The sequence below is a fragment of the Brachyhypopomus gauderio genome, chromosome 20 (genome assembly GCF_052324685.1).
Source record: "Brachyhypopomus gauderio isolate BG-103 chromosome 20, BGAUD_0.2, whole genome shotgun sequence".
NCBI lineage: Eukaryota > Metazoa > Chordata > Actinopteri > Gymnotiformes > Hypopomidae > Brachyhypopomus > Brachyhypopomus gauderio.
Window position 1 is genome coordinate 1,900,601 of NC_135230.1, and position 126,710 is coordinate 2,027,310.

Consider the following 126,710-nt stretch of genomic DNA (forward strand, 5'->3'; position numbering starts at 1 on the left):
ATAATTCTGGGGTTGGATTGGAGGTTAGGCTGTGATGTATTGTGACTCTGTAGTCGGATATTATCTATTTTATTATTTAAATCGTGTTGTGGGTCAATTTGACCCGTTTCAAAGTTTGAAGATGTAGGAAAACTATTTAAAATATTTTTTTCAGTATGAAACTTCTTCTGCTTGGGTTAATTAGTGTAATCAACATATTATATGAAAATAATTCATGTCAGTTATTTGCAACCACCCCCTGCATGTTTATATCACATAGATACTGTTCGGGTCAATTTGACCCTTTTTAAAATTTTTGACCCTTTAAAAAAAAATTTTTTTTTAATTTTTTTTATTTGTGTGTGTGTATGTGTGTGTGTGTGTATGTGTGTGTGTGTATGTGTGTGTGTACAATTGTGTGTGTGTTTGTGTGTGTTTGTGTGTGTGTTTGTGTGTGTTTGTTTGTGTGTTTGAGTGTGTGTTTGAGTGTGTGTGTGTGTGTGTGTGTTTGAGTGTGTGTGTGTGTTTGAGTGTGTGTTTGAGTGTGTGTTTGTGTGTATGAGAGTGTGTGTTTGTGTATGTGTTTGTGTGTGTGTTTGTGTGTATGTGTATGTATGTGTGTGTGTGTGTGTGTGTGTGTGTGTGTGTGTATATGAGAGTGTGTGTGTGTTTGTGTGTATGTGTGTTTGTGTGTGTGTGTTTGAGTGTGTGTTTGTGTGTGTTTGAGTGTCTGTTTGAGTGTGTGTTTGAGTGTCTGAGTGTGTGTTTGAATGTGTGTTTGAGTGTGTGTTTGAGTGTATGTTTGAGTGTGTGTTTGAGTGTGTGTTTGTGTGTGTGTTTGTGTGTGTGTTTGTGTGTGTGTGTGTGTGTGTGTGTGTTTGTGTGTGTGTGTATGAGAGTGTGTGTTTGTGTATGTGTTTGTGTGTGTGTTTGTGTGTATGTATATGTGTGTGTGTGTGTATGTGTGTGTGTGTATGTGTGTATGAGAGTGTATGTGTGTTTGTGTGTGTTTGTATGTTTGTGTGTGTGTGTGTATGTGTGTGTGTGTATGTGTGTATGAGAGTGTATGTGTGTTTGTATGTTTGTGTGTGTGTGTGTGTGTGTGTGTCTGTGTATGTGTGTGTGTGTCTGTGTATGTGTGTGTGTGTATGAGAGTGTGTTTGTGTGTGTGTGTGTGTGTGTGTGTGTATGTGTGTGTGTGTGTGTGTGTGTGTGTGTGTTTGTGTGTATGTGTGTTTTTGTGTGTGTATGTGTGTGTGTATGTGTGTGAGTGTGTGTGTATAAGTGTATGAGAGTGTTGTGTGTGTTTGGTATCATAGTTTGAACATGGAAATTTTCACATTTTTATGAAAAACGATTCTAATTGAACCATTACCTGTTACAAGTAAGGAACACCATTGCACTAAATATTGATAGAATAATTAGTAATGTAGTTAGTAATTAAATATTCACACTGTTTGTTAGGATTTTTTTGGTTTCAGACATCTTTTGAACAATTAAACATGCATCAGGGTTAAAGTGACCCTAAACAGTACGGCTGTTTGAAAAGGATGCACATAATAGGAGGGTTAAAAAGTTTAAAAATTCTTCGCTAGTGTGTGTAAGTGCTGTATTAGAACAAGTGTCGTTGATATTTCTTGTTAGTTTTGACACAGTCGTGAAGAGAAATTTAGGGTTATTTTTTGTTGTTTTCTATTAGTGACGAATAGTATGAGGCTCTCGCTTTTATTAGGGCATGTTTATATTTGACTACGGCATCTTTCCATGCGATTCTAAACACCCTGTCACATTTTGGGCTATACCTACTGAGTCTAGGATGGAATGGAACGCGGTTTTCTGTGGGTCTGATTTATTTTCATAATGAATGTTAAAATCACCCACAATTACAAATCTTTCAATTGTTAGGACTAATTCCGAAAGAAACTCAGCAAATTCCTTAAGAAATTCTGAGTAAGGACCCGGCGGTCGATAGATGGTCACTAATTTAAGCTTTGTTTTATTGCCTATAAGATTATTGCCTATATCACCTATCAAAGCCTCGAATGAGTTAATAGAGGTGGTTGGTTTTACAGTAAAACCTATATCTGTGTCATATATTGTGGGTACTCCACCTCCACGCCCTGTGATACGGGCCTGATGAACATAACTGTATCCAGGAGGAGCTGCTTCATTAAAACTTACATATTCGTTTACTCTAGCCCATGTCTCTGTTAAACAGAGAGCATTTAGTCTGTTATCTGAGATTATTTCGTTTACTATCACAGCTTTTGATGCAAGCGATCTAATGTTTAGAAGTCGTAGCCTTAGCTTAATATTGCTGCTCACTTCATGTTGATTATTTAATTTTAATTAGATTTTTAAAACATATCGCCCTGTTATTCCTATACCTGCCATGGCTAACAGACACAGGCTCAATGGTTTGGTAGTTAGGGAAGTAAGTTCTACTTAGCTGATTTGCGTGGTTTGTTGTGGCTGGTCAGGCCTGGCGTAGCATGTCCTCAATGCTCATAGTAGGCTCCAAGAGTTGAGCAGGTTAAATATTGGTCAAACGTTATTTTAGTCTTGTTTGATTAAGTATAGTATGCACTAAGCCAACGCTACTAGCTACCAGCCCAAAACATCCCAGAACGCAGCACTTTCATTTCCTGAATGCTCAATGAAGAGCAAAAGCTGCATTTTGTGCAGCTTAAAATGTAGACCTTCAAAACAGACTTCAATTAACAGATTAGTCTGATAATAAAGCATAATTAAAGCATATAATTATATGTGAGAACATTCCTTGACACCTTGATTTGTACCCAAAGTTGAGTTAAGATATTCAAAAGTGACTTTTATCAGACGTTGTGCATGTATATGGATTGGGTCCCCAAATATAGCTTAAAATACTTGCCCACAAATTGGAGCAGATATTTTCTTTCTGTCATATGGCCTCAAATGTGTCCTAAGACCGTGTGTGTGTGGGTGTGTGTGTGAGATTGTGTGTGTGTATGCGCATGCGCGTGTGTGTTTGTGTGGTGTGTGTGTGTGTTTGTGTATGTGTGCGTGTGTGTGTGCATGTGTGTGTGCATGCATGTGTGTGTGTGTTGTGTGTGTGTGTGTGACACAGTCCACAGAAGCATCAGAATGTTTTTACAGTACAAAAACGTGTCCCACTGGTTCCTGAACTGATGATTTGATGTGTTAGATATTATATTTTTAGATTGGTATGTGGGAATGTGGTTTGACCATAAGATCCTCCAGATTCAGGACTGTATAGAAACTGCCCTGCTGCCCCTACATTACTAATAAATCATCATTTTGCAATTTTTAAATATGATTGGTAAAGAGAATATATTTTAAAATCTTAATCTTATGGTAGACAGTGGAGAAACCCTTCTAGTTATCTTTGATGATGAAGGAATTGGTTGTATATGCCTGTTTGTCTGATATCATACTATCATATAAAGCTGGGGTAATCAACTATATTGTTCCGCAGGCCAAATTTGGCAGATAGCTCTGACCAGCGGTCCGGGGGACGGAGGGGCTGGGGGGGTTTGTGGCGAATGTAAATTGTTGGGCGGGGTTTCGGCGAACGTAGCACTCATGACGGAGTGTTTTTTTTCAATAGCGCTGAAATAAATGCTCCGGTTTAAAATTAATTCTCCTGTCAAAATTAAGTAATATTTTTAACAATTTATTCTGGGTCCGGATGGGATGGCATTTGGGTTCGTATCCAGTTAATCAGGAATGAGATTGGATCCGGACAGGACTGCGTTCGGGTCCGGATCCGGACCGCAGTCCGCCTGTTGGTGATCTCTGATATAAAGGCTTTGATTTTGGGTTTTTTAATGGGGGTAACTCATCTTTATTTATAAAATCAGAAAGAATTAATGAAGACTGATCACCATTATACACAATACAGATACAAAGAAGAAGTTTAGGATTAGAGTTAAGGTTAGATGTAGGGTTATGGTTAGAGTGAAGTGTTAGGGTCAGGTTTAGATTTAGGGTTAGGGTAGATTTAGGCTTGGGGTAACATTTAGATTTAGAGTTAGGGTAGATTTAGGGTTGGGGACAGGTTTTGTGCACGCTGAGTACGCTGTGCACAATTGGCTGCAGCTTCTTGCCAGTGCGTGACTGGTCGTGTAAGACGTGTACCTGTGTTAAAATTGTAAAGCGACCTTGGGTATCTTGAAAGGTGCTATATAAATTGAACATTCATTCATTTGTTTACATCCCTCACCACAGTCAATGTGGACTAGAAGGGTGGACCACGCTTGTTAAGCACTGCTGTCATCAGATCAGTTCAGGGAAGGAGCAAGCCACCACACTGAGAAGATGACCATTCATCCTCCTCCACTCTTCATCCTCCCTTTTATAGCCTTCTGTGTTTGCTTGTTCTGGTAACAAACCTGTAAACTATAGTACAATTTCATATCACAAAATTCAGTCTGATGTTGCTAAATGTGAGAGCAATGCTACTGTACTGGCTACCGTACATTCTGAGTAGATGACAAAGCATATTTTTAAGTTGCCCTGGATAAACATGATAATAAAAATGTGATCCAACCCCACCCTGCACATGCTCCACAGTACCTCTCCCTGTGTGCTGCTATTCACACACCTGCACTGTCCCATCACACAGGTGAGCACTCCTCACTCTTGCAAGGATACACGCATCAGAGCGTACAACATCGTTTTTTATAATTATTTCTTAAGTTTCTGCATTACAAAGGTCTGTCACTCTACACCTGTAAACAGGTAATGCATCATTTTTCTTTTATTAAGTTTGGATTTGATGTTGTTGAAGTGATGTTTGGAGGAACATCCATAGCCTACAGTGTTTAAAGTGTGTTAAAGAGATTTTGGAGGACATTTGCTTCAGTTTAATTTCATTTTAATTGTAATAATGTTTAGTTATCAGGTCACTTAGAGGACAAGTGACCAGTCATGACTGTGCTGAATATAACCAGTATGGTTAGTGTAAGAGCTCCATAATTGCTTATCTCAGATTCAGAACCATGATTGATTCCCCAGAGGATATTACACAGTGACTGGTGGTTGTGCCTTGATATATATTGCACTTAAATAATAATAAATAATAAATATTTATAAGGACCTTTCACAACACTCACGGACACTTTACCAAAAAAAAAAAAGAAATAAAACAAAACATACAAAAGGACACAAAATATACAAGAGACAATAGAGTGTAAATCACAGAGAAAATTTTGAACAGGTGAGTTTTGAGTCTAGATTTAAAAAGAGGAAGAGAATCGATGTTATGGATGTCTGTAATGTGATGGAATGAAGGAGTTTTAGAAATAATACGAGCAGCTGTATTCTGAACCAGCTGAAGCTTATGGAGGGATTTATAAGGAAGGCCAAAGAAGAGAGAATTGCAGTAGTCAATACGGGAGGTTAGGGTTAGTATGGGGGGTGAGGGAGGGGCGTAGACGGTTAATGTTACGGAGATGAAAATATGCAGGCTGGATTATATTACTGATGTGAGAGTGGAAGGATAAAGAGCTATCTAGGATAACACCCAGACTTAGGGCTGAACAATAACTTAATATATATCGCGATACAAAATGTTTCAATAACGGTGGTATGATTTAAACACATTTTCCATATTTTGATAAACGCTATTTACAAAATTACAATGTTCATAACAGGGCACTGCCGTTAGTTCATTGCATTTAGTGATTGTCTGTGCTCAGCTACAGGAGGCTGTGCTCGTTTTGGTTTGTCTCCAATGTACACATACTAGCTGCAGAATGAGCACCGCTGACTGCAATACAAACATGACTGAACAAGCTACGCTGAGTGATAATAAAGCAGACAAGATAGTTGCAGTGGTTCGGCTATTGAAGATATTAATATTGACAAAGCCAACGAGTTTGTTTATTTAACGGTGATGTTGTGCTTCATGTTCATATATGAAGGCTAAATACAAATAAAAGGTTGACAATGATTAATTTGTGCTATTTAACTTCTAAAGTAAATATAGTTCTATAGGAGGATGTTTCATATACTTTACATTAATTTTTCAGACATTTGGAGGTACAGACATCCCTTTGTGGGCATTCTTTGCAGTTTTCTGTGGCAGTTTTTCTTTTTTATATTGTTATAATATCGGAATTATATCGTATTGACCAAAATTAATAAATATACATTTCTATATAATGTGATATAAATTTTGCCCATATTGTCCAGCTCTGCCCAGACTCTTAACCTGAGGTGAGGGGGAAACTAAGGTAATAGAGAAACTGTCAACTTTAGTGTGGATTTTGAACCGCAGAGTAATATTTTAGTTTTATCGCTATTAGGTTTTAGGAAGTTAGAGCTAAACCAGGTTTTTATTTCAGATAGACAGTTTGAAAGGGATTAGGGTGGAATCAAAGTGCTTGGTTTACTAGAGTAGATAGGTAGAGCTGGGTGTCATCTGCATAGCTGTGGAAATCAATGTTAAATGTGCGAAATATATTGCCAAGGGACCCCAGGACAGAACCCTGGGGCACACCAGAAGAAACAGGGGAAGACTGAGACCTGAAGGATTTGAGTTGGATGACCTGAGTGCGGCCTGAGAGATATGAATGAAACCAGTTAATAGTGTGATATAGTCTATTAAGAAGGATAGTATAAAGGCGGAAGGCTACTGTGGAGGACTGAAATATGATCAGACATTTTGAACTACACTACAGGAATAGATAAGTTATCCATACATTCTCAGTTAATTTGTTTAATTAATATCGGTCATAAATGACTTTATTTGTTTCACACAAGGTATTATTCCTACGCCATCTGAAATTAAAGTTTCTGAACTAAGTAAGCAATTCAGAATCTAAAAAGAAAAAAAAGAAAAAGGAATAACGAACGTTATCATGGACGTTTGTTCAAGGGCCCTACTCTGCCTAAAGAGTGGGATATTCCCTTATGGGTGTATTGACTACCTAAGCACCCAAAGGGTTCTTCTGAAACAATCCCCAGCATTGGAATCAACTGTTCTGTTTGAATGTACCATAGTTACTTTTATTACACTGTTTTTGTGTGGATTTTTTAAGTTTACGTGTCACATGATGTTTATAGCAGGCAGGGAGAAATGTAATATTTTAAATTCAGCTCAGAGACGTGTGGGTTAGTATGGGGGGGTGCCCACCGCTCTGGGCACGTGTGATCCACAGCCCCCTAGTAGTCACTAATGTGTGTTTGTGTGTGTGTTCTAATTGCACAGATGGGTAAATGTGGAGGACAAATTTCGATTGCGGTGTAAATTCACAATTGACAAATATGGCACATTTTTGGGCAGTCATGTCCTGGTGGTAGGGAACTGGTCTTGTGACCAGAGGGTCGTGGGTTCAATTCCCAGACCTGAGGCCATGACTGAGGTGCCCTTGAGCAAGGCACCTAACCCCAGTTGCTCCCCGGGCGCCGGGCTAGGCCTGCCCACCGCTCTGGGCATGTGTGATCCGCAGCCCCCTAGTAATTACTAGTGTGTGTGTGTGTTCTAACTGCACAGATGGGTAAAAAGCGGAGGACAAATTTCAATTGCAGTGAAAAATCACAATTGACAAAATATGGCACATTTACATTTACATTCCTTCTGCTCTGGCAATGTTCATCAACTCTGAGGACTGGTTTTTCCAGCAGGACAATGCTCCATGCCACACAGCCAGATCCATCAATGTGTGGATGGACCACCAGATTAAGGCCCTGTTATGGCCAACCCAATCTCCACACCTGAACCCCATTGAAAAACTTAGTTCGTGTGTGCATGTACCTAATTTCAAGTCAAGTCAAATTTATTTATTTGCCGCTATTTACAACACGTTGTCGTAAAGCAGCTTTACAATTGTATGGGTCCAGATCCCTAATTAGCAAGCCAGAAGCAACAGTGGCTAGGAAAAACTCCCTATGATGGTGGGGATTAGGAAGAAACCTCGAGAGGACCAAGGCTCAAAAGGGAACCCACACTTCATTGGGCACCCTGCTAGCAGAAGTCCGTATTTGTAGTCCAAATGTAGTTCTATAGTTATATTTTGTAGTTTCCCAGGCCAAGTAGTCGCAGTCCCTTCAGTGCAGATGGAGAGCCTCCGGTAGGAGTTGGCATCAGTGTGTCCTCTTGTAGCAATGGCACATCCAACCCCGGCATCAGCACATCCACTGGCAAAGCCAGACCGTCTCTCAGGTGCTTGTATGGAATCGTGTTGGGTAAAGGCATGCAAAAAAGACATGCAATACAGGTTGAGTATGTGGACATCAATTTAAATAACTTGATTTAAACATACATAGCTCACGTGCCAGTGATTAGCATGTGGCTCCAGCAGGAGGGAGGGGAGGGGTTTAGAGGTGACCACAGTCATGAGGGCTCACTGAGACATTGCTTTCCAGTCAAGTCATTACCACAACTAAAGTGATGCCATGACACAGCTGGATGACAGCATCTACATCCCAGATTACGACGTCTGGGGCCTCCCGAGCCCCACACCTTCACAATTGGAATATTAACTGAAGGTGTGATTAAATAGGTGAGTCTAGATTTAGAGATTGGAACTGTCAGAATCTCGGATCGGAGCTGGAAGGCTATTCCATAACTGAGGGGCTTTAACACTAGGACTACCAGCATTTTCATACTCCCCTACTAGCTACCAAGAGCTCGTCAAAAGACGAGGTGCTGGATACCAGGCCATCCAGGCTTGTCCTTTGTTATGTATATGCAGCCATCTCCAGGTAGACGGGGGGAGGGGGGTGATAGTGGGAACTGTGTAGATCCATTGACTCAGATGGAGAAGAAAAAACCCTGGCCTCCCCTTGGGGTAGGAATGCCTCGGTGGTGGATGGGTGTTGTGTATGTGTGGGTACATATATGAGTGTGTTGCACATATGAGATATAGTGGCACATATAGTGGCAGTTTTTCAAAAGACAAAAACTATTTCAAATAAGGTAAAAAAAAAATCAGAGCTATTTTGACTAATTGACTGTGTGTCAAATGAAAGATGCGAATCAATAATGATGTCTATGCATTTTTGCAGTAGATTAAGGTGTTACTGAAAAGGCATCTAGGGTAAGAGGAATATCAGGCCAATTGCTTCTATCAGCTTTGGGTCCAAGAATCAACACCTCATTCTTGTCGAAAATTTGTAGAAGAAATTAGATGCCATCCAGTTTTGTATGTCTGTAGAGGATGCAGTTCTCAATTTTGAGAGTAGTATTAATATCATCCGGATTAGAAGATATATACAACTGAGTATCATATGCGAAGCAATGGAAGCTAATACCATGCCTATGAATGATTGTGCTCAGCAGTAGCATATACAATGAGAACAACATGGGGCCCAATACAGATCCTTGAGGGACACCATATTTTACCTTCGTACATTCTGAACATTCATTATTTACATGTACAAATTGGGAGCGATCTGTCAGGTAGGATCTGAACCATATTAAGAGATCATTTAGTACTTTTGTCTGTATCTTGTCTTATCAATGTGTCATTCCTAGTACTCTAACCCTAGACTATTTATACTTTGCACTGTTCTGTATTATATGTCACATTTACAATAAAACATATTCTTTTAAAGCTTGATCGTGCTATATAGATCAAATTTATTCAAACTTATTCTACACTGCAGGTTTCAGTCTTTGATTTTATTAATGAAAATTTTAAGTTTGTGACCATCATTTGTGTTACTTGGACACAGATTTTAGATTTCATAATAGATATAAAGACAATAAACTTAGCAAATTAAAATGGCTTGTCTACATACTAAGAAAGTTTAAATGTCTTATTTTTTCATTTTTGACAGTATTTTTAAAGACAACCTTAAAAATCATTTTGGAAGTTTAGGACAAGTGAATAATGATCTGGTGAAACTGCTAAAGACACAATGAGGTCAAAAATCATCACGTGTGGAGCACTCGTCCTTTCTGCTCTCTGCATAGGTAAGACACATATCTGCTAATATAAGAAACATCATTACAATTTTAGACTATGAGTGGCATATGTCAAATAACTAATTCTAATATGTTTAAAATTTGTACCCCAACCACAGTATCATGCAGTACACAAAGGTGCGTATATCTTTTAATATTTCTAAAAATAATGTTTTAATAATTCACATCAATAGAAAATAAACAGAAATATCATTACATTGGTGTCACATTGTTTCATGTTCCATATAAGGTCAGTAAAAAAATTAAATGGTATTATAAAAACCCTTCAACATCTTTTACTAATCCTCCCAATACCAGCACAATTACAAGCACAGGCGCAACCAGCAAGTCAACCAATGGCAACACTCCTTCAATTTCTTCTAGCATTCCTACAACAGCCAATACTACAACTACCATTAGACAAAATACCTCAACATCATCTCCATTTCCTACAAGAAGCAATAAAACAACTATGAGCAACATCCTTTCAACATCCTCTCTTGTTCCTACCGGCTCAAACACAACCAACAGCATCCCAACATCCTCTACTGTTGCTATGACTAACAGCAAAATAACAACCGATAGCAAAAGCCCTACATCTTCTGCAGTTGGTACCAATACTAGCAGTACAACAACTAGCAAAACTCCAACAAGTACCTCTCCAAGTACCATCACTACAACTACAACTAACAACATAACTTCAACATCCTCTACTATTCCTACCACCACACCATCATCATCTACTGCTACTACAACTACCAGGACAACTCCTACCTCTACTACCACCCCATCAACAACCTCTACTGCTATTACCACTAAGAGCACAACTCCAACCACTACCACAACTCCATCACCAATATTTCCTGTTTCTACCACTACGAGCACAACTTTTACCACTACCACCACACCATCAAAAAGCTCTCCTGCTACTACAACTAGCAGCACTATTCCTACCACTAGCACCACTCCATCGACAACCTCTCCTACTACTACCACTAGCAGCACTACTCCTACCATTACCACTACCCCATCAACAACCTCTCCTGCTACTACTACAAGCTCTACTCCTACTACTACCACCACCCCATCAACAACCTCTCCTGTTACTACTACTACAATCTCTACTCCTACTACTACCACTACCCCATCAACAACCTTTCCTACTACTACCACTAGCAGCACTACTCCTACAACTACCACCACCCCATCAACAAACTCTCCTACTACTACCACTAGCAGCACTACTCCTACCATTACCACTACCCCATCAACAACCTCTCCTGCTACTACTACAAGCTTTACTCCTACTACTACCACTACCCCATCAACAAACTCTCCTGCTACTACTACTAGCAGCACTGTTCCTACCACTACCACCACCCCATCAACAACCTCTCCTGCTACTACAACTAGCAGCACTATTCCTACCACTAATACCACCCCATCAACAACCTCTCCTGCTACTACCATTAGCAGCACTATTCCTACCACTACCACCACTCCATTGACAACCTCTCCTGCTACTACCACCACCAGCTCTACTCCTATTACTACCACCACCCCATCAACAACCTCTACTGCTTCTACCACTAGTAGCACGTCTCCTACCACTACCACCAGCCCATCAACAACCTCTCCTACTACTACCACTAGCAGCACTACTCCTACAACTACCACCACCCCATCAACAACCTCTCCTACTACTACCACTAGCAGCACTATTCCTACCACTACCACCACCCCATCAACAACATTTCCTGCTACTACTACAAGCTTTACTCCTACTACTACCACTACCCCATCAACAAACTCTCCTGCTACTACTACTAGCAGCACTGTTCCTACCACTACCACCACCCCATCAACAACCTATCCTGCTACTACAACTACCAGCACTATTCCTACCACTACTACCACCCCATCAAAAACCTCTCCTGCTACTACCACGAGCAGCACTATTCCTACCACTACCACCACTCCATTGACAACCTCTCCTGCTACTACCACCACCAGCTCTACTCCTATTACTACCACCACCCCATCAACAACCTCTACTGCTTCTACCACTAGCAGCACTATTCCTACAACTACCACCACCCCATCAACAACCTCTCCTGTTACTACTACTACAATCTCTACTCCTACCACTACAATCACCTCATCAACAACCCCTCCTGCTACTACCACTAGCAGCACTATTCCTACCACTACCACCACTCCATCAACAACCTCTCCTGCTACTACCACCACCAGCACTACTCCTACCTTTACCACCACCCCATCAACAACCTCTCCTGCTACTACAACTAGCAGCACTATTCCTACCACTACCACCACCCCATCAACATTCTCTCCTACTACTACCACTAGCAGCACTACTCCTACAACTACCACCACCCCATCAACAACCTCTCCTGTTACTACTACTACAATCTCTACTCCTACTACTACCACTACCCCATCACCAACCTCTCCTGCTACTACCACTAGCAGCACTATTCCTACCACTACCACCACTCCATCAACAACCTCTCCTGCTACTAAAACTAGCAGCACTATTCCTACCACTACCACCACCCCATCAACAACCTTGTCTACTACTACCACTAGCAGCACTACTCCTACAACTACCACCACCCCATCAACAACCTCTCCTGTTACTACTACTACAATCTCTACTCCTACTACTACCACTACCCCATCAACAACCTTTCCTACTACTACCACTAGCAGCACTACTCCTACAACTACCACCACCCCATCAACAACCTCTCCTGCTACTACCACTAGCAGCACTACTCCTACAACTACCACCACCCCATCAACAACCTCTCCTGTTACTACTACTACAATCTCTACTCCTACTACTACCACTACCCCATCAACAACCTTTCCTACTACTACCACTAGCAGCACTACACCTACAACTACCACCACCCCATCAACAACCTCTCCTACTACTACCACTAGCAGCACTACTCCTACCATTACCACTACCCCATCAACAACCTCTCCTGCTACTACTACAAGCTTTACTCCTACCACTACCACCACCCCATCAACAACCTCTCCTGCTACTACAACTAGCAGCACTATTCCTACCACTACTACCACCCCATCAACTACCTCTCCTGCTACTACCACTAGCAGCACTATTCCTACCATCACCACCACTCCATTGACAACCTCTCCTGCTACTACCACCACCAGCTCTACTCCTATTACTACCACCACCCCATCAACAACCTCTCCTGCTACTACCACTAGCAGCACTATTCCTACCACTACCACCACCCCATCAACAACCTCTCCTACTACTACCACTAGCAGCACTATTCCTACCACTACCACTACCCCATCAACAACCTCTCCTGCTACTACTACTACAAGCTCTACTCCTATTACTACGACCACCCCATCAACAACCTCTCCTGCTACTACAACTAGCAGCACTATCCCTACCACTACCACCAGCCCATCAACAACCTCTACTGCTACTACAACTAGCAGCACTACTCCTACCACTACCACCACCCCATCAACAACCTCTCCTGCTACTACCACTAGCAGCACTATTCCTACCATTACCACAACCCTATCAACAACCTCTACTACTACTACAAGCACTACTCCTTCCACAACCTCCACTCAATCGACAACCTCTACTGCTACTACAACTACCAGCACTACTCCTACCACTACCATCACCCCATCAACAACCTCTCCTACTACTACCACTAGCACCACTACTCCTACCACTCCCCAATCAACAGCCTCTCCTGCTACTACTACTACAAGCTCTACTCCTACTAGTACCACCACCCCATCAACAACCTCTACTGCTTCTACCACTAGCAGCACTTCTCCTACCACTACCACCAGCCCATCAACAACCTCTCCTACTACTACCACTAGCAGCACTACTCCTACAACTACCACCACCCCATCAACAACCTCTCCTGTTACTACTACTACAATCTCTACTCCTACCACAACCACCTCATCAACAACCCCTCCTGCTACTACCACTAGCAGCACTATTCCTACCACTACCACCACTCCATCAACAACCTCTCCTGCTACTACCACCACCAGCACTACTCCTACCTTTACCACCACCCCATCAACAACCTCTCCTGCTACTACCACTAGCAGCACTATTCCTACCACTACCACCACCCCATCAACAACCTCTACTGCTACTACCACTACAAGCACTATTCCTACCACTACCACCACACCATCAACAACCTCTCCTGCTACTACAACTAGCAGCATTATTCCTACAACTACCACCAGCCCATCAACAACCTCTACTTCTACTACAACTACCAGCACTGTTCCTACCACTACAACCACCCCATCAAAACCCTCTCCTGCTACATCCACTAGCAGCCCTATTCCTATCATAAACACCACCCCATCAACAACCTCTCCTGCTACTACAACTAGCAGCACTACTCCTACCACTACCACCACCCCATCAACAACCTTTCCTGCTACTACCACTAGCCGCACTACTCCTACAACTACCACCACCCCATCAACAACCTCTCCTGTTACTACTACTACAATCTCTACTCCTACTACTACCACTACCCCATCAACAACCTTTCCTACTACTACCACTAGCAGCACTACTCCTACAACTACCACCACCCCATCAACAACCTCTCCTACTACCACTAGCAGCACTACTCCTACCATTACCACTACCCCATCAACAACCTCTCCTGCTACTACTACAAGCTTTACTCCTACCACTACCACCACCCCATCAACAACCTCTCCTGCTACTACAACTAGCAGCACTATTCCTACCACTACTACCACCCCATCAACTACCTCTCCTGCTACTACCACTAGCAGCACTATTCCTACCATCACCACCACTCCATTGACAACCTCTCCTGCTACTACCACCACCAGCTCTACTCCTATTACTACCACCACCCCATCAACAACCTCTCCTGCTACTACCACTAGCAGCACTATTCCTACCACTACCACCACCCCATCAACAACCTCTCCTACTACTACCACTAGCAGCACTATTCCTACCATTACCACAACCCCTCCTGCCACTACCACTAGCAGCACTATTCCTACCACTACCACTACCCCATCAACAACCTCTCCTGCTACTACTACTACAAGCTCTACTCCTATTACTACGACCACCCCATCAACAACCTCTCCTGCTACTACAACTAGCAGCACTATCCCTACCACTACCACCAGCCCATCAACAACCTCTACTGCTACTACAACTAGCAGCACTACTCCTACCACTACCACCACCCCATCAACAACCTCTCCTACTACCACTAGCAGCACTACTCCTACCATTACCACTACCCCATCAACAACCTCTCCTGCTACTACTACAAGCTTTACTCCTACCACTACCACCACCCCATCAACAACCTCTCCTGCTACTACAACTAGCAGCACTATTCCTACCACTACTACCACCCCATCAACTACCTCTCCTGCTACTACCACTAGCAGCACTATTCCTACCACTACCACCACCCCATCAACAACCTCTCCTGCTACTACCACTAGCAGCACTATTCCTACCATTTCCACAACCCCTCCTGCCACTACCACTAGCAGCACTATTCCTACCACTACCTCTACCCCATCAACAACCTCTCCTGCTACTACTACTACAAGCTCTACTCCTATTACTACGACCACCCCATCAACAACCTCTCCTGCTACTACAACTAGCAACACTATTCCTACCACTACCACCAGCCCATCAACAACCTCTCCTGCTACTACTACTACAAGCTCTACTCCTATTACTACGACCACCCCATCAACAACCTCTCCTGCTACTACAACTAGCAGCACTATTCCTACCACTACCACCAGCCCATCAACAACCTCTACTGCTACTACAACTACCAGCACTGTTCCTACCACTTCAACCACCCCATCAAAAACCTCTCCTGCTACATCCACTAGCAGCCCTATTCCTATCATAAACACCACCCCATCAACAACCTCTCCTGCTACTACAACTAGCAGCACTATTCCTACCACTACTACCACCCCATCAACTACCTCTCCTGCTACTACCACTAGCAGCACTACTCCTACAACTACCACCACCCCATCAACAACCTCTCCTGTTACTACTACTACAATCTCTACTCCTACCACAACCACCTCATCAACAACCCCTCCTGCTACTACCACTAGCAGCACTATTCCTACCACTACCACCACTCCATCAACAACCTCTCCTGCTACTACCACCACCAGCACTACTCCTACCTTTACCACCACCCCATCAACAACCTCTCCTGCTACTACCACTAGCAGCACTATTCCTACCACTACCACCACCCCATCAACAACCTCTCCTGCTACTACCACTAGCAGCACTATTCCTACCACTACCACCACTCCATCAACAACCTCTCCTGCTACTACAACTAGCAGCACTAGTCCTACCACTACCACCACTCCATCAACCTCTCCTGCTACTACCACCACCAGCACTACTCCTACCTTTACCACCACCCCATCAACAACCTCTCCTGCTACTACAACTAGCAGCACTATTCCTACAATTACCACAACCCCTTCTGCCACTACCACTAGCAGCACTATTCCTACCACTACCACTACCCCATCAACAACCTCTCCTGCTACAACTAGCAGCACTATTCCTACCACTACCACCAGCCCATCAACAACCTCTACTGCTACTACAACTACCAGCACTGTTCCTACCACTACCACCACACCATCAACAACCTCTCCTGCTACTACCACTAGCAGCACTACTCCTACAACTACCACCACCCCATCAACAACCTCTACTGCTACTACCACTACAAGCACTATTCCTACCACTACCACTACCCCATCAACAACCGCTCCTGCTACTACTACTACAAGCTCTACTCCTATTACTACGACCACCCCATCAACAACCTCTCCTGCTACAACAACTAGCAGCACTATTCCTACCACTACCACCAGCCCATCAACAACCTCTACTGCTACTACAACTACCAGCACTGTTCCTACCACTTCAACCACCCCATCAAAAACCTCTCCTGCTACATCCACTAGCAGCCCTATTCCTATCATAAACACCACCCCATCAACAACCTCTCCTGCTACAACAACTAGCAGCACTATTCCTACCACTACCACCACCCCATCAACAACCTCTCCTGCTACTACCACTAGTAGCACTATTCCTACCATTTCCACAACCTCTCCTGCTACTACCACTAGCAGCACTATTCCTACCACTACCACCACCCAATCAACAACCTCTCCTGCTACTACCACTAGTAGCACTATTCCTACCATTACCACAACCCCTTCTGCCACTACCACTAGCAGCACTACTCCTACAACTACCACCACCCCATCAACAACCTCTACTGCTACTACCACAACAAGCACTATTCCTACCACTACCACCACACCATCAACAACCTCTCCTGCTACTACCACTACTAGCACTATTCCTACCATTACCACAACCCCTCCTGCCACTACCACTAGCAGCACTATTCCTACCACTACCACTACTCCATCAACAACCTCTCCTGCTACTACTACTACAAGCTCTACTCCTACTACTACCACCACCCCATCAACAACCTCTCCTGCTACTAGCACTAGCAGCACTATTCCTACCACTACCACCACTCCATCAACAACCTCTCCTGCTACTACAACTAGCAGCACTATTCCTACCACTACCACCAGCCCATCAACAACCTCTACTGCTACTACAACTACCAGCACTGTTCCTACCACTTCAACCACCCCATCAAAAACCTCTCCGGCTACATCCACTAGCAGCCCTATTCCTATCATAAACACCACCCCATCAACAACCTCTCCTGATTCTACAACTAGCAGCACTACTCCTACCACTACCACCACCCCATCAACAACCTCTCCTGCTACTACCACTAGCAGCACTATTCCTACCACTACCACCACTCCATCAACAACCTCTCCTGCTACTACCACCACCAGCTCTACTCCTACATTTACCACCACCCCATCAACAACCTCTCCTACTACAACCAATAGCAGCACTACTCCTACCATTACCCCATCAACAACCTCTCCTGCTACTACCACTACAAGCACTACTCCTACAACTACCACCACCCGATCAACAACCTCTCCTGCTACTACAACTAGCAGCACTATTCCTACCACTACCACCACCCCATCAACAACCTCTCCTGCTACTACCACCACCAGCACTACTCCTACAACTACCACCACCCCATCAACAACCTCTACTGCTACTACCACTACTAGCACTACTCCTACAACTACCACCACCCCATCAACAACCTCTCCTGCTACTACAACTAGCAGCACTTTTCCTACCACTACCACCACCCCATCAACAACCCCTACTGCTACTACCACCCCAAGCACTACTCCTACCACTACCACCACCCCATCAACAACCTCTACTGCTACTACCACTCCCAGCACAACTCCTACCACCACCACCACCACATCAACAACCTCTACTGCTTCTACAACTAGCAGCACTATTCCTACCATTACCACCATCCCATCAACAACCTCTCCTGATACTACCACTAGCAGCACTACTCCTACAAGTACCACCACCCCATCAACAACCTCTCCTGCTACTACCACTAGCAGCACTATTCCTACCATTACCACAACCCCTCCTTCCACTACCACTAGCAGCACTATTCCTACCACTACCACCAGCCCATCAACAACCTCTACTGCTACTACAACTACGAGCACTGTTCCTACCACTACAAACACCCCATCAAAACCCTCTCCTGCTACATCCACTAGCAGCCCTATTCCTATCATAAACAACACCCCATCTACCACTACCACTAGTACTACCACTAGTAGCACTATTCCTATCATTACCACCACCCCATCAACAACCTTTCCTGCTACTACCACTAGCAGCACTATTCCTACCACTACCACCAGCCCATCAACAACTTCTCCTGCCACTTCCACTAGCAGCACTCCATTGACAACCTCTCCTGCTACTACCACCACCAGCACTACTCCTACCACTACCACAACCCCTTCAACAACCTCTCCTGCTTTTACCACTAGCAGCACTATTCCTACCATTACCACAACCCCTCCTGCCACTACCACTAGCAGCACTATTCCTACCACTACAACCACCCCGTCAACAACCTCTCCTGCTACTACCACTAGCAGCACTATGCGTACCACTACCACCACCCCATCAACAACCTCTACTGCTACTACCACTAGTAGCACAATTCCTACCACTACCATCACCCCATCAACATCTCCTGCTAGTACCACTACCAGCACTACTCCTACCTCTACAACCACCCCATCAACTACCTCTACTGCTACTACCACTACCCAATCAACAACCTCTCCTACTACTACCACTAGCAGCACTACTCCTACTACTACCACCACCCCATCAACAACCTCTACTGCTACTACCACTACAAGCACTACTCCTACAACTACCACCATCCCATCAACAACCTCTACTGCTACCACCACTACGCCATCAACAACCTCTACTACTACTACAAGCACTGCTCCTACTACTACCACCACCCCATCAACAACCTCTCCTGCTACTACCACTAGCAGCACTACTCCTACGACTACCACCACCCCATCAACAACCCCTACTGCTACTACCCCTACCAGCACTACTCCTACAACTACCACCACCCCATCAACAACCTCTATTACTACGACAAGCACTACTTCTACTGCTACCACCACCCCATCAACAACCTCTCCTGCTACTACTACTACAAGCACTGCTCCTACTACTACCACCACCCCATCAACAACCTCTCCTGCTACTACCACTAGCAGCACTACTCCTACGACTACCACCACCCCATCAACAACCCCTACTGCTACTACCCCTAACAGCACTACTCCTACCACTACCACCACCTCATCAACAACCTCTACTGCTACTACCACTAGCAGCACTACTCCTACGACTACCACCACCCCATCAACAACCCCTACTGCTACTACCCCTACCAGCACTACTCCTACAACTACCACCACCCCATCAACAACCTCTACTACTACGACAAGCACTACTTCTACTGCTACCACCACCCCATCAACAACCTCTCCTGCTACTACTACTACAAGCACTGCTCCTACTACTACCACCACCCCATCAACAACCTCTCCTGCTACTACCACTAGCAGCACTACTCCTACGACTACCACCACCCCATCAACAACCCCTACTGCTACTACCCCTAACAGCACTACTCCTACCACTACCACCACCTCATCAACAACCTCTACTGCTACTACTGCTACCACACCTTCATCCTCATCTATTGTTTCTTCTAATCCAAATAGCCCAGAGGTAATTAGAATTTCTTCTTGTCAGGTGATCATTCTTTTAGTTTTTATATACCAGCATAGTGATTTGCCTTTAATCCTGTTTTCTTCACAGGCCACAGCTGCAGAAGTAGCCAACATTCACCCTTTAACCAAAGCTATCATCCAGTCACTCGGCAACCAAAGCATCTTCCTGACAGAGGGACAGATACGCTCTGCACCTCCTGCTGTCATAAACAGTTCTTTGCCTATTCTCAGCAAGGTCATTGGCTGGAACCAAGGTCAGGCCAATGCACACGTCCAGAGTGTTGTTAGTGCAGGCTTCAGTGTAAGTGTACAGTACAGCATCACACGCAATACATGCTCCTTGCACCAGGGCCAGTGTAATTCTATAACAACCACTATTGGTTATCTTAGAGACATATTCTAACGGGATGTTTTGATTGATAGATCAACAGTGCCTCTGCCCTTCTGGCTCTGGGCACACTCATTGGAGGTGTTTCCACAGCAACCATGTCCAGCATTCCAACCTCTCAGCTTCACATTGTATCCCAGAATCCAACATTCGTCAACAACATTCTGACAGCACCAGTGATTCTGCAGGAGACATTTGTTCAGAAAGTATGCACACATACATGCACTCACACATACACACATTCTGAAACCTCTGTTGAACACCATTATTCCTGCCAGAAATATAAAAGAAATATGCACTCACACAATCAATACAGGAAACGTAAGCTACTGTAGCAATAATGAGGTGGGGGCGTCATGGCCCGGTGGTTAGGGAACTGGTCTTGTGACCGGAGGGTTGTGGGTTCGATTTCCAGACCTGAAGCCATGACTGAGGTGCCCCTGAGCAAGGCCCTTAACCCCTAATTGTTCACTTGTATAAAAATGAGATAAAAATGTAAGTCGCTCTGGATAAGGGCATCTGCCAATTGCCATAAATGTAATTGTAATGATTAATAATTTATTATTGTATAAGGGGCACTCTGGTTTGCTGGGAAATTTGTTTTCATAAGGCATAGGTGGATATCAACAATTTTATATTGCATAGAATGCATAAGGTCGACGACTTGGCTTAGGTTGAGAGAGCTCATTAACAAGTTATTAACTGAAGCATTGGAAGAAAAAACCAACTGAAGTTAACTATGAAACGGAAAATTCGACTGATTAAACCAACTGTCACGATGCGAGGATGCAGAGACGAGTAGAAGAGATAGTCAGTTTAATAAACAATGAGGCTTTACTGTGTGAGTAACGCTTTAGCCAACATTTAAAATAGTACGAACTTACAAAGACGAACATGGACTAACTGATACAATATTTACTTAACACATAATGAGCACCATGTGTGACACAATAGACCAGGGGTACTCAAATAGAAATGATGACGGGCCACATTTTATTTTTTCAATCACTGACGGGGCCAGTTATGGAGGAGGGGGGGGGGGGTAGCGAACGTAAACTGTCGATGGAGGGGGGGGGGGGGGGGTGAATGCATTTGGGCGTCTGCTACGTGTGTTGTTGCCATAAAGGCAATCCCCGGCATCGTCTTGAGATCGCGGTGCGCGATTTCAAAATAAGAGCGGATAGCGCGATTGAAAAAAAAGATTCCAAAAAAAAAAACACTTTTCAAAACAGCTCGCGGGCCAGAAATAGATAGCCCGTGGGCCGAATGTGGCCCGCGGGCCGCTATTTGAGTATGGGGGCGATACACTATCGAGACGGGTGAACAGTCACATGCATAGGAAGTACATATATAGACACGGACCACACATACAAACACCCAAAGGGAGGGGTCAGGGATTTTAATGAGACAAAACAATGGCCACAAACAGGGGCCCTCTTTTCTGGTGGAAGCTATAATTCCTCAAACCAAGGCCCTGATGAGTCTGATAAGAAGGGTTTTCTCAGTCCTGTGGGCCCAGTGTGTGGGTTTGGGAGTCATCCCAGGTCACCTAAGTAGGGTGTTGTTAGGGTTAGTCAAAGGTGAAACTCCAAGAGGGAATGTGAATAGTCATTCTCCTCTACGTTACCTAAGTGCATGTCGCAAGATACCAGTAGTACAAAAGTTGCCAGATACAATACAGTGATTCTCAACTGGTGGGTCACGACCCAAAAGTGGGTTGCGGACACATTCTGGGTGGGTCACAGCTTGTAAAAAATAATATATATATATATATATATATATATATATATATATATATATATATATATATATATATACTTGTCTTTATCTTGAAAAAAAGACAGACGCAAGCATCAAACATGCTAGGGTTCCAGACTGCGACTAAAATGGTCGTAATCGTTACCATAAATATGAATTTGCAAGTAGTATAATTATTTCACTTGCCAGTGGCGACGGGTGATACAACAGCATTTTTCTTATATGGGTGAGGATTTTTTGTCATTATAAAAATATCCACCATTTTCTTTTGAGTTTGTATTTTAAAAGTTAATCGATACGTTGTAGTTCCCACTCACGTGTTCGTCTCTGTTCATCAACAAATGCGGGAATCAGATCACTTATATGCATACAAGTAAACTGTGGTAAAGTTGGTTTCACGTTTGCATATTCGGAATTCTTTCTTCAATAACTATAGCATGACAGTATTAGCAAAAGTGCCAAAATATGCAAATTCATTTTTGGCAACCAAGACAAACATTTACAACTTTGTTTACGTCAGGAACGGACATATTTTAAATAGTAGACAACATGCTATTTTAAATGTATTACTGTCACCACTGCAACATCTAAGGCACCGTCTACAAATTAGCTTAACACGGATGCAAGTGGCATTCGTAAAGGCCCCAGAGCACTGCAATAATTTCAGTAGCTTTTAAACAGTCTATCCAAGACCACCAAAGAATTTGTAGTACATTAAGTGCATCATAAATAACAACCTGCAACTCAGAGATGAGTATTTATACCTTGCACCAATTTGTCATGGTCAGTTTTTGCATAAATATTTCATTAGAATTAAATGGTCCTTCATAAGTCAACAAAACGAGGTTGTTGATTAGGTTGCACTTAATGTACTATAACTTGTTTTATGCTCTTATGATGGACATTTAAAAAGTTATTATAAACTGTAGCAGTTGTAGACTGACCTCCACAAATTGATGCAAAGTAGGAATACCCATATGTGAGTTGTAGGTTGTTGTTTAGGATGCACTTAATATGTAACAATTTGTTTTATGATCATTTAAATGCTACTCTAAATATTTGCAGAAAAACAGAGTGCGCAGTGCTCTGGGGCCTTTACGACTGCCCCTTTCGTCCATGTTAAGGTCATTTGTAGATTGTGACAGTAGTACATTTAAAATACCATCTAATTCTGAACATGAAACCAACTTTCCACAGTTACAGGGAAGAGAAAGACATCAGTTATATTGGATGGCAGAGATCCTAAATAACAGCTGACCTGATGTGAGTGTTGCAATGTTTATTAGTTTGTATATTATGGCGCCTAGAAAAAGTTATTAGCACCTGATTTTTTCCTTTTGGCTACATTTGGCTATCTACTGGCTCCGTGATTTTTTTGTAATTTATTATAACATTTGTATTATATAAAAGTGGGTTGCGACTTAATGACCATGAGAATATGTGAATAAATAATCACTCAAATCACTTTCAGTTAAAGCAGTCACAACCTAGATGATCCCAATAAAACCATGTAGATAGTATATAATCCCAAATATATTAAAATAATTAATGTGCCTAAGACTGAGGCCAATAATTCCTCACATTGTTATGTAGATTTAGAGTTTTATTTGAATACAATATATAAATTCTGTAGTCAGACAAAAAAAAAAAAAACATTTACAAGTTAGTGAAGTAATGTCACTAATCACTATAGTTAATTAATCCAAGCTTTTCTTCTTTTGGTGAGAGTACAGCAGACATCAATTTCATAAATTGGGAGATCTACCGAGAACAGAGGGCTGATAATCTGAATGAATTAGGTTATTTGTGTGAATAAAGTAGCTGTCAAAGTCAAAGTCAAATTTATTTATATAGCACTTTTTACAACATGTCACAAAGCAGCTTTACAATCGTATGGGTCCAGAACCCTAATGAGCAAGCCAAAGGCGACAGTGGCGGGGAAAAACTCCCTATGATGGTGAGGATTATGAAGAAACCTCGGGAGGACCAAGACTCAAAAGGGAACCCATGCTCCATTGAGCGGCTTGCTAGCAGAAGTCCGTATTTGTGGTACAAAAGTAGTTCTATAGGTATAGTTGTAGTTCCAGGCCGAGTAGTCACAGTCCCTTCAGTGTAGATGATGAGCCTCAGGTAGGAGTTGGCATCAGCACGTCCTCTTGTAGCAATGCTGTCCTTGCATTTACCGTGTGTATGGAAAAAAATACTCTTTTAATCAAAGGCTGGCTACTAGTTAGACCAGACACGAACATCTTAAAAGCTTTTCTTGTAAAGTGAAAGTCTAAGTGTTTCTACCCCTGGATGTAGATTATCTCTGTAGACAAGAGAGTGGAGAATGTTCCAGATGTCCTGGCCTCATATATCCCTACTATGATGCTGGTGACTCTGAGGCCTGTAGAAGTTTCACTGATCAGCACAAAGTCCTGGAATAAAAAGCAGGTATAAAACATACACACTAACATGCTAAATAGATGTGGGTTATTTGTATTTTATTGTAATTACTTTTACACTAATACATGATGTAGTGCTTTCCAGCTGTGTTGGGCTTTGTGTAAAAACAAAATCAAATAAATATTCAAATATTTGTTGTTTTTTCTTTTGCTAGGCATCGGTCTTGTTTCACACAGTGGCCAGTGTCACCGATAACATGGAAAGGTAAGTTAAATCACACACACACACACACACCACACATCATCATCGTCATCATGATCAATGTTATCACACACACACACACTTAGCGTATTCATGCAACATGCGAGTCTGTGTATGACTCAGAGAAAGTTTCAAAGTGTGTGTGTTTTCTGTTTCCAGTTTGCCAGTGTCATTACTCCAGGGATTTTCCAGCACCTCAGTTCATGATTTCCCTGTATCAAAAGTCAAACAGGTGGTGAAAGCCTGTCGTCCACTTTCAGGCAGGAGTAAGGTCCCTCTGCAAGAATCACAGGTACACAGGCCGACATTCAGTCTGATATCAATAAGAACAGTACAGTAAATACACCTAAGACCATTCACCTTTGATAATGAGCTCAGCTTCAAATCACACATCATGACTACATGCAAGACAGCTTACTTTCATCTTCGGAACATCGCTAAGGTCCGAGATATGCTCTCTCCTGCTGACAGTGAAAAACTTGTCCATGCATTTATCACATCAAGGCTAGATTATTGTAACGCTGTTCTATCTGCTCTTCCAAAGAGCTCTATTTCGCACCTACAGCGAGTTCAGAACGCGGCTGCAAGGGTTCTGACCCGCAGGAGAAAGAGAGATCATATTACACCTGCACTCCACTCACTGCACTGGTTACCTGTCAGCTTTAGAATAGATTTTAAGGTTCTAGTCATGGTTTTTAAATGTCTTCATGGTCTTGCCCCTCTTTACCTAAGTGAAATGATGGTTAGATATGTTCCAGTCAGGTCTCTCAGGTCTTCAAACAGTAATCTACTGGTGATTCCTAAAAGCCGATTAAAGATTGGCGAGGGTGCTTTTAGCCACTATAGCCCAAAGCTCTGGAATTCTCTTCCTGAAGAGCTCAGAGGCATTTCATCCCTGAATAGTTTTAAGAGCAGCATAAAACATTCCTGTTTAGATCCACTTTTAGTTAAGAAACTCTATCTTAATAGTTTTATCTTATTTACTTTACTTCACTTTTTACTTTTTATGTTATTTTAATATTTTTATCTTTAATTTCTTTTAACATTTTCTTTTTGTCTTTTTGTCTTTGTCTTATCTCCTTTTAATGTTTCTTTTATTTATACTGTAAAGCACTTTGAGTTACATGTATGTATGAAAGGTGCTATACAAATAAAGATTATTATTATTATTATTATTATTATTATTAATAAACATTCAAGTTCAAACTGATGGTACACTGTAGCTGTGGTGATATTTTGGAGTAAATGACAGAGGAGGCCTGATGTAACAGTGGTATGTTAGTGATATATTATGTAATGATGTACCAGTGGTGTGTAATTGTGTACCAGTGGTGTGTAATTGTGTAACAGTGATGTTTAACAATGTAGCAGTGGTGTGTAACAGTGTACCAGTGGTGTGTAATGATGTACCAGTGGTGTGTAACAGTGTACCAGTGGTGTGTAATGATGTACCAGTGGTGTGTAATTGTGTAACAGTGGTGTTTAACAATGTAGCAGTGGTGTGTAACAGCAGTGTGAAATGGTGTAACAGTTGTGTGATTCACGATGTGTTCTGTACTGCAGCTGACCAGCATGTACAACTATGTGAAAGGCGACAAATCTTTCACCTTCAGTGATGTCCATCCTGATATGCTTCTTTACTACGAGTATGTACCACACACACACACACACACACACATGCACGCACACACACACACACACACAAACAAACGTGTGTATGTATGTATGTATATATACATATATATATATATATATATATATATATATATATATATATATATATATATATATTAGTGGTGGGCCGGTAACGGCGTTAACGGCGTTCGTTAATTTGATACTCTTATTTGATACTCTTATCGGGCGATATAAAAATTATCGCAGTTAATCTATTCTTAAAGTTGGGTTGGGAACTAGGTCAAAATGGGTAAGCAAACTATGATGACTTTCACCTTGATAGTTTAGCTCGGCTGTAGTCCTAACCAAATTGCACAGTAGGGGCGAGAACGAGTTTTCAAATCTGTGAATTACAAATCGTACGTATGTTTACATGGATGCAGCCACGAAGTCGCCAGGTTTGCTTCATGGAAAATTCATTTTTAGGAACGTAAACTGTTACCGGAGCGGAGCTCGGAGCGGTCGTTTTCTGCATGGTCCTAGCGCTAGATTTGTCGCTATTTAAATATTTCTTTTTAACCGTTAAAACTGCAGAGGACCAAAACCAGCTTTTGAAAAAGTCCCCCCCAAATTACGTCCATGAGGTTAAATGTACTAAATGTTGACTTACATTTCAAATATCATGTTTAGCTGAATAAACATGTTATCAACCCCTTTTAATGTACAGTATGTAGGCTTACAAATTTATGTTTAACTGAATAAATCGTTGAACACGAGTAGCCTACATTTTATTGGGCATGTTTTTTTTCTTCAAGTATCAAAGTAGAACAGCTTTCTCAAGCAGTCATTGATGCATTTTGGAAACAGGAGATGAGCCCCTGGTCTAATGCGCCCTCTGTATTAGGAAACCCTATCTCAAAGACTTGGGTAGCACGCATATTCTGTATGAGCCATTTTAATCTAGATTAATCTAGATTAATTTAAAGATTTCAGTGAGATTAATCTAGATTTTAAAAATTTATCTATGCCCACCCCTAATATATATACAAACACACAGGTACACAAACACAAACAATTTCCTCTTGTTTGTATTATCTGAAAAGTTGTAATGTTTGTGTGTGTGTGTGTGTGTGTGTGTGTGTGTGTGTGTGTGTGTGGGCGTGTGTGTGTTTTAGTTATGGCACAGTGCAGGACTGCAACTCATATTTCATATTTCTTGGTGGAGCAGATTTCTCTATTCCATCCAGCATTCTCAAAAGACAACATGCTCTGTTCAACAATGCACAGACCTGTCTGGTAAACACACACACACACACACACACACACACACACACACACACACACACACACACACACACACACACACACACACACACACACACACACACACACAGACACACACACACACACACACACACACACACTCACTCATAGACAAACATAAATTGACTCAAAGTAAAGCACGAGAGTCTTAACCACATCCAGTAACACCTTCCCCCACATACACACAGCAAGTGGTCCTCTCTATTCCTGACATCAAAATGCCTACTAAAATATAAAATAAGCCTATATATAACTTGTTTATATACACACCACATTGTGTTTTTTTTTGTTCTAGGGTATTTCTGGCTTTAGTCTGAGCAACAGTCAGGTGGGAATTCTGGGTAATATGATCTGCACACTAGACTCCTCCTACATCCAGAACTCTGACCCACTCATCATAGAGAAGCTGAAGAACTGTGGAGACCTGACTGCCTCTCAGGTCACGGGTATACAGACACTGCTCTTCAGTGGCAACACGCCCTACGGGTGAGACACATTCAACTTTATGGAGATTGTCCTTATGATGTTCAGTTACAAACATCAAAACTTTGTTTTAAATGTTATGGAATTTTTAATCTCTAGATGGTCTGAATAATGGAACCACTTTTATGAGGATTTGAGAATATGTGCTGTATCTCACGGTATATACAGTCCCCTCCAAAATACTTGGAACGGCAAGGCAAATTTACTTGTTTTTGTTGTTCTTTGCATTTAAGACTAAAAGATGGATATGAGACAAGAGATCAGAATCTCAGCTTTTATTTATTTGCATTTCCCTTCAAAATATGTCAAGTAAATCTGGATTTATCACCATTTGTGATACGTTGGCTAAGCACTTTGTGTCAGAATGGGACCAAGTGGCTTGGACTACTCCCACCGAGGAGGATGTTACCAATCAACTTTTGAATGTTCCTATACCCTTCCTAAGTATTGAACAGGTCAAAGCTAGACTCCGTAGAGTCAATGGGGGGAAGTCGGCTGGACCTGACTGTATACCCTCTTGGGTTTTAAAGATTTTTAATGAAGAACTGGCACCTGTGTTGTGTGAGATTTTTAATGTATGTGTCACATCCAGCCCCTCCCTCCTCCCTGGCCCTGCCCAACTTCCCCGTTCCCAGGATTTCTCCTTCTGTCTGTCACACCCCTGTCTTTAGTGCCCGCACCTGAGTCTCGTTAACCTCCCCTGTCTCAGTGTATTTAATCCCCGTGGTGTTTCACTCCCGTGTCGGTCTTTGTTTGTTGTATCTGCCATGCTCCCCTCCAAGCTCAGTAACCTTTGTCTTCCCTTCGTTTCCTCATGTGCCGGTATGGTTAGTTCTGTCTTTGTCTTCCCTGTTGTGATTCTCTGGTCTCTTTGCCTATTCAGCTAGTTGTTTCTTGTTAGTTTGATCTTCCATTGTATTGTGTTTCTTGTCGTTAGTGGGTGTTTATTAGTTCGCTCGTTGTCTGTTAGTTCATGGTTTGGTGTTACTTGTTACTAGTCAACCCCTAGTATTCGTGCCTTATTTGTGTATCCCCTCTCGTCATGTTTGCCTGGCCTGTTGAGTTATGTTCTTGTGTATAGTCTGGTTTTTAAGTTGTATTGCTTACCCGTTTAGTAGTGTCTTCCCCTCTGTGTTTAGCATAGTCCCTTTCTGTCTGTTGTGGTGTGGTTTAGTGTTCTGTTACCTTACACACAATAAATATTCAAAATCCTGCAATTGCGTCACTCCCGCTGTTCAGAATCGTTACAGCATGTATACAACACAGTATATTTCTAAAGCCATGGAAAGAAGCTTTGGTCAAAGCTGTTCTTAAGAACGATAGGCCCAGTGGGGAACCGTCAGGGCCCTCTACGCCCTCTCAGAGGGCCTAAAAATATTCTTAAAACATAAATATATATAATTTATCCAATTTTATTTGATCTCCTTATAGTTTGACAATCAACATCTAAACAATTACAGAAATATAAGCAAATAAATTATTCACCCGTGTCTATTCAATCTGTGTTGGAAGGTGAGGGGTTAAGTGGAAGCCTGTGAGCCTGTGTCTCCCCCTATCAGGACTGTGATGCCCGCTGTTCGTTTACAGAGGGCCTGGCAGTTATAATTCAGCGCAATACCAGTTTCAAATGACAGCAAAATTGACCAATCATATCTTCCCTCTTAGTGGGTGGGCTTAACTGTATAATAATTTCCGCCCACTGTGGCGACGCTAGCTGTCGTTAGCATACCACCGCTAGCTAGTTTTGATTCATTCATATAGTATTGTTAACCTTGTAAATCCTGTAAAGCGCTTTGTGACAACATATGTTGTGAAAAGCGCTATACAAATGTATTTGATTTGATTTGATTCATTCCTTTGATGCCCTCGTGTGTGTTGTTTACATATTCCGCTCCCGAGGAACACGGAGCTGTGAACCTTAGGCTAGTACAGCTATCTAGTACAGATGTTATTGTTTATTGCATTTCTAAACCTGTACTGTCGTCTCGTTTTTTTTCTTTATTGCAGTTAATTAGGAGAGGAAACTATTTTTTTTTCGGGGGGGAGGGGGGGGGATGGGAGCGGGCCCAGGTTTAATAGTCACGGTTCACTACTGGATAGGCCTAATTTTCCAGTTGACTATCGTCAAATATCCTTAGTCAGCTGTGTTGGCTAAGTGTTTGAAGGGATCCTAAGAGATGTCCTTCTGGAGGATACAGCTTCCAAAATTGCTACTTCCCAACATGGGTTTATGGCAAGATGATCAACTGTGACTGCCTTGATTCAGATTCTTCAAAGCTGGCATGAAGCACTTAATAATCAACCCAAATTGGATGTTCATGCAGTGTTTGTTGATTTCTCACGAGCATTTGATACAATAAATCACTGTCAGTTGCTTCATACATTGGCTAGTATGGCCATCAGACAACCCCTCTGGCTTATTGTTAAGAGCTTTCTGAGTGCAGAGGGTGCAGTGGGGTTCCTGTGTATCTGAGCCCTGTGCAGTACCAGCTGGTGTTCCACAAGGAGGACTGTTATCTCCATTACTTTTTGTTATTTGTATTAATAGCCTGGATGCTCATCTGCCTACTTCTCTTATTCCAGTGAAATATGCTGATGATCTTACAATCACAGAGTTTCTGATGGGGTCTCTACCAGGCTTGACTCAGAAAGCCCTGGATTCTGTGGCTAATTGGGGACAGGAGTTCTCACTGACAATGAATGGAGTCAAGACGATGGATATGGTTATTAGTGCTAGACATCAGGATAATATTCCCTCTCCACCATCTCCAATTATTTCTGGCCAAAATATCAGTAGAGTCACCACTTTCAAACTGTTGGGAGTCCAGATTACATCTGATTTATCCTGGGACGCTCACATCAAACATATGATTATAAAGACAAGACCAAGGATCCACTATCAATTCAATTTTTTTTTTTTTCTCAATTCAATAAGCTTTATTGGCATGACCATATTCAGTTATAGTATTGCCAAAGCAGTGTTATCATTCAACATGAATAACTCATTGAAAAATATGAACAATTCTAATTATGATGAACTTGAACATGAATTTAAAGTTGAAGAAGTGAAAAGAAAGGAAAGCAAATAAATAACAAATGTAGGAGAAAAAAATAAATAAATAGATCAACATAAATCAGTGTGTTTACAAACAGGGTATGTGTGTGTGCGTTTGTGTGTGTATGTGTGTGTTTGTACGTGTGTGTGTGTGTGTGTGTGCTACTCACTGTCCCTCATGTTATGTAAGGTATATACATATCTCCCCGCTAAAGTGCTGCTTTCTTTCTTTTCTCCCAGGAGGATGGGGAGTTTGTCATTATTACATAGGGACTTAAAGTTGGGGTGAATCAGCTCAAATTTTGTGAAGTACATAAGACGTATTTGTTGAAAAGTTTCACATTCAGTGAGGAAGTGCAGCTCTGTCTCTATAGTTACACTTTTACACTGTTGGCAGAGTCTCTGCTCTCTGGGCAGCCATGATTTCTTGTATCGGCCGGTCTCGATGGCCAGGCTATGTTCACTAAGTCTGTACTTTGTCAACGTGGTTCTGTGTTTAGTATCAGTCACTGTAAGCAGGTAGTCTGCTACAGTGTACTGTCGTTTTAGGGCCAGATAGCACTGCATTTTGTTTTGTGCTTGTGTTTGTGCGTTCCAATGGGTGATGTAGTTTTGTTTTTGAAGTGTTATAATTTGGTTTGGCCTGATTGATTGTATTCCAGTCTGGTCCTGATGTGGAACAGTGTTAGTGTTGGTTAGTGTCAGGACCAGCTGTGTGAGGGGACTCTTCTCTCTGTTCAGCTCTTGGCATTGCAGGGCTTTGTAGTGGTAGGAGTGGGAGTCACTGTTTTTAACATGTAGCCAATATTTGATACTCCTTTTTTGAATTTTGAGTAATAGTGGGAATTGGCCTAATTCAGCTCTACAGGCATTATTTGTTGTCTTCCTGTGAACGTGCAGAATACTTTTACAAAATTCTGAGTGCATTATTTCAATTGGGTGTCTGTTCCATTGTTCAAAATTGTGGTTTACGAGTGGCCCCCACACCTCACTACTATACAATAGAATTGGTTCTATGACGGACTGGAATATTTTTAGCCAAATTTGAATTGGTATTTGAATTTGAATTTGCCGTTTGATTGCATAGAATGCCCTGCGTGCTTTCTCTCTCAGTTCATTAACTGCTGGATTGAAGTTTCCAGTTGAACTAATCTTCAAACCTAAGTAATTGTAGACTGTACAGGACTCTAAGGTTTGTGACCCTAGTGTGAAATGTGATGTGCTTCCCTGAGATCTGGCTCTTTTTTGGAAGATTATTGTTTTGGTCTTTTTCAAGTTCACTGCCAGGGCCCAGGTCTGGCAGTACTGCTCCAGCAGGTCCAAGTTCTGCTGTAGCCCCTTCTCTGTGGGGGACAACAGAACCAGATCATCTGCATAGAGCAGAAACTTGATTTCTGAGTCATGTAGAGTGAGGCCAGGTGCTGCAGAGCGTTCTAAGATGGTGGCCAATTCATTGATATATATGTTGAATAATGTTGGGCTTAAGCAGCAGCCTTGTCTCACTCCACGCTCCTGGGAGAAGAATGTGCTTCTTTTGTTGCCAATCTTTATACCGCACCTATTATTTGTGTACATGGATTTAATAATGTCATATATTTTACCCCCTACACCACTTTCTAATAATTTGTAAAATAGACCATTGTGCCAAATTGTGTCAAATGCTTTTTTAAAATCTATGAAACATGCAAATATTTTGGCTTTTTTCTGGTTAACATGTAGGTCAATTAGGGTGTGTAGGGTGTAAATATGATCTGATGTGCGGTGATTTGGTATGAATCCAATCTGGCTTTTACTCAAAACACTGTGCTTCATAAGGAAGTTTATAAGTCTTGAATTAATGATACTACAGAGTAGCTTCCCCAGATTACTGTTCACACAGATGCCTCGGTAGTTATTAGGGTCGAATTTATCTCCACTTTTGAAAATCGGTGTTACAAGTCCTTGATTCCAGATATCAGGGAAGTGACCTACACTCAGAATCATGTTGAATAGTTTGAGGATGGCTAATTGGAATTTTTTGCTTGTATGTTTTATCATTTCATTTAAAATGGCGTCAGGCCCACTTGCTTTTTTTGGTTTTAAGGTAGATATTTTATTTCTAAGTTCCTGCTCAGTAATGGGGGAGTCCAGGGGATTCTGGAACTGTTTTATTGTCCGTTCTAATGTGTTAAGTTTTTCAGTTATATGTTTTTGTTCAGGTATTGTATTGGGTAATTTATTATAGAGTGACTTAAAATGTGTTATCCATATGTCACTATTTTGGATAACCAATTCTTCAGATTTAGGTTTATTAAGAGTGTTCCAGTGGTTCCAAAAATTATTTGTATTGATGGACTCCTCAATTAGTGTCAGTTGTTGTTGTGTATATTGAGCTTTTTTGATTCTGAGTGTACGTTTGTAGAGTTTCAGTGTTTCACAGTACTGAAGGCGTAAATCTGCATTGTTTGGGAGTTTGTGTTTTTGGTTTGATAGTTTTCTTAATTCTTTTCTGATGTTTTGACATTCTGTATCAAACCACTTATTATCTGTTGGATTTGGTTTGTTCCTTAATTTTCTTAGGTTGCATATTTTGGCAGTTTTAATAAAAATGTGATTTATATTCTTAACTGCAAGATTGATGCCTTCGTTACAGTGAGTGTGTGTGGTGTCCAGAAAGGTGTCTAAAAGTGTTTGAATTTCTTGAGTGCTGATTGCTTTCTGGAACTCTTCTGCGTTGTTTTGGGCCCATCTGTATGGTCTCCTGATATTAAACAGCTTACTGGGCTGTGTGAGTGCAGTGTTGTTATTCTCTGTCCTTTTAATGAACACAGTGATTTGGCTGTGATCAGACAGAGGAGTTAGTGGTTTAACAATGAATGCACTGAGAGAGAAAGGGTCTAAATCTGTTATGACATAATCTACTGTACTGTTGCCAAGAGGTGAGCAAAAGGTGTATCTCCCCAAAGAGTCCCCTCGTGTCCTACCGTTGACGATGTACAGACCCAGATTTCGACAGAGCTGCAGGAGGTCCTTCCCAGTCTTGTTTGTCTGTGTGTCAGAATTATATCGGGGCAAATTATTCAAGTTTCTTGGGTAATGATATCCAAATATGTGATTGTTACCTTGTTCTGTGTTGAGATCAGGTAGAGATCCGGTACGTGCGTTCAGATCTCCACAGATCAGCACACTTCCCTGGGCCTGGAAGATGCTGATTTGATCATGGAGACTGGGCAAAATATCTTCATTGTAGTAAGGGGATTCACATGGAGGAATGTAGATTGAACAAAGGAATATATTGTTTGGAGTGTTTAGAATTTCTTTATTAATTTTAAGCCAAATATGTGTTTTTTCAAATTTTAGGGGAGTTATGAATTTAGACAGTTCTGATCTATACCAAATAATGATTCCACCTGAGTCTCTGCCTCTTTTGATGTTGGGCTGTTTAACAGAAGGGATTATTATTTCCTTGTAGTTTGCGGGACAGTGAGTGACTGAGTCTGATTTACTCCAGGTTTCCTGGAGAATTATAATGTCATTGTCTTTTGTGTTGTTTGTGAAATCAGTGTTTGTGGTTTTGTGTCCAAACAGGGATGATTTAATACCCTGAATATTCCACATGGAGATAGATAATGGTTTCATTCTTTAAATGTGATATATAATACTAGTACAAAAGAATTAGAATGAGATAAACCTGTAAATATGAAGTATTGCTATTATATGTGTAAACATTCATGCATATAAACATACATGTTAAGATGTCCAACGACCAACAAATATATATACAATGTTAAATATTTATCTGTTTATCTATTAATTTATTTCTCAATTTATGAGTTGTGATCATGGGACTTAGCTCAACAGTCTGTTGCATATGAGGTTGAGGAGCTGCTTGATTTCGTCCATCTCTGTATTATTTGTGGGGGTTGTAGTTTTTACTGCAGAGGCGTATGTCTGTTGGTGTGGTTGCTTGCTGTGGTTGAGTGTTGGTGGTGGGTGTGTCTGGCTAGATGTTGATGGTGAGTGAACTTCTCTGTGGGCTGCTGGTCTTGGTTTGGTGTGTCTCTGCGGGGTTGTGGTCTGGCGTGCTGGTCTTGTACGATGTGATGAGAAGTCGTGTTGAAGGTGAGGTGGGGGTGTGGGGTGGTAGTGGGTGTATTGTAGATGAGGTGGGGGTGTGCGGTGGTAGTGGGTGTGTTGTAGATGAGGTGGGGGTGTGCGGTGGTAGTGGGTGTGTTGAAGATGAGGTGGGGGTGTGGGGTGGTAGGTGCGGGTGGTTGAGTGTGTGTTGATCTTCCTGGGTGAAGGAGCCTGTAGTGATCTGGTTGCATGTAGGCCGGGTGTTCTGCTGCCCCTTGGTGGGCTGTCTGGGCTGCGTCCAAGAGCCACGTCTTTCAGATTTTTGGCAAAGATGCTCATGGTGTCTTTGTGCAGGTGGACGTGGTCATGAAGGTCGTGGGTGCTAAGGTTGGTGTGGTGGGCCAGGTGTACATTAGCCATCAGTGCGCAGCCACGAGAGATTTCTGCGTTTATCTTGTGGATTGTAGCTGGATGGAAGTCTTTTCTAGGTAGGATGGTAGAGATGATGACTTTGGAGGAGGGGAAGCTTTCTGTGGCTCTCTGTGCTACTCTTCTTACACATTCTGCTACCTTCTCTTGCTTTGTTCTCAAGTCATTTGTGCCAGTGTGGATGATGATATGGCTTGGATTACTAGAAATGGCATGTGTGAGGAGTTGAAGGGCATCACTGGTTCGAGGACACCAAATCTTGGCAACCCTGGAACTTGGGAAGAGCTGTTCCTCATTTAAGAATTTTCCATTGGAATCAATTAAAATCACTATGTCTGCGTCTGTAGGAATATTTGAGTGTGTGTTAGGAGTTTTGTCTGGCTCAGATTGTGCCGGTTGTAGCTCAGGTTGTGCTGGGCAGGGTTTAGGATCAGGTTGGGCTGAGTTTGGCTCAGGTCTGGCGGGAGGTGTTTTAGTAGAGTTGGGACGTGGTTCTCGTTGGGTGTGAAAAGATTCAGATTGAGTAAGGAGATGTTCTGGATGGACTGGGTGGGTGTTATTGTGGGCAGTCTGTGGCATAGGGTCAATTAAATGTTTCTCTGCAGAACTGGATGTCTGCTGGTTGGCTTTCAGTTTCTGTAGTTCCTCCTCCAGACTGATCATAGTGTTGTTCATGAGGTGTAGCTCCTCTTTCAGGCTTATTATGGTGTTGTCCTGCACGTGTAGTTCCTCTCTGACTGCAGTGAGCTCCCTCCTGAGGGTCTCTCTGTCCTCCTGGAGCTTCTGAACTTCACCTCTCAGTTCTAGGAGAGAGTTCTTAAACTGGTCCAGCTGGCTTTTGAGAAGCTGGGAGAGGTCACTGGATGGTGGGTTGGACAGTAGATGTTTGAGTTCTATGATCTCAACCTCTTGCAGAGAGACGCTTTCCCTCAGCTGGGATATTGTGTTTTGTAGATGTTTACCCAGTGCTGGACTGTCCTGGGCTGGTCTGTCCTGGGCTGGTCTGTCCTGGGCTGGTCTGTCTTGGGCTGGTCTGTCCTGTGCTGGTCTGTCCTGTGCTGGTTTGTCCTGTGCTGCTCTGTCCTGTGCTGCTCTGTACTGGGCTGCTCTGTCCTGGGCTGTGTCAGGCTGAGAGCTGTTTTCCTGCCCCTCCCCCGATCTCTGGGTTACTCGGGTGTTAGTCTTCCCCTCTACAGTTCCCCTCTCAGTCTCTGCTAGTGCTTTAATAAAATTAAAGTCCTCCTGAACAGAGCAAAGACTGGCCTCACTGCCTTGAAACATGATGGTTCCATTGTGATAAATATTCACAGTTAGGAAAGTATTGTCACCATCTTCATTTCCAACCAGTATCTGTCTACCACTACATATGCCCCTCTTTTTATGTGGTTTGTAGTGGGCACAGATAGCTCTATGCCAGGCATCAGTGTAGTCCGTATACAGTAGGAGATTGGTAATGGTGGTTTTCTCTCCCACTGTACTAGAGTCAGCTGCGAGGCTCTCTGGGTTTTCTTTTAGCATTTTATGCTTGTATGTTTTCTTGGCCTGTGTGGTCTTTAGTTCTGCTGGGTATCTTATAGTGAGGGGGCGGAGTTTTCCCACGGTTGCATCAGCCATGGCTAACTCTGCTGGCTACTACTCTAGGTTACCAGTAACAATAGCACAGGTGCTAATTTTTAATGCTTGAACAAACAAATATGCTTGAAATGTGCTATAGATGAGGCTCTTACCTCAGTATTTCCTGAAGGAAGGCTTGGGTGAAGATTCTCTCTTATAGATTAGATTGTTTTTCCTTTCCTTTGGCTTTATCATTCGTTTTTTGCTGTTAGCTGTTAGCTGATTTGTATTTAGCTTAGCTTTTGCTTGATTTCTTCCGTTGTTGGTAGTTTTCTGCAAAATTAGTTGTCCCTTTTTGTTTTTTTCTTGAAAGTTGAGTAGTTTTTATCCTTTTACCTACTTTACATTGGTTTGTTTAGTTTTTCTTAGGTTTATCTCATTTTAAAACCTCTGTACTTGTAAGAATTTTAAGAGCTCCAGTTAAACATGACTCTCTCCATCTCTCAGTGGCTAAAAGAGCTGGTCTTCCATGTGAGGTCTTCCAACAAATATATTTGACCTTTATACGTCCAATCCTTGAGTATGCTAGCCCAAAAATGATGCTGATTATTGGCATCCCTTCATCATCTCTCCTACCACTCAGTGAAAGGCGTGATGAGGCTACCCTGCGCATCCTCACTGAAATACTCAAGGATAAATCTTCTCCTTTACATGGCTTCATACTTACAACTCCATTATCCAGTTACTCACTTTGTCGGCAGGGAGAATATGTGGTACCCTTGAGCAGAACTAAAAGACATGAACTCTCTTTTACTCCTCATGCTCTTGAATTGCTTTTTAAGTGATTTAATTATTATTTTATGTTTTAAATTAAATTGATTTAATTTTTATATTCTTGTTGAATGTTTGACACATTTCAGGTCTCACTGTTTAAAAATGTTTTTTTTTTTATGCTGGCGTGTCCTGCCTTTTCAAATTTAATAAATGATACCTGATACCTGATGAGCAAAAGTAAAAGAACAAAGTTGAAGTAATTTACACTCAGTATTTGATGGATAAACCCTTGCTTTTAAGAACAGCCTCAAGCCTGTGACCCATGGACATCATCAAACTGTTGCACTCTTCATTTGTGATGCTACTCAAGGCTTTTATGGCAGCTTCTTTTAATAATTCTTGTTTATTTGGGGGGGGGGGGGGGGGGGGGTTCTCCCTTCTGTCTCCTCTTGAGCAGGTAAAATGCATGTTCAATCGATGAAGATGAAGTGTCTGACAGGGCCAGTCTAAAATTTTCCACTTTTTCCTTGAAGAACTCCTATGTCTTCTTTGCGATATGTTTTGGGTTGTTATCGTGCTGCAAAATGAAACTCCTGCCAATTATTTTGGTAGAATTCTTCCTTACATTGGCAGACAAAATTTGTCTGTACACCTCTGAATTCAGTTTGCTGCTACCATCATCAGTTACATCATCAATAAATATGATTGAGCCTGTTCCAGAGGCGGCCATGCATGCCCAAGCCATGACATTACCACCACCATGCTTTACAGATGAGCTTGTGTGCCTTGGATCTTGGGCCGTTCCCTTCTTCCTCCACACTTTGACCTTTCCATCACTTTGGTAGAGGTTAATGTTGGTTTCATCAGTCCATAGGACTGTGTTCCAGGATGTCTGTGGCTCATCTCTGTACTTTCTGGCAAACTCCAATCTGGCCTTCCAAATGGTTGTGGTTGCTATGCCCAATGTTTCTCCAATAGCTCGGATTGATTTGCCCTTTTTCTGTGTTTCAGAATGGCTTATTTTCTGTCATAGACAACTCTCTGGTCTTCATTGTGGTTTATCTTCTTTTACAAATATTTTTTACAATATGTTACAAAAGATTAGTCGTGCAGACCTTTTTAGTGCTTTAACAAACAACCTTAATTGCAACACCTGGTTAACGAAAAACCCCTTTCAGTCACATGTTCAAATTGTTTTGCTCACTTGAAAAATGGGTGGGTTTCAAGAAAGGGTGGTATGTCCTGATTGGTTTATCACATGTTGTGGAAATTTTCTAATAAATGGATGAGGACTCAGACGTGGTTAAAATTATTGATTTAATAAGATAAAAATCACGCAGACATGAGAGTCTCATTCAAGCATGACACTCTGAAGGAAGAGGGCAGTCCTCTTGCTTTTATACACAGTTCAGCAGTTCTAACAGGCAAGTTATTATTAGCACGGCATGTACCAAAACACAGGTATCCAGCAGGCTACTTTTGTCTAACATGTATGCATTTCCTAATATGGACTCCCCTAGAGTTAGTGGAAGAAACTGGTGTATCAATAGAATGCAAAGACAGCTGAATCCCAGGATAGTGGACTAGTGACACTCAGTTGACAAAGTGCTCTGACCTTCTGCACTTTGCCTGACCTTGGCCATAGTATGGAACACATGAGCTAAACCTGGTTACACTGAATCACACTAAGTCAGTATGTAGTCCTTCTGCTTAGCCAGAATGGACAAATACCATCTATCCATGCATCCATTATCTGAACCGCTTAATCCCGCTAGTCAGGGTCACGGGGGGGCTGGAGCCAATCCCAACATCTCCGGGCGAAGGCAGGGTACACCATGGGCAGGTCGCCAGTCCACCGCATGGCCAACACACACGCACTCACACCTACGGGCAATTAAGAGTGATCAATTACTTTGGTGCACAATAAAAACAAGGGATTCTGCCTTGCTGTTCCAAAACTTTAGGAGGGGACTGTATATGCAGATGAGAGTGTGTAGATGAGAAAAACAGGTTCAAAATTGTTATAAAACATAAGAACATTTACTGAAAAATTAGATCATTTGAGACTATGCATCAGCTTCCAAGATTGTAGTTTGAGCTTCTATATTTAGTAAAATGAAAAAGGAAAATAACTGAGTTGTTTCATATTAAGAAAGTAAATTATAAACCTAATACTAATATTTTTTTATTGTTTATTATTTTTGTTTTCAGAAAATCATCAACATGGAATCTACAGACTCTAGAGCAGTTAGACCCCTTGCCCCTCTACTTGAATCAGGACTTCTGGGCTCGGTTCACCTCTGTATGTAACCTCTTCATTTATTAAATGTTGTAGAGTGTGTTGTATAATTTTTAATTGTTCATTTGTGTAATTAAATATTTTGTATGTGTTTATTCTTGAAGACTGTAAAAAAGACATTTCTGCAGTCATTCATACCAGCCCTGAGAACAAAGAAGACCCCAGTAACAAAGCTACAAAATTTATTTACTGCATGCAACTCAAATTTAAGATCCAGACGTGCTGCAGGTATCAGTAAAAACATGCACACACTGACTGAAACTACAGATAGGATAAGATTTTTAAAAACATGCACACACTGTCTGAATCTACAGATTATAGGATAAGATTTTTAAAAACATGCACACACTGACTAAAACTACAGATTATAGGATAAGATGTTTTTACTTTTGTTTTTTAGATGTACTAATTTATTCATCCCTTTGGGGAAATGAGTACATTTAACATGTACACACACACACACCAGTTAGCACACACACACTAGTGTCAGTGTACATTTAATTCATACACACACACCAGTTAGCACACACACTAGGGTCAGTGTACATTTAACCCGTTACACACACACCAGTTAGCACACACACTAGGGTCAGTGTACATTAGGGTTGCCACCTGTCCCAGTTTTCACGTGACTGTCCCGGTTTGTCCCGGTTTTCCTTCTTTTTAATATTCGGTCCCGGCAAAAAAAAAAAATCATTTAATGTCCCGGTTTTCACTAAGTTCGTTCAAACAACTATTTAGACTGTTTCTGCACACTTAAAATCCGTATTTTTTTCTCGCTGTGTCCATTTTACACCCGCCCCCGGTAACCTTTTACGTTAGCCACCCACCCCCCCGTCAACAATTTTCGTTCGCGTATGACAGAGTGTCCTTGTTTTTTGTCAGACCTAGGTGGCAACCCTACATTTAACCTGTACACACACCAGTTAGCACACACACTAGGGTGTGTACATTTAACCCGTACACACACACCAGTTAGCACACACACACTAGGGTCATTGTACATTTAACCCGTACACACACCAGTTAGCACACACACACTAGGGTCAGTGTACATTTAACCCGTACACACACCAGTTAGCACACACACACTAGGGTCAGTGTACATTTAACCCGTACACATACACCAGTTAGTACACACAATAGGGTCATTGTACATTTAACCTGTACACACACACCAGTTAGCACACACACACTAGGGTCAGTGTACATTTAACCCGTACACATACACCAGTTAGCACACACAATAGGGTCATTGTACATTTAACCCGTACACATACACCAGTTAACACACACACACTAGGGTCAGTGTACATTTAACCCGTACACATACCCCAGTTAGCACACACACACTAGGGTCAGTGTACATTTAACCTGTACACATACACCAGTTAGCACACACACACACTAGGGTCAGTGTACATTTAACCTGTACACTTACACCAGTTAGCACACACACACACACTAGGGTCAGTGAACACTGAGCCCGCTTTACTAACCCAATTAATATTTTCTCTCTGTGTCTGACAGGATGTACTACAGATGAAATCACAGAAGCAATCATTACAGATCCATCATTCCCTCACTTCTACGATTCCACCCAGTTTGATCTGTGTCTGAATGTAACCACGCTAACAAGTAACTTGGCAGCTATCACTCAGAAAGTGGTGGATCTTGGCATGGAGAGGGTCATTCTGAACAAACTAAACCAGGTCAGCTTTGCTGGCATATCGCTGATGAGTGTGTGTGTGTGTGTGTGTGTGTGTGTGTGTGTGTGTGTGTGTGTGTGTGTGTGTGTGTGTGTGTGTGTGTGTGTGTGTGTGTGTGTGTGTGTGTGTGTGTGTGTGTGTGTGTGTGTGTGTGTGTGTGTGTTGTTTTGCAGTCATGGCCTGGTGGTCAGGGAACTGGTCTTGTGACCGGAGGGTCGTGGGTTCGATCCCCAGACCTGAGGCCATGACTGAGGTGCCCCTGAGCAAGGCACCTAACCCTCAATTGCTCACTTGGATAAAAAAAATGAGATAAAAAAAATTTAAGTCGCTCTGGATAAGGGCGTCTGCCAAATGCCGTAAATGTATTGCAGGTAACTATCAGGGCTTGGGGTGGCAGCATGTATTAAACTCTAAGACGTATTTGTTTTTGATTGTGTGTGTGTGTGTGTGTGTGTGTGTGTGTGTGTGTGTGTGTGTGTGTGTGTGTGTGTGTGTATTGCAGGCATATCCCTCAGGCCTTGGGGACAGTGTGCTTCAGCTACTGGGCTCCACGTCTCGTGTGGCCGATGTCAGTGAGATCTACACTTGGAACATCACCTCGATCGACACACTGTCCTCTTTAATGAACCCAACTAATGGAGCCTGGACTTCAGAGCAGGTAACACGTGCTTCAGTCTAGTAATGAAAGTAATGAGCATGTCATTAGGTTTAGTATTGTACTGGGTGAGGTTAAGGTTAGTATTGTACTGGGTGGTGTTTAGGTTAGTTTTGAAGTGGTCAGGGTTAGGTTTAGTACTGTACTGTTTGGTGTTTAGGTTATTATTGTAGTGGGCTGGGTTAGGGTTTTGTATTTTACTCTACAGTGTTAGTGCATGGATCTTATGGGGTAGGATTGGTGTTAATACTGTACTTGGCTTCAGGTATTTTCGGGTTAGTGTTAGGGCAATATTTGAGGTATTTCCTGTAGATGATGTAGAATATGTGACCAATTTATCCTGTGTGTGTGTGTGTGTGTGTGTGTGTGTGTGTGTAGGTTGATGCAATAATTATGGTATATCTAAGTGTGGCTGGTCAAACTCTGGGTTCTGCTGAATTGAATGCAATCGGCTCCAATATCTGTTCTTTGAGCGTCAGTGTACTTAACAACATCACTGCAGACAACCTAAAGTGAGTATACACACACACACACACACACACACACAAACACACGCACACGCACACACACACACACATACACACAATCACACACAAACATCAACAAAATAACTATACTTCCCAGCTCAGCTAAGCAATGTAATGTCTTGCTTAGATTTTCTAAATGCAAGTGTTCAGTACCAGTCTTTCTCTTCTGCAATCCCTACACCTCTTGGTCATTATATTTCTCCCACTAACAATACAGCTATGAGAACTCTCTACATGTCACGTCTCCCAGACACGTGTACTGGCTCCCAGTTACACTGCACATTAAGTTTATTCTCTTCTTGCTGACAGGTGTAACTAAGCCGAGCCTTAAGCCCTTCTGTAAAATAAATCTGACCAAATAAGAGTGATTTTATGTTAGATGGAATACCATCTAGTGTTAGGGCTCTTCTAATATCTATCAACTTGTTCCCTTTTGAAACAGCACAGTAGCTGAACACTGCCTCTCCATAAGAATTTAGATCAGATAAGAGATAAATTCAGAAAATGTCTATCTCTAGATAAATTTGTCCACTCATCCTTCGCCATGAGGTCTTTTTCCTCCTAGCGTTGTATCTCTATCAGGTACTCTAATGTAGTAGCTTAGATGTTCCCAGGACTGCACTCTTCTGAACTTCAAGACTGACTGCATGATAATGTATATTCGGTTATTTTTTTACTGTATACACCAAATGAAATAGGGGTCCCAAGCCCCCTATGGCGCCGAGTATGGCTGCCGTGTCGCGAGCTCCCCGTAGTTTATGCAACTTTTATGTCACTTTATGTTTGTTCGTAGCTTTTTTTGCACAAAATGTTGCCTGCACCTTCATTTACAACAGACAATCACTTCTGCACATCAGATCAGCGATTACTCACCGCACCCCGGACTTCGAGTTTCTGAGCAGCGTTCCTTTGTTTACAAACAGAGACGAGACTCCATTCATCGGTACCGCACGTCCGAATAAACGACGCCGGCGACGGAAGCGAGGCAGCAGAGCTGGAGCCTTGGTCAGCCTGAAGCGACGCACCAACCGCCCACCACTTCCCAGTATTTTACTGGCTAACGTGCAGTCCCTGGAAAATAAACTCAGCGAACTCCACGCACGGATTTTGTTCCAGCGAGAGATAAGGGACTGCTGTGTAATCTGCCTCACTGAAACCTGGCTAACACCTGAAACTCCGGACCGAGCCGTCAATAATGATTGGTGTGATCAGAGAAATGTGCACTTTATTGAGTCCTACTGCTTCCTGGTCCTGGAATACCTGATCATATGTAGACCGGTGTGGCTGCCGAGAGATTTTTCAGGGGTCACTCTCACCACTGTTTACATCCCCCCACAAGTGGACACCGACTTGGCATTGGGGAAACTATATGAAGCCGTTAATAAGCAGGAGACCATGCTCCCCGAGGCTGCGTTTATTGTCGCTGGAGACTTTAACAAAGCTAACTTTCGTAAAGTCACTCCTAAGTTCTTTCAGAACATCACATGCAGCACACAGAAAACACGCACGCTGGATCACTGCTACACACTCCTCCAAAACGCCCACAAAACCCTCCCCCACCCTCCGTTTGGCAAATCGGATCACTCCTCCATCCTTCTCCTACCCACCTATAGGCCAACACTGAAACGGGAACCGCCCACTACCAGAGAGGTTTGTCTGTGGTCAGACCAATCAGACTCTATACTCCAGGACTGTTTTGATGAAACTGACTGGGAGATGTTTAGGGAAGCGTCCAATAATAACGTCAACGAATATACAGACTCAGTTACTGGATTCATCAGAAAATGTATAGAGGACGTGCCGACAAACTATCTGAGTTTACCCCCAACCAAAAACCCTGGCTCAACTGTGAAGTCCGCTCCACTATTCACGCGCGCACATCTGCATTTAAATCCAGAAATGCGGCGGAATACAAACAAGCAAGCTACGCTCTTCGCAAGTCCGTCAAAGCAGCGAAACGCGACTACAGAGCCAAAGTGAAGACACAGATTAAAAGCAACAGTGTAAGGAGTTTGTGGCAGGGGTTGAACACTATCACAGACTTTAAAACAAAACCTCGCGGAGCAACAAACATCCCAGCTAGGGTTAGGGTTCCGGACGAGCTGAACGCGTTCTACACCCGTTTTGAGGTAAACAACGCTGCGCCTCTAGGAAACGCCCCCTCCCCCCTCCACCGCTGCACCCACCTCTCTCACTCTCTCCGTGGCTGATGTGCGCAGATCTTTTAAGCGCATTAACAGCAGGAAAGCAGCCGGACCTGACTGCATCCCTGGACGGGTCCTCAAAGTCTATAGATGCTGATCAGCTCGCAGGAGTGTTCACAGACATTTTTAATCTCTCCCTGTCAGTTGTGCCGGAGTGTTTCAAACAGGCCACTATTGTCCCAATTCCCAAGACCCCCAGCACATCCTGCTTAAATGACTGGCGTCCAGTGGCTCTGACGCCCATTATAAGCAAATGCTTTGAGAGGCTAGTGAGGGACTTCATCTGCTCCTCAATACCTGCAACGCTCAATCCACTGCAGTTTGCATACAGGATAAACCGATCCACAGATGACGCAATTGCCCTGACACTGCACACTGTTCTCTCCCACCTGGAGAAAAGGGACACATATGTGAGAATGCTGTTTGTTGACTACAGCTCAGCATTCAACACCATTGTGCCCTCCAGGCTAGACACCAAGCTCCGGGACCTGGGACTGAACAACGATCTGTGCAGCTGGATCCTCAACTTCCTGTCAGGACGCCGCCAGGCGGTGAAGATGGGCAACATCACCTCATCCTCAGTGACACTCAGTACAGGAGTTCCCCAAGGCTGCATTCTGAGTCCTCTCCTCTACTGCCTGTACACCTATGACTGCCTGTCAAAATGCTGTCAGAAAAACAACCTCTCCCTCAACATCGGCAAGACCAAGGAGCTGATAGTGGACTTCAGGAAGCAGAAGCAGGTTCACACCCCATCACCATCGACGGAGCCACGGTAAAGAGGGTCAGCAGCTTCAAGTTCTTCTGTGTTCACATCACGGAGGAGCTAACATGGAATGAACACATTACAAGGACAGTGAAGAAGGCACAACAGCGCCTCTTTTTCCTCAGGCGACTGAAGAAGTTTGGCCTGAACCCCTGCATCCTCAGGACATTCTACACCTGCACCGTGGAGAGTGTTCTGACTGGCTGCATCACCGCCTGGTATGGGAACTGTACTGTCCTTGAGCGTAAAGCCCTGCAAAGAGTGACGCGGACAGCACAGAAGATCACCGGGGTTCAGTTGCCAAAACTCCAAGATCTGTACACCAGCCGTTGTCTGAGGAAGACTAACAAAATCATTAAAGACCCCACGCACCCAAGCCACTGCCTGTTCACGCAACTGCAAAGTGGAAAAGGATTTAGGAGCTTCAAGTCCAGGACCAGCCGGTTCCGAGATAGCTTCTACCCTCAGGCCATCAGGATGCTAAACAGCAAAATCTACAACTTCCACCCCCCACCATAACACACTGACTCATTGAGCATCAAGCACAACACAGTAACAACAACTCCATTCATTCATTCACTCTTTTCAACAAAACAATATAATTTATCTGCCAATCGGACTAAACACTTCAATTAAACGGCGCCAGCCATCTGTAAATATGTAATTCTCCTTTAAATTAAAATTTTATATATTATATTATTCTATCCAGACTTTTGGACTTCTTTTCTTCTGTTTATATGTCTTCCTGCTGTAAATGTCACACAATCAGTTGCACAAACAGGGAACCACGCACAAAGATTTTCACTCACCCGTGTAATTGTACAAAGTGATGTGACAATAAAGAGATTTGATTTTGATTTGATGTTGCTGCATGTTGTTTACATCAATTCCACAAGGCTGTTTGTGTTGTTTTTAACTCTGCAGGAATGCAAACCATGTGAATTTGTTATCATGCTCCATGGATCAGAAAATAGTTCTGTACAACATCGCCAACATCTCGTTCAGCGATATGCAAATCAACAGCACTGAATATTACATGCTCATCGCACCTTTCCTTGGTAAAACACACATACACACACACACACATATGAATGAATTCACATATAGATATATAGATTCACATATAGATATATATACACACACATATGTACACAATCGTATATTACTGTGTTTGTGGGGTATATTGATGCGATTTTTTGAAGGCTCATGAGTCAATGAGGATTATGGTGTGAAACAAAATAATTACATATAGGAGAATGTGTATATTGAGATAGATTGAGAGAGATAGTGTGTGTGTGTGTGTGTGAGAGAGAGAGAGAGAGAGAGAGAAGTTGCAAACAGAAAGAGTGAGGGAGAGATTTCTCCAAACATAATGTGACATCCTACCATCTCTTTCCCACCAGCTCCACTCCAATTTTTGCCTTCTCAGAATTCCTGTAGTCGTAGTTTTAACAAGAACTGGATTTGTCAGCTTGAACTCACAGCTGGTTTTAACATTAATGTGGTTGTGTCAGCTTTCCCTGTGAAATCACAGATGGATTGTTGTTTTATCTCCCTTGGTTAGGTGGAGCTCCAGTTGCAGATATTCAAGAACTTTCTACACAGAACATCAACATGGATATCAGCACGTTCTTGAGTTTGAACTCTGCAGTGGTGATGGTATGAAACACATGAAAATAAAATGTAATTTCAGTATCGATAATATAAAACGGAACAGTTTTGGATTGAAAATTGTGTGTGTGTGTGTGTGTGTGTGTAAGGAATTGAGTGTCAGTACAGTTCGGTATCTACTGGGGGTAAATCTACCAAACCTAAAGCTGTTTGAGAACACCACACTGGTCCAGTCCTGGGTGACACAGCAGTTCCAGTCTCAGCTGGACACCCTGAACATCGGTCTGACTGGTGGAAAGCCCGACTTGATCACCACCACCCTCACAACTGTCACAATGGGTGTCAACGTAACAAGAAATGATACCATATTCAGTACTACTACAAGTTTCAGTAGCACTCCTGTCAACACTACTGGTAATCTCAACAATACTACAGCTCATGTGAACACCACCAGTCTCAGCAGCACCGACGTAATCAACACAATATACGCGACAAATAGTACAACACCCACCATAACTACTAATATTGAAACCAGTGCCAGTTCACCCACAACTATATATATCTACACGCCTTCTTCTTCCTCCACTGTGCCCATCACCACCAGTGGGACATCAACTACTGTCATCAGCACCACTACGCCCATCATAACTGCCACTAGCACAACTTTATCTTCTACTATGGTTCTCACTACAAAGAAAACTGCTAATATTGAAACCAGTGCCACCAGCCCTGCAACCACTGCAACTCGTACAACTGCCAGCGCAAGCACAACAACTACTCCTACCACTACCACCAACCCATCAACAACCTCTACTGCTACTACCACTACCAGCAATACTCCTATTACTACCACCACACCATCAACAACCTCTACTGCTACTACCACTCAAAGCACTACTCCTACCGTTACCATAACCCCATCAACAACCTCTACTGCTACTACCACTCGAAGCACTACTCCAATCACTACCACCACCCCATCAACAACCTCTATTGCTACAACCACTACCAGCACTACTCATATGACTACCACAACATCATCAACATCCTCTACTGCTACAACCACCACCAGCACTACTCCTATCACGACCACCACCCCATCAACAACATCTACCGCTACCACCACTCCCAGCACTACTCCTACCATGACCACCACCCCATCAACAACCTCTACTGCTACAACCACTACCAGCACTACTCCTACAATTACCACCACCACAACAACCTCTACAGCTACTACCACCCCAAGCACTACTCCTATCACCACCCCAACAACATCCTCTACTGCTACTACCACTACCAGCACTACTCCTATCATTACCACCAGCCCATCAACAACCTCTACTGCTACAACCACTACCAGCACTACTCCTATCACGACCACCACCCCATCAACAACCTCTACTGCTACTACCACTGCAAGCACTACTCCTACCATTACCACCACCCCATCAATAACCTCTTCTACTACAACCACTACAAGTACTACTCCGATCACTACCACCACACCATCAACAACCTCTACTGCTACTACTACTCCCAGCACTACTCCTACAATTACCACCACTGCAACAACCTCTACTGCTACTACCACTCCAAGCACTACTCCGATCACTACCACCACCCCATCAACAACCTCTACTGCAACAACCACTACAACCACTACTCCTATCACTACCAGCACCCCAACAACAACCTCTACAGCTACTACAACGACCAGCGCTACTGTTACCACCACCCCATCAACAACCTCTACTGCTACAACCACTACCAGCACTACTCCTATCACGACCACCACCCCATCAACCTCTACCGCTACTACCACTCCAAGCACTACTCCTATCATTACCACCACCCCATCAACAACCTCTACAGCTACTACCACCCCAAGCACTACTCCTATCACCACCCCAACAACATCCTCTACTGCTACTACCACAGCAAGCACTACTCCTATCATTACCACCACCCCATCAAGAACCGCTACTGCTACAACCACTACCAGCACTACTCCTATCACGACCACCACCCCATCAACAACCTCTACCGCTACTACCACCCCCAGCACTACTCCTACCATTACCACCACCCCATCAATAACCTCTTCTACTACAACCACTACAAGTACTTCTCCGATCACTACCACCACCCCATCAACAACCTCTACCGCTACCACCACTCCCAGCACTACTCCTACCACTACCACCACCCCATCAACAACCCCTACTGCTACTACCACTCCCAGCACTACTCCTACCACTACCACCACCCCATCAACAACCTCTAGTGCTACTACCACTCCAAGCACTACTCCTACCATTACCACCACCCCATCAACAACCCCTACTGCTACTACCACTCCCAGCACTACTATCACTACCACCACCCCATCAACAACCCCTACTCCTACTACCACTCCCAGCACTACTCCTAACACTACCACCACCCCATCAACAACCCCTACTGCTACTACCACTTTCAGCACAACTCCAACCACCACCACCACCCCATCAACAACCCCTACTGCTACTACCACTCCCAGTACTACTCCTACCAGAACCACACCAGCAACAACCTCTACTGCTACTACCACTCCCAGCAATACTCCTACCACTACCACCACCCCATCAACAACCCCTACTGCTACTACCACTCCAAGCACTACTCCTACCACTACCACCACCCCATCAACAACCTCTACTGCTACTACCACTCCAAGCACTACTCCTACCACTACCACCACCCCATCAACAACCCCTACTGCTACTACCACTCCCAGCACTACTCCTACCACTACCACCACCCCATCAACAACCTCTACTGCTACTACCACTCCAAGCACTACTCCTACCACTACCACCACCCCATCAACAACCCCTACTGCTACTACCACTCCCAGCACTACTATCACTACCACCACCCCATCAACAACCCCTACTCCTACTACCACTCCCAGCACTACTCCTACCACTACCACCACCCCATCAACAACCCCTACTGCTACTACCACTCCAAGCACTACTCCTACCACTACCACCACCCCATCAACAACCCCTACTGCTACTACCACTCCCAGCACTACTCCTACCACTACCACCACCCCATCAACAACCTCTACTGCTACTACCACTCCAAGCACTACTCCTACCACTACCACCACCCCATCAACAACCCCTACTGCTACTACCACTCCCAGCACTACTATCACTACCACCACCCCATCAACAACCCCTACTCCTACTACCACTCCCAGCACTACTCCTACCACTACCACCACCCCATCAACAACCCCTACTGCTACTACCACTTTCAGCACAACTCCAACCACCACCACCACCCCATCAACAACCCCTACTGCTACTACCACTCCTAGTACTACTCCTACCAGTACCACACCAGCAACAACCTCTACTGCTACTACCACTCCCAGCAATACTCCTACCACTTCCACCACCCCATCAACAACCCCTACTGCTACTACCACTCCAAGCACTACTCCTACCACTACCACCACCCCATCAACAACCCCTACTGCTACTACCACTCCCAGCACTACTCCTACCACTACCACCACCCCATCAACAACCTCTACTGCTACTACCACTCCAAGCACCACTCCTACCACTACCACCACCCCATCAACAACCCCTACTGCTACTACCACTCCCAGCACTACTATCACTACCACCACCCCATCAACAACCCCTACTGCTACTACCACTCCCAGCACTACTCCTACCACTACCACCACTCCATCAACAACCCCTACTGCTACTACCACTTTCAGCACAACTCCAACCACAACCACCACCCCATCAACAACCCCTACTGCTACTACCACTCCCAGTACTACTCCTACCAGTACCACACCAGCAACAACCTCTACTGCTAGTACCACTCCCAGCAATACTCCTACCACTACCACCACCCCATCAACAACCCCTACTGCTACTACCACTCCAAGCACTACTCCTACCACTACCACCACCCCATCAACAACCCCTACTGCTACTACCACTCCCAGCACTACTCCTACCACTACCACCACCCCATCAACAACCCCTATTGCTACTACCACTCCAAGCACTACTCCCACCACTACCACCACCCCATCAACAACACCTACTGCTACTACCACTCCCAGCACTACTCCTACCACTACCACCACCCCATCAACAACCTCTACTGCTACCACCACTCCCAGCACTACTCTTACCACTACCCCCACCCCATCAACAACCCCTACTGCTACTACCACTCCCAGCACTACTCCTACCACTACCACCACCCCATCAACAACATCTACTGCTACTACCACTCCCAGCACTACTCCTACCACTACCACCACCCCATCAACAACCTCTACTGCTACTACCATCCCCGGCAAAATCAAAACACCTTTTACATCGTCTACTGCTACCACTACTATCAGCACTACTCCTACCACTACCACCACCCCATCAACAACCTCTACTGCTTCTACCACTCCCAGCACTACTCCTATCACTACCACCACCCCATCAACAACCCCTACTGCTACTACCACTCCCAGCACTACTCCTACCACTACCACCACCCCATCAACAAGCCCTACTGCTACTACCACATCCAGCACAACTCCAACCACCACCACCACCCCATCAACAACCCCTACTGCTACTACCACTCCTAGCACTATTCCTACCACAACCACCAACCCAACAACAACCCCTACTGCTACTACCACTCCCAGAACTACTCCTACCACTACCACCACCCCATCAACAACCCCTACTGCTACTACCACTACCAGCACTACTCCTACCACTACCACCCCATCAACAACTTCTACTGCTACTATCACTCCCAGCACAACTCCAACCACAACCACCACCCCATCAACAACCCCTACTGCTACTTCCGCTCCTAGCACTACTCCTACCACTACCACCACCCGATCAACAACCTCTACTGCTACTACCACTCCCAGCACTACTCCTACCACTACCACCACCCCATCAACAACCCCTACTGCTACTACCACTCCCAGCACTACTCCTACCACTACCACCACCCCATCAACAACCTCTACTGCTACTACCACTCCAAACACTACTCCTACCACTACCACCACCCCATCAACAACCCCTACTGCTACTACCACTTCCATCACTACTCCTACCACTACCACCACCCCATCAACAACCCCTACTGCTACTACCACTTCCAGCACAACTCCAACCACCACCACCACCCCATCAACAACCCCTACTGCTACTACCACTCCCAGCACTACTATCACTACCACCACCCCATCAACAACCCCTACTGCTACTACCACTCCAAGCACTACTCCTACCACTACCACCACCCCATCAACAACCCCTACTGCTACTACCACTCCCAGCACCACTACCACAACCACCACCCCAACAACAACCTCTACTGCTACCACCACTCTAAGCACAACTACCACTACCACCACCCCATCAACCTCTACTGTGACTACCACTCTAAGCACAACTCCTACCACTACCACCACCCCATCAACAATCCCTAACGCTACTACCACTCCCAGCACAACTCCAACAACCCTCACCACCCCATCAACAACCTCTAGTGCTTCTACCACTCCCAGCACTACTCCTACGACTACCACCCCTTCAACAACCTCTAGTGCTACTACCACTCCCAGCACTACTCCTACCACTACCATTACCCCATCAACAACCCCTACTGCTACTACCACTCCCAGCACTACTCCTACCACTACCACCACCCTATCAACAACCTCTACTGCTACTATCACTCCCAGCACTACTCCTACCACTACCACCACCCCATCAACAACCCCTTTTGCTACTTCCGCTCCTAGCACTACTCCTACCACTACCACCACCCCATCAACAACCTCTACTGCTACTACCACTCCCAGCACAACTCCTACCACCACCACCACCCAATCAACAACCCCTACTGCTACTACCACTCCCAGCACTACTCCTACCACAACCACCACCCCAACAACAACCCCTACTGCTACTACCACTCCTAGCACTATTCCTACCACTACCACCACCCCATCAACAACCCCTACTGCTACTACCACTCCCAGCACTACTCCTACCACTACCACCACCCCATCAACAACCTCTACTGCTTCTACCACTCCCAGCACAACTCCTACCACCACCACCACCCAATCAACAACCCCTACTGCTACTACCACTCCCAGCACTACTCCTACCACAACCACCACCCCAACAACAACCCCTACTGCTACTACCACTCCTAGCACTATTCCTACCACTACCACCACCCCATCAACAACCCCCACTGCTACTACCACTCCCAGCACTACTCCTACCACTACCACCACCCCATCAACAACCCCTACTGCTACTACCACTCCCAGCACTACTCCTACCACTACCACCACCCCATCAACAACCCCTACTGCTACTACAACTCCCAGCACTACTATCACTACCACCACCCCATCAACAACCCCTACTGCTACTACCACTCCCAGCACTACTCCTACCACTACCACCACCCCATCAACAACCCCTACTGCTACTACCACTCCCAGCACTACTCCTACCACTACTACCACCCCATCAACCCCTACTGCTACTACCACTACCAGCACTACTCCTACCAGTACTACCACGCCATCAACAACCTCTACTGCTACTACCACTCCAAGCACTACTCCTACCACTACCACCACCCCATCAACAACCCCTACTGCTACTACCACTTCCATCACTACTCCTACCACTACCACCACCCCATCAACAACCCCTACTGCTACTACCACTTCCAGCACAACTCCAACCACCACCACCACCCCATCAACAACCCCTACTGCTACTACCACTCCCAGCACTACTATCACTACCACCACCCCATCAACAACCCCTATTGCTACTACCACTCCAAGCACTACTCCTACCACTACCACCACCCCATCAACAACCCCTACTGCTACTACCACTTCCATCACTACTCCTACCACTACCACCACCCCATCAACAACCCCTACTGCTACTACCACTCCCAGCACTACTCCTACCACTACCATCACCCCATCAACAACCCCTATTGCTACTACCACTCCAAGCACTACTCCTACCACTACCACCACCCCATCAACAACCTCTACTGCTACTACCACTCCCAGCACTACTCCTACCACTACCATCACCCCATCAACAACCCCTATTGCTACTACCACTCCAAGCACTACTCCTACCACTACCACCACCCCATCAACAACCCCTACTGCTACTACCACTCCCAGCACTACTACCACTACCAACACCCCATTAACAACCTCTACTGCTACTACCACTCTAAGCACAACTACCACTACCACCACCCCATCAACCTCTACTGTGACTACCACTCTAAGCACAACTCCTACCACTACCACCACCCCATCAACAACCCCTAAAGCTACTACCACTCCCAGCACAACTCAAACAACCCCCACCACCCCATCAACAACCTCTAGTGCTACTACCACTCCCAGCACTACTCCTACGACTACCACCCCTTCAACAACCTCTGGTGCTACTACCACTCCCAGCACTACTCCTACAACTACCATTACCCCATCAACAACCCCTACTGCTACTACCACTCCCAGCACTACTCCTACCACTACCACCACCCCATCAACAACCTCTACTGCTACTACCACTCCCAGCACTACTCCTACCACTACCACCACCCCATCAACAACCCCTATTGCTACTACCACTCCAAGCACTACTCCTACCACTACCACCACCCCATCAACAACACCTACTGCTACTACCACTCCCAGCACTACTCCTACCACTACCACCACCCCATCAACAACCTCTAGTGCTACTACCACTCCCAGCACTACTCCTACCAGTACCACCACCCCATCAACAACCTCTACTGCTACTACCACTCCAAGCACTACTCCTACCACTACCACCACCCCATCAACAACCCCTACTGCTACTACCACCCCAAGCACTACTCCTACCACTACCACCACCCCATCAACAACCACTACTGCTACTACCATCCCCGGCAAAATCAAAACACCTTTTACATCGTCTACTGCTACCACCACTATCAGCACTACTCCTACCACTACCACCACCCCATCAACAACCTCTACTGCTTCTACCACTCCCAGCACAACTCCTACCACCACCACCACCCAATCAACAACCCCTACTGCTACTACCACTCCCAGCACTACTCCTACCACAACCACCACCCCAACAACAACCCCTACTGCTACTACCACTCCTAGCACTATTCCTACCACTACCACCACCCCATCAACAACCCCCACTGCTACTACCACTCCCAGCACTACTCCTACCACTACCACCACCCCATCAACAACCTCTACTGCCACTACCACTTCCAGCACAACTCCAACCACCACCACCACCCCATCAACAACCCCTACTGCTACTACCACTCCCAGCACTACTCCTACCACAACCACCACCCCAACAACAACCCCTACTGCTACTACCACTCCTAGCACTATTCCTACCACTACCACCACCCCATCAACAACCCCTACTGCTACTACCACTCCCAGCACTACTATCACTACCACCACCCCATCAACAACCCCTACTGCTACTACCACTCCCAGCACAACTCCTACCACTACCACCACCCCATCAACAACCCCTACTGCTACTACCACTTCCAGCACAACTCCAACCACCACCACCACCCCATCAACAACCCCTACTGCTACTACCACTCCCAGCACTACTCCTACCACTACTACCACCCCATCAACAACCCCTACTGCTACTACCACTCCCAGCACTACTATCACTACCACCACCCCATCAACAACCCCTACTGCTACTACCACTCCCAGCACTACTATCACTACCACCACCCCATCAACAACCCCTACTGCTACTACCACTCCCAGCACTACTATCACTACCACCACCCCATCAACAACCCCTACTGCTACTACCACTCCCAGCACTACTATCACTACCACCACCCCATCAACAACCTCTACTGCTACTACCACTCCCAGCACTTCTCCTACCACTACCACCACCCCATCAACATCCCCTACTGCTACTACCACTTCCAGCACAACTCCAACCACCACCACCACCCCATCAACAACCCCTACTACTACTACCACTCCCAGCACTACTCCTACCACTACTACCACCCCGTCAACAACCCCTCCTGCTACTACCACTCCCAGCACTACTCCTACCACTACTACCACCCCATCAACAACTTCTACTGCTACTACCACTCCAAGAACTACTCCTACCACTACCACCACCCCATCAACAACCCCTACTGCTACTACCACTACTAGCACTACTCCTACCACTACCACCACCCCATCAACAACCTCTACTGCTACTACCACTCCAAGCACTAGTCCTACCACTACCACCACCCCATCAACAACCCCTACTGCTACTACCACTCCCAGCACTACTATCACTACCACCACCCCATCAACAACCCCTACTGCTACTACCACTCCCAGCACTACTCCTACGACTACCACCCCTTCAAGAACCTCTAGTGCTACTACCACTCCCAGCACTACTCCTACCACTACCACCACCACATCAACAACCTCTCCTGTTACTACTACTACAATCTCTACTCCTACCACAACCACCTCATCAACAACCCCTACTGCTACTACCACTCCCAGCACTACTCCTACCAGTACCACCCCATCAACAACCCCTACTGCTACTACCACTTCCAGCACAACTCCAACCACCACCACCACCCCATCAACAACCCCCACTGCTACTACCACTCCCAGCACTACTCCTACCACTACTACCACCCCGTCAACAACCCCTCCTGCTACTACCACTCCCAGCACTACTCCTACCACTACTACCACCCCATCAACAACTTCTACTGCTACTACCACTCCAAGCACTACTCCTACCACTACCACCACCCCATCAACAACCTCTACTGCTACTACCACTCCAAGCACTACTCCTACCACTACCACCTCCCCATCAACAACCTCTACTGCTACTACCACGACAAGCACTACTCCTACCACTACCACCACCCCATCAACAACCCCTACTGCTACTACCACTACTAGCACTACTCCTACCACTACCACCACCCCATCAACAACCTCTACTGCTACTACCACTCCAAACACTAGTCCTACCACTACCACCACCCCATCAAAAACCCCTACTGCTACTACCACTCCCAGCACTACTATCACTACCACCACCCCATCAACAACCCCTACTGCTACTACCACTCCCAGCACTACTCCTACGACTACCACCCCTTCAACAACCTCTAGTGCTACTACCACTCCCAGCACTACTCCTACCACTACCACCACCACATCAACAACCTCTCCTGTTACTACTACTACAATCTCTACTCCTACCACAACCACCTCATCAACAACCCCTACTGCTACTACCACTCCCAGCACTACTCCTACCAGTACCACCCCAGCAACAACCTCTACTGCTACTACCACTTCCATCACTACTCCTACCACTACCACCACCCCATCAACAACCCCTACTGCTACTACCACTTCCAGCACAACTCCAACCACCACCCCATCAACAACCCCTATTGCTACTACCACTCCAAGCACTACTCCTACCACTACCACCACCCCATCAACAACACCTACTGCTACTACCACTCCCAGCACTACTCCTACCACTACCACCACCCCATCAACAACCTCTAGTGCTACTACCACTCCCAGCACTACTCCTACCAGTACCACCACCCCATCAACAACCTCTACTGCTACTACCACTCCAAGCACTACTCCTACCACTACCACCACCCCATCAACAACCCCTACTGCTACTACCACCCCAAGCACTACTCCTACCACTACCACCACCCCATCAACAACCACTGCTGCTACTACCATCCCCGTCAAAATCAAAACACCTTTTACATCGTCTACTGCTACCACCACTATCAGCACTACTCCTACCACTACCACCACCCCATCAACAACCTCTACTGCTTCTACCACTCCCAGCACTATTCCTACCACTACCACCACCCCATCAACAACCCCCACTGCTACTACCACTCCCAGCACTACTCCTACCACTACCACCACCCCATCAACAACCTCTACTGCCACTACCACTTCCAGCACAACTCCAACCACCACCACCACCCCATCAACAACCCCTACTGCTACTACCACTCCCAGCACTACTCCTACCACAACCACCACCCCAACAACAACCCCTACTGCTACTACCACTCCTAGCACTATTCCTACCACTACCACCACCCCATCAACAACCCCTACTGCTACTACCACTCCCAGCACTACTATCACTACCACCACCCCATCAACAACCCCTACTGCTACTACCACTCCCAGCACAACTCCTACCACTACCACCACCCCATCAACAACCCCTACTGCTACTACCACTTCCAGCACAACTCCAACCACCACCCCATCAACAACCCCTACTGCTACTACCACTCCCAGCACTACTCCTACCACTACTACCACCCCATCAACAACCCCTACTGCTACTACCACTCCCAGCACTACTATCACTACCACCACCCCATCAACAACCCCTACTGCTACTACCACTCCCAGCACTACTATCACTACCACCACCCCATCAACAACCCCTACTGCTACTACCACTCCCAGCACTACTATCACTACCACCACCCCATCAACAACCCCTACTGCTACTACCACTCCCAGCACTACTATCACTACCACCACCCCATCAACAACCTCTACTGCTACTACCACTACTAGCACTACTCCTACCACTACCACCACCCCATCAACAACCTCTACTGCTACTACCACTCCAAACACTAGTCCTACCACTACCACCACCCCATCAACAACCCCTATTGCTACTACCACTCCAAGCACTACTCCTACCACTACCACCACCCCATCAACAACCCCTACTGCTACTACCACTCCCAGCACTACTACCACTACCAACACCCCATTAACAACCTCTACTGCTACTACCACTCCAAGCACTACTCCTACCACTACCACCACCCCATCAACAACCCCTACTGCTACTACCACTTCCATCACTACTCCTACCACTACCACCACCCCATCAACAACCCCTACTGCTACTACCACTCCCAGCACTACTCCTACCACTACCACCACCCCATCAACAACCCCTACTGCTACTACCACGACAAGCACTACTCCTACCACTACCACCACCCCATCAACAACCCCTACTGCTACTACCACTACTAGCACTACTCCTACCACTACCACCACCCCATCAACAACCTCTTCTGCTACTACCACTCCAAACACTAGTCCTACCACTACCACCACCCCATCAAAAACCCCTACTGCTACTACCACTCCCAGCACTACTATCACTACCACCACCCCATCAACAACCCCTACTGCTACTACCACTCCCAGCACTACTCCTACGACTACCACCCCTTCAACAACCTCTAGTGCTACTACCACTCCCAGCACTACTCCTACCACTACCACCACCACATCAACAACCTCTCCTGTTACTACTACTACAATCTCTACTCCTACCACAACCACCTCATCAACAACCCCTACTGCTACTACCACTCCCAGCACTACTCCTACCAGTACCACCCCAGCAACAACCTCTACTGCTACTACCACTTCCATCACTACTCCTACCACTACCACCACCCCATCAACAACCCCTACTGCTACTACCACTTCCAGCACAACTCCAACCACCACCCCATCAACAACCCCTATTGCTACTACCACTCCAAGCACTACTCCTACCACTACCACCACCCCATCAACAACACCTACTGCTACTACCACTCCCAGCACTACTCCTACCACTACCACCACCCCATCAACAACCTCTAGTGCAACTACCACTCCCAGCACTACTCCTACCAGTACCACCACCCCATCAACAACCTCTACTGCTACTACCACTCCAAGCACTACTCCTACCACTACCACCACCCCATCAACAACCCCTACTGCTACTACCACCCCAAGCACTACTCCTACCACTACCACCACCCCATCAACAACCACTGCTGCTACTACCATCCCCGGCAAAATCAAAACACCTTTTACATCGTCTACTGCTACCACCACTATCAGCACTACTCCTACCACTACCACCACCCCATCAACAACCTCTACTGCTTCTACCACTCCCAGCACTATTCCTACCACTACCACCACCCCATCAACAACCCCCACTGCTACTACCACTCCCAGCACTACTCCTACCACTACCACCACCCCATCAACAACCTCTACTGCCACTACCACTTCCAGCACAACTCCAACCACCACCACCACCCCATCAACAACCCCTACTGCTACTACCACTCCCAGCACTACTCCTACCACAACCACCACCCCAACAACAACCCCTACTGCTACTACCACTCCTAGCACTATTCCTACCACTACCACCACCCCATCAACAACCCCTACTGCTACTACCACTCCCAGCACTACTATCACTACCACCACCCCATCAACAACCCCTACTGCTACTACCACTCCCAGCACAACTCCTACCACTACCACCACCCCATCAACAACCCCTACTGCTACTACCACTTCCAGCACAACTCCAACCACCACCCCATCAACAACCCCTACTGCTACTACCACTCCCAGCACTACTCCTACCACTACTACCACCCCATCAACAACCCCTACTGCTACTACCACTCCCAGCACTACTATCACTACCACCACCCCATCAACAACCCCTACTGCTACTACCACTCCCAGCACTACTATCACTACCACCACCCCATCAACAACCCCTACTGCTACTACCACTCCCAGCACTACTATCACTACCACCACCCCATCAACAACCCCTACTGCTACTACCACTCCCAGCACTACTATCACTACCACCACCCCATCAACAACCTCTACTGCTACTACCACTCCCAGCACTTCTCCTACCACTACCACCACCCCATCAACATCCCCTACTGCTACTACCACTTCCAGCACAACTCCAACCACCACCACCACCCCATCAACAACCCCTACTACTACTACCACTCCCAGCACTACTCCTACCACTACTACCACCCCGTCAACAACCCCTCCTGCTACTACCACTCCCAGCACTACTCCTACCACTACTACCACCCCATCAACAACTTCTACTGCTACTACCACTCCAAGCACTACTCCTACCACTACCACCACCCCATCAACAACCCCTACTGCTACTACCACTACTAGCACTACTCCTACCACTACCACCACCCCATCAACAACCTCTACTGCTACTACCACTCCAAGCACTAGTCCTACCACTACCACCACCCCATCAACAACCCCTACTGCTACTACCACTCCCAGTACTAGTATCACTACCACCACCCCATCAACAACCCCTACTGCTACTACCACTCCCAGCACTACTCCTACGACTACCACCCCTTCAACAACCTCTAGTGCTACTACCACTCCCAGCACTACTCCTACCACTACCACCACCACATCAACAACCTCTCCTGTTACTACTACTACAATCTCTACTCCTACCACAACCACCTCATCAACAACCCCTACTGCTACTACCACTCCCAGCACTACTCCTACCAGTACCACCCCAGCAACAACCTCTACTGCTACTACCACTTCCATCACTACTCCTACCACTACCACCACCCCATCAACAACCCCTACTGCTACTACCACTTCCAGCACAACTCCAACCACCACCACCACCCCATCAACAACCCCCACTGCTACTACCACTCCCAGCACTACTCCTACCACTACTACCACCCCGTCAACAACCCCTCCTGCTACTACCACTCCCAGCACTACTCCTACCACTACTACCACCCCATCAACAACTTCTACTGCTACTACCACTCCAAGCACTACTCCTACAACTACCACCACCCCATCAACAACCTCTACTGCTACTACCACTCCAAGCACTACTCCTACCACTACCACCTCCCCATCAACAACCTCTACTGCTACTACCACGACAAGCACTACTCCTACCACTACCACCACCCCATCAACAACCCCTACTGCTACTACCACTACTAGCACTACTCCTACCACTACCACCACCCCATCAACAACCTCTACTGCTACTACCACTCCAAACACTAGTCCTACCACTACCACCACCCCATCAACAACCCCTACTGCTACTACCACTCCCAGCACTACTATCACTACCACCACCCCATCAACAACCCCTACTGCTACTACCACTCCCAGCACTACTCCTACGACTACCACCCCTTCAACAACCTCTAGTGCTACTACCACTCCCAGCACTACTCCTACCACTACCACCACCACATCAACAACCTCTCCTGTTACTACTACTACAATCTCTACTCCTACCACAACCACCTCATCAACAACCCCTACTGCTACTACCACTCCCAGCACTACTCCTACCAGTACCACCCCAGCAACAACCTCTACTGCTACTACCACTTCCATCACTACTCCTACCACTACCACCACCCCATCAACAACCCCTACTGCTACTACCACTTCCAGCACAACTCCAACCACCACCACCACCCCATCAACAACCCCCACTGCTACTACCACTCCCAGCACTACTATCACTACCACCACCCCATCAACAACCCCTACTGCTACTACCACTCCCAGCACTACTCCTACGACTACCACCCCTTCAACAACCTCTAGTGCTACTACCACTCCCAGCACTACTCCTACCACTACCACCACCACATCAACAACCTCTACTGCTACTACCACTCCCAGCACTACTCCTACCACTACCATTACCCCATCAACAACCCCTACTGCTACTACCACTCCCAGCACTACTCCTACCACTACCACCACCCCATCAACAACCTCTACTGCTACTACCACTCCCAGCACTACTCCTACCACTACCACCACCCCATCAACAACCCCTATTGCTACTACCACTCCAAGCACTACTCCGACCACTACCACCACCCCATCAACAACACCTACTGCTACTACCACTCCCAGCACTACTCCTACCAGTACCACCACCCCATCAACAACCTCTACTGCTACTACCACTCCAAGCACTACTCCTACCACTACCACCACCCCATCAACAACCCCTACTGCTACTACCACCCCAAGCACTACTCCTACCACTACCACCACCCCATCAACAACCACTACTGCTACTACCATCCCCGGCAAAATCAAAACACCTTTTACATCGTCTACTGCTACCACCACTATCAGCACTACTCCTACCACTACCACCACCCCATCAACAACCTCTACTGCTTCTACCACTCCCAGCACAACTCCTACCACTACCACCACCCCATCAACAACCCCCACTGCTACTACCACTCCCAGCACTACTCCTACCACTACCACCACCCCATCAACAACCTCTACTGCCACTACCACTTCCAGCACAACTCCAACCACCACCACCACCCCATCAACAACCCCTACTGCTACTACCACTCCCAGCACTACTCCTACCACAACCACCACCCCAACAACAACCCCTACTGCTACTACCACTCCTAGCACTATTCCTACCACTACCACCACCCCATCAACAACCCCTACTGCTACTACCACTCCCAGCACTACTATCACTACCACCACCCCATCAACAACCCCTACTGCTACTACCACTCCCAGCACAACTCCTAAAACTACCACCACCCCATCAACAACCCCTACTGCTACTACCACTTCCAGCACAACTCCAACCACCACCACCACCCCATCAACAACCCCTACTGCTACTACCACTCCCAGCACTACTCCTACCACTACTACCACCCCATCAACAACCCCTATTGCTACTACCACTCCCAGCACTACTATCACTACCACCACCCCATCAACAACCCCTACTGCTACTACCACTCCAAGCACTACTATCACTACCACCACCCCATCAACAACCCCTACTGCTACTACCACTCCCAGCACTACTATCACTACCACCACCCCATCAACAACCCCTACTGCTACTACCACTCCCAGCACTACTATCACTACCACCACCCCATCAACAACCCCTACTGCTACTACCACTCCCAGCACTACTATCACTACCACCACCCCATCAACAACCCCTACTGCTACTACCACTCCCAGCACTACTATCACTACCACCACCCCATCAACAACCCCTACTGCTACTACCACTCCCAGCACTACTATCACTACCACCACCCCATCAACATCCCCTACTGCTACTACCACTTCCAGCACAACTCCAACCACCACCACCACCCCATCAACAACCCCTACTACTACTACCACTCCCAGCACTACTCCTACCACTACTACCACCCCGTCAACAACCCCTCCTGCTACTACCACTCCCAGCACTACTCCTACCACTACCACCACCCCATCAACAACCCCTATTGCTACTACCACTCCCAGCACTACTATCACTACCACCACCCCATCAACAACCTCTACTGCTACTACCACTACTAGCACTACTCCTACCACTACCACCACCCCATCAACAACCTCTACTGCTACTACCACTCCAAACACTAGTCCTACCACTACCACCACCCCATCAACAACCCCTATTGCTACTACCACTCCAAGCACTACTCCTACCACTACCACCACCCCATCAACAACCCCTACTGCTACTACCACTCCCAGCACTACTACCACTACCAACACCCCATTAACAACCTCTACTGCTACTACCACTCCAAGCACTACTCCTACCACTACCACCACCCCATCAACAACCCCTACTGCTACTACCACTTCCATCACTACTCCTACCACTACCACCACCCCATCAACAACCCCTACTGCTACTACCACTCCCAGCACTACTCCTACCACTACCACCACCCCATCAACAACCCCTACTGCTACTACCACGACAAGCACTACTCCTACCACTACCACCACCCCATCAACAACCCCTACTGCTACTACCACTACTAGCACTACTCCTACCACTACCACCACCCCATCAACAACCTCTTCTGCTACTACCACTCCAAACACTAGTCCTACCACTACCACCACCCCATCAAAAACCCCTACTGCTACTACCACTCCCAGCACTACTATCACTACCACCACCCCATCAACAACCCCTACTGCTACTACCACTCCCAGCACTACTCCTACGACTACCACCCCTTCAACAACCTCTAGTGCTACTACCACTCCCAGCACTACTCCTACCACTACCACCACCACATCAACAACCTCTCCTGTTACTACTACTACAATCTCTACTCCTACCACAACCACCTCATCAACAACCCCTACTGCTACTACCACTCCCAGCACTACTCCTACCAGTACCACCCCAGCAACAACCTCTACTGCTACTACCACTTCCATCACTACTCCTACCACTACCACCACCCCATCAACAACCCCTACTGCTACTACCACTTCCAGCACAACTCCAACCACCACCCCATCAACAACCCCTATTGCTACTACCACTCCAAGCACTACTCCTACCACTACCACCACCCCATCAACAACACCTACTGCTACTACCACTCCCAGCACTACTCCTACCACTACCACCACCCCATCAACAACCTCTAGTGCAACTACCACTCCCAGCACTACTCCTACCAGTACCACCACCCCATCAACAACCTCTACTGCTACTACCACTCCAAGCACTACTCCTACCACTACCACCACCCCATCAACAACCCCTACTGCTACTACCACCCCAAGCACTACTCCTACCACTACCACCACCCCATCAACAACCACTGCTGCTACTACCATCCCCGGCAAAATCAAAACACCTTTTACATCGTCTACTGCTACCACCACTATCAGCACTACTCCTACCACTACCACCACCCCATCAACAACCTCTACTGCTTCTACCACTCCCAGCACTATTCCTACCACTACCACCACCCCATCAACAACCCCCACTGCTACTACCACTCCCAGCACTACTCCTACCACTACCACCACCCCATCAACAACCTCTACTGCCACTACCACTTCCAGCACAACTCCAACCACCACCACCACCCCATCAACAACCCCTACTGCTACTACCACTCCCAGCACTACTCCTACCACAACCACCACCCCAACAACAACCCCTACTGCTACTACCACTCCTAGCACTATTCCTACCACTACCACCACCCCATCAACAACCCCTACTGCTACTACCACTCCCAGCACTACTATCACTACCACCACCCCATCAACAACCCCTACTGCTACTACCACTCCCAGCACAACTCCTACCACTACCACCACCCCATCAACAACCCCTACTGCTACTACCACTTCCAGCACAACTCCAACCACCACCCCATCAACAACCCCTACTGCTACTACCACTCCCAGCACTACTCCTACCACTACTACCACCCCATCAACAACCCCTACTGCTACTACCACTCCCAGCACTACTATCACTACCACCACCCCATCAACAACCCCTACTGCTACTACCACTCCCAGCACTACTATCACTACCACCACCCCATCAACAACCCCTACTGCTACTACCACTCCCAGCACTACTATCACTACCACCACCCCATCAACAACCCCTACTGCTACTACCACTCCCAGCACTACTATCACTACCACCACCCCATCAACAACCTCTACTGCTACTACCACTCCCAGCACTTCTCCTACCACTACCACCACCCCATCAACATCCCCTACTGCTACTACCACTTCCAGCACAACTCCAACCACCACCACCACCCCATCAACAACCCCTACTACTACTACCACTCCCAGCACTACTCCTACCACTACTACCACCCCGTCAACAACCCCTCCTGCTACTACCACTCCCAGCACTACTCCTACCACTACTACCACCCCATCAACAACTTCTACTGCTACTACCACTCCAAGCACTACTCCTACCACTACCACCACCCCATCAACAACCCCTACTGCTACTACCACTACTAGCACTACTCCTACCACTACCACCACCCCATCAACAACCTCTACTGCTACTACCACTCCAAGCACTAGTCCTACCACTACCACCACCCCATCAACAACCCCTACTGCTACTACCACTCCCAGTACTAGTATCACTACCACCACCCCATCAACAACCCCTACTGCTACTACCACTCCCAGCACTACTCCTACGACTACCACCCCTTCAACAACCTCTAGTGCTACTACCACTCCCAGCACTACTCCTACCACTACCACCACCACATCAACAACCTCTCCTGTTACTACTACTACAATCTCTACTCCTACCACAACCACCTCATCAACAACCCCTACTGCTACTACCACTCCCAGCACTACTCCTACCAGTACCACCCCAGCAACAACCTCTACTGCTACTACCACTTCCATCACTACTCCTACCACTACCACCACCCCATCAACAACCCCTACTGCTACTACCACTTCCAGCACAACTCCAACCACCACCACCACCCCATCAACAACCCCCACTGCTACTACCACTCCCAGCACTACTCCTACCACTACTACCACCCCGTCAACAACCCCTCCTGCTACTACCACTCCCAGCACTACTCCTACCACTACTACCACCCCATCAACAACTTCTACTGCTACTACCACTCCAAGCACTACTCCTACAACTACCACCACCCCATCAACAACCTCTACTGCTACTACCACTCCAAGCACTACTCCTACCACTACCACCTCCCCATCAACAACCTCTACTGCTACTACCACGACAAGCACTACTCCTACCACTACCACCACCCCATCAACAACCCCTACTGCTACTACCACTACTAGCACTACTCCTACCACTACCACCACCCCATCAACAACCTCTACTGCTACTACCACTCCAAACACTAGTCCTACCACTACCACCACCCCATCAACAACCCCTACTGCTACTACCACTCCCAGCACTACTATCACTACCACCACCCCATCAACAACCCCTACTGCTACTACCACTCCCAGCACTACTCCTACGACTACCACCCCTTCAACAACCTCTAGTGCTACTACCACTCCCAGCACTACTCCTACCACTACCACCACCACATCAACAACCTCTCCTGTTACTACTACTACAATCTCTACTCCTACCACAACCACCTCATCAACAACCCCTACTGCTACTACCACTCCCAGCACTACTCCTACCAGTACCACCCCAGCAACAACCTCTACTGCTACTACCACTTCCATCACTACTCCTACCACTACCACCACCCCATCAACAACCCCTACTGCTACTACCACTTCCAGCACAACTCCAACCACCACCACCACCCCATCAACAACCCCCACTGCTACTACCACTCCCAGCACTACTATCACTACCACCACCCCATCAACAACCCCTACTGCTACTACCACTCCCAGCACTACTCCTACGACTACCACCCCTTCAACAACCTCTAGTGCTACTACCACTCCCAGCACTACTCCTACCACTACCACCACCACATCAACAACCTCTACTGCTACTACCACTCCCAGCACTACTCCTACCACTACCATTACCCCATCAACAACCCCTACTGCTACTACCACTCCCAGCACTACTCCTACCACTACCACCACCCCATCAACAACCTCTACTGCTACTACCACTCCCAGCACTACTCCTACCACTACCACCACCCCATCAACAACCCCTATTGCTACTACCACTCCAAGCACTACTCCGACCACTACCACCACCCCATCAACAACACCTACTGCTACTACCACTCCCAGCACTACTCCTACCAGTACCACCACCCCATCAACAACCTCTACTGCTACTACCACTCCAAGCACTACTCCTACCACTACCACCACCCCATCAACAACCCCTACTGCTACTACCACCCCAAGCACTACTCCTACCACTACCACCACCCCATCAACAACCACTACTGCTACTACCATCCCCGGCAAAATCAAAACACCTTTTACATCGTCTACTGCTACCACCACTATCAGCACTACTCCTACCACTACCACCACCCCATCAACAACCTCTACTGCTTCTACCACTCCCAGCACAACTCCTACCACTACCACCACCCCATCAACAACCCCCACTGCTACTACCACTCCCAGCACTACTCCTACCACTACCACCACCCCATCAACAACCTCTACTGCCACTACCACTTCCAGCACAACTCCAACCACCACCACCACCCCATCAACAACCCCTACTGCTACTACCACTCCCAGCACTACTCCTACCACAACCACCACCCCAACAACAACCCCTACTGCTACTACCACTCCTAGCACTATTCCTACCACTACCACCACCCCATCAACAACCCCTACTGCTACTACCACTCCCAGCACTACTATCACTACCACCACCCCATCAACAACCCCTACTGCTACTACCACTCCCAGCACAACTCCTAAAACTACCACCACCCCATCAACAACCCCTACTGCTACTACCACTTCCAGCACAACTCCAACCACCACCACCACCCCATCAACAACCCCTACTGCTACTACCACTCCCAGCACTACTCCTACCACTACTACCACCCCATCAACAACCCCTATTGCTACTACCACTCCCAGCACTACTATCACTACCACCACCCCATCAACAACCCCTACTGCTACTACCACTCCAAGCACTACTATCACTACCACCACCCCATCAACAACCCCTACTGCTACTACCACTCCCAGCACTACTATCACTACCACCACCCCATCAACAACCCCTACTGCTACTACCACTCCCAGCACTACTATCACTACCACCACCCCATCAACAACCCCTACTGCTACTACCACTCCCAGCACTACTATCACTACCACCACCCCATCAACAACCCCTACTGCTACTACCACTCCCAGCACTACTATCACTACCACCACCCCATCAACAACCCCTACTGCTACTACCACTCCCAGCACTACTATCACTACCACCACCCCATCAACATCCCCTACTGCTACTACCACTTCCAGCACAACTCCAACCACCACCACCACCCCATCAACAACCCCTACTACTACTACCACTCCCAGCACTACTCCTACCACTACTACCACCCCGTCAACAACCCCTCCTGCTACTACCACTCCCAGCACTACTCCTACCACTACCACCACCCCATCAACAACCCCTATTGCTACTACCACTCCAAGCACTACTCCTACCACAACCACCACCCCAACAACAACCCCTACTGCTACTACCACTCCCAGCACAACTCCAACCACAACCACCACCCCAACAACAACCCCTACTGCTACTACCACTCCCAGCACAACTCCAACCACAACCACCACCCCATCAACAACCCCTACTGCTACTACCGCTCCTAGCACTACTCCTACCACTACCACCACCCCATCAACAACTTCTACTGCTACTACCACTCCAAGCACTACTCCTACCACTACCACCACCCCATCAACAACCCCTACTGCTACTACCACTACTAGCACTACTCCTACCACTACCACCACCCCATCAACAACCTCTACTGCTACTACCACTCCAAGCACTAGTCCTACCACTACCACCACCCCATCAACAACCCCTACTGCTACTACCACTCCCAGCACTACTATCACTACCACCACCCCATCAACAACCCCTACTGCTACTACCACTCCCAGCACTACTCCTACGACTACCACCCCTTCAACAACCTCTAGTGCTACTACCACTCCCAGCACTACTCCTACCACTACCACCACCACATCAACAACCTCTCCTGTTACTACTACTACAATCTCTACTCCTACCACAACCACCTCATCAACAACCCCTACTGCTACTACCACTCCCAGCACTACTCCTACCAGTACCACCCCAGCAACAACCTCTACTGCTACTACCACTTCCATCACTACTCCTACCACTACCACCACCCCATCAACAACCCCTACTGCTACTACCACTTCCAGCACAACTCCAACCACCACCACCACCCCATCAACAACCCCCACTGCTACTACCACTCCCAGCACTACTCCTACCACTACTACCACCCCGTCAACAACCCCTCCTGCTACTACCACTCCCAGCACTACTCCTACCACTACTACCACCTCATCAACAACCCCTCCTGCTACTACCACTCCCAGCACTACTCCTACCACTACTACCACCCCATCAACAACTTCTACTGCTACTACCACTCCAAGCACTACTCCTACCACTACCACCACCCCATCAACAACCTCTACTGCTACTACCACTCCAAGCACTACTCCTACCACTTACACCACCTCATCAACAACCCCTACTGCTACTACCACTTCCAGCACAACTCCAACCACCACCACCACCCCATCAACAACCCCTACTTCTACTACCACTCCCAGCACTACTCCTACCACTACTACCACTCCACCAACAACCCCTACTGCTACTACCACTCCCAGAACTACTCCTACCACTACTACCACCCCATCAACAACCTCTACTGCTACTACCACTCCAAGCACTACTCCTACCACTACCACCACCCCATCAACAACCCCTACTGCTACTACCACTCCCAGCACTACTATCACTACCACCACCCCATCAACAACCCCTACTGCTACTACCACTCCCAGCACTACTCCTACGACTACCACCCCTTCAACAACCTCTAGTGCTACTACCACTCCCAGCACTACTCCTACCACTACCACCACCACATCAACAACCTCTACTGCTACTACCACTCCCAGCACTACTCCTACCAGTACCACCCCAGCAACAACCTCTACTGCTACTACCACTCCAAGCACTACTTCTACCCCTACCACTACCCCATCAACAACCTCTCCTGCTACTACCATCCCCAGCAAAATCAAAACACCTTTTACATCGTCTACTGCTACCACCACTACCAGCACTACTCCTACCACTACCACCACCCCATCAACAACCTCTACTGCTACTACCACTCCCAGCACAACTCCTACCACTACCACCACCCCATCAACAACTTCTACTGTTACTACCACTCCCAGCACAACTCCAACATCCACTATCACAACCCAATCAACAACCATTACTGCTACTACCACTCCCAGCACTACTCCAACCACTACCACCCCCCCATCTACAACCTCTAGTGCTACTACCACTCCTAGCACTACTCCTACCACTACCACCACCCCATCAACAACCTCTACTGCTACTACCACTCCCAGCACAACTCCAACCACTATCACCACCCCATCAACAACACCTACTGCTACTACCACTCCCAGCACTACTCCTACCACTACCACCACCCCATCAACAACCTCTAGTGCTACTACCACTCCTAGCACTACTCCTAACACTACCACCACCCCATCAACAACTTCTACTGCTACTACCACTCCTAGCACTACTCCTACCACCCCATCAACAACCTCTACTGCTACTACCACTCCCAGCACTACTCCTACCACCACCACCACCCCATCAACAACCCCTACTGATACTACCACTCCCAGCACTTCTCCTACCACTACCACCACCTCATCAACAACCCCTACTGCTACTACCACTCCCAGCACTACTCCTACGCCTACCACCCCTTCATCAACCCCTACTGCCACTACCACTCCCAGCACTACTCCTACCACTACCACCACTCCATCAACAACCCCTACTGCTACTACCACTCCCAGCACTACTCCTACCACTACCACCACCCCATCAACATCCTCTACTGCTACTACCACTCCCAGCACAGCTCCTACCACTACCACCACCCCATCAACAACCATTACTGCTACTACCACTCCCAGCACTACTCCTACCACTACTACCACCCCATCAACAACCACTATTGCTACTACCACTCCAAGCTCTACTCCTACCACTACCACCACCCCATCAACAACCTCTCCTGCTACTACCATCCCCAGCAAAATCAAAACACCTTTTACATTGTCTACTGCTACCACCACTACCAGCACTACTCCTACCACTACCACCACCCCATCAACAACCTCTAGTGCTACTACCACTCCAAGCACAACTCTTACCACTACTACCACCCCATCAACAACACCTACTGCTACTACCACTCCCAGCACTACTCCTACCACTACCACCACCCCATCTACAACCTCTACTGCTACTACCACTCCAAGCACTACTCCTACCACTACCACCACCCCATCAACAACCCCTACTGCTACTACCACTCCCAGCACTACTATCACTACCACCACCCCATCAACAACCCCTACTGCTACTACCACTCCCAGCACTACTCCTACGACTACCACCCCTTCAACAAACTCTAGTGCTACTACCACTCCCAGCACTACTCCTACCACTACCACCACCACATCAACAACCTCTACTGCTACTACCACTCCCAGCACAACTCCAACCACTACCACCACCCCATCAACAACCCCTATTGCTACTACCACTCCCAGCACTACTCCTACCACTACCACCACCCCATCAACAACCTCTACTGCTACTTACACTCCCAGCACTACTCCTACCACTACCACCACCCCATCTACAATGTCTACTGCTACTACCACTACCAGCACTACTCCTACCACTACCACCACCCCATCAACAACCTCTACTGCTACTTACACTCCCAGCACTACTCCTACCACTACCACCACCCCATCCACAATGTCTACTGCTACTACCACAACCAGCACTACTCCTACCACTATGGCCACCACATCAACAACCTCTATTGCTACATCCACTGAGACCATCAAAGCAATGACAAGCACCCGTGCCATCAGTTCTACATCTATGGTTAGTACCACCACCACACACAAATACTACTTTTGACAATTTCTACCATTAGCACCACTTAACTTTCTACTACCTTTCCTACCACAACCAGAGCTTCTGTTAAGACAGATAAATGGGAAATCCACATCCACAATACATAAAACAGCCAGACTCTGTACATATGTTAGTAAAAAGAAAAAACAAATATTTCTACATCTTCTGGAAAAAAACAATGACAAGCACCATTGCTAGTTTATCTACAAATACCAATATCAACACATTCTTCTTCTTTCTCCAATATACTCATTCCCAACATTTTCTGTCAGCAACTTTTCCCCCCACAAATGTTACTTCTGACATCACAGCAACCATCTCTTGTATTTGTAGCTGTCAAGTTCCAACACCATTAAGAATGGGTCAGACCTGTGCACACTCCTCAGAAACTACAGCCAAGCCATCCAGTACCTGCAGATGGTCTGTGTCTAACTTTCTAATCCATGTGTCTTAAGCTTGTTCCTCATTCCTGATTTTCATCTCATCATTGTTTAGTGCAGTAATCCATGTTAAAATTTTCAGACTTTACATTTTTTTCTTTCTCTTCCTAACTTTCTCTCTTTCAATCTCTCTCTCTCTGCAGCACCCAGCTCAGTCTCCAGTTCTGGCCAGACAGATACTGGCATGTGTGTGGCCTTTTGCTCTCAGTGTATCATCTCAGGTTGATGTAAATCAGTGGTTTAATGTCTATCTGGCTCACTACCTGCCCTACCTCAGCTATCAGCTGATCAGACCTGCTCAACTCAACAGCGCCTCCTGTCTGTCATACAGGAAACTGTACGTTATTTGATATAGCATAAACTGCTTAATCTATTGAACCACCACTAGACCTAGACTCTAATCGTCTCATCAACTTTTACACACATGTGTGTGTGTGTCTTTGTGTGTGTATAGAGTGTCAGTCCTGGGGAACAACTATAATTTCTCCAACACTGATTTCACCTCAGCTGATGTGTACAAGTCTATAAAGGCTTATCTGACCAACAGCAGTAAGAATGGTTACAATTCACTTTCTGTTTATTGTTTTATGTTCATGTTTTAGAAACAGTACTAATATTGTGTGTGTGTGTGTTGTAGGTGGCACTCCTCGCTGTTATAACTCCTCAGATCCCAACCTGAACTCCACCGCCTGGTTCACCAACATCGGACCTTTCATCACCTTCATGTCTCTTAGTGACCTCCAGACATTTGTGTCAGACAACCAGGTGACATAGAATCCCTATAAATGTTTGTGTCTGACAACCAGTGTAGATGAAAAAGTTGTAAGCAAAGGCAAATCTTCATAAGCAACAAGAAATGTCTTAATTACTTTGATTAATTAATAAACACACATTGATCTACCTTAGAAATAGGGTGAGATGTTTCCTCATCCAAGAGAGAGCCATTGCTCCACCATGTAGAGGAGCCAGTTGAGGTGTTTCTGGCATGTGGTCCAGATGCCCCCCCCACCTGGGCACCTCCCTGGTGAGGGGTTTGAAGCATGCTGAACTGGGCCTCTTTGCTTGGGCTAATGTAAATGGATGGATGCATGAATGGATGGACATTGTTCTCATAGCTAAATGCATGTGTTTGTGTTTTGTAGATCAGTGTGTTTGCAGTGAATCTAGACAATCTTCGGTTGTTTAGCACTCCAGGAATTGCAGCCAACGTTACTGCACATTACATGGCACGGCTATTTGCACAGAATCCTGAATTTGACCCTCTCAGGTTATACACTACACACATTGTGCACTTCATACAACATAAATGATATATTATACACTACAACACAGTTATACACCCAGAATCTTCAGCTCCCTCAGGTTATACACTACACACATTAGCAGTAATAACAGTAATGTTTAGAATGTTTAATGTGTTTATAATATTTATAAATAATATTAATATGCTATATTTATATAGAGTATTTCACAAACTCAAGGATGATTTACATAAAAAAGACTAAGGAAACAAAAAAGAAAGATTGGAGTTGAGATTTCAAAGTAGAGCAGTGGTGAAGTGATGAAGAGGAGATGGTAGAACAGTGGTGAAGTGATGAAGAGGAGAAGGTAGAGCAGTGGTGAAGTGATGAAGAGGAGAAGGTAGAGCAGTGGTGAAGTGATGAAGAGGAGACAGTAGAACAGTTGTGAAGTGATGAAGAGGAGAAGGTAGAACAGTGGTGAAGTGATGAAGAGGAGAAGGTAGAGCAGTGGTGAAGTGATGAAGAGGAGAAGGTAGAGCAGTGGTGAAGTGATGAAGAGGAGACAGTAGAACAGTTGTGAAGTGATGAAGAGGAGAAGGTAGAGCAGTGGTGAAGTGATGAAGAGAAGAAGGTAGAACAGTGGTGAAGTGATGAAGAGGAGAAGGTAGAGCAGTGGTGAAGTGATGAAGAGGAGAAGGTAGAACAGTGGTGAAGTGATGAAGAGGAGGTGAAGTGATGAAGAGGAGAAGGTAGAGCAGTGGTGAAGTGATGAAGAGGAGAAGGTAGAGCAGTGGTGAAGTGATGAAGAGGAGAAGGTAGAACAGTGGTGAAGTGATGAAGAGGAGAAGGTAGAACAGTGGTGAAGTGATGAAGAGGAGATGGTAGAGCAGTGGTGAAGTGATGAAGAGGAGATGGTAGAGCAGTGGTGAAGTGATGAAGAGGAGAAGGTAGAACAGTGGTGAAGTGATGAAGAGGAGAAGGTAGAACAGTGGTGAAGTGATGAAGAGGAGAAGGTAGAACAGTGGTGAAGTGATGAAGAGGAGAAGGTAGAGCAGTGGTAAAGTGATGAAGAGGAGATGGTAGAGCAGTGGTGAAGTGATGAAGAGGAGAAGGTAGAGCAGTGGTGAAGTGATGAAGAGGAGAAGGTAGAACAGTGGTGAAGTGATGAAGAGGAGACAGTATAGCAGTGGTGAAGAGATCTGAGATGGGTCTAAAGTTAGATAACACAGAAGGGTCCGGGGTTCTCCAGACTAGGTGTGACAGCAACAGGATTTAGAGGAGAGTAAACAGTGCCAGAAGAAAAACAGATTTATCAGTTGTGAAATTGGAGCAGAAATGAGAGGCAGCAGGTCCAGTAAGCAGGACGAAGAAGAGGATTTAGTAAGGATATCAGTCACAGCAGAAGGATCAACTAAAGAAAAGGAGAGAGACACTGAGGGATCCTGGTTGGAGCAGCATAGCTATGGTACTGAACAAGGCTGAAGGCTTACAGGCCTGAGTCTGCTATCACTAATGATGCTGGAGTAGTGGGAAGATCGGCCAGTTTTTAAACTTGACCTGCTCATTAAAGAGGATGAACAGAAAGTCCAGTCATTTCATGAAGATGGTCAAGACACCTAACTTCAGCCTTCATAAACCTGAGTAAACCATGGTGAAGCATGTGTAGCAGGGATATGTCTTAAGAGGAGCAAAACAACTGAATGTGTTGGAAACAATAGTTATAACGTGAGAAAATGAAATGCGGTGTGGAGAGGGGAGGCAGTGGGGCGAAGCTTATGGAAATAAAGACTTTTAGAAGCTGACAAACTGAATTGACATTCAATAAGCTTATGATCAGTAAAGCCCACATCTACGGTGGCTGAGAAAACCCATCGTGCTGAAAAAGGAAAACGCACTGCAACTAGACAAAGCAAATTCTTCAAAATCACAACACATACACTACATATCGGAAACGCGCTGCAAACTCAGAAACGCTGAAATCCAGTAACAACACAACGGCAGTGGGCCAAAACACAACTAAAGTGTTTCTGTAATTATTTTAAGCAGGGACTAGTTTTTTTGCTAGAAACAAGAGTTGTGTTATACAATATCTCATTACGTTGAATGGAACTTAAGTAGTAAAGTTCTTTAAATATAGCTAAAGAGTGTTAAATGGGATTTTTTAAATCAGGGTTTTTAAGCTTTAGTTTCTGTCTAGATACCCAGCTAGCTACATTTGAAGAACATTAAGCTAACCAGTGATTTAAGCAGCGACTGCCAATTGAAGAGTAAGAGATTTTATCACAGGTCAGTTAAATGATAAATATGTCTCAAAACGCTTCCACAAAATAGACTAAACATGACCTGGTAAGAGACAAAAGGAATAACACTGTAGGTTTTTAACTATAAAATGTGTTGTACAGTATCTCATTACAGTATCTCATAGAATGGGACTGAATTAGTAATTAGTAGAATAGTTAATAGAATTAGCTCTTTAAAAGTAACTACCTAGCTAGGTAATTAAGCCTAGGTAATTAAAAGGATTTAAGCCTTGGTTATAATTTAAATAGAAAAATTAATTTCTACATAATAGAAATGTCAATACTTTTTGTCAGCAAATCAAAAGTGTGATTATAGTTTACAGAGAATGACATAATGTAACATATTTGCATTGACAAAAGTAAATTTGATTGAACCAAGCTGCTTACCAGAATGTTTCACAAATGCCTTCATGAATTTTAATTGTATATGTTGCAGTTTGTGCAGAAAGTCAATGTTGTATATGTTGGCAGTGAGCATGTTGGTGTTTATTCAGTGCCTTGTCATCTTGAGACTGGATGACTGCAGTTTGGTCCTAGTGGACTTTCCCCACTGTGTCATTAGACCTGCACAACACATCCAGAATGCAGCTGCATGTCATACTTATTATCAGGAACCCAAAGTTCTCCCATGTCACCTCCCTGTTACAGTCCCTCTACTGGAGCCCTGTAGGTGTCCTGCTTCAGATGTTAAAAGAAAAAGAGAAAACTGTTCTATATGTGCATCTGTCTTATCTCTGCATGGGTGTTTGCATGGCTGTGTGGCTCTGTGTGGGGTGTGTGTCTGCAGCTTGCCAGCCAATCTCCTGTGTGCGACACCTGCTTCTGCATTTGTGAATCTTCCAGAATCAGAAAGTAAAACCATCCTGAAAATCCTCAACAACAGCTGCACTACAATTAGTTTAGAGGTAATCAAACATGCAACCTCTCACTACCATTTGATTCAAGTGATCAGTCTTGATAATTACCCACAATTCTCTCTTCACAGGTCACAGCAGCGCTGGTAGCGAATTTTAACTCCACGTTAACCACAGACACTATCCAGTCACTTGGCACACAGAACATCGGCCTGACCGAGGGTCAAATACTGGCCGCAAACCTAAACGTCATTAACAGTTCTATATCCACTCTCAGTACAGTCACAGGCTGGAATCAAGGCCAGGTCAACGACATCATCCTGAGGGTTACTACTGCAGGGTTTCAGGTAAGTGTACACTACGTGAGACAATCTACACCAGGGGTGTCCAAACGTTTTGCAGTGAGGGCCAGATTTAGTGAGTTGAACATGTGTGGGGGCCAAACATTCAGACTGGCATTGACCAGGGGTTGTGTCCAAACTACGGCCTACGGTCCATTTTAAATTGGCCTGCAAGACATTTAATAAACAGAATATAATATGGCCCGCACTTTTGCTTGAGTGAATTAGTTTTCTTAGTTTTAACACCAGAGTTACTGTTGATCAAGGCAGTTGCTCCACCAAAAAAGGACAATTACAATTACAATTACAGAAATTACAATTACAGAAAAAAATTCCCCCAAATTACTAAACATGGCAGCACCAAAGAAGCGATAGATCCCCAGAGACGCTGAGTGTCCAATAGGCGGGACAAAGCCCAGCATTTATCCAATGACTCGCATTTGTCCAATGAATTTAGTCCCGCCCAACAGACGCTCAGCGTCTCTGGGGTTCTATGGGGCAGTGGGCGGGACTTGGCTGGCCGGACGCTTTGCTTCTGCATGATGATTGGATGATCTGTTTAAACCACCGTGGAGCTGCGGGACTGAGTGAGAGGAAAGCCACGTCGTTACCAGAGATAAGAATCTGATTCTGAACAAAAGTTGAGCGCGTTGTAGCGCATATTTAGTCAATGACATGTACACACAACAGTATCTGATCACTTATTTTCTGGTGTTGGGGATACTAGAACAACACCCACAACCAAAACTCTTTTGTATTAATGTACACCATAAAGAATCCTCCACTTGCCCTCCTATGGGTAGTCTTTATCCTTCAATCTTGGCTGTTCCTAGATCTGCACTCTTCTGGATGGAGATGTCTGATGTTCCCAGTATCTGCTGTAGCCACACTCCCAGTTTAGCAGGGAGTGCCACACTTTGACTTTGGGACTTGCAGTACATGCTCAGCCCACATGGTGTTTCATATATTATGTGTTTCATATATGATATATGATATGATATATCCTGCCTGGTGTTGTAGATCTCAATCTGTATTGATGTTGTGTTCAGAGTTTGTTCTTGGGCTGCTATGACTAGTGTCTAAGTGCCTTCTTTCAGTCCATTGGTAGGATTCGTTCTGAGTAGTAGCTCAGATGCTCAATAGTCCTCAGACCCCCTCCTTTCACTTATTGTACAGTCTCTGAGTGCTGGACTTGGGATGGAACCCTCTGTGCATTGTGGTGGGTTTCCTTGTGTTTATGTCAGTGTCATTTGGCCAACATTTTATGCTAGCAGGATATATGTTGACTGGTAGTGTTGATAGCCCAGATGGTGTCCTTCACATTCAGGTGAAATCTCAGGACTTACCTCAATCTCTGTAGGTATTTGACTACAGCTGCTTTCCTTGTGGCCTCAACAAAATTCACATTTGCCTGTGGGATTCCAAGGAAATATGTATAACAGGGAATACCTGCCCTTAAATATTATTATGTATTACCTTCAGGTAGTATGATCCCCTCAGTTCAGAGTACCTTCCCTCTCCTTGTAACCATCCAATCACATTTATCCATTCCAAATGACATTCCATTGTTATTGCTGTATATCCTGGTGAAGTGGATTATCAAGTCAATGTCTTGTTCACTTCTGGTAAACAGATTGATTGTCATCCATGTAGGGGAGATGGCTGATGATTCATTCCACAGCCACTCTTGGAGATGATTTCACTGAGGGGTTTCAGACATATGAAGAACAGTTGCAGGGTTAGGGCATCTCATTGGCAAATCATGTACTTGATGGTCATTTGTGCTATTGGCATGAAGTTGGCCTCAAGAATTGTCTTCCACAGCCCCACTGAGTTCTCAGTGAAGATCACTGCCCCGAAATTAGCACTACAAGTCTGCACTTAACTTCATCATTCTGAAGGATGACCTTTTGGACTTTGTTGATCTGTGTTCTGATTGGATGGTGTTTTGACAGATCAACAGTGCTTCCTCCTTGGTGACTCTGGGCACGCTCATTGGAGGTGTTTCCACAGCAACCATGTCCAGTATTCCATCCTCTCAGCTTCAGATTGTATCCCAGAATCCAACATTCATCAACAACATTCTGACAGCACCAGTGATTCTGCAGGAGACGTATGTTTGGAAGGTACTTCAGATCAGACACACACATTCACCATAATAATCTGCCTTTAGCTATAAATATAGGACATAAAGCACTTTACAAAATAATAAAAAAAAACAACTTCAAGTATTTTGTTATTCTAGAAAAGGTGATATGCTAATACACTTTCTTCTAGATTGTCTCTATAAACGAGCCTCAGGCGGTGGTGAACGTTCCAAATGCATTAGCAACATTCATCCCACGTGTGATACTGGCATCACTGAATGCTGTTAATGTTTCATTTGTGAACCCAAAGAACTGGAATAAGGAACAGGTAAGAGAATACATAACGGTCATGTGTATGCAATGTATGTATGTGTATGGAAAATACATTAATACATAAATGCGTCATTGTTGTTTTGTTTTTTCTAGGCTCTTGTGCTTTTCCCCGATGTGGTCAGTGTCAGTAATAATGTAAAAGAGTGAGTTAAATAACACACTGCTGCACAGTATACACACACACACACACATATAACCTGTGTGAACATGAAACATGTACACAAACACATAAATTGTTCCATGTATCTAAGAAATGTTTCAATATGTAATATGATTTTTGTATGTGGTTATAAAAGCAAAAGATTTGAAGTTTGTGTGTGTGTGTGTGTGTGTGTGTGTTTCTGCAGATTGTCAGATGCAGTACTCCAGGGGTTTAGCTGCACCTCAGCTCAGGCTCTCCCTGTACTAAAAGTCAAACAGGTGGTGCAAGCCTGTAGACCACAACCAGACAGGAGCAAGGTCCCTCTGCAAGAATCACAGGTATACAGGCGGACATTTAACCAATTAATAATCTACATTGAAAGGAAATATCATTTCATATCAGTTATTATGTACATTAGTGTAAGGAAACTTTTTATGATTATCTGTGATTTCATGATTGTGCAATTAAAATGTGTCAACATCAAATATGGTATATATGGTATATCAGAATATCTGAAAGAGGATGGCTGATGAAACAATGGTGTGATTAACGGTGTGCTCTGTACTGTAGTTGACCTGCATGTACAACTATGTGAAAGGCGACAAATCTTTCACCTTCAGTGATGTCCATCCTGACATGCTTCTCTATTACGAGTGAGTAACACACACACACACATACACACACACACACACACACACACACACACACACACACACACACACACACACACACACACACACACACACACAGATGTATGCAAATGAACAAACACACTTCTGATTAAAAGATGTGCTTAAAACATGGAGTATTAATCATGACACCCAAACACACATCCTTAACATTCATTAATAATAAAGATAACACACAAACACAACCTTAACATTCAGTACTTATGAGAATAACACAGAAACACATCCATAACATTCAGTACTAATGAAGATAACACATACACACTTCGTTAACATTCAGTACTAATGAGGATAACACTCAAATACATACTAACATGTCCTTAACATGACAAATGCTAACTGGCAGTTGATAGACGCACCATTTGCAATGAAGTACAAATACATTTGGTTATATAAGCCATTCAGATCAATTTCAGAAATTCTGAAGTGTATAATTTTATTTGTTTTTTTTTGTTTATTAGTTTAAATAATCATTCTTATTTGCTTTTTAAATTTATTGATGTGGATTTGATTAATGTTATCTGTGTTATCGCTAATGTGTGTGTGTGTGTGTGTGTGTGTGTGTGTGTGTGTGTGTGTGTGTGTGTGTGTGTGTGTGTGTGTGTATTGTAGTTATTCAAATGTGCAGGACTGCAGGTCGTATTTCAGCGCTCTGGGTGCAGCAGATTTCTCTATTCCTTCCAGCTTCCTCAACATACAGAAAACTCTGTTCAACAATGCACAAACCTGCCTGGTAAACACACACATCACTTTAATGACATCACACCTCACTTTAATGACATCACACCTCACTTTAATGACTTTAATGATAGATATTTGTAATAATTCCTAATGTCCATGTTCCAGGAAATTCCAAAAATGTTTAGAAAGGGTTTTATAACATCAAGACACACTCACTTTACAACTCACATTTTAAAATGTTTATTTTTTGTAATGTGTAATATTTTAGCTTCACACATGCTGTGTTCTTTGTTCATGATCACACATGACTGTAAAATACACACAAGGACCATCAGTCAGTGTCTGTTCACACCTGTTCACACCTGTTCTGTACCTGTTCTACATCAATGCAGGGTATCTCTGGCTTCAGTTTGAGTCAGACTCAGGTGGGAATTCTGGGTAATATGGTCTGCACACTAGACCTGCACAATGTAGACTTCTCCTACATCCAGAAATCTGACCCACTCATCATAGAGAAGCTGAAGAACTGTGGAGACCTGACTGCCTCTCAGGTCACGGGTATACAGACACTGCTCTTCAGTGGCAACACGCCCTACGGGTGAGATTCAATTCTAGATTAAAGATTTAAAAAACTTTATTCATACCAGAGGAGCAATTGAGGGCACATAGAGCAGCAACGACATAATAAGTATAAATATGAAAATAAAAGTAAATATAAATGAACTAAATATTGCAATAGAGAGACATTCAACTTTATGGAGATTGTTCTTATGATGGTCAGATGTAAACAAAAATCAAAGCTTTGTTTTAAATGTTATGTGATCTTTAACCTCTAAGTAGTTTTATTCATGGAAACATTTCTGTGATCATTGACTATATTGACTATCTCCAGTAAGCAGTTTTAACAACACTAGTTATTCTTTAACTGTGTTGAAAGATTACCAAACCAAACTGAAATGTCATATCTTAGACTTATATCTAGTATGGTATAAATTTGAGTCCAAAACTCCATTCCAAAACTTCTAAGTCTCCTCAAAAAATATAATCTGCATCTTAAACTGTTCTACTTGCCTGGGTCTGCTTCATTGTTGTGACAGCGATTTTGTGTTCAAATCAGAGGCTGAGATGGACACATTGGTGCGTCCTCATGGGTGCATCCTTCTTTAGGTTAAAAGAAAGACATAAAGCTCGGACGCGTTTCCCTTTGTGTAAGTGTAGAGTGTGTGTAGGTGTAGAGTGTGTGTAGGTGTAGTGTGTAGGGTGTGTGTAGGTGTAGAGTGTGTGTAGGTGTAGTGTGTGTGTAGGTGTAGGGTGTATAGCCAGTGATGGCTTAGTTACCTTGAAATAGTAATCCGATTACTGATTACCGATTACTCCATTTAAAAGTAACTTAGTTACTAGTAGTAGTTAGTAGTTACATTCAGCAGCAAAATGAGTTTTTCCAATACTCACTTTATTGGAAGTGCATTTTTACCAGTAACAATGTATCTCCTGACATTTAAATAATATATGTCCTGACCAGAGGTGGAAAGAGTACTGAAAAATTGTAATTGAGTAAAAGTATCATTACTTTGCCTAAAATCTACTCAGAGTAAAAGTAAATTACCATCTCAAAATTTACTAGAGTAAAAGTAAAAAATTACTTCATTTAAAATGTAATTTGAGTAAAAGTTAGTTAGTTACTTTCAGTTATTTAATGCATGGATGAATCATGAACCAAATTCAGCACAAGTTGTTTTAATCAATTTCAAAGTGTATTTAAGTGCACATCCACACTTGCAAAATATCAGCTGGGCTCAGGAACATACTTCCTCACAGCACAAGGACAGTCACAACCTGTACCATAAAGTGCAAACAATTTTCAGTCCTATGATAAGAATAAAGAAATTTTAATTACAAACTATTCAAAAAATGCCCACAGGATTCTACATCAAAAAAATGCTCATAGGATCCCACAATTTAAAAGTAAGTGCTCACAGGATCCAACTATTCAAAATACAGTGCCCACCGGATCCCACTATTCACAATAAAATGCCCACAGGTTGCCACAACTCAAAATAAAACAAAATGCGCACAGGATTCCACTATTCAAAATGCTCACAGGATCCAACTATTCAAAATACAGTGCCCACAGGATTCCATTTTTCACAATAAAATGTCCACAGGATCCCACAGAACCAGATAGATAGAAGATTTAAAGATAGAACAATCTCATCCTTTTGGAAAAAAAAGTGCACCAGATTACAACCTGATTATGAGACAATGGAAAGGGCGCGCGCAAGGCAAGACCATGCAATTGGCCTTCAGTTCTGGGACTCCAAGTTTAAATTTCTGCCCGCATTTAATTTTTCACCATCAATATTTTTTTACTCAGCCTAAATTCCAGCACTTTTCAAACCTGAAACACAAAGCAACATTAAAATTTGTTAGGTAAAAGTTCCTTCCCGTTTTTGAGGGGTATTTCTTTACACTACCACATATCGTTACGGAGAACACTGCACAGAATGACGTGAACGCGCTCCCATTATCACAGGTTTGCGTGCGGAGTCGAGCGTTACAGTCAAACGCAAAAGTATAACAGCCAAGAAGAAAGCAAATATATATTTTTACTAAAGAAAATAAAAATAGTAGCGCACAGTTACTTGGATAAGTAACTTTAATCTGATTACTGGACTGGAAATAGTAACGTGTTATATTACTCTTTACTGAAAAAAGTGGTTAGATTAGAGTAACGTGTTACTGACATCACTGTGTATAGCTCTAGCGTGTGCATAGGTGTAGTGTGTGTATAGGTGTAGAATGTGTGTGTAGGTTCAGTGTGTATGTATAGTTGTAGAGTGTATAGGATCTTACCTTGTGCTTCTGTCCACAGAAATCCCTCAACATGGAAACTACAGACACTACAGCAGTTAGGCAACCTGCCCCTCTACTTGAACACGGAATTCTGGGCCAAATTTAGTTCTGTATGTAATTTAGTTCTTTTGTCTGTTTATTTCCTTGTTTGTTGTCAGGTGTTTAGCTAAGGAGACTCTGGTCATTTGAAGGGTGTGTTATGTAATTTCATTCTGTATTTATTTATCCATTGTGTGTGTGTGTGTGACTGCATTCTTGAAGATGGACAAAATGACATTTCTGAGGTCATTCATCCCTACCCTGAAGACACAGAACATTCCAATAACAACACTACAGAGATTATTCACAGCAAGCAACACAAATATCAAGAGTAAACGTGCTGCAGGTATCAGTGCCTCACTACAGAAACACACAATTGAACACTGACACACAGGGACACAGGTTTACAAGGCTATTGTCACGTCCAGCTCCGCCCTCCTCCCTGGTCCCGCCTAGTTTCCCCGTTTCCGTGGTTTCTTTTCACAGTGTATATTTTTAGTGTTGCTTTCAGTTTCGTGTTGTGTTTGCAATCATACCCATTTCACGTTTGAAGTGCCTATGTCTCGTTGCAGTGTTCGTGTTTTATTCTGAAGGTGGTATTACTTTGAGTGTTAAAGAATCTTATGTTCGTTCAGCTGTTCTGTCCTGTTTACGTAGTGTCTGATTTATACATGAGAGTTAAAGGACCTTATGTTCATTCGGTTCTTCAGTCCTGTTTGTTATGTTTAATGCATTTGTAGTCCTGTTTGTCTGTCGTTGTAGTAGTGCATCCAGTAATGTGTTTGTATGACCATTTAATTCGTCTGTCGTTTTGGTTGTTTTCTTTAGGGTTTTTTCTTATTAGTAGCATGTGGTGTGTCGTGGAAATTTTCTGGAAATGGATGAGGACTCAGACGTGGTTAAATGATTAATTTATTACAAAAATATAAATATGTCACGTAGGGCAACGCCCCCTCTCGTAGCTGTCACTCTGGGTTCCCTCATGTCTGTGTTCCCTGCCTGTTTGTCCCGCCCTGCTCGTTTATTTTGATGATTCCTCGTTTGTTACCACGCCCCTGTGTCATTGTCATCACCTGTCCCTAGTTTGGTTCTATGTATATAAGTCCCGTCATTCCCCAGTCGTGTCATCCGTGATTTTGTCTATCCATTTGTTCATGCTGTCGGTTTGTGCTTGCTGTTCGCTGTTTTCTTCTTGCTCGTGAGTTTGTCTGTGTTCCCCGTCGTGTTCAGTATGCCTGTGTACCTTTGTTATTCGGACTGCCCTCCTGTGATCGACCCTGCCTGGCTTTCTGACGATGAGTATGGTATTCCCTTTAATAAATCTCGCTCCTCTCAGCGATTGTGTCCGTCTCCTCGCTCCGTAGTGCGAGCTACGTTACAAAATATATATAAATAGGAGAAAGACAGATACAAGACAGACACAGACATGAGAGTCTCATTCAAGCATGACAACTCTGAAGGCAGGGGGGCAGTCCCCCTGCTTATATGCAATCTTAAACACAATTCAGCAGTTCTAACAAGCAGGTTATCTTAAGCACAGCATGTTCCAAAACATAGGCGTCCAGCAGGCTACTTTGTCTCACATGTGTGTATCTCCTAATATGGACTTCCCTAGAGTTAGCGGAAGCAACTGATGTATCAGTTGAACACAGAGAAAGCTAAATGACCCAAGACTAGTAGCCTAGTGACTACCAGTTAACAGAGTGCTCTTACCCTCAGCACTCTCCCTGACCTGGGTCACGTATAGCACACATGCATAATATGAACTAAACATGATTACACTGAATCACACTACTTCATTGTAGTCCTTCTGCTTAGTCAGAATGGACAACTACTAAATAATAATTAAACATGATCTAATCAATAATTTCTGTCACATGGTGTTTGATTGATTTACTTGTTAATCTTGTCCCTAGTTGTTCAGTTAGCTATTAGTTCTTTTGCAAGTTTCCCCACATTCCTGTGTTCTTGGTTGTCTCCCTGTGCTTTGTCCTGTCTCTACTTTGGTTAATAAATTCCTTTAAAACCTGCATCTGCATCACACCCGCCCCCTTGAAACTTTACAGCTATATTGTGTCCAGCTATATGTAAATGTCCTTACCAGTTTAGTAAAGGTCATTTGGTAGCATCATTTATCCAGTATAGAAGAATGTAATTCATCTTTTCTCTCTGTGTCTCACAGGATGTACTGCAGGTGAAATCACAGAAGCAAACATTGCAGATCCATCATTCCCTGTTGGTTACGATTCAACACAGTTTGATTTGTGTCTCAGTTTAACTGTGTTGAAGAACAATCCAGCTGCCATCACTCAGAAAGTTGTGGACCCCAGCTTTGAGAGGATCATTCTTAACAAATTAAACCAGGTCAGCATTACTGAGAACATGATGTTGAAAACACTGAGATGCTGTATGTTAGGTTACATATAGATCTCTAACAACTACATGTGAAAATCTTGTAATAGACTGTGAACTAGTGTTTCCCGTGATATTTGATTTTCCGTGAAAAGCAGGAAAACGTTTTACTTGGTTTGTGCTTTTACTGGACAGCAGAGTTTAGTTATTAATACCAAACACAGCAACACTTTTTTCTGCTGCTATGGAGACAAGTCAAACAGGAGAATTGGGAGGGGATTCCCTAAAAGTTGTAACGCTACACATATTTGACCTGTACATTTTCTCCTTATTTTTGATGTGAATTTAAATGTAAAATTAGACATTTAAATGTAAACATAGACAGTGCTGATTTTGACCGAAATCTGGATTTACATTGTTGTGCTTCAGGCATCTTGCTAAACTAACATTTGCATTAGCATTAGCTTGTAATATTGAGTCTCCTGTCAAAACACAGACAAGTGTTTTCATGTCCGTGAGACATAATTAAACTTTGACATGGAGTCTTATGGGTGTGTTCACATGGAGCCTTTTCAAACTTTTCTGTCTCTTAGGGGCAGTCATGGCCTGGTGGTAGGGAACTGGTCTTGTGACCGGATGGTCGTGGGTTCGATTCCCAGACCTGAGGCCATGACTGAGGTGCCCTTGAGCAAGGCACTTAACCCCAACTGCTCCCCGGGCGCCGGGTTAGGGCTGCCCACCACTCTGGGCACGTGTGATACACAGCCCCCTATTTTAACATTTTTTATGATACACTTTGCCACTGAAGAGTCCTCTAGCCTGAGCAATGAATCAAGATCCAGGATGCGTTCTCTCTTTATCCACCACTGACCCCAATCAAAATCAAGCATGTTTTTCTGCTCATCCACTGCTGACCAATCAGGATCAAGGATGCTGTCTCATCATGCCAGTATGATGGATGTCAGTTGGATGGTTTTGGACACCTATATGTAGAATGCTTGAAACAAAGATTACCATATCTCAACATGAGAGAGCCCCAGTCCATTGAGTTTATGGACTGTGTTGTTCATTTTGTCTTTCTCTCCGTGCAGCTTTGATGAATTCTCACTGTCTGCTGTCTTATGGGGATTGAAAAGGCACCATTGTGAAATCCATCATTTTATGATTAACCTAATTAATTCATTAATCACTTACTTAATTAATTTAATAGATTTACCCAATTCTTCTGTGAGTTATATATTGTATATGAAGAGTTAATGGGGTGTGTGTGTGTGTGTGTGTGTGTGTGTGTGTGTGTGTGTGTGTGTGTATTGCAGGCATACCCCTCAGGTCTTAATGACAGTGTGTTGCTGAAACTGGGTCCCACATCTCATGTGGCCACAGTCAGTGAAATCAACAATTGGACCATCACCACAATAGACACACTGGCATCTTTAATGAACCCAGTTAATGGGGCCTGGACTTCAAACCAGGTAACACATCACGTCCATCAGTGTATGTGTGTAGAATATATTGGGTTTTTGGTTTTGAAATGTGGACATGATCAATTTGTGATTAATTTGATGTGAGGAGAAATTATTAAGTGGACTGAAATTGTCCACACTTAATTAAGAAAATATATAAATATAAAAGATAATCAGAACACGTGCACTGCAGTAAATATTGTCCCCACACTTGTAACCAGTCACCATTATTATGGAAAATGTCCTTCACTTTAAGAGCTCTAATTCTGAATCTCTGACTTCTTCCTTTAGTAAATATCTAGAACATTAGGGCCATTTTTGGTTAAATACGTTCCACATACACTTCAGATGTCTCATACTGTAATAATATGCTGCAAATGTCAGGAGAAACAGGCAGTTAATTACTACGCTCCTGTTCATTCATGTAACTTTAACATGTCATTTTTAAATGAATGAATGAACTTAAATTTACATAGGTAAAATGAAGAATAAAGTTATTTAATAACCACAGGACAACTATTGGATGGAGCTAGTGACCTGAGGAAATGACTAGTGTGTGTGTGTGTGTGTGTCTGTGTTATAGAGTACTGCAGTGATAATGAATTATCTGAGTGTTCCTGGAAACACATTGGGGACTGGTGAAATAAATACAGTCGGCTCCAGTCTCTGTTCTTTAAGCACCAGTGTACTGAGAACCATTACTGTCAACAGCCTGAGGTAAGTACACACACACACACTCATACGCACACACACACACACACACACACACACACACTGTAACAACGGGAGGAGGCAGGCACGATGAGTGGGTACTGTGACGAAAAACGTTTAATAGAGCTCAACAAAATAAGTGCTGCGCGGATAGCGCAAGCACTCACACACATGACACTCACAATGACACACAATGCTTTAGACAAAGACAAGCACAAGACATTGCGCAAATGCACATTTTATAGGTGATTAACACATACCCTCGTGATCTCGAGACAAGGCACAGGTGAGATTACGAACACGCTCACAGACAACCCACACCCACGGAAGTACATACATGGACATAACGACACGCAGACAACGTAGCGACATGCCCACAAGGAGGGGTCTGGAGCTGTCACCGTGACACACACTCATACACACACATATTCAAATTTCATCCACACAAATTGCATAAAGCTGCAGTCAGTAAGATTGAGAAGAACGTGAACATGCAAATTCAAATGAGTACAACTACCAGGCCCCTCCCCCTCCCCTCCCTCTGCATTGTGCCCCGCCTCTGAGTTCATGCCCCGCCTCCAATTTCACGCTTCACAGGCATTAATGTGTAAATCCTGTAACATTTACAGGAATGTCTCCTCAGTAAAATCACAGTAAATCTTATAATAAAACTTATATATAGGAATGTTTCTTCACTAAAATAAATTGCATGCTAGTTCTATGCAGAAATGTCATGAGAAGTGCTAATAAGCAGCTAACCACTTATGTGGTACATCTAGTTCTGAGAGAACGGTCACACATGAACATCAGGACAGACACCAAACCGTTATCACTGCCTGGCAACTTCACAAAGACATTTTCAGCAATATCAACAACACTAACCAGTTACATTTACATTTACATTTTTGACATTTAGCAGACGCTCTTATCCAGAGCGACTTACAAAAGTGCTACATAGTTGCTTGGAATCTCCAAGGTAGTATAGATCAGAGGTCACCAACAGGCGGACCGCGGTCCGGATCCGGACCCGAACGCAGTCCTGTCCGGACCCAATCTCATTCCTGATTAACTGGATACGAACCCAAATGCCATCCCATCCGGACCCAGAATAAATTGTTAAAAATATTACTTAATTTTGACGGGAGAATTAATTTTAAACCGGAGCATTTATTTCAGCACTATTGAATAAAAAAATACACCGTCACGAGTGTTATGTTCGCCACCCCCCCCCCCCCCCCCCCCACTCAACAATTTACGTTCACCACCCCCCTTGCCGTCCCCCAGACCGCTGGTCAGAGCTATCTGCCAAATTTGGCCCGCGGAACAATATAGTTGATTAACCCTGGTATAGATAGTCCTGAACACAAGGTACTCTAAGCTGGAAAAACCACTAGACGAAAGTCATATGATACCTAACAATTATGCCAAGTCATTATTATACCTGAATATACACATCACCTGAGGAAAAAGACAGTAAGCAATTCCTATAACCCAATTATGCACAATACCTGAGAAAAAGACAGTAAGCAATACCTGTAACAAACACCTGAGGAGACGATAAAGCACAGTAGACGAGGCATAATTATGTAAAGTGCACTTGAAAGAGGTGGGTCTTCAGGTGGCGTTTGAAGACAGCAAGTGACTCCAATATTCGGACACACAAGGGAAGTTCATTCCACCACCTTGGAGCCAGGACAGAGAAAAGTCTGGATGCTTGTCTCCCATGTGTCCTGGATGATGGAGGGTCAAGACGAGTCATACTTGAGGCACGGAGGGCTCTAGGTATGCTTCTGGGTTTTACCATGGCCATCAAGTAAGGAGGAGCTGGACCATTCTTTGCTTTGTAGGCCAGCACCAGGGTATCATATTTGATGCGGGCAGCTCCCGGAAGCCAGTGGAGGGAGCACAGCAAGGGAGTGACATGGCTGAACTTAGGAAGGTTGAAGACCAGCCGAGCTGCAGCGTTCTGGATCAGTTGCAGGGGTTTGATGGCATGAATAGGAAGACCAGCCAGGGGGAAGTTGCAGTAGTCCAGTCTTGAGATGACAAGGGACTGGAAAAGGACCTGAGTGGCCTCCCTAGAGAGAAATGGCCGAATCTTCCAAATGTTGTGAAGGACGAATGATCGTGTTGTGTTAGCAATGTGGGCCATGAAGGAGAGTTGATTGTCGACAACTACACCAAGGCTATGCGCTTCCATGGATGGAGTGTTCTCGAATGAGATAGAAAGATTATGATGAGGACTGGCTCTTCCAGGGATGTACAGTATCTCCGTCTTGCTTGGGTTAAGCTTTAGGTGGTGAGCTGCCATCCAAGAGGCAATGTCTTTTAGACATGCAGAGATTCGAGCTGAAACCTGTGTGTCAGAAGGTGGTAAGGAAAAGAAGAGCTGGGTGTCATCCGCATAACAGTGATAAGAGAAGCCATGTGCAGAAATTGTTTCACCCAGTGAGCGTGTATAAAGGGAAAAAAGAAGTGGACCCAGCACTGAGCCTTGTGGAACACCGGTGGAGAGTTTGCATGGCATGGATGTTGATCCTCCCCATGTTACTTGGTAGGAACGACCTTTCAGGTGGGATGCAAACCACGTCCATGCATTGCCAGTGATACCAAGGCCTGAAAGGATGGACAGGAGAATCTTGTGATTGACTGTGTCAAAGGCCGCCGAAAAGTCAAGCAGAATTAGAACTGATGATAGTCCAGTTGCTCTAGCTGCATGGAGTTTCTCAGTTACCCTTAGCATTGGACACAAGATAATGTTAGCTCGAATGCAACATGACAGTACAATCAGAAATTTTCGTTAATTTTTACTGTCTTAGCTTTGTGGTTACTTGTTTCCAAAAATCAATAAACAAGTGGATTAGCAAGTGGATTAACACTGACCACAACCCTAATCACAACCCTAGCCACAACCCTAACCACAACCCTAATCACAACCCTAATCACAACTCTAATCACAGCCCTAAATAGATATATATGAGTGCTGTCAATTCCAGGTGCCGCGATTAAAAGTCCTCACCAGGATATTGCTCAGGCTTCCTGGATTGTGTTGATTCCACAAATTTTACCTGGATTGCTAATTAGAAAATCTAGCAAGCTTGAGCAAAATCCTGGTGAGGTATTAATTCCAGCAATAATATGATTACAAAGCCACATAGTGGCTTTTAAATAGTCCATCATAAGACCACCAAACAAGTTGTTTTATGCAAAGTGCATCCTAAAGAACAACCTACAACTCTAACATGGGTATTTCTTCCTCTTACCTATTTGTGGTGGTTAGTTTTAATCTAAGAATTTCACTAGCTTTAAAAAAAAAACTGCGCAGTGCTCTGGAACCTTTAAGACCGCCACTTGCGTCCGTGTTAACCGTGTTGAGGTAATTTGTACATGGCGCCTTAGACGTTGCAGAGGCGACAGCAGTACATTTAAAATAACATGTTATCTACAATTTAAACTGCTGTATGTTTTCGTAGTCTGGCCCCGATTTTCTGGGACAAGTTGTTTTTTTTCTGATCTCCGCTGCATACAGTCAGCCCGCATCAGCTGGCCCAGTCCGCGGCCCGGTCCAACTCGTTCATGTGTTTACAGGCTCAGTCCGCGGCCGCGCAGGTTAGTCTGACTGGAGCGGGGGAGGTAATAACACCGTTAAACAGCAGCGTGACTACGGTCCGGGGCCGCAGGGCGCGGCAGTAGCTCCTCCACGGGCCGAGGTAAACCACCGGCGGCCCACTAACCCATCGGCCCACCGGGGAAATCCCCGGTAGCAATGTATGCCAGTTCGCCCCTGTATATATATGTATATGTATATATATATATTGTAGACGCAAGATTTCAGATGGGGTCAATATAAATCTGGAGGGGACATGTCCCCCCCGTCCCCAGTGCCATCTGCGCCCCTGGATGTAGGATCACCACAGATGTTTAAATTAAAGATGCAGTCTCAGGATTTCTGTCTTTTTTATCTGCAGGTTTGCAAATCCAGCTGATTTGTCCTCGTGCTCATTTTCTCAGAAAAACACTTTGTACAATATCGCTGTCCTCGCATTTATTAACGAAACCAGAGATGTGCAACAATACTACCAACTCATCAACCCATTTCTAGGTATAAAGCACACACACACACACACACACACACACACAGAACCGAGTCCTAGAGCTTTTCCCTAGTCTTTCCCCAGCTCAGAAACATATTTCCCTTATTAATACTCTCACAACTCATGATTATATTCAAATCCAAAATGAATTCACCCCTGCATGTCTGCGTGTCTGTTTGTAGGTGGAGCTCCTCTGTCAGATATAATAACTCTTGCTGCTAAGAACATCAGCATGGATATAACCACCTTCATTAACCTGGACCCAAATGCGGTCATGGTATGATATAAAAACACAACTTGCATAATAATGTAGAGTGAAAGTTCAAAGATTTGGTGCTGACACCAAAATTTAACACCATATAACCATTAAATACCTTAAATGCTGTCTTTATTTGTGTGTGTGTGTGTGTGTGTGTGTTTGTGTGTGTGTGTGTCAGGCCCTGGATGTGAGTGCAGTGAATGATCTGTTTAGGAATAATTTACCTGTTCTGAAGCTGTTTGAGAACAACACAGTGGTCCAATCATGGAGACTTCAGCAGTACCAGTTTCAGCTGGACACTCTGAGAATAGGACTGATTGGGAAACAAAACCCCAGCACTGCAAACACCACTCCTACTGTCAACAAAATCAGCATGAACACTACAACTACTATCACTAAAACCAGTGTTCTCACCACCTTCACTAACTATACTGCCAATACCACAGCTGGTAAGTTCTTCAAAAAGTAGAAAGTCATTATTGTTTCTGTTGTGAGTTTAATATTTCTCATTGTGTGTGTACTATTTTCCACAGTTTCAGTAATAATACATTTTATTTATAACAGACTTTAAATTTAAACATGGTAGAGATGGTAAAATGGTAGAGAGCAAAATAACTAGTGTTTTGCCGCTAGAGGAGTCAGTGGACTTGTGGGTAGTGGAGTTCCCAGACCCTGTATGCATGACACCACTAGTGAACTGCTTGTCCCAGAGTTCACATAGTTTTATGATCTGTGTTTTCCAGGATGTGCAACAGTTCATGGTGAAGCAGGACTGTGGCGTCTCTCTCTGTTTGTGGGACTCCTGATGGTTACTCTGCACACAGTGCATTAACCATCAAACACTATAAATACACACCAGTCACTATAAATGCTGCTGATACCAAAATCTAACACCATATAAACCCAATGCTAAAATTTTCTAACATGAACCTGTAAACTGTCACAACTTAAGGTTAGGGTTAGGTCTTATTTAGCCTTATGTCTGACATATTATTAGTATTAATTGCACTTTAATATCAGATTATCAAAGTTATAGATAGATATATTTATTTTAGATGTTTACAATTATTAAATGCACTAATTATCTTTATACACTGAATTATCTGGAAACCATGAAGTTTCTTAATGTTACACCGCAGTAGGCCTGCTATGACATACTGATGATAAATACTGGGGTGGATCTGATTTATTTAAATGTTAGTTATCTAATTGTTGTAATTGTTTTACATTAAAATGCTTATGCCAATTCTCACGTGTTTAATCTTCCTCAATAAAATGTACATTTTGATTCAGCATTATGGTTTAAAAAAATTATTTTACAAAGTTACACACTTACATTTAAATGAAATCAACATGCAACATTTACAAAATGTTTTGCCTGAAACTCTAAATTAAAGCACTTGTCCAAGTCTTGCATAAGCAACTGTGCATTTACACAGTATATATATATACATATACGTCATACGTCATATACGTCATAGTGTAAAACATCATACGTCATATACGTCATAGTGTAAAACATCAATATTGTAGGCGTCTGGAAGCGAAGAGGCAGATGCAAATGCTGAGAAGAGCGATTACAGTTAGCTGTATTAAAGGGGTTAGAGTTAGCTGTATTAAAGGGGTTAGAGTTAGATGTATTAAAGGGGTTAGGGTTAGAGTCCATAATCGGGATCATAAACATGCAGTGATCAGAAAAAACAACTAGAAACTGTGCTTAGAACAAAGATGCACACTAACAATTCGGATGTATGATAAACAAAGACCAGTACATTTATGACAAAAGACTGGGTTAAAATACCCAAGACTAAACACAAAACACCTGACTACAAAAACAAGGTGGCCAGGTTACAAACAGACAAAGGGTTGGCAAGGGAACACAAAAGACATGAGTGACAGGTGGGGGCGGGGTCAGGTGTGCCAAATATCCAATTTTCTCCAAATTAATATTTTGAATATTTTAAACCTAATTTCTGGAGTAATATTTGGAACTTATTTGTTGAACAGCTTGAATAGTTATTTTAACTAGTGCTTACAGGCGATGAAAAAAATCTAATTTATGCTCTGTGATTAATCTAGATGAATCGCATTCACCTCCTTTTGCTATGAATGTAATTATATTTTGCAATATAAGTTGCAATATTTTTGCGGGGGAGCGAGTCAATGTTTAAGGGAAGGCTCCAGCACTATACCGCCATTTTAGTCATACCGGCATTTTAGTCAGACTAGATGAGCTACACCTGCTCATTAGATAGGTGAGTCTTAAGTCTAGATTTAAAGATTGGAACTGCACTGGTTACCTGTCAGCTTTAGAATAGATTTTAAGGTTCTACTCATGGTTTTTAAATGTCTTCATGGTCTTGCCCCTCTTTACCTAAGTGAAATGATGGTTAGATATGTTCCAGTCAGGTCTCTCAGGTCTTCAAACAGTAATCTACTGGTGATTCCTAAAAGCCGATTAAAGATTGGCGAGGGTGCTTTTAGCCACTATGGCCCAAAGCTCTGGAATTCTCTTCCTGAAGAGCTCAGAGGCATTTCATCCCTGCATAGTTTTAAGAGCAGTCTCAAAACATTCCTGTTTAGATCCGCTTTTAGTTAAGAAACTCTATCTTAATAGTTTTATCTTATTTACTTTACTTTTTATTATCTTACTTCACTTTTTACTTTTTATGTTATTGTGGCGAGCAGAACTAACAAAAACCCAAAAAGAAGATGCACGACTACGCCACCTAGGGGAATTTCACCCCAAGGAATTATACTGGGGCAAATGAAAGCCTCAGCACAAACGAAAACCATTAACGAAAAGGACACAAGTTCAAGACCACTGGACCAGAGAGGTAGTTTCAATAATTTCTTTAATATAAAAATATACTTCGACCACTTTATGGATCGTATATAAAAATATATAATTTGCACAGACTCACAATGACAAGTAAAACAAGAGGGAACAGGGCTGCGGCCTTGGTAAATAAGATGAGAGCTATGAGATCACCTCTATACTGTACGCTCACCGTGACCACACTTCACACTCAATACTCTTCACTCACTACCACACCCGTGCACGAGATTCCACCACCTGGGACATCTGCCTCTGTCCGGCCTGCAGCTCCTGCCCTGCACAAACAATCAAATAATTAAACAAAACCCGGACAATAAGAAGACCAATAAGTCACAAACACAACCCAAAAAACCAAACGCTTTGCAGCGCAGTTTGGCACCAACACTATTTAAAGAAACCACGAAACAAATCACACCACCAAATCACTGCAAACAAAAAAGGGATAAAGAAATAAAAACCAGACACTCAACCAAATCAAACATGTAAAACTAAGAAGAAGGTCGCCGCCAAACTGAGCCTAAACACGTAACAGGGAAAACAAATAGAAAACACGAAACACACGATCACTCGAACGACGTGAATCACGAACGGCCCAAACAAAACAAAACAGCAGCACTGCCGGCTACTGGAACCACGCGCAAACTTTATTTTTGGGTGAAAGTTGCTGTTGTATTCTCTCCCCTTTATGACTGGAATCCGCTGGTTGCTCCAACAGCCACGGCGAATTCTTCACAACAGCGCGATGACTAAACAAAGGAAAATGAATTAAAAACAAATCCCTTTATTAAAAGTGCCAATAATCAGCAATCCCACCTTACCTAACCAGGTTGTTCTCAAATAGCAACTGCCCACCCGTGGTAGATATCAGCACAGTAATTCTCTTGACGCGCCCACCGAACTGCGACGAAACAGCAGAGCATGTCAATTCTCCGCGCACAGCACTTACTGATAATCAGACGCCCAAAAGAAGCGCCATACCTCGACGGTATTAAGCTGGTCCAACAAAGGAAGCCAGGCCCAACAACAATAAATTGGCACCACTAAAGGTGCTGGAGAAGCGGGATGACAGAAGGGAGTCTGCCCCAGTAACCACACCCCCGCTATTTATAACACCAGGATCAACCTGCCCCGCGACTCGCACGGCTCCACCGCAATTTATCATTAGGGAGGGAATTAGTGAGATTGCCCCAACAATCTCACTCTACCACATTATTTTAATATTTTTATCTTTAATTTCTTTTAACATTTTCTTTTTTGTCTTTTTGTCTTTGTCTTATCTCCTTCTAATGTTTCTTTTATTTATACTGTAAAACACTTTGAGTTACATGTATGTATGAAAGGTGCTATACAAATAAAGATTATTATTATTATTATTATTATAACTGTGTCAGAATCTCGTATTGGAGCTGGAAGGCTATTCCATAATAGGTGCTAATGGGTACGCATGGACCCGTGTTTAAATCAGCCATAATATACTCTAAAATCAATTAATTATCAACGAATTTGTTTCTTACCTCCTGTTTATCTTGTTAGGCTTCCTTATCCATGAAAGGATTGGTTTAAATTTTTTGTTGTGCCTCCCTGTGCCTTTCTTTTGACCCTAACCTCTGATTCGTTATCAGATAAGATATGATCCAGAGCTTGGCCAACATTAAATCTTCTTTTCATTGTTGCACTGGAGATGTGCACTCCACAAAAGGCCAACTCAAACTGACCTGGCCCTACATGTCTGGACATGTCCATCCTTCCCTTGCCTTTCGAAACAAGCAAAAATAGGCAAAAAAAAGCAAGCCTAAACGTAAGATTTTTTATACCTGGGTCCACAGGTACCCTAACAATAGAAAGGTAACAATTTCAACAAAAGCATTTTGTAATTTAGTAAAAAAAAAAATTAATGATTTTTTAAATTTAATTTCCTGACAAAGTCAAAAAATCTTGATGTTATAAACAAGTTTATGTAGTACATAAACGGGTCCGTCAGGACCCTAACACAAGAGAGAAAGCTCTGCCTCCGGCTGTAGTCTCACAAATTTTTGGAACTAGGAGAAATCCAGCATTTTGGGAGCGCAAAGGGCGAGATTGGTTGTAGTAAGCAATGAGTTCACTCAGATATTGTTGGGTAAGACCATTTAACACCTTATAGGTTAACAGAAGAATTTTAAATTCAATATGATCTAATTTATTAGTCTTAGTTAGGACTCTAGCTGCAGCATTTTTAACAAGTTGTAGCTTCTTTATAGACTGTTTAGATCAGGGGTCGGCAACCTATGGCACGCATGCCACCGTTGGCATGCAGAGGCATAATCACTGGCAAGCGACACGCTGGATGAGGTGTTTATACTTGGCGATCGATCATGATATAATACTTAATTTTTGTACATTTACACCTCCCCTCCGCTAACAATTTACACTCGTCACACAACACCCCCGTCAACAGTTTAAACTGCAGCCTCACATCACGTGCTTGGCAAAAGTTTACGCATCTACATTGACTCCCATTAGACCGGCGCCCCAACCAGGAAGTGTGCACAATGTAAGCAATTAAATACAATTATGTGTTTACTCTTTTAATAAATTCAAACATGCTGCAAACACGACTTTGTAATTGCGCTGAGGCGCAACGCGCAGAAGTTACAAAATTCGAGAGGTGCACGACCTCGCGAATCGACAGGGCGCGAGGCTCTCGCGCACGGGCGGAACCACAGCGATTACGTCATTTTCGCCATGCGGACCCTCGCGCTGCTCGCGCCGCGTTAATTTTTCTCCGCGGGTAGACGGGCCACGGGCCGGATCCCGCAGGCCGCAAGTTGAATAGCCCTGCCCTAAGCCGTAAGCCCTAACCCTAACGAGGTCCTTCAGCATCCAGAGGGTTGTGGGGTTTAACATTGAATAACATAGTAATAGAATTCTACAGTACAACACGCACACACACACTGATGTAGATCTGAATGCATGTCTTTGTATCCTGTAGATTGGAGTGTTTGCAGTTGACTCAGACAATCTTAAGGAATTTCAGCCATTGTTACTGAATACTATGTGACACAGCTGTACAACCAGAATCCTAACTTTAACCCCCTCAGGTGATACAACACACACACTATACACAATACTGTATATACTGTATACCACACACTACATCACACTACATCAGTAACCCTGTACAACCAGAATCCTAACTTCAACCCCCTCAGGTGATATAACACACACACTATACACAATACTGTATATACTGTATACCACACACTACATCACACTACATCAGTAACCCTGTACAACCAGAATCCTAACTTCAACCCCCTCAGGTGATATAACACACACACTATACACAATACTGTATATACTGTATACCACACACTACATCACACTACACCAGTAACCCTGTACAACCAGAATCCTAACTTCAACCCCATCAGGTGATACAACACAAAGACTATACTACACAATACTGTATATACTTTATACCACACACTACATCACACAGCTATACATACTGAATACAAGCATGGAATTCATTACTAATATCACAAAGCTAATTACTGTACATTTCTTAGAATTCTCTGGAATCACTAATAATAATGTGAAGATAGATCTGAATAATAGTGAGTGTGGTGTGTAGATGTGAATAATAGTGATTGTGGTGTGTAGATGTGAATAATAGTGATTGTGGTGTGTAGATCTGAATAATAGTGACTGTGGTGTGTAGATCTGAATAATAGTGACTGTGGTGTGTAGATCTGAATAATAGTGTGTGTGGTGTGTAGATCTGAATAATAGTGACTGTGGAGTGTAGATCTGAATAATAGTGACTGTGGTGTGTAGATCTGAATAATAGTGATTGTGGTGTGTAGATCTGAATTAGTGCTGGGCAGTATACTGGTTCGCACCGAAAACCGCTGTTTATTTTTGTTATCATAAGAATTTTTCATATACCAGCCACATCGGTTTAAATAGCCTAAAAGTGTCCGGAATGCAGCGCGGTCGTTAATTGTTTATCAAGGGACGCTTTTTATTGCTGCGCCGCTAAGCACACATGCAACAGAGTGCAAATCTAGCTTTCTGAAAACGAGGGACGTTCTGAACCAGAAATTGTAGCAATTTCTTCTTTGATTTACAACTTTGACCTACCACCTGATTAACTTTCTGCTCCGCCACCTGACGAGTGAAGAAAAGTCTACAGAAAAGCCGCACCTCATTATAAGCCGCATGGTTCAAATTGTGGGGGAAAAGTAGCAACTTATAGTCTGGAAAATACGGTATATAAGGTTTTAAAGGTCAGACGTGGACCAGTCACTTACTGCAAATGCTATTGTGCAAAAGTTGTCGCGGCTGGTGGAGCAATCTGCTGCACCACCCATAAAGCTGATTACTTTATACTTGACACGTTGCGACTGGCGCGAGCATCTGCACGGCAAAAATTACACAATCACGGTGGATCCCCTGTGGCGTCATGAGCTCGTGTACTTCTTCAGCGCTGTGTTTTGCAATAAGTCATGTTTGCAGGGTTCATACACCTTTACAAGGTGGAATTCAAGCACTTGTACGTCACTTTCCATTTAGTTATACAAATACACATATGGTCAAAATGATTAGAAATAATTAGCTTTTTATCACATTAAAAGAGATGGTACCGCCTCCCCAGTATTCAACCACTGTTATTATTTATTTGTTTAAATATTATGTTATTTAATTAAAGGTAAGATATTTGGGACTTTCCAGTACAATACACCATTGACAAACAGCCCTGTCTACTTTATGTCTAAATACCTCTCATTTGTTATTAACAAACTGGTGTGCAATTTATAATATTATGTGTAGCTGGTTCACATAAGTTGTATAAACCTACAGTTTTGATGTTGTCTGAAAAATATTTTAAATAAAATGTTTAGCATTTTTACTGCAATTCATGCTATGTGATTGATTCACTACTTTAGTGCTACCATTTGAAAACTGATCACTTGAGACCATGCAAATTTGTATTACATGTAATACTTAGGTGGAGACATTTTGCTAACAGTGTAATAGGGTACTCTTAACCACTCTACTGCAGTAATTCTTTTCGTAATCAATGCAGTTAACACATCATGCATGGGGGAAGGGGGGGGGGGGGACACACCATCAAATACCGTGAAACCGATATAATTTTGAAAAATACCATGATATAGAATTTTGGTCATACTGCCCAGCACTGCCCTGAACCTAAATCAGGTGAGCAGGAGCAGTGCTGACACACATTCTTGTTCACATGTCTTTTAAAGGCTCAGAAGCAGTCAGAGTAACACGACCAACTCTGCATGTCGTATATATGACGTGTGTTGGAACATATCTTGCAGGGGTGTGTGATCTTGACCTTTTCAGTAGCTTGCATTCAGCTTGTCAGCTAGTTGACAATCACGTACTATCTAAAATTGTGTTTTTTACAGCTGGCAGTGCCCTGCAGACTTTTCCCAAACCATCTCTGGGTCATTAGTGGAGTGCATCAGTGTACTAATGAATACAGACTACAGAATAATTATATTTTATCTGTTGGCAATAAACTCCACAGTAGTGGCAAGAACCTAAAAGTATAAACGTACAAATCATTTATCCATCGATAGGCAGATGGTAAAGATTCTACAACCCCTGGTTATAATAATAATAATAATAATAATAATCTTTATTTGTATAGCACCTTTCATACATACATGCAACTCAAAGTGCTTTACAGTATAAATAAAAAGAAACATTAAAAGCAGATAAGACAAAAAGAAAATGTTAAAACAAATTAAAGATAAAAATATTAAAATAACATAAGGGCACGAGGAAGAAACCTTGAGAGGAACCAAGACTCAGACTCAGGGAGGGGAAGACATCCTCCTCTGGCCGACACCGGTTCAGGTTATTCTTGCCATCCAAATGCTAAATTCCTGAGGGGAGCTAAGAGTGGAGTTGATGTCCAAATATTGTCTGTCTATCTAAATATTTCTAAATCTATTGTAAGCTTTATTGGTATTGATGGTTGAAGAGCAGACCCATGCACACAGCCTCATCAATGGTCCTTGGCTGTATTCAAACTGGAGGTGGTCTGTCAGAAGCAGTGCTAACACCAGCTGTTCAGAAGATTTTATGACTACAAAGGTAAAGCAATGGGTCTGTGGTCATTTAGCTCTGTGATATATGTCCTTCTGGGGACAGACATTTTTGAAATATTGGAAACAGGAAGGAAATTCACATCATTTTATTAAATATATGGATGTCTTTCCCTTGATTACTGGATGCCCAATCCTAATACACCAACCGAACAAAAGTACACAAAACTAACAACAAGCACTAAAGACTAGACAAAAGCTTGACTGAATAAGCAACCACACAAGCCATCACTACCCAGCCTCTTTCTGACCAATGCAGTAGTGATCACCAACAAACTAGATAATCTGAGTCTGCTGATCTCCACAAAATCATCAAGGACTGTAGTGATTTTAATCATGTTGATTTAAAATCCGTCCTACCAAAATTTGATCAAATTTGATGTATTGTTCCCCATGTGTTACCAGGGGGAAAATACATTGGATATCGTCTATTTAAATATCAAGAAAAGCTTCAAAACAACACGATTGCCACACCTAGGTCAATCAGATATTTTACATTTACATTTTATGGCATTTGGCAGATGCCCTTATCCAGAGCGACTTACATTTTTATCTTATTTTTATACAAGTGAGCAATTGAGGGTTAAGGGCCAAGGTGAAACTTGCAAAAATCAATTAGATAATGAAATGCTTTCACGCAGTGCATCAATGCGTAAGCTGTCCTTCAGAAATAAGTAGACTTTAGATAGCGGGTCGGACCAAATGCGCCACACAGCAAAGCGCGTTTGAACTAATTAGTGGATTAATTTGTCCTAATTGTGTAGGTACAGGGCTTAAAATTAATATCAGACCACGGATTTTGCAGCAGTTTGATTTTAGAGTGCAGTCTGTGTGAGAGAGATGGGTACCGCAAAACTGTATACAGCTACGCGTCTTCAAGGTGTAACCAGGGAAGATGTGGTATTTGAAGTGAACATGCAAATGGTGCTCTTAGCACACGAGTTAGGGTTGGGACATGCAGGGTTACAAAAATAATACAGGTATGGGACAGGGTTGAGATAGAGACAAGAAGCTGATCCACAAACTAATATAAAGTGCCCTGTCTTTCAATAATGCGTTGTATGTTTTACTTTTACCCTACAAATTTTTTTTTTAGTGGCAGAATGGACAAAACTAAGCTTAATACAAATTATGAATAAAAATGAATGAATACAATGTTTTGTGACTAAAAGTTTAAAACCTGTACATATTTTATATTATGTAAAAGTAAAAAAATAAATACACCAATTAAACCTGAGATGAACAGGTAGTGATATCCTATACATTTAATTTTATTGTCAAATGCAGGGTTGAGGCAGCAGCAGGTATGGCCATTTCTACCTTTAGTGAAGGTGATTCTGCTATGCTGACTGATATGGAGAGGTTGTGGCTGCAGTCTTACTGTCAATGTAATGAAGCTGATATGATCAGAGTATCAAACGCAGAGGTTGTCACATCTGACATGTCTGCCAACGTGAAACATAAGTGCAAACCTGAGCACAGCTAAAAAGCTGAAAATAATAATAATAATAATCTTTATTTGTATAGCACCTTTCATACATACATGCAACTCAAAGTACTTTACAGAATAAATAAAAAGAAACATTAAAAGGAAGCAAAGATAAGACAAAAAGAAAATGTTAAAAGAAATTAAAGATAAAAATATTAAAATAACATAAAATGTAACTACATAAAATAATGTAAAAAAGTAAAGTAAATAAGATAATAATAATCGGGAAAACTATTAAAATAATTAGAACAGAGTTAGCTACTCACCCACGCTCTCTCGTACAACAAACACTCACACAGAGCGTGACCTTCACTCTCACTGGTTTTCTGCGAACTGTGTGCTCGTCAGCCCAGTTATGCGCGGCCACCTGGTGCTCGACTCCCAGCCGAGGGTGAAACTCCCAATCACTCAGTTACCCTGCCTGGTAACCACCAATGGTGCCACCTGTATACCCCCCATGGAGTTCGACCGCCAAACCTCTCGGCTCTTGTCGAGTTAGATCCCCTGATCCTGACAGTTCCCTATGAACTGCGTCTGGCGTCGCCTGTGTATACACGTACCAGGAGAGAAGTCACAACCTCTGCAATAAGTTTCTGCTGAGGAGAGAGACAAAGTTTAACTAAAAGCAGATCAAAAGAGGAAAGATTTGAGACTCTTCTTGAAGCTGTGAAGGGATGAAATGCTTCAGGAAGAGAGTTCCAGAGCTTTGGGCCATAGTGGCTAAAAGCACCCTCGCCAATCGGCTTTTAGGACTCACTAGTGAATTACTGTTTGAAGACCTGAGAGACCTGACTGGAACATATATAATCATCATTTTACTGAGGTAAAGAGGAGCAAGACCATGAAGACATTTAAAAACCATCACTAGGACTTCCGATGGCGCGAGAGTTGAGATGACAGCGTAAAATCTGAGCTCCCGGTATCAGCTTAGCTTTTCCCACTCAATATTATAAAACCTATTTATTTGTTTTAAAATTCACTTGCAAGAATGAGTGCGGACAAACTCAAGAGAGTAAAGACGACTATGAAAGGGCGAGAAACTGAGGAAAAGCAGAGAGATGTCGAGAAATGCGGAAAAGAACATGGGGGAGACGAATGCTTGGACGCAATTCGAGAAACAGTGAGTGCAGCTGTAGCTAAAGGAATGGAGGACCTAAGAACCGAGCTGAAAAGGGACCTCCAAGAATTTAGTAAGTGTTTTAGAGAAGATCTGAAAAAGCAAATGGACAAATTCACTACTGAAATGCGTACAAAACTTCAAGATGCGACCAGTCGGATTGAAGAGGTTACTAAACGAGTTGGAGAGATGGAGCATAGCATGGCGGACGCGGAGCAGTGGGATATCGCTGTGAAGGATACGCTAACTCAGTTATTGGCAAACCAGCGAACGCTGCAAGATAAAGTGACTGAGATGGAGGGGCACGTGAGACGAAACATCAGAATTTATGGAATACCAGAGGACGCAGAGGGCACATCTGCAACAGCATTTGTGGTGAATATGATCAAGACGCAACTCGGTGAGGACATTGACCCTAGCTGGAGTAGTGGCCTTGGGATAGAACGTGCTCACCGCGCGCTAGCTGCTAAACCATCTGCTGGTGCTCCACCACGCTCAATGGTGGTTCGCTTCCTCCAGTTTACAGTCAAAGAAAAAATCCTCTACGCAGCTTGGAAGAAAGGTCTTAGCCACAATAACAAACGCGTGTATGTTGACCATGACTATGCCGAAGCTGTGCAAAAGAAGAGGAAGGAATATGCTCCTATTAAGAAAGCACTGAAGGAACAGGGCATACGATTTCGGACTCCGATGACCAGAATGCGAGTTCATTTACAGGAAAGTCCAGTCACATACTACAACGCGACACAAGCAGCAGATGATCTGAGAAGACGGGGGCTCAACGTGGGCAAGATCACACGCGAGAAAAACGCAGAGGTTTTCACGGAGGAAACACTAGCCAAGCTGCTACCCTGGGAGGTGATTAGCAAGCCTCGTAGCAGAGGGAAAGAATACAATCAAAGGGTGAGAGACTACAGGAATATCGCAGGAAAGATGCCTCAGAAGATGAGAACCACTCGCCTGAATAGTCGTCTTCCTTGATTAAATTTGAATTGCTGATACTGCACATAGTCATCAGACTGCCACAAATCTTTTTTGTTTTTGCGTCAGCTGGCCGAGGGACCCCACCTAGTGGAAGTTCCCTCTCCCTTCCCAAAGGTGATGGGTCACCTTTCTTGTTGGAAGCCCTCTTAATTTGTTTGTATTATAGTTGTATTCTCTTTATTCCTTTCTCTTTTTCTTGTTTGAGGTCTTGGAATGTACAATCACAGGATAATCGGAATGCATTATCAGTATCATAAAATACTGTCATGGAATGTCAATGCCTTGACATTGTTAAATGTTAGCAGCTCCAGAGAGAGGTGAAATTACTTAGTTGGCCTGCTTATGATCCTGACTATAAGCCATCACTGTATGATTTCAGGTACAAACAATGGGCACACCATGGCATCACACCTCTATGCACAATAGTAAAAGACGGAAAACAGACAGACACTCAGCTGAGTTGCTGGAGAGAATGTGGAGAAAACATGACGAATCATGCCCATATATTTTGGCTGTGTCCTCACATGCAGACTTACTGGAGGGAGGTGACGGAAGTTATTGATGAGGTGCTGGGTTTTAGTGTGGATGTGACATTTCTTCATCTGTATTTGGGTAATTTTCCTGAGTACTTGGATAAAGATAATGAGTACCTCTTAAAAATTATGATGGCAGCAGGGAAGAAGGCAATTACTAAATATTGGCTTCAGAAAGATACACCTACCGTGGGCATATTTGTTGGCATCGTAAAACATTTACACCTCCTTGAGCAGATGACATATTCTTTACGGCTCTAAAAAGAACTCTGAGAAAGAAAGTGGGGAAAATGGTCCGTTTACATGAATGACAGAACCAACAACATAAATTAATCAGATATCTACTGACTATCATGTGTATTCACTTACTGACCTCATGTTCTTGTTATGTTTTGTTTTGTTTTTCTCCTTCATTGTTTCCCTGTCTTTAAAAAAAATACCATAAATAAAAAGTTTAAAAAATAAAAATAAAAACCATCACTAGAACCTTAAAATCTATTCTAAAGCTGACAGGTAACTAGTGCAGTGAGTGGAGTGCAGGTGTAATATGATCTCTCTTTCTCCTGCGGGTCAGAACACTTGCAGCATCGTTCTGAACTCCCTGTAGGTGTGAAATAGAGCTCTTTGGAAAAGCAGATAGAACAGCGTTACAATAATCTAGCCTTGATGTGATAAATGCATGGACATGTTTTTCACTGTCAGCAGGAGAGAGCATATCTCAGACCTTAGCAATGTTTCAAAGGTGAAAATAAGCTGTCTTGCATGTAGTCATGATGTGTGATTTGAGCTGAGCTCATTATCAAAGGTGACACCCAGGTTCTTAACACATAGTTTGGCATTCAGATTCATTTGATTTAAATAAGTCTGGACATCATTCCTTTGTGAATCACTGCCAAGAACAAGAACCTCTGTCTTCTCTTTACAGTGGTACCTCGACATACGAGCTGCTCCACATACGAGTATTCCAAGTTACGAGCCACGACGCGAGCAAAATTTCTGTTCGACATCCGAGCTCAAATTCGGGATACGAGCCGAGCATCACGATGCTACCGCTAGTTGGCGCATCTGTCGTGTCAGTGTTTAGAGCGAGTGTATATTTTAATCTGAACTTTTTGTGTGCATCATGGGTCCCCAAAAAGTATCCGCAAGTGGAAAACCCATTGAGAAGAAAAAGAGGATGATATCCATAGAAACGAAGCAGGAGATAATTAATTTACACAATAAAGGAACTCGTGTCATTGAACTTTCAAGGATGTTCGACCGCAGTACGTCCACCATTTGTACATCCACCATTTGTTAAGCAGCGAAAGGTGCGACGATATTTTCCCAACTTAGGACGTCTGTTCATGAAGAGCAGGGTTGCCAATTCTCACGCAATGAGCGTGAGACACACGCATTTGACTGTCTTCACACGGCATTCATTTCTCATGCTGAAAAAATCTAGTTTATTTATCTATGATCTATGATTCAATGAGTTACTAGTTCGCTCTGGCGCCAACCGCTGGTGATCGATCGATCGCGATATATTAGTTAATTGTCCATTTTACACTTCCCCGGTCAACATTTGACACACACTGCATCGAGTGCAGACATCAAGGCAGCGGACGAGTTTATTACGCGTTTCCTGGTTGCAGCAAATATTTAACTGCGATGAGACTGGCCTGTTCTGGAAAAAAATAATTATTTACTTTATTGTTTATTTATACGTGTTGCATGTACATTGATTAAAAACATGTATTTTCATAATTTAGGCTAACTTTGGGACTTTTTTGAGGGCTGAAACCAATTAGAATTATTTACATTAATTCATATGGGGAAAATTCATTCGAGATACGAGTTGTTCTACTTACGAGCTTGGGTCTGGAATGAATTAAACTCGTATGTCGAGGTACCACTGTATTTAATTGCAGAAAATTGTCAGACATCCATGTCTGTATATCATCTATGCAGTCAAATAGTGAGCAGACTGATTTTAGGGCTTTGGGTTCTAGAGAAATATAAAGTTGAGTGTCATCTGCATATTGATGATAACTAATACCATGTTTATTAATGATATGTTGTAACAGAAGCATATATAGGTTGAATAGTAACAGCCCAAGAATTGATCCTTGGGGGACGCCACAAGTTATTTTTTGATGTGTGGAGGAAGAGGTACCTAATGCTACATAGTAATCATGGCCAGTAAGATACGTCTAAGACTAAGCCACTAAGGCCTACCCAGCTCTGTAGTCAATCGAGAAGTATTTCATGATCAACGGTGTCAAAAGCGGCACTTAAATCTAGCAGAAAATGGACTGAGAGTTTGCCTGCGTCCTTATTAAATCTCAAGTCATTTACTACCTTAACTAGGGCTGTTTCAGTGCTGTGGAGAGCTCTGAAACCAAATTGAAAAGTGTCATTTATTTGATTTACTTTGACATAATCATTCAACTGGATTGACACAACGTTTTCAATGATTTTGCTAAGAATGGAAAGGTTAGATATAGGTCGATAATTATTAAGAATTGTGGGATCAAGTTTTCTGTTCTTTAATAGTGGTTTAACCACATTTTAAAAATGTTATGGAATTCTCCCAATTGCAGAGACTGATTAACAATCGTTAGAACTTCATTAACTAATGAGCTCACACTACACGATTTTAGGCTGGTTTTTCAGTCGCCGACTGTTTTTGTAGATCGCCGACAGAAACTGTGGTCGGAGGCAAATCGGGGATCATTCGGCGCTCGCTCAGTCGTGTAGTGTGAACTGCTGAAAGACGCTCGCCGAGCCGTCGCCAAGTGGTCGCCAACTCATCGCAGACGACCGGCAGATATCTAGCATGTTTAATATCTAGCATGTTTAATATGTAGCCCAGTCGGCGACTGAGAGTCAACAGCAGCGTCTAGCTTCATACAACTTTACTACAACACTGTGTTTAAGTTACTGTGACAGCACTGGAGAAATATCTGTGTTCACTGCAACGGAGAGATGAAATAATTCTGGCAATTTGGGACTATGGAGTGGTTAAACGGTACAAAAAATAATAATAATAACGAAAATGTGGAGTACATGTACATTGTTTTTATCTTCTTCGTGGTGTTGCTGGTTCTCGCGAGTGTTTCGTTTTCGTGTTCTCGTGTTTTTGGACGGCAGCCAGATGAGTCGGCGATTCCCCAGTCGTGTAATTCGTGAGCCCGCGTCGCCGATCAGTCATGTAGTGTGAAAGCCACAACAACTGAGAGACTCGCGATTACAGCACAACCAGTCGTGTAGTGCGAACGGCACAAAAACCTGACGACTGAAAAGTCGTGTAGTGTGAACCTGGCTTTAGCTAGACAAGGGGGCCCTACAGTGGGAGGGGCCCAAGGCAATTGCCTAGCAACGCCTCTATGCAAAGACCGCCTCTGATGTCCCCATAGCTGAAAACTCGCTCCACTTTTGTCAATATATTTTTTTCTCGACGTAGATGTCTTCAAATACACAATCCATGCTGAGATAGAACTGGATATTATGATGGTGACAGAGAGAGGCTCTCTTCCCTGAGTTCAGATACAGAACCCCGGGTTGCCAACTCTCACGCATTGAGCGTGAGACACACGCATTTGACCGTCTTCACATGCTCTCACGCCACACATCCGATTTCTCACGCCGAAAAAAAAAATCTAGTTTATTTACCTCTGATCCTTATCTATGATTCAATGAGTTACTAGTTCTCTCTGGCACCAACCACTGGCGATCGATCGCGATATAATACTTAATTTGTGTCCATTTTACACCCCGCCCGGTAGCAATTCACGTTCGCTGACCTCCCCCATTTGATTGGTTGTGCTGCAGCTCATGCACACACACACACACACACACACGGGGCGCACTTTATAAATATTAATATGCTTTTTACAATTTAGATTTGGGGTAAAAAAATCAAGTCTTTGCAAGTAAACAGGTTCAAGTCCAATTCAAGTCCCAAGTTATTGGTGTAAAAGTCCAAGTCAAGTCTAAGTCTCTGAATATTTTTTCAAGTCAAGTCAAAAGTCTTAATATTAATGACTCGAGTCCAAGTCATGTGACTCGAGTCCCCACCTCTGTTATATACAATCTTAAACACAATTCAGCAGTTCTAACAAGCAGGTTATCTTTAGCACAGCATGTTCCAAAACATAAGCGTCCAGCAGGCTACTTTGTCTCACATGTGTGTATCTCCTAATATGGACTTCCCTAGAGTTAGCGGAAGAAACTGATGTATCAGTTGAACACAGAGAAAGCTGAATGACCCAAGTATAGTAGCCTAGTGACTACCAGTTAACAGAGTGCTCTTACCCTCAGCACTCTCCCTGACCTGGGTCACAGTATAGCACACATGCATAATATGAACTTAACATGGTTACACTGAATCACACTACTTCATTATTGTAGTCCTTCTGCTTAGTCAGAATGGACATGTACTAAATCATAAAGTTCATAATGATCTCTTATAATAACTAAACATGATCTAATCAATAATTTCTGTCACATATTGTTAATGTGTTCATGTGTTGTTCAATTTAACTAATGCTGTTACCCGTGTGTGTGTGTGTGTGTGTGTGTGTGTGTGTGTGTGTGTGTGTGTGTGTGTGTGTGTGTGTGTGTGTGTGTGTGTGTTTCAATGAGAGAGGTAAAAGGAATGTGCTGGCGCATGATGGGCCATAGACTGAGCTAAATGTCAGTGTCCACAAAAGCATCAGAATGTTTTTACAGTTCAAAAACGTGTCCCACTGGTTCATGAACTGATGTTTTGACGTGTTAGATATTATATTTTTAGATTGGTATGTGGGAATGTGGTTTGACCATAAGATCATAGAAACTGCCCTGCTGCCCCTACATTACTAATAAATCATCATTTTGCTATTTTTAAATATGATTGGTGAAGAGAATATATTTTAAAATCTTAATAATATGGTAGACAGTGGAGAAACCCTTCTAGTTATCTTTGATGAAGAAGGAATTAGTTGTATATTCCTGTTATTCTATCATATAAAGGCTTTGATTTGGGGTTTTAAAATGGGGGTAACTTTCATCTTTATTTTTAAAATCAGAAAGAATTAATGAACACTGATCACCATTATACACTATTCAGATACAAAGAAGAAGTTTAGGGTCAGGTTTAGATTTAGGGTTAGGGTAGATTTAGAGTTGGGGTAACATTTAGATTTAGGGTTAGGGTAGAAATAGGGTTGGGGTAACATTAGTTTTAGGGTTATGGTAGATTTAGGGTTAGGGTAGAAATAGGGTTGGGGTAACATTAGTTTTAGGGTTATGGTAGATTTAGGGTTAGGGTAGATTTAGGGTTGGGGACAGGTTTTGTGCACACTGAGTACGCTGTGCACAATTGGCTGCAGCTTCTTGCCGGTGTGTGATTGGTCGTGTAAGACGTGTGCCTGTGTTAAAATTGTAAAGCGACCTTGGGTATCTTGAAAGGTAAATTGAACATTCATTCATTTGTTTACATCCCTCACCACAGTCAATGTGGACTAGAAGGGTGGACCAGGCTGGTTAAGCTCTGCTGTCATCAGATCAGTTCAGGGAAACAAGGGGAAGGAGCAAACCACCACACTGAGAAGATGACCCTTCATCCTCCTCCACTCTTCATCCTCCCTTTTATAGCCTTCTGTGTTTGCTTGTTCTGGTAACAAACCTGTAAACTATAAGTAGTACAATTTCATATAACAAAATTCAGTCTGATGTTGCTAAATGTGAGAGCAATGCTACTGTACTGGCTACAGTACATTCTGAGTAGATGACAAAGCATATTTTTAAGTTGCCCTGGATAAACGTGAAAATAAAAATGTGATCCAACCCCACCCTGCACACGCTCCACAGTACCTCTCCTCCCTGTGTGCTGCTATTCACCTGCACTGTCCCATCACACAGGTGAGCACTCCTCACTCTTGCAAGGATACACACATCAGAACAGACAACATCTCTTCATTTTTTATCATTATTTCTGAAGTTTCTGTATGACAAAGGTCTGTCACTCTACACCTGTAAACAGGTAATGCATCCTTTTTCTTTTATTAACTTTGGATTTGATGTTGTTGAAGTTGTTTGGAGGAACATCCATAGCCTACAATGTTGAAGTGATTAACGTGTGTTGAAGAGTTTTTGGAGTACTATGTTTGACATTTGCTTCAGTTTAACATTTTAATTGTACTACTGATTAGTTAAGTGATCAGGTCACTTAGAGGATGTGTGACCAATCATGACTGTGTTGAATATAACCAGTATAGTTAGTGTAAGAGCTCCATAATTGCTTATCTGAGATTCAGAACTATGATTGATTCCCCAGTGGATATTACACAGTGACTGGTGTAGTTGACATATATTGCACTTAAATAATACATTTTATTTATAAGCACATTTCACAACACTCACAGACACTTTACAAAAAAAAATTAACAAAACAAAACATACAAAAAGACACAAAATATACAAGAGACAATAGAGTGTAAATCACAGAGAAAATTTTGAACAGGTGAGTTTTGAGTCTAGATTTAAAAAGAGGAAGAGAATCGATGTTATGGATGTCTGTAATGTGATGGAATGAAGGAGTTTTAGAAATATGAGCGGCTGTATTCTGAACCAGCTGAAGCTTATGGAGGGATCTATAAGGAATGCCAAAGAAGAGAGAATTGCAGTAGTCAATACGGGAGGTTAGGGTTAGTATGGGGGGTGAGGGAGGGGCGTAGACGGTTGATGTTACGGAGATGAAAATATGCAGACTGGATTATATTACTGATGTGAGAGTGGAAGGATAAAGAGCTATCTAGGATAACACCCAGACTTAGGGCTGAACAATAACTCAATATACACTACCGTTCAAAAGTTTGGGGTCACCTAGACCATTTTGTGTTTTCCCTGAAATCTCATACTTTTATTTATCAAATGAGTTGCAAAATGAATAGACATATAGTCAAGACATTGACAAGGTAGAAATAATGTTTTTTTTTTTTTTGAAATAATTTTCTACTTTAAACTTTGCTTTCGTCAAAGAATGCTCCCTTAGCAGCAATTACAGCATTGCAGACCTTTGGCATTCTAGCTGTTAATTTGCTGAGGTAATCTGGAGAAATTTCACCCCATGCTTCCTGAAGCCGCTCCCACAAGTTTGATTGGGTTGATGGGCACTTTTTTCGTACCGTACGGTCAAGCTGCTCCCACAACAGCAGTTGAGATCTGGTGACTGCGCTGGCCACTCCATTAACGATAAAACACCAGCTGCCTGCTTCTTCTTTAAATAGTTTGTGCATAATTTGGAGGTGTGCTTTGGGTCATTGTCCTGTTGCAGGATGAAATTGGCTCCAATCAAGCGCTGTCCACAGGGTACGGCATGGTGTTGCAAAATGGAGTGTTAGCCTTCCGTATTCAAAATCCCTTTTACCTTGTACAAATCTCCCACTTTACCAGCACCAAAGCAACCCCAGACCATCACATTACCTCCACCATGTTTGACAGATGGTGTCAGGCACTCATCCAGCATCTTTTCAGTTGTTCTGCGTCTCAAAAATGTTTGTCTGTGTGATCCAAACACCTCAAACTCTGATTCGTCTGTCCATAACACTTTTTTTCCCAATCTTCCTCTGTCCAATGTCTGTGTTCTTTTGCCCATATTAATCTTTTTCTTTCATTAGCCAGATATGGCTTTTTCTTTGCCACTCTGCCCTGAAGGCCAGCATCCCGGAGTCGCCTCTTCACTGTAGACGTTGACACTGGCGTTTTGCGGGTACTAATCAATGAAGATGCTAGTTGAGGACCTGTAAGGTGTCAATTTCTCAAACTTGAGAATCTAATGTACTTGTCTTCTTGCTCAGTTGTGCAGCGGGGCCTTCCACTTCTCCTTCTACTCTGGTTAGAGCCTGTCTGTGCTCTCCTCTGAAGGGAGTAGTACACACCATTGTAGGAAATCTTCAGTTTCTTGGCAATGTCTCGCATGGAATTGCCTTCATTTCTCAGAACAAGAATAGACTGTAGAGTTTCAATTGAAAGATGTCTTTTTCTGGCCCATTTGTGAGTTTAATCGAACCAACAATTGTAATGCTCCAGATTCTCAACTAGCTTAAAGGAAGGTCAGTTTTATAGCTTCTCTAATCAGCAAAACTGTTTTCAGCTGTGCTAACCTACTTGCACAAGGGTTTTCAGGGGTTTTCTAAATATCCAGTTGCCTCCTTACACAGTTAGCAAACACAATGTACTATTAAAACACTGGAATGATGGTTGTTGGAAATGGGTCTCCATACATCTATGTTGATATTGCATTAAAAACCAGATGTTTACAGCTAGAATAGTCATTTACCACATTAATAATGTAGAGTGTATTTTTGATGCATTTAATGTTAGCTAAATTGAAAAAAAAAAACAGATTTTTTTTCAAAAATAAGAACATTTCTAAGTGACCCCAAACCTTTGAACAGTAGTGTATATCGTGATACAAAATGTTTCAATAACGGTGATATGATTTAAACACATTTTCAATATTTCGATAAACGCTATTTACAAAATTACAATGATCATAACTATCGCTTCGCTGAGCGATAATAAAGCAGACGACATAGTTGATAAAGGTGGAAAGACTCATTCTGTGGTGTGGCAGTTTGACTATTGAAGATATTGAAGATATTAATATTGACAAAGCCAACGAGTTTGTTTATTTAACGGTGATGTTGTGCTTCATGTTCATATATGAAAGCTAAATACAAATAACAGGTTGGCGATGAATAATTTGTGCTATTTAACTTCTAAAGTAAATATAGTTCTATAGGAGGATGTTTCATATACTTTACATTAATTTTTCAGACATTTGGAGGTACAAACAACCGTTTGTGGGCATTCTTTGCAGTTTTCTGTGGCTTTTATATTGTTATAATATCGGAATTATATCGTATTGACCAAAATTAATAAATATATATTTCTATATAATGTGATATAAATTTTGCCCATATTGTCCAGCTCTGCCCAGACTAAGGACTAAGGAACTTGATTGTAATAGAGAAACTGTCAACTTTAGTGTGGATTTTGAACCGCAGAGCAATATTTTAGTTTTAACGCTATTAGGTTTTAGGAAGTTAGAGGTAAACCAGGTTTTTATTTCAGATAGACAGTTTGAAAGGGATTAGGGTGGTGTCAGGTCCTGCACTCCCTGGTCTCACCACCAGAGGTCTGACTCCCCAGAGTTTTAGTACAGCTCAGCTGTTTGTCATTAAGCATGATTGACAGGCGTATTTAACACTGCAGCCCTCTTGCTTATTGCGAAGTATTAACATTCTTTACAAGTTTGCATACCGAGCGTTTACTCTGATTCAGTTTCTCTGTGTATGATCTCTCTGCCTGGTTCTCTCGATGCTGCCTTTTCCTTGCCCTCTATTTTGCCTCTGTTCGGTTTTTTGGATGTTTTACCTCTGCTTGTACGACCACGTTCTCTGGATTTGTCCTATTAAATGCTACATTTAACTTGCATGTAATGTATGAATCCATTCCTAGTGGTAGTCCTGTCCATGTCTTTGGTTTTACCCTGTCTGGATCCACTCCCCAGTCAGTCCTGTCCGTGTTTTCTGTTGTTCCCTGTCACGCCCCTCTCATTATTCATTCCCAGCCTTGTCTTGTTTGATTTCCCTGTAGTTAGTGTTTAAAAGCCACATGTTTGCCCTGTTCCCTTGTCTGTTGTTCTTGGTGTGTTAACCCAGTAAGTCCATGTTATGTTATGTTTCTGTTTCTATACTCCCTGTGCTCCCTGTGTAAATAGCCTTAGATGTTTTTCTGTTCTGTAGTGATGGCAAAAGTGGGGCTTTTGGGAGATCTAATTAAATGAACCAGTTGATTTGGAAAATGATTCGACCTTGTGATATGTTTGAATCATCACATGCCACAGTGACATCTAGTGGGCATGGCAACCACTACAACTTTTTTTTAACATAAACAGAAGTATTGTGGTTTTTTTAAATGAAAAATTACATGCATAGCATATTGTGTCTCTAAATAAATATTAGTCATGAAAACATACAATTTTACAGAGAACAGGGTTGTTTTAATGAAAAACAGGGTTGTTTTTATTTTTTCATTATGATACACTGTTAGTCAGTGGATTGATATGGCTGACATTATTTTTTTTGTTATCAAATGTTTTTTATTTTCCAAGAAATTATGTACAATACAGTGTTAACGAGAATCAGAGTTAAAGACAGGCAATAAAAGAATAAAGAATCCCATTAGCAATACTCGTACACTAACAATTTGTCCCTCTCCCACCCACCCCCATGGCGACCCCCACCCAACCCACTCAGGATCTCAGAGTAAAATAAAAACAATAAAAATAAATGGGAAATATTATTTGACAACATAGATTATCATATTGATACATTATGGCTGGTTGTCCTGCACTTTTCCTTTTACGAGAGAGTATGCTGCATCCCATGAATGAATTGTTCTTTTGCTGGCTCCGTGCATCCGGGCCACTGATCTCTCCATCATTACAATGTCCAGAAAAGTGTTTGCCCATTGCCGCCATGGCAAAGTATGAGGTGGCTGCCATCTCAGTGCCAGCATTTTCTTAGCTGCTGTAAGTCCTGCCCATAGTATGCGCCTTTGTTGCAAAGAAAAGGTAAAGGTGGAGTCATCATTGAGCAGGAGTAAAGATGGTGAACATGGGATGTCAGTCTCGAGCATATCGCTCAAGGTGGAAGAAATTAGTCTCCAGAATTCAGAGACCCTGGGGCACTCCCAATACATATGTAAAAAAGTCCCAACAGCATTCAAAGTACAAAAATCACAATCAGGAGAAGCGATAATTTTCATTGCATGCCGTTTCCTGGGAGTTAAATACATCCTATGGGTAAATTTTAAGTGTATGAGCTGGTGGTCAGGATTCTTGGAGGTGTTGTGTATATTTTCCCATACTGTGTCCCAACAAATGTCTTCCTCTACCATAGGAGTGAGGTCTCTAGCCCATACACTTTCCACTGGCAACGATGTATGGGGATCAGAAATTAGTTTGTAAAATTTTGAAACCAACCCACGTGTATGATTTTGTGGAGCAAATATCTTATTCAGTGGATGGGTTGGCAATGGAGCACCCCAAGGAACGCCATACGCCTTCATGGCAGATCTCAGTTGTAAATAAAAGAAAAAAGATGTCCCCGGCAGGTCATATTGAGCTTGTAAATCATTAAAGGCACGCAAACCATCCTTATTAAACAGATTATCAAAAGTGTGAACTCCCTTATCCCTCCACACTAAAAAAGAGAGGGGCTTTTTCCCAACCAGGAGGGAGAAATTATTAAATATAGGGGAGTGCTTATGCCACTTTAAGTCCATCCCAGCATGACTCATTACAGTACTGCAAGTCCTGAGCAAATAGGAAATTATAGGGCCTAAGCGAGTTTTCGCTACTTTAACTGGTATGTTAGAGTGTATCAGGTCTTGGAGCCTGTATGGATGGGAGATATTTTCCTCGATTGATTTCCAGGAAACAGACACACTTGAATTAAACCATACATACAAAGGTCGAAGAACAAAAGACCAAAAATACATTTTGAAGTTCGGTAAACCCAAACCTCCCTGCATCTTATCTCGCTGAAGAGGTTTCATTTTCAATCGGGGCCTCTTCCCATTCCATATGAATTTAGCTACCAGAGACTGTAACTTATCCCAGTAACCTTTTGGGGGTGGAAGGGGGATCATTGAGGAGTAGAAATTGACGCGGGGAAGAATATCCATTTTGACTATTGATACTCTGGCTTGGAGGGAATTTGGAAGCTTAGACCAACGTTCTAAATCTTTTGCAATTTGGTTATGTATGTTTTGAAAATTATGGGATGCTGTGTGAAAGATAGAAGGTGAAATATCTATCCCAAGATATTTAAATTGACCAACTACAGGGATATTAGAAGGTAAGGGTGTCACCGAACGATTTGAATTTAAATGCATTAATGATGATTTACCCCAATTAATTTTATATCCAGATAGAGAACTAAATGCATCAAAGATAGATAATATATGTGGAAGAGAAGTGCCTGTATCACCAATGTAAAGAAGAATATAATCAGCAAATAAGGATATACGGTGTTCAGAATTATTGATAGAGATGGGAACAACAGCGGGGTGTTGTCTTATTTTTTGGGCCAGTGGTTCAAGAGAAAGAGCGAAAATTAAAGGAGAGAGGGGACAACCCTGGCGTGTACCCCTTGATATAGGAAACTGTGAAGAGAAAATATTATTGGTATAAACCATGGCAGAGGGGTTAGCGTATAGGACCTTAATCATTTTGATGAAATCTGCACCTAGTCCAAATTTATCGAGAGTAATCCATAAATAATCCTTTTCTAGCCTGTCAAACGCCTTTTCGGCATCTAGTGACAGGACTGAGCATGGTAGAACGATCTCCTTAGCAGCATGGATGATATGAAGGAGTCGGCGTACATTATCGGACGCTAATCTGCCCTTGATGAATCCAGTCTGATCATTATGAATTAACGCTGTCAAATAGCCTTCAAGTCGTGAGGCAAGAACCTTGGCATATAATTTCACATCTCCATTTAAAAGAGATAGGGGTCTGTAGTTCCCACACTCGGAGGGATCTTTGTTTGATTTAAGTAGTAATGTGATTATTGCAGTGTTAACACTTGAGTTAAAAGCACCTTTGTCAATAGCAGTATTAATCATATTCAACATCGGTGGTCCAACTATGTCCCAAAAGGTCAAGTATACCTCAGGAGGGATACCATCCCAGCCTGGGGATTTTCCCTTCTTCATATTCACAAGAGCCTCTTTCAACTCTACCAATGTGATTGGAGCAGCTAATTTTCCTGAATCTTGGCTAGTAAGGGTAGGGAGTTCAAGGTCATGGAAAAAGTTTTTATAGGAATCCAGGTTTAGGAATACCTCAGAGGAATAGAGGTTGGAGTAGAAATTTTTAAAAGCTGTATTAATTTCACGGGGTTCAGTTACAGAGACTGTAGGTGTCTTAATAGTCATTATACAGGAAAGTTTCTCGTTCTGTTTAAGTCGTAAGGCTAGTAGATGGCTTGGTCTGGAGCTATTAAAATAATAATTTCTTCTGGTTCTATGTATTAAAAACTCAGCTCTCTGTCTCAATAAAGAGTTCAGCTCAGTTTTTATTGTGGATATTTTCCCCAACAAGATATCAGATTGTGTGTCTTTCCTTTCTGAATCAAGTTGAACAAGAGCATCTTCTAGTTCACATATTTTACGAAGCCTACTTTTATTAAGATAAGATGAGAAAGAGATAGTTGAGTCTCTAATTGATCCTTTAATAGCATCCCATAAAAATCTAGGATCTTCTACTGAACCTGTATTAATTTCTATAAAAGTGCTTAAGGAATTACTAAGAAAAATACAGAATTCCTCACTTTGGAGGAGGGATATATTAAAGCGCCATCTTGGGGCTCTAGGAGGAGTATGCATTAATGTAATATGAGCTGAAACCATACTATGATCTGATAAGGGAGAGGGAATAATTGCTACATTATGAATTTCGGAGAAGGAAGTTGGAGATGCCAATATGTAATCTATTCTAGAGGAAGTCTGATGTATGGCTGAATAGAAAGTATACTGTTTTGAAGTGGGATTAATTATGCGATAAATGTCAACCAGACTGAGAGATGACAGGACATTTTGAATATCATTTGATGCACTTAATTGGGAGGGGGTCGATTTTTGAACTGATTTGTCCAAAGCTAGATTGATACATGCATTCATATCTGCACCTAAGATAAGTGAAAAGTCGTGTAGTTGCGCAAGAACTGAAACTAAGTTAGGGAAAAAATCTGATTCATACTGAGATGGGGCATAAACAGAAACAAAAGCAAATTTATGACCTGAGATGATGGTTTTAATGTATGTGATTCTACCATCTTCGCTCCCATACTTCCCCATTATGTTCAAGGAGAGACTGCGTTTCAATACTATTAATGAACCTCTGGTTTTTGAATTTAAAGATGCTGAGGATGCCACATAGTAGTGTTTGTTTGCAAAGCGTTTAGTATCCTGTGTTCTTAAATGTGATTCCTGTATGAATACAATGTCGACTAATTGCCTATGTAAGAAATCCAAGCAGGCAGCACGCTTAATAGGGCCATTAAGGCCATTTACATTCCAGCTAATTACATGGAGCTTTGCCATAATGTTAAGGATGTGCTATGATGTATGACATAAAATAGAATTAAACAAAGTATCTCAGTGCAGTCATTTACAGGTAAGATATCTAAATAAAATAGAGTAAGAGATCCATACCCACCCACATAACACTGTCGATATGGCTGACATTATTAATTTTACATTGCAAGGTAGGGAAATGCTTGTGTAACACTTCATTTAGAAAACACTACAAATAATTAGTAAACATTCTGATCTCAGACCAGCTGCTTGAACTTAAGTGCGGACTTTCTGACTAAAATTCACTAAATGTTTCTAAACGTATCGATACTGCATGATGAAACGAAACCTGTTTTTGGAACAGTCACGTGACTTTCCCCTTTTGATACGGACCTCGAAACAGTGTTTCGGAACACCATGATTCAAATGAATCGATTCAATTCGATTCCATGTTACGAGTTTGACATCACTACTGTTCTGTGTATTTTGGATTTGCCTTTTGTCTGTTCAGTTGATCATTGTTTGCCCTGTCTTAATCCCCACAAAAGTGTGTCCTGTAGAAATGGTAGTTTTTATTAAAAGACTCCAAAGGTCCGCGTCTGTATCCAGCTTCTAGTTCCCAATCGTAACACTGCACATGGATCCTAACCTGTCTCATGATTCTGCAATGTTACAGGTGGAATCAAAGTGCCTGGTTTACTACAGTTGATAGGTAGAGCTGGGTATCATCCGCATAACTATGTTAATAGTGCGATATAGTCTATTAAGAAGGATAGTATGAGAAATAGTGTCAAAGGCTATGCACAGATCGAGATGAATGAGAATGAAAAATAAACCGGAAACTGCTGCCGTAAGAAGGTCATTAGTGATCGTAATAAGAGCAGCTTCTGTGATGTGGAGGGGGCGAAAATCAGACTGGAATTGTTTGTATATGCAGTTTTGGGATAAATAGGTACTGAGTTGAGTGGCAATAACCTTTTCAAGTATTGTGAAAATAAAAGGGAGGTTAGAAAATGGGGCAGAGGTTATTAAAATTATTGGGATCTGAGACAGGTTTTTTTTTTCAAAATAGGAATAATGACTGCTCTTTTAAAGAGTGTAGGAATAATTCGAGTAGTAAGTGATGAATGAATAATGGCAGTTATGAGGGGGAGCAGAGAGGGAAGAGAATTACAGGTGTCTGTTGAATAAAAGTGGGAGGGCCAGGAGGCTGTGGGCTGTACAGATTTGTTCACTAAAGAAAACTGTTTTAGTGTTCCCTTCATTAGAACGGATTAGACCAGAGTAGTATAATGATTTTGCTTGAACAATTGCATCCTTACTGTGTAGTATGTGAGTTTTGTGCATTTCTTTGTGGATAGTAAGACCAGATCTTTTATAGAGTTGCTCGAGTTGATGAGCTTTAGCTATAATTAGCCAGAGTTCAGGGGTATACCAGGGGGCAGAATGAGAGAAGGACACAGATCGGGTTTTTACTGGGGCAAGAGAGTTTAGGATATTAGTTAGAATGTTATTATAGTGAGCAGTGAGAAGTCTTTAGTGAGAGGAAGTTTTACTGCAGTGAGTAGAGAGGCAAAATGGGTTAGAAAGTCCTTATTGTGGTTTAGGGAAGGGGTCTCAAACTCATCTTACCTGGGGGCCGCTGGAGGTAGAGTCTGGGTGAGGCTGGGCCGCATCAAATATTCCACAATAAAAGAACAACTAATCCAATCTTCTCTAACTTAACTAACAATAATAACAATTCAGAACATGAACAGTTCTTCAGAACATTGGCTCCTCTTTCTTCCTCCTACTCCTTGCTACCAGAGACCTGGCAGCACTTCATCTTACACAGCTGAGCCACATCTGGCTTGAGGGAAGAAGCAACTGAGACCCTCAGTATGGCTTGAAGATGCTCATCAGTAAGTTTGGACCGGAACTTTGACTTATTAAAGTTCATGGTGGAGAAGAGCTTTTCACAGAGATAGGTACTTCCAAAAAGGCACATGGTCCGCTTGAACATCCTGGAAACTCAGGGAAGGTGGGGGGGCAATTCTCTCAAAAATTGTCCAAGGTTCTCTGCTTTTCCACTCACCTCCCTGAACTTGGCTTTGAGTTCAGAATTGCACTGCAGGTCAATTAGCTCCATTTGAAGCTCAGGGGGAGCATATTTCACATCAAAGGAGAAGGGATCAGCAAAAATGTTTTGAAGTCTGTAAACCTGTGATCAAATTCTTCCTGCAGCTTTACAATGGCATTAGCATACTTCTCACCACTGAATGGTGTGCCCAAATCCATGAGTGCCTTGCATGCTGGGAAATGGCAGAGGTTTGTCTGAGAAAGCCGGGCTTTTCACAACCCAAGTTTTGTGGAGAATGCTCTGATGTTGTCATAGGCAACACTCACAAGCTGCCCCTGGCCTTGTAATTTCTTGTTCAGTACATTCAGCTCCTGTGTAATGTCAACCAGGAAAGCTAAGTCCATGATCAACTTGGGATCACTAAGTACAGGAACAGCCATCCCATCCTTCTCCATGAAGGCTTTCACTTCTGCTCTCAACTCAAAAAACCTCTTCAAGACGTTTCCCCTGCTAAGCCAGCGTATCTCTGTGAAGTAGAGCACATCCTCATATGATGAGTCTATTTCCCCCAAAAAGGAACTGACTGTGCTTCAAGCCCCTGGTTCTGATATGGTTGATGCATTTCTCAACATCAGACATCACACTCTCAAACTTCAGGCATTTGCTGCAAAGGGCCTGCTGATGGATAATGAAACGCAGAGGAATAGCCTCTTCCACACCTTCCTCCTCCAGTTTTCTTTGAACGAGTTCCATTCTTTCTCCCTGTCATTGATGGTGCTCCGTCGGTTGTTATTCCAGCAAAACTCTTCCATTTACAATTATGGCATTTGGCAGACGCCCTTATCCAGAGCGACTTACATTTTTATCTCATTTTTTATACAAGTGAGCAACTAAGGGTTAAGGGCCTTGCTCAGGAGCACCTCAGGGGCACCTCGAACCCACGACCCTCTGGGCAAAAGACCAGTTCCCTAACCACTAGGCCATGACTGCCCAGCAATAGCAAGCCAGCATCCACAATGGCATCACACAGCTTCCGAAATATCACCTGAGCAGTGGTCTGGCCATGCATTGGAATCACTGTGAACAACTTCTCCATTACTTCAAAACAACCATCAACACCAGGTATGGAGTTATTATAGTGTCACCAGAACCTGAACCTGAAATCATTATCACTTGAAAAAACAGTCTGTAAAATCCTCGCAGGTATGCAAAAATTCGAGTTAAAATTCAGGTTCAGGTCGAAATTCAGGTTTGGGTCGCAATTCAGGTTCGGGTCAAAATTCAGGTTCGGGTCGTAATTCAGGTTCGGGTCGAAATTCAGGTTCGGGTCGTAATTCAGGTTCGGGTCGAAATTCAGGTTCGGGTTGAAATTCAGGTTCAGGTTGAAATGCGGTTCATCCGGGATACGTAGGATGAGCAAACAAACTCAGAGCTAATCGAACTGCATCTGGCCAATCACAAAACATATCAGAGGTCATTAAGAGGCGCGTCTTTCTGCTAAATTTCCTGTAAGAGTGCGGTCCCTGTTTGGCGTGTAAGTAGCATGTAAGCAGCACGAAAGTGACCACTGTGCCACCCAGAAATGGCACCTTGTGGCAGCTGCCACATATTCGTGGCACTTAGTGTGACCAGTGCTGCGTGACTGTGGTCTCCGTTGT

General features: G+C 43.6%; 4 protein-coding genes across 4 annotated transcripts; all 4 read left to right on the forward strand.

The window, feature by feature from the left end:
• Window positions 1-8,040: 8,040 nt before the first annotated feature.
• Window positions 8,041-26,658, forward strand: LOC143484588 (uncharacterized). The gene is made up of 12 exons (XM_076983397.1): window positions 8,041-8,054; window positions 11,546-12,848; window positions 16,179-16,226; window positions 16,320-18,035; window positions 18,648-20,294; window positions 20,385-20,597; window positions 20,720-20,890; window positions 24,747-24,878; window positions 25,045-25,094; window positions 25,251-25,383; window positions 26,460-26,464; window positions 26,655-26,658. Exons 1-12 carry the CDS (start codon window positions 8,041-8,043, stop codon window positions 26,656-26,658), a joined length of 5,436 nt encoding a protein of 1,811 aa, XP_076839512.1.
• A 59-nt stretch (window positions 26,659-26,717) lies between these two features.
• On the forward strand, window positions 26,718-48,204 carry LOC143484589 (mesothelin-like protein). The gene is made up of 10 exons (XM_076983399.1): window positions 26,718-26,737; window positions 27,881-28,001; window positions 28,324-28,514; window positions 40,591-40,681; window positions 40,783-40,906; window positions 42,209-42,390; window positions 42,890-43,045; window positions 43,421-43,554; window positions 47,464-47,597; window positions 48,104-48,204. Exons 1-10 carry the CDS (start codon window positions 26,721-26,723, stop codon window positions 48,202-48,204), a joined length of 1,251 nt encoding a protein of 416 aa, XP_076839514.1. The 5' UTR covers window positions 26,718-26,720.
• A 281-nt stretch (window positions 48,205-48,485) lies between these two features.
• On the forward strand, window positions 48,486-68,332 carry LOC143484590 (uncharacterized). The gene is made up of 8 exons (XM_076983400.1): window positions 48,486-48,497; window positions 49,163-49,281; window positions 53,807-60,353; window positions 60,608-60,645; window positions 63,128-64,203; window positions 65,293-66,342; window positions 66,505-66,872; window positions 68,294-68,332. The coding sequence occupies exons 1-8, from the start codon at window positions 48,486-48,488 to the stop codon at window positions 68,330-68,332; spliced, it is 9,249 nt and encodes a 3,082-aa protein (XP_076839515.1).
• A 6,499-nt stretch (window positions 68,333-74,831) lies between these two features.
• Window positions 74,832-97,076, forward strand: LOC143483985 (mesothelin-like protein). The gene is made up of 24 exons (XM_076982390.1): window positions 74,832-74,876; window positions 75,243-75,329; window positions 75,493-75,686; window positions 75,804-75,898; window positions 75,987-76,114; window positions 76,492-76,616; window positions 79,678-79,795; window positions 79,876-80,091; window positions 82,041-82,211; window positions 82,363-82,500; window positions 82,599-82,648; window positions 82,853-82,985; window positions 83,218-83,300; window positions 83,949-84,069; window positions 84,410-84,615; window positions 86,890-86,980; window positions 87,132-87,255; window positions 89,092-89,273; window positions 90,578-90,733; window positions 91,308-91,441; window positions 95,404-95,537; window positions 95,712-95,806; window positions 95,967-96,237; window positions 96,532-97,076. Exons 1-24 carry the CDS (start codon window positions 74,841-74,843, stop codon window positions 96,618-96,620), a joined length of 3,177 nt encoding a protein of 1,058 aa, XP_076838505.1. The 5' UTR covers window positions 74,832-74,840; the 3' UTR covers window positions 96,621-97,076.
• Window positions 97,077-126,710: the final 29,634 nt, after the last annotated feature.

What these genes read in the sequence shown, in the direction of transcription:
- LOC143483985 (XM_076982390.1), top strand. Translation starts at nt 74,841, where the DNA reads ATGACAAGCACCCGTGCCATCAGTTCTACATCTATG. An exon ending in CATTTGTGTCAGACAACCAG is followed by an intron (nt 76,115 to 76,491) that starts GTGACATAGAAT and finishes TGTGTTTTGTAG; the next exon opens with ATCAGTGTGTTTGCAGTGAA. An exon ending in CAAGAGTAAACGTGCTGCAG is followed by an intron (nt 87,256 to 89,091) that starts GTATCAGTGCCT and finishes TGTGTCTCACAG; the next exon opens with GATGTACTGCAGGTGAAATC.
- LOC143484588 (XM_076983397.1), top strand. An exon ending in TTGTTAGTGCAGGCTTCAGT is followed by an intron (nt 20,598 to 20,719) that starts GTAAGTGTACAG and finishes TTTGATTGATAG; the next exon opens with ATCAACAGTGCCTCTGCCCT. An exon ending in AGGAGACATTTGTTCAGAAA is followed by an intron (nt 20,891 to 24,746) that starts GTATGCACACAT and finishes CCCTGGATGTAG; the next exon opens with ATTATCTCTGTAGACAAGAG.
- LOC143484590 (XM_076983400.1), top strand. An exon ending in CCCCATCAACAACCCCTACT is followed by an intron (nt 60,354 to 60,607) that starts GCTACTACCACG and finishes TACCACTCCCAG; the next exon opens with CACTACTCCTACGACTACCA. An exon ending in CCCCATCAACAACCCCTACT is followed by an intron (nt 66,873 to 68,293) that starts GCTACTACCACC and finishes TACCACTCCCAG; the next exon opens with CACTACTCCTACGACTACCA.
- LOC143484589 (XM_076983399.1), top strand. An exon ending in TCTGGGCTCGGTTCACCTCT is followed by an intron (nt 40,682 to 40,782) that starts GTATGTAACCTC and finishes TTATTCTTGAAG; the next exon opens with ACTGTAAAAAAGACATTTCT. An exon ending in GAGCCTGGACTTCAGAGCAG is followed by an intron (nt 43,046 to 43,420) that starts GTAACACGTGCT and finishes GTGTGTGTGTAG; the next exon opens with GTTGATGCAATAATTATGGT.